Genomic DNA, 128,494 nt, shown 5'->3' with positions numbered 1-128,494 from the left:
TGTTTTTTGCAGTGCTGAGGATTGACCCCAGTATCTGGTGCATGCTAGCCAAGTGCTTTACCCCTAAGCTATACCTCCAGCCCCCAAGTGGTTTGTTTTTGTTTTTGTTTTTGTTTTTGTTTTAAAGTGAGTGTGCTCATCAATTAAACTGACCCAGAAGCTTGAGAGGCTTCTAACAAATGTTCACTTCTAAGTTAAATTACTGATGAAATCAAAGCTGATTTCATTCCTTATGAAATTTTTACTCCATGACAGGCACGTAGAGCAGACATACCTGTGCTTTGCCTGACATTTCACAACAAAGCAATTTATGTCGTAATGGTGTTTTTACTTGACAATTCTATGTGTCCAGACATGCAAAAACCTAAATTAATACTGAGAGAAGGAAAAAAAAATCTTTGTCAGAACAGAGTCAATAACCAATGAAGTAATACAAGAAGTTTAAGTATATTAATCCAGATGGCAGAAAAGTTGTGGTGGTCAGGATCTTTGAAGTGGCCACTAAAATATCTATGGCTTTGTATAATCCCCTCCTTTTTGAGTGTGGGAAGAACTTTTAAATTACTTTTAGCTAATAGAATATGGCAAAGGTGATGAGCTGTCACTTTGATAATTATGATGTATCAGATGGTAAAGGTACAGATGTAATTAAGGTCCCTGATTAGTTGGCTTTAAATTAATCAAAAGGCAGATTATTATTGGTGAGCCAACCTTAACCAAATAAACCCTTTAAAAAAGGATCTCAAGAAATCCGAGAGCTGGGGATATAGCTCAGTTGGTAGAGTGCTTGCCTCACATGCACAAGGCCTTGGGTTCAATCCCTAGCACCACCAAAAAAAAAAAAAAAAAAAAAAAAAAAAAAATTGGGCTGGGGTCGTGGTTCACGGGTGGAGTGCTCTCCTACCATGTGTGAGGCACTGGGTTCAATCCTCAGCACCACATAAAAACAAAATAAAGATATTGTGTCCATCTATAACTAAAAAATAAATAAGTAAAAAGAAATCCGAGACTCTTTGTATACATGTATGAATATGTAACAACAAATCCCACCATTATGTATAACACATCAGTAAAAATATAGAAGAAAAGAAATCTGAGACTCTCTTGCCCTTCTTGAAGACACACATCAGAAAGAGTTGTACAGATGCAAGCAATGAACACTGCCAACAACTATGTGAGCTTGGGAGAGGGCCCTGGGCCTCTGTTACCACCTGGTAAATACCCCAAAACAGAGGATCCAGAGCTCACACCATTAGTGAAGGACCCAACTAAGCCATGCTCACTTTCTTGACCTACCAAAATTGTGTGATAATAAATGTATGTTGCTTTCAGCTGCTAACTTTGTGTCTGTTTGTTATTTAGCAACAAAAAACTAAACAGGTGCTTTATTCCCAGGCAAATGAACACTGTGAGTAGTTCAGTGCTATCAGTCAGTGTTAAAATGTCTTTAAGCTCATAATTATAGCCAAAAGCCATCTCTGAAATTTGGGTCAACTAGAGGAAAGAACAATATTATGAACTATTCAACATTATCCTCTAAGAACCCGAGCTTGTAAACTATTTGCTGAAACTCTCTGCAGATATTAGTTGAAGTGGCAATATAAAATGATTAAAAAGTTGATTTATACTATATTAGCATGTATTTTTATCATTTTAACTTTTAAAACTATAAGCTTAAATACTAATAAATTTCAAAGGTAATAAATATAACTTTACAGTGTGTGGGGGTGGGGTGGGGAAGAGGGTCAGGCAGACATCACCTTGATCAGTTGATCAAAATTAACATCCCCAGTAGTGGAAAAAAATTGAAATCCTTTGTCAATGAAAAAGATGGAATGAGAGGAACACATTACCACCTCTGCTTTGTTCCTGCCAAAGATGTAAAACTGAATATAATCATGAAGAAACATCAGACAATTTCAAATCAAAGGACATTCTGCAAAATAACTCACCTGTAATCTCTTGAACACTTCTAGGTTATCCAAGGCAAGGAAAAACTTAAAAACTGTTCCATAATTGAAGGGAAACTGAAAAGACATAGGCAGATCCTTTTGCGGTAAAAGACAATGCTAGGACGGTTGGCAGAACTTGAGTGGGGCCGAGGCTTGTAGCAATACATCAATGCTACTTTTTGGATTCTGATGGCTATGTTGAGCTGTTGAGGAGAAGAATGTCCTTGTTTGGAAGAATTATACACTGAAGATAGAATATCATACTGGGAATTTTTAGTTTAAAATGATGAGGGAAAAGATGCTATTGCAATCTTTCTGGAAGTTTGAGGTTGTTTTAAAATAAGAAGTAAACAGGGCAAGCACGGGGTGCATACCTATGATCCCAGGAATTCTGGACATCAAGGCAGGAGTATTGCAAGTTTGAGGCCATCCTCAGCAATTTAGCAACATAGACCCTGTCTCAAAATAAAAACAAAAAGGGCTTGGGATGTGGGTCAGGAAGTGCCTCTGGGTTCAATCCCCAGTAGGAATAAAAAAAGAAAAAAAAAGAAATCAAATAAAAACTAATATTTGGACTTTTAAAAAATTTTGTATTTAGGTAAAACCAGAAGTAATTCCCATGAAGCACTGTTATAAAAATATATTTTTCTTTTTCTCATAATATATGGCAATGCTAGGAAAATTATTTATATGGCAACTGCACAATTTTTCTATTCATTTTAAAAACTCAAATTTATCATTTTTTAATTTGTGGTTTCACTAATCATTTTTTCTTTTGTAATTAATTGTGATTTGCACAGACTCTGAAAAGTACATAGAAGATATTGACTAGAATAACTACAAATGTCTCTTTATTTTATTTTTTACAAATGTCTCTTTTTATACATTCATCTGTTCATTAATTCTACATTTCTCTCTAAAAATTAGTTTGAATTTTTCCTCATGCATCATTCAGTGCTATTGATTATTCAGGATAAACTAATTACTGTATTCTACAAGTCATAATGGCTAACAGCAAATCCATCTTAGATGTACAAATGTTATTTAATATTTATTAAATATACAAATATCATTTATTTTCATTGTTACTAGATTCCAAAAAGTATTTTCTTCATACATATATCAATAACTCTAGACAAGTTACATTATTGTAAATATTTATGTCTTTTGAAGAAAAGATATTTCTCATTAAACTTTTGGACATGAATCTTTTCATTACTTGCTATTCTCATGAAACTTCTACATTAGAATAATCCCTGATTAACAGATGAAGGGAAAGGACTAAGGGCATAACTGTCACTCAAGGAGCAGGTTTTGTTCTCTCTCCTGGGACAGCAGCTGTAATCTCTGACACTTTGATCACTGACCCTACAGAAACTCTGATCTTTGTCAGTGCAAGTCACCTTTTTGTACTAGCACTTCTCCTTGCATAGTAGACTCATGCAAGATTACCGGAACAGTTCAGGGCTATCATTCAGGGTTTAAGTTTTTTTTTTTTTTTCCCTGTAAGTTCAGAGTGACAGCTAAAAACAATTTCTCATAGTCCAGCTAAGGAAAAAAAAAAAATATATATATATATATGAAGAGACCTTTCAAATTGTATTCTAGGAACCTTAGGAAAACAGCAAGCTAAATGCTGAAAATGTCGATTTAAGGAACAACCACCTAATAGACAAAACTGACCCAACCACACACAATGCCCACACAGGGAATAATTAGTTAATAATATGTCAACATTAAAATTACATATTAACAAAGGTAAAGCGCTATTTAACTTCAATGTGTAATCAAAAGAGTTCAGGTTTTAAAACCAGGTTTTAAAATCAGGTGGACATGGGGTACAGTGGTGCAGACCTATAATCCCAGAAAATTGGAGGCTGAGGCAGGATGATTCCAAGTTCAAAGCCGACTTCAGCAACTTAATGAGGGTCTAACCAACTAAGTGAGACCCTGTCTCAAAATAAAGAGGGCTTAGGATGTGGCTCTGTGGGTACCCACCCCTTAGCCCTAGGTTCAAAAACCAGTACAAAAGAAACAAAACAAAACAAAACCACAAATAAAATGAGATGGACCTAGGCTCAACTCCAGCTTTGTGTACCAATTGTGTAAACTGATGGGTAATTCAATCTCTCAATGCCTTACTATCCTTGTCTGTAAACTGACAATAATAATATTTATTTTGCAGGGTGTTATGACGATTAAAAAGAATGCAGGGAAAGTGTCCAACGCAAGAGATGGCATGTAGTAGTAGTAACTTAGGGACAAAATAGTAACTATCCTTAACATCATGAGACTTTTGAGTGACAGTACCAAAAGGAAAGCCACATTATATTTTTTAAAAATTGAGATATTTTATTAAAATAATAAATGTACATGATTTAAAAAGTTAAATAATACTAAAAACTTTAAAGAAATTTTGTAACAGTTGGCCCATCTCTGTTTCTCTGCCTCACTTCCTGGAGGCAATAAATTTCTACTTCTTTAGCAACTTCCTCTAGTATAGATTCATCTTCCCAATTTTGGGTTAGATCACTCAATTATTAGTATATATATTACAGAATATCACAATATTGTGACCATGATTATAGTTTCTTTCTTTTTGCCCCCTGAAGTTAATGATGATTTCTTTAAAAAACTTTTTAATTTATTGTTCTATACAATTATCACTGATTTTTCCCAATAATACCCTCAAAGAGCTTCTAAGTATAATTTTCTGCATAACCATCAGACTGGATACTTAATCATTTTTTCCCCTAGAGATGTGCCTCTTATGTAGAATATTGCTCCTGGGCCTGTTGTCCAGGTAAGAGCTTCTTTTAGGTAGATCTGAAAAGATTAAATCGCATATATTCTAAAATGATATATCATTAGTGAAGAAAATTTCCACTTTCTCAAGATGATCCTAAGAGGTTCCCCCTTTAAAAGCATATTCAGAAATTATTCTCTTATTTCAAATGCTTTATGGTAAAGCACAGTTGGGCAAAAACTAGGCTCAAATAAAATTATATTTCTTTTAAATCACATCACTGACTTTCCTTATGTTCCCCTAGACATTGAAATGGACATTGATAGCCACTTCTTTACTGAAATGTTATGGTAGTATCTTGTCCCTCTCTTTTTTTGGGACTATTTAGACATTATTATCTGTTTTTTTTTCTAGTTTAGTATTAATTTCTCTGTTTTCCAACCCTCCCTCCTCTCTCTCTCTCTCTCTCTCTCTCTCTCTCTCTCTCTCACACACACACACACACACACACACACACACAAACACACACACACACACACACACACACACCTTTAACAGATGATTTTGAAACATGACATTTAAAGGGATAATCTTCAACACTCATAGTTTTGGTACTTTTAGAGGGAAATGTCTCTTTTCTTTTGTTTTTAAACATTGAATTCTTTTTCCTTCTTCGTATTCCCAGTTAACTACCCCAAATCTGAAGCGTGCTGAATTTGGGAAAGAAAGAATCTTTGTAGCTCAGGCCCTTCTCTTCTTTTCCTGTCTGGAATTTTCCTGCTTGCCCAGCCATTTGTTTATGATTATTCTGACTATGTTTCAAAGAGTAAAGGTTGCCCTCCCCATCACCCTGGAGGTGAATGGAGAGATCATAGACCGTCTAGTCCTAACCAGGTAGATTAGCCCATTAAATATTGCAATTCAATGACAAGCCTATTTAGCGCTCACTGTGTGATAGCCCCTAACCTAGTCTTTCTCAATGATGGAGTTATTTGAATGTCATTTTTCTTATTCCTTTCTTTACTTAGATTCACTGCTCAGGAGGGAGAGAAGGGTACTAAACTTTGGACTTCCTCAAGACTTCAACAGTAGCCAATGTATGTGATTCTCTTTTTCATCTGGGACATCGATATAAGGTGCCTACAGAAGGATGATCTCACCAGTGCTGCCTAAGCCATGTTGTCACCAGAAGGCAGGAGTCAGTTCCTGTGGCTGGATCTGGTGAGAAGGTGGCATTGCCAAGAGAGATCATGTGGAATGAGAAGACCAGGCCCCTAAAGATACAGCTTGGAGGAGCATCATCATTTGGGGAAACACAACAAAAAGAAAGTATAACAAAGACAACTGAAAAATAATGAAGAGAGAGATGCAGGGGAGGGAGGGAATATGAATCAGAAGAGAATGAAAACATTTAGAGATGTAAGGACCACAATATTCATTTCTCAAAATTCTCATTTCATACAAAGGAAGGATTCGATTACAAGAGTACAAATTCGGACACCGTACCTTAAATTTGAGAAAGATACATTCTCCTTTTACAAGAAAAATAGTTATCCAAGACCCCTCTCCCCCAGTGTTGAGTAAAATTATTATTCTGATGTTTCTTAAGTATGTGAAAGCATAAAACTAGTTTTGACCTCCTAATGTTGATGGCTGTTACATTATTATAAATACTAAACAAATTCAGAAGGTAAGTACAAGTGAAATTATCAAAAATTAGTCACATTAAATAACTTTCTGTTATGGATGTTTTCTCCTCAAGAAACCAAATTATTGATCCCAAAATGAATATGGTTGAAATTGCCAGTAGTCGATTGGGTTTTAACCTAAAGGTTCTACTGTTTTCTATGTGTGACTAAGTTTTCCTGCCATTCTTCTCTACTTAAATACTTGTAAAACTTTTGTTCAATGTGCCCTAAATATATTTGATCTTTACACTGCACAACTTTATTATTTACATATTATATTGGCATCTGTTCTTTTACCATTTATTAGTCAATATCATTGAAAATAGCATGGCTTGTTACTAACTAGATCAAGCTGGGCAGTGTAATAATGTGGCATGATTCAGATAGCAGATGGTTATGCAGACAGTTCATTATGTTAGGATTTGTGAACCAAATAGCATTATTATTGTAATGAAAATTTCAGGTTAAAATTTTTGGTAGTGGGGGCTGGGGATGTGGCTCATGCGGTAGCGCGCTCGCCTCGCATGCGTGCAGCCCAGGTTCGATCCTCAGCACCACATACAAACAAAGATGTTGTGTCCGCCAAAAACTAAAAAATAAATATTAAAAAAAATGTTTTTGGTAGTGAATTGGCAAACTAAGTCCATATATCTCAACTACAGAAACAATTACCAAGGCTCTCCTTTCACATATCTGTTATTCAGAGAATAGAACAGCTGCTGTGAAATGATCAAGTACAAAGATAATTTATTGGACCATACTCTTTGGAACTGGAATTTTCAAGGCAAGCAGAGGTGGTCTCTTGGAATGCTTTTCCTTCCATCAGGGTGTGAAAGGGAAACTCTTTTGGTTGGCAACCACCAAGGAAAAGCCTCCCCACCCACTCTACTTTGCTCTCTTTTAATTTCTCTTTGACTTCCTCTCAGGTCTTTTAAACAGGGGTCTCAAGCGAAAGCTGCCTGAATTCTAGCAAAATTTATACAGTTCAATGGGGTAAGGAATTGTATCTCAGCTAAGAATGCTTTCTGCTGCAAGTGTCCAAAAGACCAAGGGTGATTTAATCCAAAATGGTCTGGTTTCCCATATAAGAAGTTTGGAGATGCATAGTTTTAAGACTCTGTTTAGCTGCTCAGTAATGTTAGGCTCTTCATCTGGTGGTTCTGCTCTTCTTAGAATGCTGTTGGCCTTTTATCTTTGCTTCATAGTTGCAAGATGATTATCACAGTGTTAAAAAATCAGGTCCATGTTCCATCAAGGATCAAGGAAAGAGAGTAGTGCCAATCATGTCTTTTTTTTAAATAAAAAGTAAATGCTTCCTTGAATCCATCTCCCCCCCCCTCCTCACTAAGCGCGCGCGCTCTCTCTCTCTCTCTCTCTCTCTCTATATATATATATATATATATATATATATATATATATGATAATTAAATAGCTAACTACAATAAAGTACAATAAATGGATGGAGGAAATACTTAACTGTAATGTGGCACAAATACTTGGGCTGTTGGTACAGGAGTGGAGGGGCTGGGATGTAAGGAAAGGTTCCTTGGATTAAGTAATGTTTAAGGTGAGATGGAAGAGATAAGTAAGAATTAGCCAAACTGAGGGCACTGGGATAAGGGTGGGGGTGAAAACAGACAAGCTTTTCTTTTTTCATCGTAGGTAGCAGACAATGTGAGGGTAAAGAAACCAAAGAAAGAAAGTAGGGCCGTTTCAAGCAGCCTAGTAGATAAAGTTCTGAACATGGGGTTAGGAGTTGTCCTCTGGACTTAGTTCTGCCTCTTGTGAGACACTGAGATGATGGGAACTTCACTTAGAGGCACAAGGACTCTGCTGAGATGTCTTTCCTGATTTATTGTGTTACTAAGCCTCCCAGTTTGTGCACAACAGCCATAGTCAGCTCATATTCTCCTGTATCATGTATCCTAGCATTTTGGTGTTTTGTAGTCAGGATTACAGTTTAAAACCACTGTTTAGCATATAAAGGGGTACCTCAGGGCTCTGAAAACTAAAGACCTTTTTCCCCTTTCTGGTAGAACTGTATTCTTTATTTTAAGGGGTCAAATTAAGTAAACATCTCTGTGTCTTTTAAATCTAAACATTTATTTATGACTAAACTAATACTACAACTAGCAGGAATTTGAAAAGTCCAACACTTCTTAAAAGATTCCCATTGGTTCAGAACTTACCTCTTCTTGTATTTGCTTGCTTTTCAGATAATTAACTCTTCTCTTTGGTTGGAGCTATTTAGCACTAGATTCCTCTGTAGTTATTCCAAGTAGAAGGTTATAAATGTTTTTTAAAATTTATACTGCATATACTTGAAAGTGCCAGCATAATTTTGTTTTAGTTGGGAATTAGGTGAACTGTAGTTGGGCCAACAGTGAATCATAAAACCTGCTAATTAGAGCTGGAAAATATTTTTTTTTTGTGGTGCCCTCACTCCTATGTCATGTCTTGATAAATTCTGATCTGATTATTTGGACTCAGTAACAGAGGGATAGTGTTGCCCTTGTTATCACTTGATGCAAATATACTCATTGGAAAAAGTAAGAATTCCCAATGTTTAAATCCGTCTCCTGGTGGGTGTTTTATCACACTCAAAGATTCAAAGATAGCTTATGTATTTGTCAATAAAATGTGCACATCTCAAAAGCAGGCACTGCTTCCTAACAGTTCTTCCTAGTTTTATTCTCTGAATCTCTTCTATATTCCACAATAAAAATCCAAATTAACACCTATTTTTCTTGAAAAAAACTTTTATTTAATGGTTTAAGCTTAACTCTATGTGGTAAGCAATAAAGGGAAAAATATTTGAAAGAATGGATCATTTTTCAGGGGTGACAGTTGGTGTTTCAGCACCTGCCTTTACACCTGGGAGGCAGCGATCAGGTTAAATCTCCATTGTTTTGTTTAATGGGCAAGATTTCATACATAATCGGGTCTTGCTTTTGTCTTTCACTTCATCTATACAATAAGCCAGCAAGACCTTTTCCATTGGAAGTGAGATAAGTTGAAAATTTGGTCACAATTTTATAATGTTGGTATGCTTTGAGAAGTGATGAAAAATGCATTCACCTAGACTTAGGAAAGATTGTCCATTGTTTTAAGAAAAACAAAGAGGCCTGTCTCTTAGGCATTTAGAATCTGTTCTCAATGCTTTTAGGTAATCACTCTAGTTCCTAACTGGGATATCTTCTTCTTTTATGGGTGAACAAATTGTAACCCCCACCACCTTTTTGTACTTTGCTCTGTGATATTGCAGCAGAAAAATTCAAGTGTGACCTAACAGTTTTGAAATGCCTAAAATGAAATTTTTCATAATAGAAGTAACATTAAACTTTACTGGATTTAGCAAATGGAATCTAGTTGTAGAAGTCAAAATAATGACCTCAAATTCATGTGACTTATTCCTCCAAATATGCTCTTATGTTGACTATATATTTGATACATAGCCTTGTCAGATGCAACATAGAATGGTAAAATTCTCCAAAAGTGTCTTTTCCCATCTGTTGTCTCAATTATTGTTTCCACAAAGATTTTGCTCATGTTTAGTCTACAATATTCACTAGGTATGAAATCAGGGTGCTCTGCTTACAGTTTCATCCAAACTCATTTCATTATTCTCCAACTTTTATCCCTTCACTGAGCCTTAAATATTGCCATTCCTTAAGATTCAGTTTTTTATCTTCTATTATTATTATTACAATCTTTTCTTTTTTTTCTTATTTTTTTAAGAATTTGACTCTTCTGACTAACAGAAGAGTTCATTCTCTTTCATTTTCTTTAACTTTATCTTATTTATTTGTATGTGGTGCTGAGGATCTAACTTAGGGCGAGTGCTCTACTGCTGAGCCACAACCCCAGCCCCAGGCAAGCTTTTTTACTTGCTTATTACTTGCAGGGTCTCCTTCAATTGTCACTTTCACAAATAACTCCTAAATGCACACATTTCTAGTTCTAACTCTGTCCTGATAACTTGCCTTTAGCATCTAATTCTCTGTTGGCCACGTTTTGAGACAGATTGCCTGTAGGAAGCTCTTACTATATTTCTAATAAATGTATTTTTTTTGCTGTATGCAGGTGTTGCTGGGACTCAAACCTTTGTCTTTGTGTACATCACTGAGCTATATCCCCAACCCAATTTCTCTCTAATCAAGGACACTGAAAGAATGTCTTGCTCAAAGGCAAGTTTGTGTGTAAGAGATGTTTGCGCATTGAGGTAAATCAAATTTCCATTTTCCATTACATGAGCCGTTATATCTATACATTAAACTTGGTCTTCAACTTTTAGTGCCTAGCTTTAAAGAAACCCTTATCTGATTGTGCTTTACGCTTTTCAGTCTTCCAAATATTTCATAACAACATGAATTTCAATAGGGTATTTCTACATTAAATTTATAAAACTCTAAAAATTATGTAAATTTTAAATGTTTCCTTGATCTATTCGCCATTACCCTGTAACAACTGCTCTGGAATGATGAGTTAGCAAACCGTGATGAGTTCCACACAGGTTCCTAAAGGTTGGTGATAAAGTTGGACTTTCAACACAAGGGAGTATTTACCAAGTCAAACGCCATTGATTTTTGTGTTAAGACAAAGAAGTTTAAATTAAGATCCCAGAGTATTTGGTAAATTCTAGGTGGATTTGGAGATTCTGGTTATTCTAAGAAACTAGAATTAAACTGCTCAGGACTGAAGGGAATAGCCCAAATTATCTTTTTCCTTTCCATAAACTCAGAAAATCCCAGGCGAACTGGTCGATGGCCCTGAAGCCAGCTCCGGAGGACACTTCCTCATTCCTTTACCCTGAGCTCCCTGGGAAGCCGTGGCTTTCGGGGTGAAAGGGGTACCTAAGTATCCCGCTAAGCGAACAGCGGGGCTAGTAAATATAAACCGTGGTCTGGTTTGCTTTTTAGTTGGGAAGCAGACACGGGTAATATCAAACCACGGGGAAGTTAACCACTTTGGAAACACAGTCGGCTAGACACCGTCCCTGGCGACTCGGGCGACCCGCCTTCCGGGCCCAGCGCGCCTCGTGGGCACTGGGGGCCGGAAGGGCGCGGCCGGGGGCAAAGAGGGCGGGGACCGGGGGCGTGTCCCCGGGGAGGCGGAGACAACATGGCTGCCCCGAGCGCTTGGAGGACCTAAGAGGCGGTGGCCAGGGCCACGCCCCGGGCGGGAGGGCCGCTCTGTGCGCGCCCGCTCTATGATGCTTGCGCGCGTCCCCCGCGCGCCGCGCTGCGGGCGGGGCGGGTCTCCGGGATTCCAAGGGCTCGGTTACGGAAGAAGCGCAGCGCCGGCTGGGGAGGGGGCTGGATGCGCGCGCACCCGGGGGGAGGCCGCTGCTGCCCGGAGCAGGAGGAGGGGGAGAGCGCGGCGGGCGGCAGCGGCGCTGGCGGCGACTCCGCCATAGAGCAGGGGGGCCAGGGCAGCGCGCTCGCCCCGTCCCCGGTGAGCGGCGTGCGCAGGGAAGGCGCTCGGGGCGGCGGCCGTGGCCGGGGGCGGTGGAAGCAGGTGGGCCGGGGCGGCGGCGTCTGTGGCCGTGGCCGGGGCCGGGGCCGTGGCCGTGGACGGGGCCGGGGCCGGGGCCGGGGCCGCGGCCGTCCCCCGAGTGGCGGCAGCGGCCTTGGCGGCGACGGCGGCGGCAGCGGCGGCTGCGGCGTCGGCAGCAGTGGCGGCGGCGCCCCCCGGCGGGAGCCGGTCCCTTTCCCGTCGGGGAGCGCGGGGCCGGGGCCCAGGGGACCCCGGGCTACGGAGAGCGGGAAGAGGATGGACTGCCCGGCCCTCCCCCCCGGATGGAAGAAGGAGGAAGTGATCCGAAAATCTGGGCTCAGTGCCGGCAAGAGCGATGTCTACTACTTCAGGTACCTCCCTGGGGGCGGGGAGGGGGCCACGGGGTCAGGCCGAGGTCAAGGGTCAAGAGCTGGCCAGGTCCGGGGATGCAAGATGGGAGCAGGGGCCCCAAGGGTATGTGGCAAGGACAGGCAGGCCTGGTAATGGAAGGTGTCTGGAACCCTTGGGTGAGATTGACCCTAGCATAGTGAGAGGTGGAGTCTGAAAGGTAAGGGTGTCTTATGTCCAGGCGTCAAGGAAGATAGTTTTGAAGAAAGGGTTACTCTAGCAGGGATGGTTAGTACACTGAAGGGTTAAAAAGAAGGTGTAATTCATCGAAACTATAAAACAGTCACCGTTGGCTCTTGTCCCAGCCTGTCCTAGATTCATCATCACAAGAGTTGTTTAATCATGCACATGTAGAAGAATTAGCTGTCTACAGGAACAAGATTTCAGTACTTGGTGGCATCCAGGAAAGTTTCATATGAAGTAGCCACTTAGAATGCCTGAAGTTTTTTGGAGCTCTTTGGTGTTGCAGAACGTGTTCTCTTTTGACATCAGAAACACTGTGATAAATTGTTGGAAGCCTAGACCAGCATTTGCCCCCCGGGGAACATTTGGCAATGTCTGGAGACATTTACGCTTCTCACACCTGGGGAGGGACTGCTACTGGCATCTAGCGGATAGAGGCCAGAGATGCTATCCTTTAAAACATACGCCAGCCCCCGCAATAAAGAATTATCTGCCCCCAAATGTTACCAGGGTAAGGTTGAGAATTCTGGTTTAAATACTTAAGGGTTTTCCACCTTAATGTAGTCTTGCAATCCTGTGGTCATGATGTTCATGTCCTTAGTTTGTCTAATAGTAAACTCAAGAAACTGTGGTTATTGATACTATTGGAATTATAAACAAATTTGTGGAATTGTATTATAAATAAGTTTAAGGAGTTTTCTTATAAGCCTTTCCATTTAGAGAAGAGTATAAACATGTTGTATCCAGTGGTTTGGAGGGCCGCGTTTATGGACTGAAGCATATTTCTGGAACGTGTTTGAATGTTGGAGCCAGTTAGCCATCTGAATAATGTTATGAAGGATTTCTCTTCTGTCATTCTACTGGGAAAATGTGTATATACATATAATACAATGTTTATGAATTGCAAGTACTCAAATAGATTTAAAAAAGTTACACAAACGTCTGTACATAAGTACATACAAGAATGAGTACTGTTGAGTTAGTGTTGTTACTTTTTTTTGGTGGTGATTCCCAGGATCAAACCCCGGGCCTCTGGCATCTGTAGACAAGTGAACTGTCTGTTCAGTCCCTGAACATTTTCTTGATGGCTGTCAAATGTATGGATGAGTAGTTTCCATAATTCATCTTACCCTTTTAAGTTAAAAAACTATAAAAAAGTTGATGCTGCACTAGAATTTATATTTTAACTTGAGACCACAGATCTTGAAATCTGAAATGATAAAATGAAAAACTTTTAAAAACATACAAGTGATTATTTTGAATTTCCCTATGATTAAATATTTGATTTAATGCTATAAAAGTTTTTGTAGTTAAAAAAAGTTTCTTTTCCCAAGTTAATTTGTTTCATGTAGTGCTATTCTTTCATTTATAGCACATTCTGTTTTCTAAGTAGGCAGTCTGTATAACCTTCTGTGAACTGTGGGCTGATGTAGGCAATTACATTTGACAAGAATATTCTGTGTCTGGGATTGAACTCCTTGAGGTCTAGTTGCAGTTGAGCATCTTAAACTTTCAATTTCACATCCTGTGGCAGTTCTCTTGGGATATAGTTTGTTTGGTTTTGGGGTGATGTATTTGTTCAAACTAACTTTTGGTTATTGCAAAGTGTTTCTCTCCTCTCTTCCCTCTCAGTGCCCTCTCTGGGGGCACCGTGACACATGCCTGTAGTTACAAACACTTGGGTGGCTGAGGCAGAAAATCGATTGAGCCAAGGAGTTCAAGGCCATCCTGGGCAACATAGCCAGACCCTGTCTCTAAAATAACACAGCTAGAACTTTGGGCTAGGGGGATAGCTCCATGGTAGAGTGCTGCCTAGCATGGTCAAGGCCCTGGTCTTGATCTCCAGCGCTGCAAGAAAATAGAAAGGTTGTTGTGCACATTTCAAATGTGGTTAAAACATTTTCTTGAGCGTGTTGTCAATTTTTTTGGGCGGGGGACAATGGGGATTGAACCCAGTATTTTGAACATGCTAGGCAAAGGCTCTACCACTAAGTTACACTGCCAGCCCTTTTTATTTTTCAGACAGCATCTTGCTAAGTTGACCAGGCTGGCCTTGAACTTATGATCTTCCTGCCTCAGTCTCCAGAGTAGCTGAGGATTACAGACATGTGCCATCCTGCTCAGCTGTTAAAATTTTTATACAAATGTGGTAAATATTTTATGGCAGAAAAATATGATAGAATTGATTTAAAACAAACTTTCTAAGCAAATTAATCTTAAGGCAAATCAAAGACCATTTTAGTGATAATTACTGTATAGTCCTTTTTATGAGATGCTGCAGAATAATTTGCTTTTTACTTGTTTATGCAAAATGGAAAGGACACATTGAACAGAGTTCTGTTACTTGTGTTTTGTTCAGGTTTAGAAAGAGAATTGTCTATAGTTTATTGACTGCCTACAAAGTCTTAGTCAGTCTCAGAATTGTTAATACCCTATCTTGATTTCCTTCTGAGAGTTTACTTCCTGAAACAGTAGAATAATATGTAGCATGGTGTGACAGCAGTATAGTAATTACTTTTACTTGTGACTTTACTTTTACTTGTGACTTCAGCTTTCTGTGATGAATGATGGTGGTCACCTATTTATTTTAAAAGAGGACAAATTATTTTTCAACCCACAGTGTTGTGGTTTACACACTAGTGTCCCCATGTGCACCCCCCTCTTGAAAAAAAACAATAGATCACAAAGCCTCTGTCATATTAAATAGATGGGTTTAAAAGTGAACTCTGTTGTTAATGAACACCTGCCCCCAGTTTTTCACACAGATTCTAATAATGGTATCCCCTGAATTAGCCTGCCCCTGGGGAAATTAATTTAAACTAATCTGTGCCTATTAACATAGGGTGTGGCTGACACTTGTTAGTTGGACTGAATTTAAGCTCATGGAGAAAGCTTCATATTTTGGTATAATATTTTTTGGTTGCTTCTTGAAATTGCCAAGTTCTAATAGGAGGGCATGGCTCTGGTTCCAGTTAAGCAATATCACTATGCCTTCTATTAGGATTCTTGATAGTGTTATGGCAATTCATATATCATCCAAAGTTTTTTAAAAGGGTGTGGCTTGATAAAAAAAATTATCAAGCCCATTGCTATAGTTTCTGAAAAAGTTCATTGCCGTCATTTGAACCCATCATTTGAAGAGTAATTTTCTAACTGGTCTCCTAGATCGTATCATTTCTAGTTTTGGGTTCTCTATATAAGACTTGATCATTGGCAGTTTTGAAGTATTTTCCTCCTCATAGGATCCTTAAATAACTCTTGCTTGCCTTTTTTAAAGTCACATCTAAACTTGTGTTTTAGAGTCTAGGTTGTAACCGGGGGTCATGATAAACTGTTACAGTTGCTGTCACAACATATCCTCTGTTTGGATATTGAAAGCATAGTAGTAAACATTTTTGATTCTTAAAAAAGTTATGATGCGTTTGTACAGAACACTTCTCTGGGGGAAAAAAGGTCCAGTGGAACCAGAGAATTAAAGTAAATGCAGTGAGCATAGGCATAAGAAGAAAAATTAAAAAAGATTTCGCATTCTTGATCTGGAAAGAGGACTCAGATTCAATTGAGGTCTATAAAATTATGAGTGATCTTAATAAAAATAGGAGCATAGGGAAGGCAGCAGAGGGACATGGAGGTGGTATTCCAACTCCTCAGTGATGAGTGGTGCCACCTTAAACAGTTGTAAGATGGGTATGATTGTTACCTGTACCTCATATAAATTTGTAGATCTCTTGAAGCTTTAGACATATTTAAGGACTAATTAAGAAAAAAACAATTCTTAATAGCTAACCCCAGTTGTATGGATTGTACATATAAATAGGTTTAAAATTTGTAGAGGTATATTCCACTTGTTATTAAAGACTGGTATCATGCTTTGAAGGTCTGAGTTCTGAAACATCAAGGATGTCAAAGTCTAACCAAACTTCCATCATTTCTTTTGTGTTTAAAAACAAAAACAAAAACCCAAACAGTCTTCTGGGTAATATTTGTAGAAAACTGGTTGAATGGACCAGGGGAGTGAATATGACCGTTGTTACAGTTCTTAAATATCTTTATTATTAAAGTCATGTTAGATTTCAGTAAAAAGACTTCCCCCATGTTACGTATTGAACATCTCTAATCCAAAAATCTGAATTTGAAATGCTTCAAAATCTGAAAATTGCAGACAACGCAATATAAGTAGAACTTTCCATGCCTGGCTGCATATGATAGATCACAGTCAAAATGCCCTAAAATTATTGCATAAAATCACCTTTAGGCTCTATGTATAAGGTGTGCAACTAGAGTAATGTAATTATTTACTATTATACTCGCATCCTGAAGATGGCAAATGATAAATTTGATAATGAAGCCACTGTACCAAAGGATAACCTTCCAGCTTTATGTAATACTGGAAGAAAACAATGATAACTAGTAGTATATTAACATAATTAAAGAAATATTCTGGGTAATATAAATGATCAGTTTGTTCAGAAATATTTTGTCTCTGATTTATGTTAGGAGTAACGCTATTATTTCTCAGATATTCAGATAGACAGCACATGCCCTAAGAAGCAAGCTGTAGGTTTTCATTTTAAAAGCTTTCATTTAAATTAGAAAAAACCAAATTGTTGCTTGTAGACTGAATTTAGCTTCATCTCATGATAGTTTTATATGGTTGCTGGAGAAATTTATTTACTGCTTTCAGAGTTGAGATAAAGTTGAAATGTACCATAAAGATCTTTTTTTTTTTTTTTTTTTGGGTACTGGGGATTGAATTCGGGAGCACTCAACCACTAAGCCACATCCTCAGCCCTATTTTTTATATTTAGAGACAGGGTCTCACTGAATTGTTAAGCACCTCACCATTGCTGAGGCTAGCTTTGAACTCATGATCCTCCTGTCTCAGCCCCTGCACCCTCAGCTGCTGGGATTACAGGTGTGCACCACCACGTTTGGTCCCTAAGGTCCCTAAAGATCTTTTAAAGGGAGCTTAACAACTGAGCCACATCACCAGCCCCTTTTATTTTTTATTTTAAGATACTGTCTTACTAAGTTGCCTAGGGCCTCGACAAATTGCCAGGGCTGACTTTGAACTTGTGATCCTCTGGCCTCACGCTTTCAAGCCACTGGTATTACAGGTGTGCACCACCATACCTGGCCTAAAGACTAATTTTTAGACAAGTTTTGTAGTTGGAGAGAGGACAGGAATCAATATTAGTTATGAGCTTGTTTAATTATACAAAGTTTGGCATGCTTTTGTTTTATTCCTCTTGATATTGTATGTATGGTTGAAGCTTAGGTCCAGAAATGAAAGATACCGGTGTGGTGTGAATACTTCTCCATTAGCTATATCAGCACATCTTTTTGTGGTATGCTAGAGGAATTTTTGTTGAGGTGCAACATTGCCATCTGTCCTACATCTGATTTTTAGAATCTGACATGCAAAAATCTCACCTGCCACAAAACCCGCAATACCTGTATTAGAGGAAATATATAGCTCAAAGGGAACTGATGCATATGCATTCTAAAAATAATCTCCAACTGAAATTGATAGATGATTTTTAAAAATACTTTAAAAATTTTATTTGTAAGATATAGTCATTTTTTTTAAAGAGAGAGTGAGAGAGGAGAGAGAGAGAATTTTTAATATTTATTTTTTAGTTCTCGGCGGACACAACATCTTTTTGGTATGTGGTGCTGAGGATCGAACCCGGGCCGCACGCATGCCAGGCGAGCGCCCCACAGCTTGAGCCACATCCCCAGCCCCCAAGATATAGTCATTTTAAAAATAATTTAATTATTGGAACAAAAGTGGTGGTTTGCAAAGTGAAACTGATTTCAAAATTTTTTTTAGTGAGGATAATAATTCATAATTTTTAAAATTATCTTTGGGATTTTCTAAAGACCTAATAAGCTGTCAACTCTTATTTCATGGACTTGTTGTTTGGCCTGAAATTAATACCCTTTGTATCTCTTCCTTATTGTTCTTTTATTTCCCTGAGCCATTTCCACTGAGAATTGTGTAGGAAATTTGTAAAGGGAATTTTTATTTAATTTTATCAGAACTTCTCAAAATTAAATTTCCAATGAAGGAAAATAAGAAGTATGGAATAGAATAAAATTTAAGTAATATCTGGGATCTCATCATTTGGCTGTTTTCATTTTCTTTATAATATAAATTCAAACTCATTAGTTTGGGAAAGTGATATAACTTAACTCTATGTGGATATAATATAAAATTTAAAAATAAGATATAAAATATAAAAATCCGATTTTAAAATTGAATGCTTATTAGCACTTGTCAGGTTTATTTATTTTGGCACTGGGGATTTAACACAGGGGTACTTTACCACTGAGCTCCATCCCTAGTCCTTTTTGGTTTTTATTTTGAGACAGGGTCTCACTAAGTTGCCGAAGGCCTCCCTAAATTGCTAAGGCTGATCTTGTACTCACGATCCTCCAGTCTCAACTTCCCGAGGCTGGGATTACAAGTATGCACCTAACATTTGTTAGGAAGTATTATGAGTGATTTACAAAAGTGAGATGATGAACAAATCCTCTTTTAAAGATTTTTTTTTTCTTATTGAATGCTGTTTTTTGGTGTTCTTTTTCCATTGTTCTTTTTATGCTGCAAGTCTTCACAGAGCAAGGAAGAATATCCTTAAAATTCTTTTTAACAAGGCTTTGTTGGTTTTAAAAAACCTTTCTCAGAGGCTGTTGGAGGACCCCCCTGCAACATGTCATTTTGAGTGTAATTCTGTTAATGCTTACATTTGCTGTAATAAGTAGTTAGCACATCTTTGTCATCTACCAGATTCAGAACCTCCCTGGTTAGGGAGTTGGTTGGATTCAGTTTTGAATCTTCAGTATTTAGTATGGTCCCTGGTATGTGGAAGTTTGGTATTATCTTGCTGAATGAAGCAAATAGTTAATATGTTTCTCTATTAAATCTGGAAGACTGGTGGGTTAATGCTGGCTGTAGATGGGCTGTTCTGTGTCCCCTTGCACTACCCAGTGTCTGCCTTGTGCCAAATCAGCTATACAGATACCGAGTAGCTGAAGTAAATGTTATTTTACTTTAAATTTGTGTGTTTGTAGTATTTATTTGTATTATTAGTATTTATTTGTATTATATATATGTAGATTTTTAGACATGAAGGGAGCCATAGAATTTTTTATTTCCTTTTTAATATTAGAAAGCATTCTTTTATTCTTGAAAAGAATAAAATTCAAAAATTGCTTTTGAATTATTTTGGAGGATAATATTGCTTTTGCTGTAATTGAGAAGGTGCTGGTTATATATAGTATGTTAAAAGTGGAGTGAGCTACAATAAAATGATATAAAAATGAAGTAGAAGTGGATACACAAAATACATGTTGCAACTTTTTATTATTAGATTCCATAGTCACATATTTACTTGTCAAGTTAACTGCAGTCTCTAAATGCTTCCCATGTACTTGTGAACTTATTTGAGGAATAGTAGCCCTGATTTAAAATAAAGAATGGGGACTTTGGATTCAGAAGAGTGGGACTTGAATTGTGCTTTACCGTTTTAATGTGAAAACGTTTTTAATTTTCTATAAACCTCTGATTCCTTAAATATAAATTAAGGGTAAGAATTCTGCATCATGGAGTTTTGAGATTAAATGAATACATGTAGGGCATTTAGTATGAATAGATAGATGGTAGATAGTCAGGTCCATAAAATTTTAGTTCGTTTTTCCTCACTTAATTTAACGAATCAAGTAGAAGCATGTGCTTAGTAATTATGTGAAGACTTAACAGTATTTTATTATATTTTGAAGTGTGATTGTGATTAGAGCAAATTTTAGACTATGAACATTTTTCAGGGCTTTACAAAATAATACACTTTTTGTTATGAGCAATTTGTGCTCCATGTAGGAAATGTACAATAGTATGGAGAAGAAAATGACAATCATTATAATCCCCCCAAGAACTACTGTTAATATTTTAACAGTGTTTTTCAGTCTGTTTTTAGATACATTTGTCTGTGCATATATGTATATATTTTGTGTGTGTGTGTGGGGGGGATGCGTAGACACATGCTTTTTATTAAGGGAAAATTCATACATGTAAAAGTAGATAGGAAAGTATAATGAATTCCCCATACTTATTCAGTTTTAACAGTTATCGACTCCTGGCAAATCTTGTCTTATCTCAACTCACCCCCAACTATATTTTCACATAATTCTTAAACATTTAATTTCTTCTGACATTTCTATGGCAGTGTCTCATCCCTAATTTAAAATAAACAGTATTTTTCTTTTTTATTTTCAGAAAACAAGAGCCTTAAAGCAGTGGTGTAAAATTAGTTGGTATCTGCATTTTTCATTTTCAGATTTTAGTCAACTTGGTCTTTTATTTTTTCTTATTAAACCAGATGTAGAGGTGTCATAATTAGCTACAGTAATATACTCTTTGTAATTTTTGTCACATTAAGTGCTACTTTATGGAATGAAATGATATTGGTACAGAATTTGGTTTATTTCTTTTATATCTTATAAAATTGTGACTTCCTTGAACATTAATGTTGAAGAAAAAGAGGAATGCTGTCACATCTTATCAGCAGCCAAATAAAGAAATTTTTCCTAATTAATAATGTATAGTTCTCCACCTCCATCCCCACAGCCAAGGAAACTGTTTAATGATCAGATATACTTGTGCAAAATCTTGATATTTTTAAAAACCGCTTTCCTGTTTTCAGGGAAAAGAGCTTGCATGATTTTTAGTTTACATTAAAATATTTTATTGTAGAATTTGTCAAACGTATATTTAAAAGTAGAACTGTTCAAAACCATTGTGAACACATGGTCAGTCTTACTGCATCCCTGTCACACACAATAAATCCACTACTCCAACCCACCCTTCCCTATTTGAAGCAAATCTAACATCATACAATGTAATTCATAAAAAAGTACTTCAGTAGCTATCTGTGAAGGTAAGGTTTAAACTTGTGGAAGCTTTATAACCATATGGAACTCTATTGCAGAACTAGAAGAGAAACCAACATTTGCTTGCTGTAGGAAGAATTGACATTGCTTATTTCTGTGGAGAGTTTTTAGTAGAGATAGGATATTAGATGGAGATCTTGGATAGTGGAGGCAAAATCATACCTTGTGGACCATGTAAAAGACCATTTCAAACCATTCAGCCTATACAGGATAGAGTGAATAAAAAAATCAGTACAGCTGAAGCAAATGTTACTAGGTAGGAGAAGTGGAAAGTAGGGTTGAATGGTAAAAAGGATGCCAGATGGAAAAGGATCTCAGTTGAATTGCTAAGATATTTGGCTTCCTTTTGCTAATGAGGTGAAGTTCCTTGAACGTATTTAATTATTTGCAGTATTGGCGTTTGAACCCAGGGTTACTCTACCACTGAACTACATCCCCAGCTCTTTAAAAAAAATTTCTTATTGAACAACAGCAGGGGAGGTAGAGAGGGAAGATGGGAGGGGAGGGGAGGGGAGGGGGGATAGTAGGGGATAGGAAAGGTAGCAGAATACAACAGTCACTAATATGGCATTATGTAAAAATGTGGATATGGAACAGATGTGATTCTGCAATCTGTATTTGGGGTGAAAATGGGAGTTCAAAACACAATTTGAGTCAAATGTATGAAAGATGATATATCATGAGCTATGTAATGCTTTAAATAATCAATAAAAAAAACCCCATACACATCAAAAAAAAATTTCTTACTTTGAGACAGGGTCTCTCTAAGTTGCTAAGGCTGGTTTTGAACTTAGGATCCTTCTGCCTCAGTTTCCCAAAATGCTGTGGTTGTAGGTGTGCAACGCTGTGCCTATTTTTAGAAATTTAATTTTTAATCAATATATAAAAATTGTACATATTTATGGGATTATTTTATTTTAAAATTAAATTTATTTTAACTGATAACATGAAAACTACAATACAGATTATACCTACATTTTTAAAATCAAATTTACATTGAAGGCTTTTAAAGAGGAACTGTGATCAAAGTGGTATTTTAGGAAGAGCAGTGTGGATAGCTAAGAATGGGAAGAGTCTAGCAAATATCAAATCAGTTAGTCTGTCATGGTTATTTAGATCTGAGATGATAAAGACATGTACTGGGCAGTGGCAATGGAAATAAGGAATGGGCCCAGGGTGATTATTTAATAACTGATCTGACATGGGAGGTAGAAATGACATAAGATAAATCATACAATATAAGAATAGATAGAAATATGTCAGAAACATAATAAAAAGGGGGCTTAGAATGGTCTATTTTAAAATGTACATTTAAAGGTCACGAGGAAAAGAGTTGTGAAGAGGGGAATGATGATATTTTAGTTTTTTTTCATTGTGTGTGTGTTTTGATTTTGATTTCTGTTCTTTTATTGATTTGATGGTTTTTCTGATTATAGGTTTTATACTTTAGTACAAAAAGAATTTTTTACTAATTTCATATTTTTCATGTCTACTAAAATTTGATTTCTGGAGCCAATTATTAGTTAAAAGTTAGGGAAATCTTTTATTTGAACAGTTAACTTGTAAGCTAACAAGTACAGCTTAAAACATAAAAAGGTTAAAAAAATTAGAAAGTTGATGTTTCTTTAGTCTCAAATTTCTGATGCTGTAGAATTTTTAGTGTTGGAACTTTTATGTTAAAGGGATAGTTGAAGACTGTCATTTCACATACACAAAGCAGGTCTTCTGAAGATATATTTTTTATGTCATACAACTTAGTTGTCTAGCTCAGGCAGTGATGAAGACAGTAAGTCCACAGTGTGATTAAAAAGTAAGAATACCACTAAATTAAGGTGACTAGTTTAAGTATTCTGGTGTGGTTGCATTTTTTTAGATCTGAAAGTTTGACATCAGATAAAATTTCTTTTTGAGAATTTCTATTTATAAAGATACCCTAAGATGGAGTTGGGTTTAAGAATTGCTTTAAACAGTTTAATTGAAATGAAGCAAGGTTCAGTGTTCTTATGTGAACTGGAAAAATACAACTCAATTTTGATTTTCTATTAGTCCTTGTCTTTAGGGTATTTTAATAATGGGTAGCAGAAGTTAAAGGTGTGATCACAAAGGTGTTAGTTCAGGAATGGCATATCAAAAGGGCAGTTGACAGGGAATTTTTCTATGTGGTTGAAAGTGAAACAGTATTTTATTACTGGGATTAGAAGTAATCACTTTGGGCAGAGAAAGCTGAAAATGACTAATATCCTTCACCAAACTACTAGACTTAAAAAATAATTTCCTCACATTATGAATTGATACTTTAAGAATAAGTAACAGTCACTTTTGTAAGTCCTGGTGTTTCTGAGATTGGGACCTAGAACTAAGTCATTTTAGAGGGCAGTTGGGTGGTAACTTAATCCTTCTGGGTCAGACCAGAGCTTATGTCCTCAGTTTTTGACTTCCAGGGTCAGTCAGCAGTTGTGCAGATGGTCTGTATCTCATGGGTGGATTTATTTTTGAACTATACCCTGAGTCTTGTGTTCTATTGCTTGTCTTCATCTCCTTCAGAGCAAGGTCTCTGGTCTTAACATTTCTTGGGGAAGCTAGGCTGACTCTTCTTAAAGAACTGAACAAAAGTTAGAGTAGTCATAGAAGAGAGGATGGCTAGTTCTGTTTTTTCTCCTCCTCCTCTTTTTTTTTTTTTTTTTTGGTACTGGGGATGATTGAGCCACAGGAGTGTTTTACTGCTGAACTACATTCCCAGTCCTTTTTATTTTTTTGAGAGAGGTCTTGCTGAATTGGTGAGGCTGGCCTCAAACTTGGGATCCTTCTTCCTCAGCCTTCAGAGTTGCTGGGGTTATAGGCATGTGCCACCATGCCTGGCTTGTTCTGTATTTTTTTTTTTTTTCCTGAAGACAGCATTTAATGCATGACAAATTACTATAGCTGTCCAAATACAAATGCTTCATAGAATTCTATTTTTTAGTCATAGGAGGTAGTAATTCAGAATGAGTAGGAATGTACTAGTTGTCAGTTGATAGTCAAATGCTTTTGGATATGCCAGGAGTTAAAACTTGACTTGAACCTTTTTTTTTCATTAATAATTTATTTGTGTAGTATGTCAGGCATTTTTTAAAAATAATGCCTTGATATTTTAAAAAATAGTAAACATTGGAATGATTTTAAACCATGTTAAGCTACTAATTTTGGTCCTTAATTTATGGAATCACATTTCATTAATACACCTTTGCTTGTCTTTTTGACTTTGAAGATCCAACCCAGGGCCATGCATGGTGCTAAGCTACAACTGAGCTGCAGCCCTAACCCAATATAGCTTGTGGATTTCTTAGGTACCTATTTACATTTTCTTGGCTTGAGGGAGAGGTGTCGAAAATGGATATGTCTCACATGAATTTTGTTCCATAGAGCAGTGTAGTAGTGAGGCTCTAGTAGGGTTTCAGATGCTATAGGTACTTGACATTTCAGCTGTTACGTAAAAAAAATTACTTATTACAACTACATGCCAAAATCAGTAGTGCTTATCTTTTTGGCAAAAGTTGCTGCCTGAATGTTTCCTTCTGGAAAATTTGTCAGTCAAATCAGGGTCTACTCCTGAGCTCACCTTTTTATTGCACTACAGAGATCTTTTGAGGGAAACTTGATTGAGACTTGTCATTTTATTTTGTGGAGAGATTTTTTTGTTTTTATTTTTGAAGCATATTGAATAGTTTATCAGAATCCTCTTTACTAGTAATTTGAACATCTGATTATAAAGGCTACGTGAGTAGTCTAGCTTAATTAAAATAATAATTATATAAGTGACCTAAGAGCAGAGAAATTTTCACCAACTTCAAATTCGTTTGGATCTTTTATTACTATTCTGTTTCTTTTGAAGTATAACATACTAACCATAAAAATATTTTCCAGTTTAATTTTCAAAATTTCATGCAAAGTAATGTTTTAGTAAGCATGGTGTTTATCATTTCATTGTGTCTGCAAATGAAAACCACATCCTTTCTTACTCAGTTGATGGTTTCTTGCTCTCAGAAAGTTACCTTGTTCAGTACTATCTTGCGTATGATGTTTGAGGGTTTCAAAAAGTGGCATCAGGGTCTGGGGTCATGGCTCAGGGGTAGGGCACTTGCCTGGCATGTGTGAAATGAGGCATAGGGTTCATTTCTCAGCACCACATATAAATAAATAAAAATCCATTGACAGCTAAAAAAATTTAAAAATGTGGCATCATAATTTTTGGTTGTTGGACTCATTTAGGAAATGTATAGAAATTGTAATATAATAGATTTGTGAGCTGGGTGTGGTGGCTTACACCTGTAATCCCAGTGGCTCAGGAGGCTGAGGCAGGAGGATTTTGAGTTAAAGCCAACCTCTGTAATTTAGTGAGGCCCAAATCAACTCATTGAGATCCTGTCTCTAAATAAAATGTAAAAAGGGATGTAGTTCAGTGGTTGAGCACCCCTGGGTTCAATCCCCAGTACCAATAAACAAACAAACAAATAAGTATTGCAGAGGTTAGTAGAATTATTTTAAACTTGAATTGGAGAGTAGTAGAAGGCTTATGAGGAGAGGTGACATGTTGGCATGATTGGAACAGCAAAGGTGTATGACATATTTTGGTGACTTTGTTAGAATCACAGCACGAAGGCTTGTAGGAAAAGAATCTGGGAAGTAAATATTAAAAACTTTTAAAAGTCTTATTAAGGATGTGAAACTATTTTGTCAGCGCTGAGGAGTCTCTGAACATTTAGAACTTGAATTTGGTACTGGTTATGTGGCTGATGGAGGGGAACAGTGAAGGATTGTGATGTGGCTGTCTAGATGGGAGGATTAGGTACTGGGTGGACATTGATGCTGCTGATAGATGAGAATGCAGAAGATGAGGTTTTGGGATAGAAGTATGTGGTGGGCAGAGATGATTCAAGTTTTAGACAATATTGAAAGCTATTTGCTATTTTGTGTTACTGAACATTTTGGAAATTAATGTTAGAAATTTGCTATATATGATCCTATATTCTGCCCCTTGGTGTATTTTGGATGTTACTTCCTTTGTTTTATTCCATTATGTTCTGGTTTTTATTTCCATCTGCTTTTATTATTTTTATTTTGCAGTTCTGGGGATTGAACCTTGAGCCTTACAGGAAATTTATTAGATAAGACTTTGAGGGCATTCTTTCTATAAAAAATTTCTTCCAGATTAATTTCTTACAAGAAAAACTTTAGGAATGATTAGTTTTGTTTTCCTCATAATTCTGACACTTCTATAGTTTTCCAGTTTTGGCAATATTTCTTACTCCCAAGATAGGAATTTGGCTAGCAAAACTAATGTCAGCATTGTATAAACAGGTTCACAGATGTTGGCCTGAGTTTTTTTTTTTTTTTTTGTCATTTTAATAATTATATTAGGAACATTTAAAATGTCAAAATTCAAGGGTTTCCTATTATAAATGTTATATGCTCAGATCAGACAATATGGAGTCTTTGAGGTTGTGAGTAGTGTTTAAAAAGGGTTATTGATTTCAGAATTTGATCATAATTTTTTTCTGATTGCTCTTGGCGCACACACACGCGCGCGCACATATATATATATATATATATATATATATATATATATATATATACACACACACACACACACACACACACATATGTATACTGGTTTATACTTGTGTGTGTATAATATGTGTGTGTGTGTGTGTGTGTGTATAAAATACTTTTGAAAAAAACCCCAGCATTTTCAGAAGTTAAGTTGAAAAGTAAGTTTGTAATTTTGAAGACAATTTGCATTGTGCATGCTGTTCTATGTATGCAGCTTGTTTGGGTTCTCTGGCAGTTACTGGGTGAGTGACTAGTGGGTAATCTGTAGCAACATCTGTTATATGCCCCAGTGGTGCATCTAAGAGAGTGTTATATTAGATGACACATTGTCTCTTTTTCTAATGAAGTTAGAAAGTTTCTTAAAAAAATTTTTTTTTTTAATGTAGCAACGTTGGGGGCAGAAAGGAAAGTATGAAGGAAAGACTTATATAGATATGTATTACTACTGCTTTTGTACAATTAATTTTATCTTTCTTCTAGTCCAAGTGGGAAGAAGTTCAGAAGCAAACCTCAGTTGGCAAGGTACCTGGGAAATACGGTTGACCTCAGTAGTTTCGACTTCAGAACTGGAAAGATGATGCCTAGTAAATTACAGAAGAACAAACAGAGACTGCGGAATGATCCTCTTAATCAAAATAAGGTTGGTTAATTTATTATTGTACCTATATGCTATTTCAAATGCTCCCCAAAGAGTATTTTATGTTGTATTAATGACTGAAATTTTGGCCATCTGAACCTCTGTCCCCTCCTCTCCCAGCAAAACTCTTTGACTTATAAATTGATTATTTTCCTGTTATTCAGCAGTACCTACACAGAGAGAACCTAGGTACATCATGCAAAGTAGAAAACATTTCAGTATTTCTCTAGGCCAGTATATATTACACCTTTTGATCCATTTGGATTCTATTTACAGAAGATTTCTTTGTTAGTATTAATTGTCCACTTTAAAAAAAAAAAACTGGGTGCAATGGCCCACACCTATAATCCCAGCAACTCAGGAGGCTTAGATAAGAGGATTGAAAGTTCCAGGCAACTTAGTGAGACCTTGTTTCAAAAATAAACAAAAAAAGGTGAAGATGTAGCCTAATGGTAGAGTTCTCCTGGGCTCAATCCTTAGTACTACAAAAACAAACAAAACAAAACAAAAAACCACAAAAATGCCCAGCAAAATTCTTATTGCCTAAAAAGAGGAAAAATTTTAATGTGTGGAAATATCCTTACCACATACTTCATAATTGTAATTTTTAGGTTCAAAGTTTGAGGAAGGGCAATTTTATATTGACTTTTGATGTTGAAGATGTTGACTCTTGGGCATAATCTCATCCTAGTACTGTGATTGCAGTTTTTTTTCCATTAGCTCTGAATTTTATTGAGCTGTTGGTTGATGGTTTATTGTATAGCAATGTAAACAGTGAAATTATATTCAAAAACCCAATATTTTTCTTTTTCTTCAAGAGCAACTATAAACATAAAACCCACAAGTTGCCCATTGACCTGTGTAGTACTTATGAGATTGTTTTTCTTGTTTTTATTTTTTCTGGTGCTGGGATTGAACCCAGGGTGTTGTTACACATGCTGGGGAAGCACTCTGCCACTGAGGATACCCTCAACCTTTTCTGAAATTGTTTAACCAAATTACTTCCATCAGTAAGCAAGGAGTTGAAGTTAAAGTCACCATTGTGGATGCCTAAGTGGATGATTTTAGTAAGTTGATTATCAGTTGTTAAATTGTTTTTCTATAACCACCATTGTGTCACACCACTGGTTTGAAAGAAATGGAGGGAGAAGTCAGGTTTTTTCTTTCTTTGCATGTGACTGCTATAATTCTGCAGTCTTCGGAGTCCTGAATGGATTTTAGGAATCCAGAAGCAGTGTAATAGAGTAGAAAGGACTTAGGATTCTGAAGGCATATTTTGGTGGACTGGCTCTGTTCTTATTAGTAGATACAGGCTTAGGCAACTTTCTTAACTTTTGAGCGCTTTAGGCTTCTCATTTGTAAAATCAAGGTAAGAAAAATTTTCCTTTAGCATAATTGTGAGAAACACATGGACATTTGTGTAAAAACATTTAGCCAAGTATTTAACCTAAGTTAATTCTTTTCCTTTCCCCACTGACCCTTCTCTAAGCTGCCATCTACCTGAGCATTAAGCTACCTTGGCAAACAGTGTTACTTGATGTCCAGTGTAGTAAACTTTCTGACCTAAGCTGTCTTCTTCCCTGTGTTTTTAACTCTTTCGGAAGGGCATGGGGCCTCTGCTTCATACTTATTTTTATTAATAATTCAGCTTAATAGTTTGATTTCTAAAAATTGATATGGAGCACAGAATACATTGTCTCACATGATGTCTTATATTGATTTCCATAGGGCATTGGCATTTTTGTTTAGAGAGGCAGAATGGGAAGGGGAGATTAAACTGTTTCTGCATTGCTTAACTGTGGGGTTAATTTGAGTTAATAGTTATGAAGATATTAAGAAGGATGAAAGATAGTGGTAGGAGAATAGGGAGCTCAAGTTAGCAAAAGTTGGGACCATGTATATGTGAAGGTGATATGCCTATAAGCTGTGATTTATTTTGCTTCTTAAATGTATAAAAGAAAATTAAGATTCATATTTCTGAAACTGCCTTTTGGAAATTCTAATCACAGTGCAGACTCTACCTATGGAAGGGGCTCAAATATTTATGAAATGAACAGAAAGCCTTCAAATTATCCTGTTGTTTCCACAATCACAGTTTAGCTACACTTAGTATAATGTGAAGATTTATTTCCTTGACAGTTATAGTTTATTAAAAACCCAAAACTAAGATTTACTTCCTTGACAGTTATAGTTTATTAAAAACCCAAAACTAATTCGTCTCTTTAGTTTGTGTGCACCTTTCTGCTCTAGCTGCGCTGGACCACTCATCATCCTGCACCATGGCATGCACTTTCAAGATTCTGCTTGCTCATATGCTGTTTCCTCTGCTTGGAATGTGCTTCCCCCTTCCCTTCCATCTGGCGAACTCCTCCTCATCCAAGGCCCAGCTCCATTGTCTCCATCTCTGGGAAGCCTGCCCTGCATCCTCCAGGCAGAATAATTCCTTCTTCCATAATGCTTTCCTGATGCTTTGCCATTGTATTTGTTACTTTGTCTGCTTCAATTAGACTGTGAGCTCCCTGAGGGCAGGGACCATGTCTTTTTGTTTTTGTATATTTAGTCCAAAGCCTAGCACACGGTAGGTACTTAATAAATGTTGTTTGATGTGTATTTAATATCCACCTCATTCTAGAAATTTATAGTAGTAATAAAAGTGTATTAAATAAATTAATGTACCAGACATTATTTTGGAAATGGCTTTCATTTTCATTGTTTTCTGAAACTTCCTATGTGAATTTTTTGAGGCATAGTCTTATTTTTGTGTGTGAATTTATTTTAGTTACGTAGTCATAAAGTGGAGTTTTCCATTTTTTTTTAAAGTAAGCTCTCTTTTGGAGTAACACCAACATTAAACATCTCTAATAAGACAGAAAATATGTGTAGCAAAATAAACTGAATTATGTCTTTTAAATTATGATAGTACAATATAAAGAAAGTTGTGAGATTTAAAATTATTAACAGAACTCTGAGGTAGTGATTTCCTATACAGTTATAAGCCTAGCCCAAGCACATCATTAATTGTGTTGTTTTTCAGGTTTTTTTTTTAAATTTTTTAAAGAATTAGAGATATAGTCAACAAATAAATTTTGAAACAGGCTAACTTACAGTTTAAGTTGACTAATTATAAGCCAGGATCTTAATGTATCTTCCATTATTAAAGGTGAGTTTACTGGTGATTAGTAATATTTTCAAGCATGATTGGAAAGATAACTTTTGAAGATCTTGCAGAGTGTGTTTTAATTATTTTAGGATGGGTGAGTGGGATGAAATGGGCATTGTTTTTTGGTTAATAGCTATTACTGTTTTTCAGTATCCATTTCTACTTGTCTGAAACTCAATCTTAACTTTACCCTGAAAATCAATTCCATTCTTGATTATGTTATGTCTTATTGATCTTGTTGCCAAGGCTATAATTATTTCTAGGTAACTCCTGTCTCACCAACTGACAAAGTGGGTTGAACTCTCAAGTAAGTTCCTGATGATATTACATTGGGTTAATAAAAAAACTACAGAAAGATTTCAAGGTCATCAACTCAGAAATGGTATTCAGAGTCACTAGCAGCTTTTTAAGAGCATATTCCAAGAAGATATAGAGTATCATATCCAGTGGAATTTTCTGTGATGATGGAAATCTTATAGCCATAGCCACACGTGACTGTTGAGTAACACTGTTAGTGTGACTAAAAAACTGTATTTTTAGTGTTCTCTTTAAATTTAAATAGCCACATGTGCCTAATGGCAACAGTATTATAGAGCACACTTCTAGGGCTTTGCCTCTCAGTGTGAATAAAACAATATACTCTTCTCTCCAAAAGCTAAATAATGTGTAGGCATTTATGCAGGTTTTGATTTTTCAAAGAGGAAATGTTTCAAGTTTTCAGAAATAAGACTTTTGATATTTTAGGAAGAAAATGGAGATTAGAAGCAAGGTGATAGTTTCTAAGAAAATTTAATTTGAAACACTGTAGGATTGTATAAAGAAGAGTATAGTGGTTCTGGATCAAGACATGTTTAGGGAACTTAAAGTAGTTTGGTTTTATTGCTAGAAATTCTTATTTTAATGTTCAGATGTGTAAATATAGACCAAATTCCTGTGTTTCCAGCTCTTGACAACATGAAAATTTTATAAATTAAAATGACAAAACTAATAATAATGAAGTTCTCTAACATTAGTGTGACCTATGATGTATTTTACAAATTGCTTATGATATGAATATGGTACAGAACAATTTTGATTTTGGCTTGACAGTCCTACTAACAGCTTGGAATAACAAGCTTGGAAGACAGTTCTTTCATCACATGTATTTAGAAAAACAAAACAACATATTCTTTTGAATGGAATCAATTTTTTAAATCTCTTATTCATTTTTCATGAATTATCTTGGTGTGAGGTGGATTATATATGACTGTACTTTAAGTTCTCAACCATTTAAAAGATGCTTATTTTAATTATTTCTACAAACTAATAAAAGTAAAATTTTTTAGGGAGCTCAGATATATCTTGGGACAAACCTGTGCAGTTTGAAAAAAAAAAAAATACCAACTTAGTTGTTGGTGATAAAATCAGATTTGGATGATGGATATAGATTGGAATGAACTGTGGAGACTGGATTTGAGAAGGGATGAAACTGGAAGTGGATTACTTGGACTGTTATAGTTCAGAAAAGTAATGATGGCTTGAATTAATGTTGTAGCAGGAGGTGTGGAAGTGGGAGACTCAAGGTACCTGATGATTAAGATTATAGAGAGAGGGAATTTTGCTGATATCTGCTAAAATTCTTACTTTGTTCATTGCCATGGTTTAAATGTGGTTTGCCTCATAGAGGTTCATGTGCTAGTTGCTTGGTCCCCACAATAACGGTTTTGATGTGGTGGAATCTTAAAAAAAGATGAGGCCTCCTGGAAGGCAATAAGATGATAGAGCTCTATTCTCATGAAGGGATTAATCTGGTCTTGTGGAATGCATTGGGTCTTATCCCAATTCACAAGAGAACGGGTTGTTGTTACTTATTTTTGGTAACAGGGATTGAACCCAGGGGTGCTTAAGCACTGATCCATATCCCCAGCCCCCCCCCCTTTTTTTTTTTAATTTTGAGACAGGGTCTTGCTTAGTTGCTCAGGGCCTTGCTAAATTGCTGAGGCTGCCTTTTTGAACTTGGCTATCCTTCCTGACTCAGCCTCCTGAGTAATCCCAGCAGGGATTACAGTTGTGCACCACCACCCTTGGCAAGAATGGGTTGGTATTAAAAGAATGAGCCTGGCCCATGCCTGGTGTCTGGCTTCCCTGTTTGCACAGTCCTTTTGCTTGTGGACTGCTGCTTTGTCATATTGTGACACAGGCAGAGTGCCTTCACCTAGCACCATGCTATTTGGACTCTCCAGCCAGTAGAATAAACTTCATTTAATAAGTTTGTAGGCTTTCAGTATTTTGAAACTGATCAAGTTAGTCACTTATTGGGCAGGACTGGATAAGGGTAAAGGAAGAACAAGAAGTTTGGGGATAGAGGAGGAAGATTGAATTAAAATAATTTTGTATTTGTGTTTCCAAAAGAGTCTTGGGGGATCCCCAGGGATTTAGAATTCTTATCCTTTTGGTTTGTCATTGGTTTTCCAGTGTAGGTACAAAGAGAAGAAAGGTATTCACAAGATGAAATAATCTTGTGGGGAGTGAGAAGTACCTTCCAGAATCAAGAGAATGTGGTATAACAAAATCCTAGAAAAGAGTTTTGGTAAATTCCATGGAGTGATCAAGGAGGATAAGACTTTGTTTCAAAATTAGAAAGGAGGGGCTAGAATTGTGGTTCACTGGTAGAGCACCCACCTAGCATGAGTGAGGCACTGGGTTTGATCCTTAGCACCACACAAAAGTAAGTAAATAAAATAAAGGTATTGTGTCCGTCTACAATTAAAGAAATGTTTAAAAAAAAAAATTAGAAGGGAACTGGTGACCTTTGTGTAACCCTCCTTCAATAGACTAAGGGATCAGAAATCATATTTTCGGTGCCAGAAATTTTCTGGGAGATGAGAAATTAGAAACGAAATGTTCTTGATTTTATGAAAAAGTTTTAAAATTTTGATTTGTTATTACTTAGTGAAGTAATGTACGTAAATAGTGAAAAGGATTTTCAGTGGAAAATGCCTTTCTCCCTCTCCTATCTCTTAGTAACCTGTCCTTCTGCCTTAAGGAAACTATTGTTAATGAGTTTTTGGTTTCTTTATTTTTAGAGCTTTGCAGCTGCAAATGTTATATATGTGCCTTTTTTTAAACAAAACAAAACAAAACAAAAAACCCTTTTCCATAAAAATGGTTAGATTATTCTCTTAGGAAGCTTGAGCAACAGGTAGAACAGATAGGACAATATTCAGAAGAGAATGTACAATAAGGAACATGTTTATAATACGGAACATATTCTTTTTCTTTTAAAGCTTGAAAGATCAGATTTTAAGGAACCAATAGAGAAGTGTGTGGTAGAAGTTCTAACCTGAGAGTCTGTGCCTCAGGAAGACCTCTAAGAATCTTTGAATTGCTGGGTGCCATGGCACACACCTGTAATTCCAGTGGCTTGGGAGACTGAGGAAGGAGGATCTAAAGTTCAAAGCCAGCCTCAGAAAAAGGGAGGCACTAAGCAACTTACTGAGACCCTCTCTCTAAATAAAATACAAAATAGGGCTGGGTTCAATCCCCATCACAAAACAAACAAAAAACCCCCAAAACCTTTGAATTGTGTGTAGTATTTTTTTTTCTTGTTTGCATTTTTTTAGGGGAGTTTATCTTCATCAGAATCTTAAAGGAATGAAGTTGAAAAACATTAGTAACCACTGACTTTAAAGTAGAAGGAGCAAGGCCTTGTCAGATGATGTGAGTGAATAGGCAAGGGACCAAGTCACTTGCTGTAAATCAGATTAGGCCTTTGACTATGTATGTTTTTGGTGGTTACTTTTTTTTTTTTTTTGGTAGGGGTGTTGAACTTAGGGCCTTGTGTACTCTAGGCAAGCCCTCTACCACTGAGTTATAGCCTTTTTAGTTATTGGATTGACTTATATCTATCTGGGGGATACCATGATCAATTAGCCATCACTAAAAGGCCTTATGCTAGGAACATTCTGATTGGTAGGGCATATTGTGGTAAGAACTGCCTGTTGGCTTCTACTTTCCTAGTAGTCTTCCATCCAAATAATAAACATCATTCCTTCTACCAACATTTCTGGCCAATGGAGAAAGTAGTTGAAATATCTTCCAAAGATATTTTCCAAAGATACGTGGGCTCTATTTGTCAGTTTATTAAGGCCTTGCTGAATGGAGTGCCTTCTGGTCTCTCCCTGGAAGTGAAAAGGGGAAGTGAATACATCATGGGTGAAAAATTTAACATTGATACACCTTGAAATTCTTCCAAGGGGACTGGGGTTGTGGCTCAGTGGTAGTGCACTCGTCCAGCATGTGTGAGGTACTGGGTTCGATCCTCAGCACCACATAAAAATAAATAAATAAATAAACAAAGGAATTGTGTCCATCTACAACTAAAAAAACGTATTTTTTTTTAAAGGAATTCTTCCAAGGGATTACTGGCATTTGATAAGCGTGGGCCACTATTGAGTATAGGTTTCTGTTAATTTGATATGAAATGGACACAATAGAAGTGAAGAGGAAGTTGCTCTTGTCTAGTGAGGAATAGTAATGGCCTAGACACATGTGGTGCCCATGGAGATAGAACTGGACAGATTCTAGATCTCTTTTGCAAAGAGAATTAATAGGTTTGCTAATGAATTATGTGTGGAACATTACAAAAAGATTCAAAGGTGAGCTCTTGATTTTCACATTGGATGGATTAGGGTTTCATTTCTGAGATCATTGTAGGAAAAGACTATATGGGTTGATAAAAATCATTTTGAATGTGCAAAATTGAGGTGCCTAGTAAATATCCAAGGGGAGGTGTCATGTATGCAGTTGGGTATACTGTATTAGAACTGAGAGTCTGAGCTGGAAAGTCATTAGGGCATAGATAGTATTCTGAGCAATGGGTTAGAGAAAAGCACTCACCTATAGAAAAGGAACCAGGACCAAGCCCTGGAGAAAATCTTAAGGATTTGGTTAAATAAATCAGCAAAGTGGATTGAGGGATTGAGAAAAGGAGAGACTTCCGAGAGGAGAGTGTTAAAAAAAAAAAGTTATTGCTGTTGAAAGTTTAGTAGAGGAAGACTGAAATTTCCATTGAGTTTGAGAACATGAAATTTGCTAATTACCTCAAGAACAGTTTTGGTGGGAACAGGGCAGATTGGATTGGGTGGTAAAGTAAATCTGAGATAAAATTGGTTAATGTAGACAATTATTTTAATAAATTTTCTTCAGTAGTGGGAAAATTACTAGGTGGTAGACAAAAGAGATGCTGCTTTGGTTAATCTCTGGGTAAATGGATAGTATCAGTGAAAAAACCATGGAAGTCAAGAAAGCCAAACATTTTTGCAGTGTAATGATCGTGATGAGAACATGCAACCTGTGCTAGGTAGGGAAAAACATGAAAGGGGTAAACAGCAGTGAGAAAATAGGATGGCCAATGGACAATAGTTGTAGAAGGGGTCAAAAAATGAAAAAAGTACCAAGTGAGCTGCAAAGGAAGGCAGTGGAAATCAGAGAATTGGTGCTTCATTAGAGGAGATGGTACAGTTACTAGCATTGACAAGCCTGTGACTATATTAGGTAAGCAAGATTAGATAGAGAAAGTCAAAAGACTCATGATGTTGGGTAAGTTGTCCACATGAGTATTTAGGTCCCTGAGGACAAATATTGGGATTGATTGGATGACTGGGAAAAAAAATTTCTTAACAAATGATGGAGAAAACAGGAGGGGCAGAGGGTAGCTAAATGCTATGGGCTTTACAAAAGCTGGTGTTTTTGAAGGAGCAAAAATGGGAAATGATTTGAAAGTAGTAATGGAGATAAAGGAAGGAAACCTTTTCCACTTCCTGCCCCTTAGATGTGTGGTCGTAATGGATCAAGAGAGAAAGGGAGTGCAGAGAGTATAACTCAGTGGTGGAGCACTTTGCCTATTCTGTAGGCCCTGGGTTGGAGCTATATCACATGGAAGCAGGGAAGTCTGAGGTAGATGTACAGAAAATATGGATGAGTGGTGGGTGATGATGTATGTGATCTGAGAAATGAGGAAGTGAGGCCATTTCATTATTACTTGGGTAGGCAGAAATGTAAGGTGTGATGGGATTAGTTTTGGTTATTCTGAGAGTGGCATTCTCGAATCGCTCCATGAACACTAGCTTTGTGGCTTTGCTCTTACCTTCATTCTTAGCTTTTTATATGGTGATTTGTAATAAAACTACACAGTGACGTGTGGGCTCCTTTAACTTTTTGCTAAATCTCTAAAGGAGAATGGGTCACCATTTTGGGCAAGTTTGATTCTCTTCAAAGTTTATTAGTATCCAAGGTTGGTTGGCTCTTATTTATCTGCAAGTTGATATTATCTTTACCAGTTAAACTTTCTGTTCAACTCTAAAGGGTAATCTGTTTCGTCTGTGACTTAACTCGTCATCCTGTTGGTTGACCTTACACTTTGTACTTTTCACCAAGGTGTTAATCATCATACTAGTTCCCTTTGTGTAGAACCAGTGTGCTAGATTATTTTCTTAGCTATACAGCAGTCAGTTACTATGATTTGTTACCTACAATGAAACTTTTCGGATTCAGAATTGAGGAACATATTTTTTATGAACCTTGGTTCTCCAGAGAGCAATTCAGTGTGCCTCATGCAATGTACAGTGCTTGTTTTGATGTCTTAATCTCTTGTCAATGTGCTGAGCTTTAGATTCTTTGTATTCTTTATTTCCTATTATTTCATAATATAATAACACTATGGTTGACAGTGACTGCCAAAAAAACACCATCTGGAGACAGGATTATTTTCCCACGGGACACTTGTGTAGGGCTGGTTGCGTGATTCAGAAGAATATGCCTGTCATGTTTATCTATAAGCATAACTTTGAATGTTAAATAGTAATAGATGGACCAAATCTTGATATTATTTCTTTTACATTATTAAATTTGAGGCAGATAATACAGATTACTCCATTCTTGGCTTAATAAGTCTTTACTGAAAGGCTGCATTTAATTATGATATCTACCACTTAACATCTGTAAGTTTAAGACAAAATGAGACTAATGGGAAGGGCTGGATGGCAGAGCACCTAACATGTAATAGCACCTTTTTTTTAATATTTTCTTTTTTAAAAAATCAATTTATTGATTCTAATTAGTTATACATGACTTTTTGTTCCTCAAACATATCCAAGTGTAATAAATCCTTTTGAGAGGGCCTGGGCTTGACTGTCAAATAAATATATACAGCTAGTGTCAAATTAGGTGTGAATGAGACAATTCCATACAATAGCAACCTTAGTTTGGGTAGGGCTGTTATATCTGGTTGAAATTCTTTGGCATCTTTTGTAATAAATCCTTTGATGACTTTATAATTAAATCTCTTTAAGAAATTTTTTTTTTCAAGCAGAACTCTTCAAGAAATGTTTTTGACAGTGGATTTCAGCCTTCCACTCTTGTGTTAGCTGTAAATATAGGCCTTTTAAAATGAGCTCAAAGTGTAGTCTACCCATTATTAATTTTTTTTTTTAGTATGATGCTATTGATCTCCTTAAATGTTGTTCCTCACTTAGTATATTAGACCAAGTGGATTTTCCATACAAAATAATAGATGCCTGATATACTTTACTTTTTGCAAAAACTATGAAGGTTGCTGCCGGGTTTCTGTTCTCGTGACTAAAAGGCTCAGGGGTCACTGTAGTTAAACTGGGCTAACTGGGCTGCACGAAATAACCACACAAGAGACACAAATACCTTTTTCTTTGGGGTCGCTGTGACAGCTCCTCTGACCTTAAGGGTCCTCAGGAAGAGAGAGCACCCGCTGACCCTTTATATTGAGGAGAAGCTATTCAAATAAGGCAAGGGGTCAGGTTTCAGGGGGCTGAGTTTATCTTCATGATGTCCACTATTAGCAGGTTGATTGACACCTGGGTAGGCCACACCCAAGGGCACAGTAAGAGAAGGGGACACACACAAGGCACTTCCATGGAAGATTCTATCCTAAACAGCAAGGGGTTATATTACAAAGGAACAGGTGAGCATAGCTTCACTCATGGGGCTGTAGCAAGACACACCCATGCACGAGACACTGACCCTCGAACCCAAGGTTGGTGCAAGGTTGGTCTCCCACAGGTTGAATAACCCTGTGCATACAGGAAAAACTGCTGAATTGTCTATTTTAAAATGGTAAGTTTTATGGTATGTGAATTTTATCTAAATTGTAAAAACTATGGAAGATTGCCAGGCACTTTTCATTGTTGACATTTGGTTTTATGGAATAGCATTCACTATTGGCTGTTGTATGTATTCTGGAGCAAATCTGGAATTGCTTTTTGAGAATAGTCTTAATTTGATCTAAAAATACTACTCAGGCACATCTGTCTGTGTGTGAGCCAAGGAATGACTTTGCTTCTGGGAAAGCTCAACAGGTTAATTTTCTAAATTTCAAAGGTATGCTCAGTATCAAATTAACGTGAAAGAGATAACTATTTTTTTTTTTAAAGAATTTGTGTGTCAAGATAACTATAAACTTCTTTTGCTAATTGTTATCTTCTCCTTACCCCCAGAATTAAAAGTTCTGAGGCAGGGATTTTATTGTTGGGTTTTGTTGTTGATTTTTCTTTTCATGACTGTGTGTTCAGTGTGTAGTCAGTGTCTGGCATATGGTAGGCGCTCAGTATTCGTTCAGTGACTGACTGGAAACTGCATTAGCAGCAGCAGCAACGACAACAACAACATTACATATGCATTACTTCATTGAATCCTTATAAGAATCTTTGCAATAGTTGTTATCCTCCTATCAGATAAGGAAATTGAAGTTAGAGATATAAAGTCTTTACTTCTCAGACTAGGGCATGAATATCTCTCTGTTGTGTATACAAAAGCACAGAATTAAATAATGCTTGAATGATATTTGGAACTATCAGTTTTATTTGAACACTTTGGATAGGTAGAACAACATTTTAACCTTAAGGCTGATTTTTAAAGTGAAATGCAAAATTTGCATGAATTTTAAGGATAAAATGAGCCAGTCATGGAATATGTGCAATGTTGAACTTTCTCGTGCAGCTTTTTTCAAAGCCAGTCTGAAAAAAGCAGTATTTAGAATATACAGCAAGTCTCTGGTGTTCAGAACATGTTATGTGAAAGTTTGACCCAGATCATTTTAAGGAATTCATTTCATATATCTTTAAGTTCTGTATATAGTGTACTGTTTCCTTCAATTGTTCTGCAAACATATCTACTGTAAACAAAGGCACCTGTTTGTTATTCCCTCTATTCTTCATTATCAATCTTTCATCTCACAGGCCCCCTCCTCTTATTGTCAGCAATATTATTATGGTACAAAACATTTGATTATCAATTAGTTTGAAATATTGGATTGAGAAAATGAATAACAGTGATTTTTTTTCCCTTAAGTACAATTCTTTGCTTTCAAAAAAAATTAGAGGACTTTACGTAGTTATCAACTGATTATTAACATCTTTTTGATGGTTCACTGTGTGATATTGTAACATACAACTCAAAAGGAGTTCAGAGATTTGAATGGCAGTAAAATTCATTCTGCTTATTTATGTGATCAAGGTTTTTTAGTGCTACAGCTATACAAAATTAAGAATAGGAATAGAATTGACACCAATTTTTGTCCAATTATTGAAGTTAAAAGTATTTATCTTGACTGTAAAGTTATTTAAAAAAAAAATTTTTTTTTTTTCCCCTAGCCAGGGACAGTGGGCCTTGTAGTTTCACCTGTTCCGGATGCTGAGGCAGGAGGGTTACTTGAGACCAGGAGTTCATGATCAGGCTGGGCAACACAGACTTTGACTCAAGATAGAACAAAAATAATTAAGAAAGATTATATGTGTGTGTGTGTTTTCTAGAAACCAAAAATTTGTATGTAATACATTATTCTTTTTTTTCTTTCTTTTTTTTTATTGGTTGTTCACAACATTACAAAGCTCTTGACATATCATATTATTCTTAGTGGTTTATATGCAGTAGAAGAAATTTTATCACTAAGAGTTTTATGGTTACAAAGTTTAAAAAATATTCATGTATATAAAAATTTTCAAGTTAAAATAGGAAGTAATTGTGAGAATGGAATTATTATTATGTTTGATACTGGGGATTGAACCAGGGGTGCTTTATCATTGAGCTATATCCATCACCCCTTTTAAAATTTTTTATTTTGAGACAGGATCTTAGGGCCTCACCAAGTTGTTGAGGCTGGTCTCGAATATGATCCTTCCCAGTCGCTGGGATTATAGGCACGTACCATCGTGCCTGGCAGGAATGGAATTATTAATTCAAAGAGAAAAAAGTTTTTTTTTTTTTTTTTTTTTGTGTGTGTGTGTATAGATGGTAATATTGGGTATATTGACTTCTGTTACATACATCATAAAGTGATATAATAGTTTATTATTAAAGTTTCAGTATTTCAATACTTCTGGTAAGTGTATCATTTGTAATTATTTACGTTAAATAAAATATGAAATATTCTTGTTATCAACTTTAAAATATGAGTGAGGTGTGTATATTTTAAAAATTCTCTGTGTAAGAATACAAAAAATACTGGACAGCCACTAGTTTATGAAACATAACCTTTATCCACCTCTTAAGTTATTCTGTAATTAAGTTAGATCACTGAAAGATTATACAATAATGAGATCCCACTGCTTTAGCCCTTTTCAGAATTATCTTCACTGAATTGTCCTTAAAGTCTTATGTTCTTTTATGAAAGATTACTAAAAAAAAAAAAAAAAAGGAAAAAAGTTAACCCATTTGAAGTCTGTTTAATATTTCTTGTGATGTTGAGTGTCTTTATTTCTTCTATATTTAGCACCAGGACATTTGTTTTCTTCATTAATTGTTATATTTCCTGCTTTCTGACTGTGATAACTAAATGATTTAATGTTTATTTTTGCCTCGGTCTGTGGAAAATTCAGATCCACATTTGATGCTCAGCTCTAGCATAACTTTCAACTTTGTCAAAAGGAATTTTTTTTCTCTGCATCCTTGATTGTGTTTTTGAAAATTAAATTTTTTAAATGAAAATTTTATTGCATATCTGTCCTTTGTGAGTATACAAAGAACCACCTCACATACTTCATGGAAAGAGAAGAAATTTCTTTCAAAATAAAAATTTATTTTCCCTTCAGCAGTGAGGATAGAATAGGTCCTCAAAAAAATTAAATACTTGGGACTGGGACTGGGACTGGGGCTGGGGCTGGGGCTCAGTGGTGGAGTGCCTGTTTCGCACATATGAGGCACTGGGTTCAAGCCTTGGCACCACAAAGAAAGATATTATGTCCATATACAACTAAAAAAATTTAAAAATAAGTCTAGTGTACATTATAAAATTCATTAAATTTTCATTCAAGGACCTGCCTACATACTGAGAATAGTTGACAAAGTTTGCAAACCTTTAGTTCTAATGTTACAATGTGCTTGTTTGCCAGTTTCATTTTGTAATATAAAGAACTGCTTTACTTTTTTTGAATATTGAAAGAGATTTCAAATATATGGGCAGCTCTAATCTTGTCCCTTATGACTGTTTGCTTTTTAACTCCTATTAAAAGGAGTTTATGGCCTGTTGGTTATTGTTTAGAAGAATTCTGCAATGTGGCTGGGTGTGAATTAGTGGTGACTCTTCAAATCCTTAGGGGAGAGTGATAAAACAATTTACTGTTTTTGTAACAGCCTCCGGGAAAACCAGTTAGTCTAGCTTTATGGATGACTCAACTTGATACGTTTTTGGAATATAATATTAATCAGTAAAAACTTATTTCTGTCAAATCTGTAGGCCAGTTAAAGAGAAGCAGTAGTAAAAACCCAAATGAGATTAAGAGAGGAATGATGTAGCATGCTTGAATAAGGTCCCCTGTTCTGTGTCACCAGGGGATTAACTGCCTCATTGAACAATAGAGGTTAATTGTATGTCTTGAATCTTTTAGCTGGTTTCCCAATTTTTCTTTAGTGCCCCCAAAGCACAAGTTAATGCAAAAACATCAGCCTTACTCATCAATAGTTTCATGTGGCCCATGCTTCCAGTCTGTGTTGAATCTAGATTCATGGTTTAGAACAGGTTCGAAGGGTCCCTGCTGCCTCCAGTTATCCTTTGTAACAATCGTAATTTCAGGCTCCAATATGTTTGCTCCTACAAATAGCTGCCACTTTTTTTTTTTTTTAACACTAGCAGAATATATTGTTCTTTTATTAAAAAACAAAAAACTTAAAAACCAAACAAGGTATTTGTTTAATAAAACAATTATCTGATTATACCTAATTAGCAACAGAAACAGTTTTCCTTAAGTATTTGTATGTTAAGCTTTTTTAAGATTGAATGTTGACAATTTTGTAAATTGTATGACTTCGTTAAGGACTTCAGAATGTTTTAGATGCATGAATCAGAGATGTCCAAACTTTTTGTGGAATACAGAATTAGCAGGGACCTTTTTTAAAATTCACACTCGTGGGCCTCATATTTTTTAAAGATGGTATCTCAAGGTGGTGGTGGTTTTGTAGCCTGTCAGTCACATTTGCTGATGATTTATTTTTTTAAAGTCATCAAGATGAAGCTGTATATCAGAGAGATAATATGTTAGAATCATTTGAGATGAATATAAACATACCTTGGGAGAAAACTGAGATAAAGGAATGACAGAAATGTTCAGTACTTACAGAGGAGGTAGGTGTATTGTGCGTAAAGGGGAAGAGGTGAGGGCACATTTATTAGTGGATCCAAATGTTGTAGTAATTACCATACTTACCTTCCTAGATGCTAATACTCGTTAAGCAGTGGTCACAAACTCCATGCCTTTAGAGCTTGGGTAGGTAATGTAAGTTATTGAGAAATGTTGCAAAACGAGAACCTGACATCCCTGGTGGACAGCTATTGTCAGTCAGGGCCTGTTGTTGCCAAACCAAGTCTAGCATTTCTCCTATACCTTTCCGTGTGTGAGGAGCTGGGATTCCAGACTTTATGTGAAAACACCAGGTTTTTAGATGCTGGTTTAATGTACTGAAGGTACCAAAAAGTGGACAACAGATACCCATCTGTTAGCTTTGGTGTTCCTATCACAAATCAGCAGTCTTTGTTTTAGAGCATTGCCTCTTCAAGTGTGGTTCCTGCATCAGCAGCATCAGCATAATGGTGACCTTCCTAGACGTGCGATTATTAGATCCCACCTCAGCTCTACTAAATCAGAATCTTTGGGGATGAGGCCCAGTCCACATTGTTTTAACAAGCCTGATGGGTGGTCCTGATGTATGCTTGGGTTTGAGAATTATTGGGAATATGAAGATATATTGCAATTTCTGTGTGGCGATACTAAAGGCAAAAACTCATCAAATATTCTATAAATTTGTCAAGTATATTTTTTGTTTAAAAAATACGTAGGGTATTTTTTTATATAAATGACTGTATTATGTGTGTACATATGTATGTGTGTTGTATGTGTGTGTGTGTGTATGAAAAACATTTTTTTTTTTGCCAGAATCAGCACAATCATTAAATTGGATTTTCTCCCCCATACCTTTTTTTCTTGTTTTTTGTTGGGGTATTGCAAGAGAATTTAATAACAACTCTGTGCCACATTGTGACCTCATTAGAGTATATCTCACATTTTTATTTTCTGCTTGGTTAAAACTTGATAAATATGTTACGTAGCTTTCTGAAGCTCAATTTAAAATCTCTTGTGTAAAAAGATTAAATGTGAATATGTTAAAATTTAGACATACTGGTTGAAAAACCCTTATGCAAAATTCTTGAGACCAGATGTGTTTTGGATTGGGTTCTTTTCAGATTTTGGAATATTTGCATACATGCACGAGATAGCTCACTTGGGATTGAGACCCAAGTTCACACACGAAATTTGTTTTTTATGTATACTTACTGCACATAGCCTGACTGTAATTTTATAAGTATTTTTAGTGAACCTGAGTTCCAACTGTGACCTGTCACACAGGTGTGGAATTTTCCACTTGTGATGACGTTGGTGCCCCAAATTTCAAATTAGGCGTGCTTAACTTGTATATCCTTATTTTATCACATTTTTCTTGAGTTTTTTTTAAGAATTATTTCATTTTTATATAAAAAGGAAAGTTAATTTATGTTATTTCATGTAAGTGTGGCTTCCTAATTGCTGATCAGGTTGTTTATGTTTTAATACCCACGTATATTTAGTACCAATATTTTTCTCTATTCCCAAAATGTAGAAATGATTGCTATGCCAGTGATTATTGTCCTTAAACTTCTCCTTCCTTTTGTATAACCCAAACAGATTTGGCAATTTAAAATTCTTAATACTTTAAAGACCAAATTAATTATGAATTTTATATAGATAATTTTCTTACATTTAAAAGTATATAAGATGTGGTGGCACATGCCTATAATCCCAGCACCTGGGGAAATGAGGAATACTAAGTTACCTACTGATGCAGGAAGATCACAAGTTTGAGACTTCAGCAATTTAGTGAGGCCCTAAGTAACTTTGCAAGACCTTGTCTCAAAATAAAAAGGGCTGGGGATATAGCTCAGTGGTAAAGCACCCCTGGGTTCAATGCTCAGTACCAAACAAACAGACAACAAAACAACAACAAATCCCTGAAGTATACACAAGATTTTCATTTGTTATGAGAAAAATTCATATTTGTCTTATACTTAAAATGTACTTTCAGAGTATTTAAAATGCTGAGTTAGACTGAGAATTTTGGAATAATCTGATTTAAAGTAATAAACATTAAATTAGAAAAAAATCATCATGTTTATATATGATATTTATTAATGAAAACACATTATATTCATTCACAGGGTAAACCAGACTTGAATACGACATTGCCGATTAGACAAACAGCATCTATTTTCAAACAACCAGTAACCAAAGTCACAAATCATCCTAGTAATAAAGTGAAATCAGACCCACAACGAATGAACGAACAGCCACGCCAGGTAAGAACTTGATTTGTCCTCCAGTCTCATTTTCTAGAAAATTCTAGCATTTTTGCCAGACAGTTCAAGAAAATTCTGGTTGAAATGGAATGTATATGGAAAGAAAATTATTTTATGCTCTAGGAATATTACATGAATGCTGGGGAATCACTATTATAAGATTTAGGTTAAGTATCTTGAGGAAAAATTTAAAAGTTCATTTAAAAAGAATCTAATGACATGGACTATAGTTTTATGCTTTTTGTGTGGTAATATATCAGACTTGGTTCTGCTAATCTTAGTTTTTAAAGATTATCTTTCTAGGAGTAACATGGCACAGAAGGACGAAGCATGCAGTCTGTGTTAAAAAATATTTCTGTTACTTGGAAACTACTTTTTAGGGGGGGACTTCTGATTTCTTATTTCATGAAAACCATCCCACCCCTTTTGAAAAACAGATACACTTTGTAAATATGGTATATTGTCTTGTGAGTTTCATATTTGTATAAATTCAATTTATTTTTCTCTTTCTTATTGCTTCAAGCTGTATTCCACCAGAATCTTTTCTTAGAAAAATGGTATTATCTGAAAGGCCTCCCTGCTGCATAGTAATGCCATATAGCCAGAGAGGGAGACTTGACAAAATGCCAAACCTTCTACATAATGTTGCTTATTCACTCCCCTAATTGTGGTCAAAAGCTCAGCTATTTCTATGACGTTCCAGTAACAGTGGGTGAGGGAGTGGAGGGAGAAGCATCTGTGCATTGTTTTCCTCTCCTTCCTCTGCCTTCTCCCACCTGAGGATGAGGAACACTGAGTTACTACGACAATGGTCTTTTGCTCTCATACTCCCTTTTTAGATGTCTCACTCCACCCTTTCATTTGAATTTTGTTTTTCACTAGTCCTTCAAGTGTCTCATCTCCAGACTTCACAAAAGACTGGGTCAAAACTTTCAGACAGTTACTCTAGAAGAATCTACTTAAAGAAATTCGGTTCCCACATCCTCTGTAGTGTTTTTTCCTCTTCAGGTGAGCCAGGAAAACAGAAGATATTTGGAGCCACATTGGATCAGCATCTTGCTATAGATGTCTCAAGATTTGAAGTTCTAAACTTGCTTTACTGTTGGTCCCCAAGAGATTCAACAGGGGCCATGTAAGTGTATCACATCCAATATCAAAGATGCGTACCTGCATGTGCCTGTAGGTTCTTGTCATCACTTAGGTTTTCTTTGGACCATTCAGCTTTCTGTGTGAGGCTTTTCCCTTCTGTTTTACTACTGTACCCAGGATAGTCACCAAACAGTGGTAGTTTCAGAATATTCATTGCAACATGGAAGGAATTCTGCCATTCTGAACTTTACCCACCTAGGTAAAGCCATTCCCTAGTTGTATTCTTTCTCAGGTACTGTCTGAAGTCTTAAACATCTTGTTCTTTCGCTTTTTGGTGATTTAAAAATCACTTACTACAGAGATTTTTATTAACTGAAATTTTTGAAAGTGCATAATTGGGTAAAAGAGTTGCTTCAAAAATCCCAAAAGGTAAAGGTAGAATATATATATATAATCTTTGATAACAGTGTTCTATATTGGAAATTTGGGTTTTCATAGGTAGCATTTAATAGATTTTTATCCTCATCTTTTCTTTGCCTAAACATTCTCAATGTAGTCTATAATGAACAAATATTTTGTTTACAGACCAGTCAGTTAGCAACTTCTGGTCATTCTGACAGTAATTTGTTTTCTGAACCTAATTTCATTCACAGATTTAAAAAACATATTTTCAGAATATGTTGCTGTCTATAAAGATATTGGTAACTTAGAATTTTAAAGCTGAAGAGTCCAGAATAATTGCTTCTTATTCTTTGGTATGTTGAATAGTTTTGAGTTTTCCTTCTTTTATTATGGTTTATGAGATTACTCTCAAAGGAAAAGTATGTATCACAAAAGCTAAATCCTTTCCCTTTCCTCTCTCAGCAAAAAAAAAAGAATGTCATTTTAATGCAGGTCTTTTGAAGGTTAGTCTTCCTTTTAGCTTACATAGACAGGAAGGCAGATTACTTTTCCAAAAGCTTGGGATGTTTTTCACTTTATTTTCATGTTATTGGATGATATTTACAGAATGGTTTGATTATACTAAGACATTGGTTGTCTTTGCCTTCATTATCTTCAACATAAAAATTGAGGTAATATGTGACTACTGTGTCACCAATAGGATTCCAAAATATATAAGAAAGTAGAGGAGAGACAATTAATGCTTTTAACATCATGATCTGTCATCTTGATTGTCATCTTGATATTCCATTTTAGAGTCAGGTTTGTTAATAAAGGAAAGATGTTGATTTTAATTATATTTTGAAATGTATAGCAGATGACAGCTACTCAATCATTATTGAGTAGATAGTTAGCAAAAGATACATAGGCAAAAATGATTCTTCCAATTTTGCTACCCATTAATTAATTAAACTTTAAGTTTCCTGTCTCATTTGAAGTTATTTTTATCATATAGTAAATGAATTAGACAATGAGGTTTCTATTCTTGAGGTTCCTGTAGATATTTTTATTCTATAACCACATCACGTTCTGGTGTGGTGTCACCCCCCGTAATCTCACTGTTTTAGGAGGCTATAGCAGGAGGATTGCAAGTTTGAGGCCAGTCTAAGAGACAGCTATCAATCAATCAATCAATCAATAAAGGGCTAAGGATAGAGCTCAGTGGTAGAGTGGCCCTGAATTCAGTCCCTAGGACCACACTCACAGATATGTTGAATTTTGAAGCCCAGAACGGGGATTAGGTTTCTGCATCTTAATCTACATTTTACCTTCAATAGGTTTCAAGTGATTAATTTAAATAAGAAGCAATTATAAAAGTAATTCTGTCTTCTAGGCACATATGTCCAGGTCATTATATGCAGTCTAATGTAAATTATACACATTATCAGTTTTTAATATATTGATTCTTTATAAATGTCTTAACTCTAAAAATGTAAATTAGTGTATGTAAAAAGAAAAGTACACTAAACAGAATTCTGTACAGAATTTAGTAGTGATTTCTGCTTATAATTAAAATTGTGAAGTATAAATGATATTTTAACTCCTGCTTATCATAGAGTAAGTAGTCAATAATTTTTATATAAAGTTTTAGCATATTTGATATTATCTTTTCATTAGATTGAAAAGAAACCTGAAATGAAGTGAATTTTTCCAACTATCAGACTGTTATTCCCAACAGTAGGATCACTAAAATCTCCGTATTGATTCAGATACTTACACATGTCCCAGGATTTTAGTGTGCTTGAATTGTGATTTTACTGTGTCTTTCCTGGCTTATGTCTTTAAATATGTGAAAAACTCACATTTTGGATTTTAATTTCTTTGATGCTGTCATCTTTGATGCCTTCTGGACTTTGTTTGCTTCTTTTTTTACTCTTATCCTCAAAGAAATTTCATCTTTGAATTATAACTTCTTCCTTTTAATTATTAAATTATAGGATGCTGATAGGCTTTTGATGTTATTGATAATCTGTGAATATTATATTTCTTAAAGAATATTTACTTTTTTTGTAGGAGTAAATATTTAAAGCCAGTGAAAAACACTTATTTGAGTCTTCCACTTGATCTTAGATTTTTTTCCTTTTGTTTTCTAATCCTTCTTCCAGAGGATATGAAATATCTCTTTACCCTCTCACAGAAGTCAGCCTTATCTTTTAGAAAGAATGGTTTAAAATATATTAGAAGAAACATTTCAGATGAAAGATAAATTTAAAAACCATCTGCAACTTTAAACACATTGTGTGTGAAAAGTTTGTGAAGTGTTTCAGTATGTAGTTGATATAACTGAGAATTATTATTCATCAAGGCTTTCTAGCTAGCACCTTTACTTCTTTCTAACTTTTGAAGAGATATCCAGTATAGTCTTATCCTAATGGTTTATGATTGAGAAATAGATCAGCTGAAGTACAGAATCCCATGAAGGGTATTATAGTCCTTTTTCTTGACAGAAAAATTGGCTGCTTTGGGCATAGAAAATGCATGACATGTCCTATGCTTCTTAAAAGCATTACTGTGGGGAATGTTGGGAACCTGCCTTGTACAAATTGACAAATAAATAGTGTAGGCAAGTGGGGTTGGGGATGTAACTCAGTTGGTAGAGTGCTTGCCTCACATGCACAAGGCCCTGAGTTAGATCCCCAGGACTACACACACATACACAAAAAGGTATAGGCAAGTGCTGTAGGTGTTGAAGAAGGGTGAGGTGACTGTGGCTAGGAGGTTTGGGATAAGACGTGCTGGCTAGGAGGTTTGGATGAGATGTATGCTGGACTTGAAGATTGAGAGGAGTTGGGAAAGCACTTGAGAGGGAGAGAACATTCCAATTTGGGAGAGTAGATTTCAGAAAGTTGTTACTAGGGAATGGGCAAAGAAGGAGGAAACAAGCTGAATGGAAAAAAGTTTTTATGGGAAATTGTGGGAGTTGAGGATGGTTCATGTTGAAGTTTCTTTAAATGCCAGTCTTTAGAAGTTTTTAAAATGTTATTTGTTTTCTTTATTTTATTTTTTGGTATTGCTTTCTTTATAAGAGAAATATTTGGAATAGTCAAAAGAAAAAATTACTCATTTTCATTTTTATAATAAAATCATAATATTTTCTTTTACTGTTTAAATGTTTTCTTTAAATATTTTAATATATTTTTAGACAACATTTTTTTCAATTTTTTATTCTAATTAGTTATACATGACAGTAGAATGCATTTTGACATATCATATATAGAGTATACCTTCTCATTCTTCTGGTTGTATGTTATGTAAAATTAAATTGGTTGCCTAGTTATATATGCACATCGGATAATAATGTCCGATTCATTCTACTATCTTTCCTACTACACTCATACCCCTTCCCTCCCTTTACTCTCCTCTGTCTAATCCAGAATGCCTCTGTTCTTCCCTAGCTGCCCCCTATCCTACCCTTTATTGTGAATTAGCATCTGCATACAAGAGAAAACATTTGGCCTTTGGTTCTTTGGGATTGGCTTATTTCGCTTAACATGTTAGCTTGTAGCTCTGTCCATTACTGGCAAATGCCATAATTTCATTCTTTAAGGCTGAGTAATATTCTATTTAGTATATATACCATATTTTCTTTATCCTTTCATCTGTTGAAGGGTACCTAGATGGTTCCGTAGTTTAGCTATTGTGAACTGATCTGCTATAAACATTGATGTGGCTGAGTGACTGTTTTATGCTTTGGTTATCACCTGTATGTTAGTGATTTCTAATCTGTGTCTTTATCCTGAGTTTGAGTTATTGCTATTAGTCCACCTGCCAAGATTGCTGTCAAATGTTTTCTCTGGTATGCAGATGCTAATTCACAATAAGGGGTGGGATGGGGGGCAGCTAGGGAAGAGCAGATGTACTTTGGAAGTATCACCAGTACCTCTAATTCATCTTTCTAAACTCCTTTGGCATCTTATCAAACCTTTGTGCTTTATTCCAGTAAAAGTACTCTGTTCACTACTTTGTTCTGGCCCTACCCGGAAACCTGAGTGTGATCCTTGATTCTTTGCATCTTTTCATGCTACTTTTCTGTGAGTCCTATTGATCCTTCCTCCTGAATGTTCCTTTGTTCCATCCCTATACCAGGTAACTAACATTTTATCTTGTCTCTTTTGTCTTCCTTCATTCTTCATATTGCAGCCAGTTGCTTTTCTGACACGATGCTCTGATAGTATTGTTCTGTTGAAAACCCTTGATGTTTCCTGTTAGATTTTAGGGTAAAGTCAGAACATTTTACATGACTAAGCTCTTCTTGATATGGCTTTTGTTTACCTGACTTCACTTTCTTCTCTGGTTCAGCTTTTTGAATGTGTTATTCATCCCCACCTCTCATCCTTATATAACATGATTATATTTCATGCTGTTCTATTTTCCATCTTCAACTGGCTGTTTCCTACTCATCTCTGAGCCTGAATTTAAATGCCATATCTGTTTAGAAAACTTTTGTTGTCAAGTCTGATTTGGAGAACTTCCTTACTGTTTCTTCGTTTTCCTTTTCTGATTATAGTTGTATTATAGTTATTCATTTCTTTGTGCACAGTCTCTTCATTATATCAGTGTTCATATGTATTTCTTGAATTAATTGAATTGAATTAATGAATGAATTTATTTATTTACCTAATCATCGGTCACTGTGCCTTCCACTTGTGTCAGGCACTTTTCTAAGCAATGGGGATACTGTAGTGAACAAAACAAAGTCCCTGCTCTCATGGAACTTGACATTTACTGTAATAGAGAGAGAGAGAGAGACAAACAAACAAATACATTTATAGTGTATCATGTTGTGATATATGCAGAGGAAAATGGAAGAATGAGAGAGTGTATGATATTCAACAGCAGAAGTGTGGGGAGAGCCTTCTAGACACAAGTCTTATTTTGGCTATTGTATGTATGAGGCCTTACTTAGGGACTAGCAGATCATCCAAAAAAAAAAAAGCCCTCTTCTAGGAAGTTAAATTAAAGCATAAATTATAAGGCTTGTTTCATGGTGGTGAAATTGACAAAGTATGTTAGTTGATTAACTGTTTCTCTATGAAGGATCTTAGATAGCTGACTGGGCCAGATGAAGAGTTGACTGCAAGAACAATCGATGTTATTGTTTTTGACAGGAACATGCAGATATGTCAGGGTCACTCAGTTTTTGTTTTGTTTTGGTACTGGGGATTGAACCCAGAGGCACTTTATCACTGACACGTGTCCATTCTTTTTTATTCTTTTGAGACAGGGTCTCACTGATTTGGTTAGGGCCTTGCTAAGTTGCTGAGTCTTGCCTCAAACTTGTGATCCTCCTGCCTCAAGAATATTTTTAAAATATAATAAAATAAGAATTTCAGTATTAAAAATTTTATACTCTTAAACTAATTGTTAGATATCCAATTATAAGAGATGGAGTTCTCAAGTTCCCTGGAGTCCAAGGGGGGAGGGTGTTTTGAAATATAATCTAATGCTTTATGAAGGTAAGCGTTGAAATGGAAGCATTATATGTATATTTTTAAAAATTAAGGCATCCATAGTATATTCATTCATTGTCACCTCTAATCATCATGTATTTTTCTAATCCATTTAAAAAATGATGACTATCATGTGGAAGAATGCATGAATTTTTAGAAATTTGTATTTCTCTGAGCAAAAGTAATATAGTGAAAAAATTAAGTAGTATTGAAAAACTTTATTTCTCACAGCAGTAGTATACTATTTCAATTTTTTATGTCTTTTTAGTCCTTCCACAAAGCATTTATTCTTAGTTATTATATGCCTTAGCAGTTGAGGTAACTCAACTGTATCTAAGTGATACATTTATTAGGCTATATCTGTTAATTTTTAAATTCTAGGCATTATTTCTTGACATCCTGCAATGGTAGATTTGTATGTGGTTTTCTCTCTCTGCTGTCATGCTCTTCACATGGTTATATCTCAGTTTTAGATCTAGGTTAAATAATCAGGCTTATATTCTAGTCACTGAGAATATTCTTGGGTAGGGAAAGTGAAGCCCTGTCATCACCACTCCTTTCACTCATGATTCTTTGTTGTTGTTTGTAATCTTAATTCTGTGCGAGGTTTTCTATACAATCACAGTAAATCTTTCCTGGTGCTTTAAAATTTCTGCCACTTGCCATCAACGATATATTCTATATGCTGAAGTCCATAAGATTCCTCCTTATACTCTTTCTGGGGTCATCTTAGCTCCTACTCCAGTCTGGATTCCTTCTCTGGTCTTGTTATACAGCTGTAGCTCTGGATTTGCTTTTGCTGAGCTTCTGTGTTGGAGTTTGTCTTCTGGATTTCTGTCTTCCTCCCTCTTGGTCTATTTCCTCAATCAGTAATATACCTTCCAGTACCTTACTAATAAAATGTAATAGGAGGCAAAGTTTTGAGAATGTGCACATTAAAATGACTTTATTTTACTTGGACCATCAAGTTTGTCTAGAGATGGGAGTCTAGTGGAAAATCATTTTCCCTGGAGTTCTCAAGGCCTTGCTTTGTTGTCCTGTACCTTCAGAGTTGCTGAAGGGAAATACATTGCTCCTATGGCCTGTTTTCCCCTCTCTCAGATTGGTTAGTATATTTATGATTTAAAAAAATTCGATGGTGTGTGTACTGTAGGTCTTTTTTCATTCAGTGTTTTAGTGGGTAATATGGATGACTCCTGTCCTTTGTTTGGGCAATATTCTTGTCTTCCATAATTCCCTTCTCCCTTGAACTCCTCAACTTTCCATTCTTTTTTTGTGTAATTGGGTAGTAATAATTTTAGAATTTTCTCTAATTTGCCTGTCTGCTTTTGTATTTTTCCATCTTGTTTTACTTTCTGGAATATTATCTTGATTTTTAATTTCTAGTTATTCATATTTTTTTATTTTAGTGATTTATATTTTAAATTTCAGATGACTTTTTCATGGTCTTTATGTGTAAAATTATGCTGCGTTCTTTCTTCATGAATGCAACATGAACTCTTTTTTAAAAAAAATATTTTTTAGTTGGACACAATACCTTTATTTATTTATTTTTACATGGTGCTGAGAATCGAACCCAGGGCCTTGTATATGCTAGGTGCACACTCTACCTCTGAGCCACACCCTAGCCTTCAACATGAACTCTTAACTCTTTTTGTATATTAATTGTAGAGATGTTTTATTTGATGTTAGGTTTATTTCCTGCTCCCTCCACTGACTGTTTGTTTTGGGTTCTGTCTGTCTTCTTGGCTGTTAGGACATTGCTTCAGTAAGAAACCCATTGTTTTGGATTTACACCTGGAATTAGAATTGTTATGTTCAGCTATGTTAGATACTACCAGTTTTTCAAGTGATTATGTGAATTTATACTTCTACCAGCAGTATACATTTGCTTCAGATTTTTGTCAGTCTTCCTATTGTCTGTTGTCATCAGTCTTTGTGTTAGCCTTTTGTCATTGTGACAAACACCTGAGAAAAACAACTTTCAGGAGGAAAGATTTATTTTGGCTCACAGTTTCAGTCCAAGGTCGGGTGGCTCCATTGCTTTGGGCCTGAGGTGAAGCAGAGCATCATGCCAAAAGGGCATAGCAGGAAAGCTGCTCAGCTCATGGCAGCCAGGAAACAGAGAGAGAGAAAAGGGTCAAGCGCATGAAATAGCCTTCCAGGGCGTGACCTACTTATGATCTACTTCCTTCAACTTGGCCCCACCTCTTCAACTTTTCAGTACCTCCCATAATGCCATCTGATTATCAATCCATTAGTAGATTAATCTATTGAAGGGTTAGAGCCTCCGTGATCCAATCATTTCCCTAAAATCCCACCTCTGAACATTGCTTGCATTGAGGACAAGCCTTCAGCACATGAGTCTTTGGGGAATGCTTCATGGCCAAACTCTCGGTCTTTAAAATTTTAAATATTCATATATGTGTCCTGGAATATTTCTTTATTGTTTTACCTTGCAGTTTCTTGGTAACTAATGCTACTAATAACTAATTATATGTGTAATTGATGATCTAGAGGTCCCTTTTTTTGTGAAATCCTGTTCAAGTCTTTCATGCATTGTTCTATTAGATTATTTGTCTTTTTTCTCATTGATTGTGGGAGTTCTCTGTATAGTTTGGCTATGAGTCATAATGCTTGCTCCCAATTTGTAGATTATTTTTTTACTTAATGCTCTTTTTTTTTTTTTGTAAATATGACATCATAATTTGAAGCAAGTTGAAAGGTGGGGCAGAGACTGAGAGGGTGTGGGGACTTCTAGGCGCTACTGAAATTCTATTTTCTGATTTGGGTGGTAGTTACACAGGCATGTTTATTTGTGAAACTTCAGTGAGCTGTTTCCTTTTTTTTTTTTTTTTTTTTTACACATTTTTGTATGCAGTGTTGTGATGAGGATTTGCAAAAAGTAAAGAACATACTTTATCAATCTCTTCCTTTGTTTTTCTGTCACACATTTAAAAAATGTGTGATTATTCCAAGATTATCAATATATTCCCTTATGTTATCTTCTGACACTTGTTTTACATTTAGATCTACAGTCCATCTGGAACTGAACTTTGGTTTTGATGTAAGGTAGACTTATTTATTTTTTCTGTAAGGATATCTAACAGACCCAGAACTATTTATTGAATCCTTTGCTTTATATTGTTAACTTTGTCATAGACGGAGTGTTTATATATGTGAAAGTCAATTTTTAGACTCCATGTTCTTTTCTTTTAATCTATTTGTACATGTTAATCTCTTTCTCTTCTCTTCTGCTGTATTCTATTAGTTTGTTATTTTTTTAATAATTTACCATCGTACTCTAGCTTTACAAAAAAGTGTAAATATATGGTACCATACGTTTTGAAGCTTTGCTGTTTTGATTCAAGATTATCTTGATTATACTGGTCTGTCTGCATTTCACATAAATTTTAGACTCAGTTCATTCACTTTTCTACAAAACCTGCTAGGATTTAAATCTAGACTAATTGGGGAGAGATAATATTTTTTATAGCATAAAGTCTTGTACTTACCAATCTACAAATTTTGGTCTATTAAGATTTTATACTTTGCAGTGTAGTGATCTTTTTTTTTTTTTTTTAAAGAGAGAGTGGGGGGGGAGAGAGAGAGAGAGAGAGAGAGAGAGAGAATTTTTAATATTTATTTTTTAGTTCTCGGCGGACACAACATCTTTGTTGGTATGTGGTGCTGAGGATCGAACCCGGGCCGCACGCATGCCAGTTGAGCACGCTACCGCTTGAGCCACATCCCCAGCCCAGTGTAGTGATCTTAGACATTTTAATTGACTCCTAGATATTTGATGTTTTTGGTGTTACTATAAATGGTAAAGTTATACAATTTTTATTTTCTAATTATCTTTTGCTAATTAGAAATAATTTTTCTTTCCATATTTTATAGGTGAGTTATAGTTGTACACATTGATGGGATTAGTTGTTACATGTTTGTGCATGCACACAATATAACAAGAATATTTGGCCAATATCATTCCCTAGTATTTCCTCTTCCTCCTTCCTTCTGTCCCTTTGTTTTACTCTACTGATCTTCTTTCCTGATGTGCTCCCCCACTTTCTTTTCCTTTTTCCTCCCTAGTGTCTACATATTAGAGAAAACTTACAATCCTTGACCTTCTGAGTCTGCCTTATTTTGCCATAATGTTTTCCTAAAAATGAAATAAACTACATGAAACTATTAATCATTTTCTTTATGGCTGAATAAAATTCCATTGTGTATATGTACCATGTTTTCTCTATCCATTCATTTGTTGTAGACACTTAGGCTAGTTCTATAGTACTGTTATGAAATATGCTGCTGTAATAATTGGTGTGCGTCTATCACTGTAGTATGATGACTTTAATGCTGTAGGATAAATACCAAGGAGTAGTTGGTATAGCTGGGTCATATGGGGGTTTCATTCCTGCTCTTTTCATATTGCTTGTGTTTCTTCCTTTCTAGCTCTGTGGATCTGAGGTTTTACTGTTTTTACCCTGTCAGCTTTTAGTGCCCCCATAGGGTTCTAATACCTCACCTTTGAGGGGAAGGACAATGTTAACAGATCCCAATATAAACAAAATACCACCTAAAACCACATAGTTATTATTAAGACTATTTGCAGTTTGGTCACAATGTACAGAAATGGTGAACTTAATTATTGTCTACAATATAATCAATAGGTTTGTAAAAGGGTTTACAGTTTCGGTTGGTGGACAAAGAACGGGGGGTGAGGTGTAGGAAGACATGCTGAGGAGGTAGGAGGTGAGGAAAACCTCACACCTAGAAAGTGTGAAAGAGAAATGTAAAAAAGAGGGATAGTAGCAGGAGAATAGAGAGGTTGTAATTTGAGTAGACAAGTAAAAGGGAAGACTACTAGTAGAGTACATAGGACAAACACGTATTTATTAAGAAAAATAAAAAATGTAAAAATAGTAAAAATTGGAGAGAAAAATACAAAGAAGAAAAAATGTATATACAACTGTAATATACTATTCAGTTGTCTCAGTCCTCAGTATCCTAATTCGTGCAGAGTACTTTGTTTCACATGTGTTGGGGATGTGGGGGCGGGAGAATAGAGAGGGAAAAGAAAGAAAAACAGATCTCAGAGGAAGAAACAAGGATTGTTTGGTCGGAGATCACTATCTTTCCTGCTTCCCTTCTCATCCAATAGGTGGGGTTGTCTGTTCTTAGTTGGTATCTCCACCCTCAGGATGGTGGGGCTTACCAGGATGTGAGGGTTGGTCGTGGGTGCAGGGCATCTGGAAGTGGGGTATGGCACCCGCTGGTCCCATTGCGAGATTGCACCTCAAGGATAGGATCTCCTTTTGGGGTCTGGTCCTGTGATGTGGGCACCGAGTCTTATTTCCTCGTCTTGCCTGTAGACCTCACAGTTCCTGCCCTCTAAGTTAATCTCTAAAGTGTATCTCCCTCACTCTCCCTTTCCACTTCCTAATCAGGAAAACCTTTCTCCCTGGGGGGTCATGTGTGTTGTACTCTGGCGGCTGTACACCTGTCGCGGAGGGCTGTTTGGAATTGGGCAGTCACTCTGCTGAGTTAGCAGCTGCTGGGGATTGGGGTGAATTAGAAACTATGGGTACCTGGCTCTCTGGTGTTCCAAACTGGTAGTTGCCCTGACTAAAGATGGTGATTGAGGTGACCCAAGATGGAAGCAGTTGCTTTCAGTGATGGGGGGTCGGGTTGGGTAGGGGGAGCCATGCCATGGCATTGTGCGATGTGTTGTGAGATGAGCTCTGTGGCCTGCAGTGTTTGGCTGTGATATCCCCAGGTGTAGGCAGGCTACCATGAGTAGGGGACTCTGGCAGTAGCTGCCGAGTCCCAAGATGGAGGCAACCAGAGTAGCCCCATGTTAGTAGATGGGGGTCCACACAGGAGTGGTGGTCGGAGTTTCTGTGTGGGTAGCAGTTGAGTGTCCTTCATGGAAGCAGCATCTGGAAATTCTGTGCCAGTGCTAATGCCGGTGGTCCCGCTAAGGCACCTGCCAAGACCTGCATGGGCAAGTAGTCAGGAGTCCTTTCCTAACGCTGAGATCCCCCCCCCCGCCCCCCACGCAGCACGGAGGCCATGATTCCTGCACAGGATCAGTGTTGGAGGGGTCCTCTACCGCTCTCAGTAAAGCAGTATTCCAACTAGTTGAGACCTGGGTCACAGAGTGACACAGAATGCTACCTCCCTTTGGCCTGCCATCTTGAATCTGCCTCATTCCTACTGTTTTGAGGAACCTCTGCACGGATTTCCATAGAAGTTGTACTAATTTACAATCCCACCAATAGTGTAAAAGTGTTCCTTTTTATCCACATCCCCTCCAGCTTGTATTACTGTCTGTATTTTTGATGTCTGCCATTCTGACTGGAGTGAGATGAAATCTCAGTGTAGTTTTGATTTGCATGTTCCTAATTTCTGTTGATTTTCAACCTTTTTTCATATATTTGTTGGCCATTTGTATTTCTTTGAGAAGTATCTGTTTAGTTCATTTGCCCACTTAATAACTAGGTTGTTTGGATTTTTGTAGTAAGTTTTTTGAATTCTTTGTATATTTTGGATATTAATCCTTTGTCAAAAGAATAACTCACAAAGATTTTCTCCCATTCTGTAGGTTCTCTCTTCACATTCTGTTTTCTTTGCTATGCAGAAACTTTGTATTTTGATGCCATCCCATTTGTTTACTTTGGCAATATTTCCTGCTTTAGGAGTTCTATTGAGGAAGTCTTTGCCTCTGCCTATAGATTGGAGTGTTGACCTTCATTTTCTTGTAAGGTTGCATAGGTTCTGATTTAATTCCTAGGTCTTTGATACATTTTGAGTTGATTTTTGTGCAGTGTGAGAGATAATGTTCTAATTTCATTTTTCTACATGTGGATAACCAGTTTTCCCAGCACCATTTGTTTAAAAGACTATCTTTTCTCCAATGTATGTTTTTAGCACTCTTGTCCCTTGACAAGATGATGTGTCTGAGTGGGTTTGTTTCTGGGTCTTCTATTCTGTACCATTAGTCTGTGTATCTGTTTTTATGCCAATATTGTACAGTTTTTGTTGCCATAGCTATATTACAGTTTGAAGCCAGATACTGTGATGCCTCTAGCATTGCTTTTTTGGCTTAGAATTCCCTTGTCTATTCTGGGACTTTTATTCTTCCAAATGAATTTTAGGACTGTTTTTCTCTAGTCCTGTGAAAAATGTCATTGGTATTTTGACAGAGATTGCATTGAACCTATATATTGCTTTTGGTAGTGTGGCCATTTTAACAATGTTCATTCTGCCTATCCACGAACCTCTGTCCTTTCATCTTGTGTCTTTTTCAATTTCTTTCTTAAGTGTTCTGTAGTTTTCATTGTAGAAGTCTTTCATCTCCTGGGTTAAATTTATTCCTAGGTATTTTATTTTTCTGAGGTTATTGTGAGTGAAACTTTTTTAAAATTTCTTTCTTGAAGATTCATTATTGGTATATAGAAAAGCTATGATTTTTGTATATTGATTTCATAACCTGCTACTTTGTTGAGTTTGTTTATTACCTAAATAGTGATAATTTGACTTATTCTTTTCCTATTTTTTTTTTTATCCCTTTTACTTCCTTCTTTGGCCTAATTGCTCTGACTGGAATTTCTAGCACTGTACTAAATAGGAATGCTGAGAGTGGCCATCCTTGTCTTGTTCTAGATTTTAAAGGAAATGCTTTCAGTTTTTCCCCATTTACTATATTTTTTGAAGTTCCTTAAGATGAGTGGGTTTTGAAATAAATCAACAGCATACATTGCTGATTATATTACAGAAACTATATAAACAGAGAAGTCAGACCTGCACCCTACCCTCACAAAACTTTGAATCTAATAAAGAAAACACGCACTGAACAAATAGTTCCAAGTATGCTGGCAAGTTACAAGTAAATGAAAAGACAGATGACACATACTTACCTCCTGATGTAACTTATATGTTAAAAAAAAGTTATTGAAATATTTCCTATGGGAGTAGCACATGATAAATTTAGGGACTGTGAATTATATATACCATGGGCATTTTAGGATAATTGTACCTTTTCAGGCATTTGACTCATATGCCACTACGTGTAAGTTACAGAGTGTTCATGGTGAAATTTAGACAAATAGCTATAGCAGGAGGTTACTGCTCCTTCATCTTCATCATCCCTGACTTTTGCCTTTTGCTTTGTTCCTCCATCTCTTTAGTCTAAATTGTTATCTTTTGTCTTAATAAGAGATCACGTTGTAATTTGCACAGCCACATGAATCAAGCTTTGCTTTGGTTTACATGATAATTTTCTTGTCATTATCTAGTCCTTTCTTTCTAGGACACCAACACAAAATAAAAGGTTGCTCATGTTTAACCTTGATGTTTGCAGTCCATGGTATTTGAGTTGTTTTTTTACTGACCATAACTAGACGGCTAAAATATTATTTGAGGTTGATCTGAAATAGAGCAGTTTATAAAGTGGACAGTGAATTCCCTCTGGGCAGAAACAGTATTCATTTACATAACCCTAACCTAGTGTCTTACATATTTAACTTTTTCAAGAGTCAGTGAATGTAAAATGTACATTTTCTGGATTTTGCTTTTGTCTACAAGAATGTGACAAGATCTTTTATTCTTTTTTTCTCCTATATAGCTGGGGATGAAACTCAAGTCCTTGTGTATGCTAAGACAGTGTTCTACTATGGAGTTACATCTGTGGGCCCAAGATCCTTTATTGTTTGATTAGATCTAGTAATTACCTTATGAAAATGAAAAAGATATTCATTGAATTTATATAATACTAGTATTAGAAAATATTCCTAGCATCTTAATAAAATTTATATTTTCAAACAACTTCCTCATATTTTATCAGTGTTTTGATAATTTTCAGTGATAGATGCAATATTTACTAGTATTTCTAGTTTACTAGTGGAAATATATCCAGACAGATTAGATGACTTGCCTAAGACAACAAAGCTTTTTTTTTTTTTAAAGAGAGAGAGAGAGAGAGATAATTTTTTTAATATTTATTTTTCAGTTCTTGGCAGACACAACGTCTTTGTTTGTATGTGGTGCTGAGGATCGAACCCGGGCCGCCCGCATGCCAGGCGAGCGCGCTACCACTTGAGCCACGTCCCCAGCCCAACAAAGCTATTTAATGGTTGCGCCAGGACCAAAGTATTTTAACTGCCAAACTAGTGCTTTTTCTATCATACTGTACTTACTCTATTGAATCACAAACGTATCCCACTAATATTTGAGAGCAAACTATGTTAGCATCTATGCTATGTGTAGCTGCTGTGCTAGCAACTGCGTTGGCATCTTTGTCTGTCTTGACACAAACATAGAGACTATGCAGAGTAAAACTCCTAATGAGATTTAAAAAAAAATTTAAATTTAAAAAATTTTGTTCTTTTTCTTATTCTAATTAGTATTCCAGTCTTGTGGTTATACATGATGTGGAGATTCACTATGGTGTATTCATACATGTGCATAGGAAAGTTATGTCACAATCATTCCACTGTCTTTCCTATTTCTGTCCCCACTCCTTAATGAGATTTTTAAGGCTACCTTTGTTTCTTTTGTTTTACAAAGTTTTAACACTTTTTCCTTACATATATTATGCATTTTAGGTATTTTTTATTAGAAAAGTAAAAATGTTTATAGTCTTATTTCTCTGATAATTATTATGCTATGTTCAACTTTGTGGCTTAACAGTAGCAGAGAATAGTGAAATATAAAAAGAACCACCTGAGAGGCAGAATTTCATTAAGTCTCTTCATAGCAGGTGAATGCAGAAGTAAAATAGGACAGAGGAGGCTTGACTCAGGAATTAGAGTTGGTAACGAGAAGGTTACTGGGACCTTGAACAAGGTTAATGTTAATTTAATAGCAGGGGCAGAACCTGGGTTGGAAGGAAGAGAATGAATGGAAGGTGGGGAAGTAAGATAGAATTTTTACTAGTATTAAAAGACTAGAGGTGGACTGAAAGAGAAGCAGTGCAATTAAGGACATGTTTTAGGTGGTCAGTGTTCAAGTGTTTTTAGCTCTTTAACGGGAGAATCCCAAGGAGAAAAAGGTGGAAGATGGAAATTGTGAGAAGAGAAGTTGAGTGAATTAATATAAGCAATCCCAGGAGGAGGAAGGAGAGATTAAGAGCATGGATATGGAGAAAATCTTAGCAAAACAGCAGAATACTTATTTCCCTGCAATAGGAGGACAATTGAGGAGTGGGGAGGATATTTGTACAGGTTCAGGACCTTTAGGCATAGCATCTGGTGTTTTTAGTTAGCAATAGAGTCAGTTATAGGCTGTTGGCTTACCTACTATTCAATTTATGTTATTTAAAATGAACAAAAAGAAATAGAAGTTTAGATATATATGAGTTTTAAATGAATTTTACTTAGCTTCATTGTGGAACTTCAGTGTGTTCTATGTAGTCAATTTATTTTTGTTCTAATGGAGATTATGGTTTCAAAGGGAAAAATGAATCTTAAGGTGATTTATGAAGGCTGAATTATGTTTTACTTTTTCATATGGCTATTTGGCAAGTTGCTTTTTCTCTGGGATTTTTGTTTGGAAATAGCCAGGCCTCCTGATAGCTACATACTAAAAATTTATGAAATTGGCACGTTCAAGATCAGCTGGTCAGTTCTAATTTGTTGGTATGCCTGTGTTTGAACACTGATAGCCATTCTACATAGAACTATGCTTTTTTCAGTAGTCAAAAATAGACTGGCACATGTGTACAATCCCCAAACCTATGGTAAATAGAGACTCTTTCTAAATCTGTACATATAGACAAATATATACATGTACATAAAGACATTTTCTAACTTATGGGTTGTGATGTAAAATTTTACATTTCAGATATTGGGAACTTTACATCTTCTAATAGGAACACTATGGTTCTACCATCTTAGGCCAGCTCATTTAAAGTATGTCTGAATTTTACAAATAATTATTGTTTTATCAGGAAATGTATTGAATTTCAACTTAAGGTGAAAAAATGTTTCTCCCAATTCTGTGTATCTTAGTGACGAGTTGGCTGGGTTCCCCAGCAGTCCCTGTTTGTCTGGCAGTGAAAAAAGGCACTGAGTTCAGGCTACTGAGGGGGGCTCTCAGCCCAAAAAAGGAAGAGCTGGGACGGGGCTGTCTTCAGAGTAGCGAGCACAGCTGGCTGTAGTGCTGGCATGTGCCATTGGAGGACTCTCCTTCCTGTTTCTGCTGTGAGGTCTGGCCTCTGACATTATGTAGGTCTAACCCTCCTGTCTTCTTTGTTACTCTCCAGCCCAGCAGTTCCTGAGCAGACCTACTTTCACCTCTCCTGCTTCCTAACATCCAGGAATATTAGGCAATGTGCAGACACTTTTTTGGTTGTTACAATTGGGATTGTGCTATTAGCATCTAATGTGAGCAAACCAAAGAGGCTGCTAAGCATACTTCCCAAATGTCAGTATGTCAAGACTAAGAAACTCTGCTGGTTCTTGGGACTGGTTAGGGTTTTTTTTTTTTCCTTCTTGATGCACAGCAGCAGCTCTGAAGTACAGTCTGTTTCCCTGATGCTCTCCTGTCATCTGCTCTTGAAACATGCTCAGAGCCCTTTTGAGGTTTTTCTAAGGGCTTTACTATCATCACAACATGGAAATTGATAGACTAAAAATAACAAGAAAATTATAGCTTTGGGAAATCTTAATTAAAAGCTGTTCATGTTAGCCACTGAACTTGAAATAGAACAAATTCTGATCTTTTTAGGCTTCAATTCATTATTCCCCAGGATGATTTTTCCATCCCCTGGGCTTCCCTCCTTCCTTATTAGTACTGTGGAGCTTTGGCAGTAATCCTTTTCCCTGTATTACAACATTTCCCTAAGCGCTGCTGCACAGCATAGGGGCCTCCTTTCTCTGTTCTTTCCTCATTTCCATGTTGCCCTGTACCACTGACACCAGCCTCACAGGCATGTGAACTGTGCAGTTGCAGAGGGCCTGGTGCTTAGAAGAGCCCCTCACTTAGAAGTAAGGACCCTGTGCCTGGTTTAATCCTCTGCTGTTGTCCTTTTAAATTTCTTAATCCTTTTAAAACAAGGGTTCTCACATTTTTATTTTCTACTGGCCTTGCAAATTATGTAGCTGGTACTGCTACCAAAGTACTCCCAACCAACTTTGAGCCCAATTGTGAGGCAGTCTGCTTGGATGAGAGGGAGAGGAGGAAGAGTTATAAAATACTTAAGAGTAGCAAGAAACCCTAGCAGAAAATCTGGGAGAGAAGGGCAGATTCATGTGCATGTGCTCAGACTCTTCACCTGCTGATACCGTTCAGGGTCAATTATTTACACATTGTTTGTTCTTACTAATTTTAACTAATTCAGTGTTATTGTATGATCCATGATGTGCTATCAGCCATAGGTGAAATAAAAGAGTACTCTGATAGTTGCTATGTATTGGGCATGTACAAGGATTTATAAAACTTCCTCATTTAGTTTCCATAACCCTTTGAGATTGTTTTTATTTTCCCATTCCATTGGATAGGAAACTGGTATTGATATAGAGGTTAAGTTAGCTGTTCAAGTTTATAAACTAGTGACACAATAAGGATTTGAACATAGTTTGTTCTAAGTCTAAGGCCAGTCCCATTCACTCTGCTACTCATATATGTCTGTCTTTGGAGATGACTGTCAAGTTGAGGTCATTAGTAAACATGGAAGGTCAATATTTTTATCTCTAGTAAATTGTTTTTTAACACTGTGCAGATACATCAGTGCTTTTTGAATTGAATTGTAATGGTAGATGAAAATAATACTGATGTATTGATGTGGATTCTTTTCAATATGGCCATGACAAGTAGCTGTTAGTATAACCCTTAATCTATCACACTATTCTTATAGAGCAAAAATTCAGAAATTCTCAGTTAAATATTTAGTAAGCCACTCCCTCTTTTTCCACTTTATGAAACACTTGCTTGCACATATTGTTAGTGTCACTTACCTGGAAGTGTTTTCTTAGAAACTAAAGATTTAGACCCCCTCTTCTATCTGCTGAATAAAAATTTGGAGTTTTGTGTGGTTGGCATTTGCAGTGGAGTCTAAGAAAGCTTTCAGAGAATACATACAACACCATTTAGAGACAGGGTCTCACTGAGTTGCTTCGTGCCTCACCATTGTTGAGGCTGGCTTTGAACTCATGATCCTCCCATCTCAGCCTCCCAGGCTGCTGGGATTATAGGTGTGTGCCACTGTGCCCAGCCATATAACACCAATTTTTTGCTTTTTGTCATATGAACTATCCCAAATAAGTTTAGTATCTCCTTAAAAATCTACTTCCGTTTTAGCTGGGCTTCTTGATTCTGTGTGAGGAGAAGGCAAGCATCTGGTACAGATTGTCTACAATTGACAATTTACATGATATTTTTTACTTAGTGACAAAGCAGGGATTTGAACATAGGTTCCTTTAAAAGATCCTTATTCTTAAAAGGATTAAGAATAACTTGATAGTTTTCTTAGCATTTATTGCTCAATTCAAGCCTTTGAAGTCATGAAAAGAGGGGTCTGAGGCCTGTACCATAAGATCTAACAAAGCCAAACATGAAATGCTCTTTTGGTTTTTGCTGTTAAGCCAGGAGTGTTTAATTATTCTGTCTTGATTTTAATTCCACCTATGCCTCTCTCTCTCTCTGATTCCTGATCATCATGCTAGTATTTCTGTCTGCCACACTCTCCTGCCAGGATGTCCTGCCTCACCTCAAGCCCAGAGGAATGAAGCCTGGGGTCTATGAATTGAGAACTCTGAAACCGTTTGCCCAAATAGACAGCACAAAGATACTTACACACTTTGATGATTGAGCAGTTACTCCTCTCCTTTAGGATCATGAGGAGTGATGAAATAAATGGCTAAGGATTGATGGGACACTGGAGTTTGTATGTCATCAGACATTTATCTCACCATTAGCTTTCGTCAGTGGATATTAGAGTCACAGCAGATGTGCAAGGCTATAACCTAACAGAACACATATATGTTATTTCTACTGACGTTCCAATTATTTCATTTAACGCTCACTGAAGATTTTCTTTAAAAGATCGTCAATAAGAAGTTCCAATTCATGTGTGTATGCGCTGTCTCAAATACTTCAAGTTAAATATGGACCAGACTTCTACAAGAAATGTCCTAATTCAATTAATATGTCATCAAATGAAAATAATACACACACAAAAAAAAATTAATTCCACCTATGCTACTGACTAGTTTTGATAAATTATTTAACTTTTCTAAGCTTCATTACCTATAAATAGGACTGATATTCTAAAAAGTTATAGGTAAGAGTAACTGAATTCTCACACAGTGCAGGCTCATGGAAAAGCCCTGATGGCCAGGTGGTAGCTGCCCTTCTTATCCTGCTCCTTCTCCTCCTCCCCTCTCCACAGAACTTTGTGTAAGCCCTTTCTTCACACCTAAACAATTAGGCAGACTTTTAAACTTTTTAACTCATGTCCTCCTGCAGAGAAATAATAGGAAGGCAAATGTCATGCTCCAGTATTCCACAAGGAAGATGATAGAATAATATATATACATATATATACACACACATATATAAATTATATATATTATATTATATTATATTCTCTCATAATTAGGATTAAAACTTGGAGATTTGGTGATCACTGATACCACTTCTCCGTGTGCACTATTTTTCATTCTCCCCAAACCAGGCCAGTCTTACTCAAACTGGGATCCTTGTATCTGCATCAGAATCTCCTAAAATACTTGTTAAAAGAAAAAAAGTGAAATGAAACTAATTAATCCCAGACACAGGGCAAGGCTTCAGACATGCAGTTAAGTAAGCCATCTTGGTTACTGTTCTGTATGAAATAATTTAGAAACACTGGTCTTTGCTTACATAATAGGAATAGTCTTTCATTTTCTGCATGCTTACAGAATATTACATATTTTTCAAGAGCTACCTCTTTCCAAAGGCTTTAGTTTTCCAAAGTTTTAAAGTCAAGGTTAATTTGTCTTCCTGATTGCAGTTGTTGCAGTCTGCCTTGAAGAGTTTTGCTTGTTTTCCAGCCACTTGAAAGCTCCTGGAGGGCAGCAGTGTCCCAACAACAGCCACCTCCAGTGTCCAGCAAAATACTTTGCATATAAAGGGCACACACAAAAATATTTATTGAATTTGATTTGATCTTTTAATTACTTTCTCCTTATAAATCATCCTCTAATTTTGAAAAAAACCAAAGTCTGTTCAGATTCAATTCATAGCATCAGAATAAGAGTGGGTGTTGGCGAGAAGTTTTTCTGTGATTCCTGGTTCTTCTTTATCATGTTCTTGAATATCCTTCAAAAAAACCAAGTAAACAAATCCGCCAAAACGCGAGTTAAATAAACAGCAATTAAAAGGCAAAAATGCTACAAGTATAGTCCTGTGTTAGTTGTACTTCCAGTAAACATATTTGCTCACTTATCTCACTAAAGAAGCAACTTTTGTGACACACCTCCTGCTTATCTTCAGGGAGGCTAAGTACATGTATTGTGCTCCCACTGATATCTTAGTGTACTTACCAAGTAAGGAGAGCTGTGAGGGAAAAAAAGATACAGAGATGAGCTCATGTTTTCTTCAAAGTTACATTGCACCCTTGCTGACCATTGAGGCACTTTGGTGGTATTAATCCCATCCCATGCTTCTTCCTTAATCAACTGAGTTCTTGGATAGAGGGTTGCCCAAGCCATAAAGGTAATTAATTCAGGGCTGGTAGGATGCTTGTCTAGCATATGTGAGGTCCTGGATTCAATTTCCAACACTACATTAAAAAAATAATAATAAAATGTGATGCACATATGGGTGCTATCCAATTTTCTGATAGGCTGGAGGGTAACAGCATGCTAGAATAAGTTAAGGGATCTGGTTGTGGGGATTAGAGAGGCATGGAATAATGGAGGATGATTGTGTGTGTAGGGGCTTTCTCCAAATATTGAATCACTTTGAAGCGTTATAGTGAGTGATTATTTGGCGTCATATCTCACAGCAAGATTAAGCTGAGAAAACCATGGGATTAGGCACATAGAGTCAGTTTTTCAGCAGGTAGGCTAGGATTTGATGACAGCAGTGGTGTTTATAAAGTGTGCGGGAACAGACTAGGTAGCCTGGTAAACGGAACCCATCCAGATTTGGAGATTTGTCTTTGAATATGATCGTCTCTGGACTTTGGATGGTTAGGAAGGAACTCCAGGTGAACACCTAGTAAATACCTGGAGTTCATAAATATATAGGCTGAGAAATTTTAAACTCAAGGCAGAGGATATCCTTTTCCTTCTCCTGCTCCCTCCAGAGCATTGAAGGCTATGAAGTGGCTGAAGATAATGAAAAAGGATCATAGAATGTGGGGAGAGGACCTGACTAGCTTTTAGAGTAGGTTCAGTGGAAACTGGATAGAAAGGGGGTTGGGGTGATAGAGTGAAGTAGGCCTGGTGGAAGGGAGATAGTATTAGCCAGATGAAGTTTGTGTTTACTAAAAACCAAAGAGTAATTCCAGTACTCCAAAGAAGTACTTGTGCTGACCTTTGTTGCCAGACTCTCCTCCACACCAAACCCTAGGCCCTGGTACCCCATAGCTTTGTCTTTTGTTATCAATTGAATCACATAGTATGGAAAAAACTAGCCTTTCCCACTCAGCATAATGCCTGCTGTGTGTACATTTAAAGTGTATTTTAAAATGCCAAAATTCCCTCACCCCCACCCCCACCCTGAAAACAACAAAGCAGGGAAGAATCTGAGAAGATGGATGATGGAGAAGATGTGTTAGGAACATACTAAGATGTAAACAGACATTTACTTCATGAGGACTCTGTTCTCAGTGAAATGAGTGAGTGGACGGTGGAAAGATAGGGAGGAAGTGACCTTGACCATTCACCATGTTCTCTCAAACTAGCCTCTTTCCCTTCTCTAACCTTTCCCACTACCCTCCGTCCTGGGTGGTAAATAATACATGCACACACACAAACATACACATATCCACTTTCATGATATACACATTTAACGTATTTTTCTGCTTTTGAATTCTGGAGATGATAACTTTTACCATTGAAAGAACATGTACAGAACTTGTCCATGCATATCAGATTCTGATTTCAGCCATAGTTGAGGACTATCAGATGACATGTGGTATAACCAGGGTTTGATGTAATCGAGGTCCATACACCCATGTGTCAATCCAAGGTTATTTCCTTTCTAACTTTTTGTATTGTTCTCCTTCTTACGGATAGAAATTTAAAAGTTAATTTAAAATGATAGGTTCAAAAATTATCTACTAATATATGGAATTAGAATTTTTAGATAAAATATTAGCAATCAAATTTGTCCATAATTCTTATGCTTTTATTTTTCTGGTAGTTTTAACTTATTTTTGCAAATCAAAAAATTTATACACAGGCAGAGAGGGAGGGAGGGAGAGAGGGAGGAAGAGAGCGAGAGAGAGAGAGAGAGAGAGAGAGAGAGAGAGAGAGAGATCCCTTAGTGATTCTAAGATCCTCTTCTGATACCAATATTCACAGATGCTTGAGTCTTCTTTATAAAAATAGTACAATATTGCATATAATCTATGCACATCCTTCTTTATGTTTAAAATCACATCTAGGCTACTTATAAATACCAATGCTATATAAATTGTTCTTAAACTGTTTTATTTAGGGAACAATGGCAAAAAAAAAGTTGTACATATTTAGTACAGACACTTTTTTTTCCTGAATATTTTGATCTCTAGTTGGTTGGATCAGTGTGTGCAGAAACCAGAGATACAAAGAGCTGATTTTATGTATGTAGGTGTATATGTACACACTCAAACATATCTGTGGATTCTGCATACACTAATTAGAAATTTAACTGAGTTTTGTTTTCTTTGCTTTTTACTATAACTTTGATATTCAAAACAAACACATTATTTTTCTACCACAAAGTAAATAGAAATCAAGCAGGGTTTCTTGGGACATTTATACTCACCAGTTATTAACCTCATATAATTACTTGATATCCATGATTATGAATTACTATAATTGTTGATTTGTTCATATTGGCCACATATTTTACTAATGATATGATTTGTAGGAGACATCAGGAGTTGTTACCAAGTGCCAAGAAGGTCTTCAGAAGAGAGAGGCATTCTGTTAGATTTCTGTCATAAATAGAGTTGTACTACCTTATCTTCTGCTGTGTCTGGAGGGCAGTCATCTGATACTTTACCTGTATGCAGAATTCAGAATATAGCCCCCAAAGCTCTGAGAGTGGGCACAATTTGTTTAAAGTAAATACACTGAGCCTTTTGCCTCTTTTAGCACGGGTGCTTCATATATAATATATATATGTATTGCCATATTTAATCAACACACTAATTGGACGTAGCAACCATTGCTCCCACATTTGCAGAGGAGGAAATTGAAACTTCTGAAAAGGTTATAGAATACATTTAAGGTCATATATTTTGTGGTTGAAACTTGGATTTTGACATAGCTTTGTGTGTGTGTCGTTCACATCCTCAGTCTGAGTCCAGTTGTTCCCATTTTCAGTCATTAACCCAAATATTTTTTCAGTACCAACTATGTGGAATGCCCTGGTATCCAAGATTAAAGGTGGAGAGTCCTATTGACTTTTTTTCTTTGCTATAAAAACGAAAATTATGAAGCAGACTAGAAAAGAAATAAGGCTCAAAGACGAGGCCAAAATCTGTCTTACTAACCATATATCCACAGGACAAGCACAGTACATAGTAGGAACTCAATAAATACATGCCGAATAGATGAATGACATGGGTGAGAAATAATAGCTAACAGGGAAAATGCTAAAATATAAAAGGATATAAATAAAAGAGCATGACTGTCAGGGGTCAATTAGTCTTTGAATAAGCAGTGCGTATTTCAGTAGCCCACTGAGGCAGGAATAGCCTTTCAGTATGCTTCCTGCTACTCAGAATGATGGCCTAGGGCCACTGAGTGACTGTAGTGACTCAGGCCCTGTGCAGCAAGGAGAAGGTGACTCCCAAATGTGATATCCAGTGTAAAACCAAGGTGGTACCAAGACATTTTAGCCATAAAAAGTGTCTTTTTTCTGTTAAATATGCTAAAGGGCTAGATAAACATCAGGTCTTAGGAAAATTATCAATGTGCAGTAGCTCTTCCCCTAATGGTATTGGATAAAGGGGCTAATACATAATATTATTTGTGTTTTTTTTCCCTGATAAGTTTTAACATAAAAATTTCATGCCAAATGAGTTTTTAAAAAATTGAAATTATATTCTTTGGAAACTACCTTATAAAGAAATACACATAGTATACGGGGTATAATGATCTATTTAATTTAACAAATAGGTTGCATAAAATAACAAAACATTTTTTGAGTAATATTGATCTGAAAGAGTTATGATGTGTTGAAATAATTCATGTTTAGAGTATTATTTAGCTTGTTGTAAGGAAAAAATGAGAAAATTATAGGAAACTATTGACATGATTTAAATTTTATTATCCAACAGCATTGATGCGCTACTTTCTTGTCTCAAGAATGTATCTATTAACAGTGATATTTTGCCTTACAGCTTTTCTGGGAGAAGAGGCTACAAGGACTTAGTGCATCAGATGTAACAGAACAAATTATAAAAACCATGGAACTACCTAAAGGTCTTCAAGGTATTATCTAAGTTTAGTTGAGCAGATATTTATTAAGTACCTACTATGTGCCAGGCACTGTGTTAGATGCTGTGGATTCAGAATTGAACAATTTCGCCAGGCATGGTGATGCAGGCCTGTAATCCCAGCGGCTTGGGAGGCTGAGGCAGGAGGATCTCAAGTTTAAAGCCAGCCTCAGCAAAAGCGAGGTGCTAAGTAACTCAGTGAAACCGTGTCTCTAAATAAAATACAAAACAGGGCTGAGGATGTGGCTCAGTGGTCAAGTACCCCTGAATTCAGTCCCTGGTACCAAAAAAAAAAAAAAAAGAAAGAGAGAGAAGGGGGGAGGGGGAGAGGGAGGGGGGGGAAGAGGGGGAGAGGGAGAGAGGGAGAGAGAGAGGGAGAGAGGGGGAGAGAGAGAGAGAGAGAGAGAGAGAGAAAGAGAAAGAGAAAGAATTGAATGATACCAGGTCTTTGTTTTGAGAGATCATGTGTGTCCAGCTGGATGGCATACCCCTTGTGTGGTAGTAAACCCAGGGAGGACATAAATAAGAGACTTGTACCTTGTAGGGATGCCTCTATGGAGTAAATTACTTTAGGTTTTTTTCTGTGTAAAAGCTTTGGCTCTAGGTTGGGGTTGTCATCTAATTTAATGCATGTGCTGTGTGTGTTTAGTACTGAGTGCAAATGAACAATAGGATTTTCCAAACTTCCAGCTTCTAGTAGCATTGGGCCCAACATTTGTTCTTTCGCTCGTCCTCTTATCAAAAGAAAAACTAAGCTCTTTTTATGCCCCTCCCTCTACAAGCTGTTGCTGTAAGTAGCAGGAGAATGTGTACTCTGGTTCAGTTTTGGCAGCTAGTGGTATGTGGGGTGGAGAACTCAGTTGCCAATCTACCCATCATATCACATGGCAACTCTATGTTCTAGAGAATCTTTATCCTTCCAGTATTAGAATTTCAGCATCTGAGTCTTGATTGTGGATTACTCAGAAATTCTCATAATTTACAGTTTGACTTTTGTCTCTTTGTGTTCTTGGAAATTATTGTTTTAACTAGTTGAACTATTTTAGAACTTAAAGCAATTCATTTTAATTTTGCTGTGTGCAGTCATTCATTCTATTAATCTGGATAGTTAGGCATTTGAAAAAGATGTTAAAGCTGCAAGTACAGCATGCTTGCTTTGACTTTTCCTTCAAAGTCCTGAAACAAGGAAGATAAATATTACTAGAAATTAATGTTAAAAGCTATAAGGAGGGACTATTCCGGGTACATTAATAGGGATACTTGAGCATAATCCAATGCCTTTATAAAGGATTTAGATTATTCAAATAATTGACTTTTACTTGAGGAAATGTAAGTTTAAAACCTTAGAAAATGTATTTTAAAAGTTTTATTGAAATGCTATACTTTTGTTACTATGTTTTATGTTAGTTGCTTGTGATATCATCTTTTGCTGCTTTGGTTCATGTTGACTTTAAATGTATGACCCCACATGGACACAAAAATGTTGATTGTTTCAGGTCACATAAGGTTTGCTCGTCACATTGAAAATTTTAAGTATTGCTTCTTTCTGATTGCAGGAGTTGGTCCGGGTAGTAATGACGAGACCCTTTTATCTGCTGTTGCTAGTGCTTTGCACACAAGCTCCGCACCAATCACGGGACAAGTCTCTGCTGCTGTGGAAAAGAACCCCGCTGTATGGCTTAACACATCTCAGCCCCTCTGCAAAGCTTTCATTGTCACAGATGAAGACATTAGGTAATTCAGTTTATCATAACCCATAAAGCTTGATTTTTGCCTGTGGATAAATTTTATATTGCCCATTAGGTTCAGTGTCACACATAGTACAGGTTGAGCATCCCTAATCCAAAAATCTAAAATCTAAAGTACTTCAAAGTCTGAAACTTTCTGAGCTCTACCATGAGGCCACATTGAAAAATTCCATACCAGGAAACCTTATTTTATGCACAAGGTTATTAAAAAATATTGTATAAAATTACTTTCATACTGTGTTATTAAGTTAATACATGAAACACAAATGAATTTTGTGTTCAGGCGTGGGTTCCACCCCCAAGATATCTTAATATGCATATTCAAATACTCTAAAGTCAAACAAAAATCTGAAATACTTCTGGTTCCAAGCATTTCAGAAAAAAGGATCCTCAAATTGCAAGTGAATTCACTCACTAGAAAATCCTTTGCCTGTCCTTCCCTCCCTCCTTCCCTCCATTCCTTTCTTCCTTCCTTCCCAGAGCTTTTCTGAAAGTAATGGAAGATGATGATAAAGTACTGTTATAATAAATGCATGCTTGTAAAAGGTGGAAGGGGGACCATCATGACCATGTCCAAAGGACAGCTTTCAGGACAATTATTTTCTTTACACATCATCTTTACAGTTTTGCAGTTTGGGCTTCTGAATTTTAGTTCTCTGTTCTCTCAGTTTATTCATTCAGTCATACCTTTTATGATTGCTTCCTGGGTAGGTTTATTTGCAAACAAAAGATCTCTTTAAAGCAATGATAGCCATATTGCTTTAAGCTAAGTTTTCTTTTCAAAGTATGATTTAGTTATCTTGATTGTGTTTACCTCACTTATGCTCAATTTAGAGATTTATTTACTTATTTTACTTTGTTTCAGTAAATACTTAAGGTGCCTCCAAAGACAGACACCATAAACACACAATAGAGCAAGAAGAGAAGCACATAAGAAAGCTGAGCATCCAGTAAAGAATAAGATAGAGCCAGTAATAAGAGGACATAGTTGCCTCTGTTAACATCTTTTACTGTTTCTAAGACTGGACCACAAATTAGGTTTTTAGTAGCAAATAGTAAAAGGAAAGCATCTAACTTAGATTGATAGTATGAGCAAACCATTGTTCAAGAGAAACAGAACTATTCTGGGTAGTAAAACCTCAAAGAAATTCTTGTCTAGTATTTAGGAACTTCAGTATCATTAATTAAGGATACCTAATGATGACAGTGATACTATAGTATATTTGCTTCAAAAATATGACAATATGTATACTTCACTGTTCCCATCTTCCGAATGTAAATAAAAATTTTACTGGAGTATTATTCCTAGACAAAACCAGCAGATGGTACTTTTGAATCACAAAATATAAAAATATGTTTCTATTTGTATTTTGTTTTTTTCTAAATCTATAAAAAGTTGACATAAAAATATTTCTAAATGCATGAGTCTAGCTAGATTTATATTGGAAAGCTCTTGGGTTTTAAAGTAATTCCCTTTGCAAGGGTATAAAACAGCTCAGAGTTCTAGTCATATGCCTTGACTGCATGGAATTTATTCATTCATTCATATGCAGTGTTGAGTATCGAACCCAGTACCTCACACATGTTAGAGAAGTGCTCTACCACTTACCCACAACCCCAGTCCATTTGCATAGATTTATTATCAACTTTATTTCTGAAGAAATTAAAATAGGGGGCTTGGGCTCTGGCTTAGTGGTAGCGCACTTGCCTGGTATGTATGAGGCACTAGGTTCGATTCTCAGCACCACATGTAAATAAATAAAAAAATAAAGATCTATAAACATTAAAAAAAAGAAATTAAAATAGCAAATGTAAAATCGAGTTGAGGAATTAACGTGCCTTTTGCACTGTTTACCATTGAGGAAGACAGGTACTCAAGGAAATAAGTTCTTTTCCATCTTGGAATGAGGACCAAGTTAGTCAGCAGGGATTCCACCAGATCATCATGGGTGTGGACTGAGGTTCTCTAAGTGGTACCGTGGGAATGCCAACAGCTTCCATATCAGATCATCTGGTAGTAGAGGAAACAGTCTCCAAGCCAGGTCTAGATGATTTTCTTTTCAGACAAATTTATCTATCAAATTACTCATTTGATTTAATTGTCCTAACAATAATTAAGCAGAACTTATTAAGCAAACATTCTTTGTTGAATTCCTATAGGTTCAAAATAAATGACAGTATGTGGGATTGTTACTTTTCCTTGATTTGTTAGCCAGTATTCTGTTTATATTAAACCTCCAGCTGAAGATCTCAATATTAAGTATATATCTTTTCAGTTTATTTGATAATATTTTCATCCACCTGTGTACTTGCTTTCTAATATTTGATAACAAATTCTTATGAATTTTGCACCTTAAAGCAAGACCCATTTATTATTAGCTCCTGGTTCTGTGGTTCAGCAGCTTGAGTTCTCTGCTTGGTTTCGCAAGGCTAAAATCACAGTGTTGGCTGGACTGCTTTACTTTCTGGAGCTTAAGATTCTCTTTAAACTCAGTTGTCACAGTATTCACTCTCGTGGCTGAAGGGCTGACTCCTGTTGCCTTTGTTGGCCAAGAGATGGGGCTGCTCTCAGCACCTAAAGGTGGCCTGAAATTCCTTGCCATATAGCCCTCTTCATGTATCCTTAAACAAATCTGTCAGAAAGACTCAGCCTCAGCACAATTCACAATTGCTAGACTGTGGAACCAACCCAGATGCCCTTCAATAGATGAATGGATAAAAAAAATGTGGCATTTATACACCATGGAATATTATGCAGCACTAAAAAATGACAAAATCATGGAATTTGCAGGGAAATGGATGGCACTAGAGCAGATTATGCTTAGTGAAGCTAGCCAATCCCTAAAAAACAAATACCAAATGTCTTCTTTGATATAATGAGAACAACTAAGAACAGAGCAGGGAGGAAGAGCAGGAAGAAAAGATCAACATTAAACAGATACATTAGGTGGGAGGGAAAGGGAGAGAAAAGCGAAATTGCATGGTAATGGAGGGAGACCCTCATTGTTATACAAAATTTCACATAAGAGGTTGTGAGGGGAACGGGAAAATAAACAAGGAGAGAAATGAATTACAGTAGATGGGGTAGAGAGAGAAGATGGGAGGGGAGGGGAGGGGGGATAGTAGAGGATAGGAAAGGTAGCAGAATACAACAGTCACTAATATGGCAGTATGTAAAAATGTGGATGTGTAACCGATGTGATTCTGCAATCTGTATATGGGGTAAAATTGGGAGTTCATAACCAACTTGGATCTAATGTATGAAACATGATATGTCAAGAGCTTTGTAATGTTTTGAACAACCAATAAAAAAAAATTAAAAAAAAAATAAAAGAAAGACTCAGCCTCCCTAAGGGCTCTTCTTATTAGGAGAACCACTGTGTAAATCTTTGTTTTGATTAATTCAAGATCATTCAATTAGTAACCGCATTATATTTACAAGTTCTGTTCATCTTTAGGGAAAAAATTATGTAAGGAGGGTAAAAAGAGTGGAGTGAGGAGGGCTTGGGGAACATCTTAGAAGTCTGCCTGCCACCGTGGACACTTTAGTTTCAACATTTATCATAAAGTTGAGAAGTAATGCTTAAAGTAAAAGTCTTCGTTAGCTGTTAAGATAGAGTTCTTCATCCAAAAGCATAGTTTGCTCCATTTTCCCCGTCTTCCTGATGGGATTACTCCAGGGTAGTGGTACATATTCTTGTAGTCTGTTATGAAGAGTGAGACACTGCCCATGAGACTGATGTGCCATTTAGCATAAACTTTGAGTCAGTGGGCAAGCAGGGAGACAGATTATTTAAGAAATAAACAAATGTGTTATGTTGATCCTGCCCCACTACATAAAAATCTGTCATCTCCAGTGTCTTCTTATATGACAGAAGCTATAGAGTTCAGGCTGACCCAGTAACCACCCTGTCTGCCCCTTAAGCTGAAAATTTATTTAAAAAGTAGAAGTCATTGCTGTTTTGAGTTTAATAAAGATCTAAAGTTTTTGTGGCTATATGGTATATGTGCCTTATTACCTCCTACCTTGGACATGTCTCATTGAACCTAGAGACGTGCTCTGGAGGAGAGCATGTGTGAATGCAGCTGGCTGAGCCCTCAGGAAGTGAGTACTCCATGACTGAGGATGACATCCTCTGTGACATGGTGCTTCTACCTTTCTGCTGTCCTAGATTTGGGCAGTGCTTCAAGCTGTCTTCCTTCAATTATTGTTTGGAAGATCACTTTTCCAGTAGAGCCCTGTGTTTTCCTTGTTGTGTCTTCCTTGTGTTCCATCTCCCACTCTGCATCCATCCTGACCATCTTTCCTCTGCTCTCGACAAAGCACTTGACCTGTTCTCTGTTGGTAGTTAACCCGCCTCCCTCTGCTTTCACCTCTCTTCACTTCTTATTTTCACCAGGGCCTTTACCTACCAGCCCTTACTCTTCCCTTGTGTTTCTTCAACTTTGGCCTTTCTACTTAGTTCTCTATGTGAATTCCTCTTTTGCCCTCTCAGAATTTTCAAGACAAAGTGTCTATTAACAGCATTTTTTCCTGGGCTTTGTTCTCTGTCTATGGTTCAGAGCCTTATTAACTCTTACTTTTGAGGACTCCTTGCAGTCACCAAGACACAGAAAAACCCATGGCATGTTCTTGCTGTGCTCAGCTTCTCTCGGTTGAAGTGGAGCTTTTTGGTCTCGGTTCTTGGTATGCAGGCTTATGTGCCTGGCTTTTCCATGCTGCCCATTGCCTGCAGACCTGGGAGCCCAGGAGAGCACTCTCTGCCAATGCAGCCAGGGAATGCCAGGCCAAGTCCCAGCCCACGGACTTTGTACTTCATGTCTTTCTCAGCGCTTCATTTAGGAAGGCATTTTTCTTTATTCTTCATGTTGCCTCCTCCTTCTATCCCTGCCTCCAAATTATTTCTAATTATTTTTCGTAGGAATATACCTATATCTTCACACATTTGAAATTCTTGGAGTCGAGGAAGAGATCACTAAAGTAAAGTGACTCTTTTGAGAATTCTCTATGAGACAAAGGATAACTAACTGTCTGTGCCATCCCTCTTTTAGTCCAGGGTACCAGTGTATTTGGTTTGTGAGTTTATAAACAACCTTTGCAAAGTCAAAGGAGAGGAAAGTGTATTTTTCCTGGGGAATTTAGTGACTTTGAAGTAGGGATGGACTTTTGTAGCAGCTTCATATTTTCATTTCATGCCAGATTTTTAGTGTCTTTTTCTGTTTTTGAAAAGGAAACAGGAAGAGCGAGTACAACAAGTACGGAAAAAATTAGAAGAAGCGCTGATGGCAGACATCCTTTCCCGGGCTGCTGACACAGAAGAGATGGATGTTGAAATGGACAGTGGAGATGAAGCCTAAGAATATGATCAGGTAAACTGACACCGGACATAGACACACTTGGAACTCACATGTTTATTTTCTTGTCTGCAGCCTCCTCAGCACTGAGTGAAAAAGCGGCTGCTTTACGTAGGTTATGCATATGCTGCTGTCTGGCCCCCCCTTTGTATCTAAGGACCATATAAGTTATTATACCTATTTGTTCTCATCCTTTGGCTTCCTTTATTAAACCAGGTGGGAAATCTCCAAGTTGTCATTTAAGAAAATCAGAGAAAAAAGAAAAGGACTGTGTCAGGGAGGGAGGAGTGCTTATAGGAGAGGAAGGTGGCTATCATCTTCACCCCATTAGCCCTCTGGGATATGTCGATCCCTCTTTAGAATTATGTTAGCAGTATAGACAAAATTCTTCACTTTTTCCAGGCTTTCTTTACTGTAGACTCAATGCTGAGAGAACAAGAAGGACATTGACAATATAGTACATAATTTACAATACAAATTTTGATCTTACCCTAAGCCCACGTATGAAGTTCATAGTCTCTGTTTCGTGGGTATATATTTTCTTTAGATGATTACACTCAGATTTCTAAGGCTTCAGTGTAGCACTTTTTAAAAATATTTTTTAGTTGTAGTTGACACAATACCTTTATTTTATTTATTTATTTATATGTGGTGTTGAGGCTCGAACCCAGCGCCTCACATGTGCTAGGTGAGCACTCTATCACTGAGCCGCACCCTAGTCTTCAGTGTAGCATCTTGTTTCCCAACTTCTATCCTGTATCTTGGCATCCCTTGTTTTAATTTCTGCCACCCATTAGCCAGTTATTTGTTTCCTTTGAAGCCCAAATTGAGGAGAGATGGGTTAGTTAACATGGTGTGAAAGGTCAGAAAAGCCTCTCTGGGGAAGTGACATTTACACCAGGCCTGAAGTGTGTAGGACTATGTCGGGAGAGTTTCAGGGGTCCCGTTAGAAGGGACAGCAAAGGGAAGCTTGGTTTCTTTAAGGAACAAAGAAAAATCAACATGATCTGAACGTCGTATGTCTGGAGAGGGAGGGCCAATGTGTAGGCAATGTACCTGATCACACAGGGCCCGTGGGTCATGTTAAGGACTTTGAGCTTTATCATTAACACCAGTGGGAATCCACTGAAGCTGAATAGCATAATCAGATTTGCTTATTTATAAAATCCCTACAGCTGCTGCAGGAAAACATGGATTGGAGTAGGGACAACTTGAAGCAGGGAGACTGGCTGGGATGCTATTGTGGTAGTCTAGCAAGAGACGGTGGTGGCTTCTTCAGGGTGTGTCCAGTGAGCAGGGAGGAGAGGAGGAAAGGGCAGATCTGAGATATATTTGGAGATAGAATCAGCTTGAGCAAGTGATTGATCAGTAGTGAGCTTGAGAGAGTTGGCAAGATGAGTCATTTCCCCCTCCCCCTGTCTAGAAGAGAGGGAGGGATTCCTGTGTGATAGAGGAGCAGAGAGAGGCAGTGAGCATGAGTGTGATTGTTGACACCACCTTCCCTTTCCATGAGTGCCTTTCCTTAATTCAGGAATGACTCATGCCACAACGATACCTAAACCAAATAAGAGATTCAGTGTCTTACGTCTGCAAGTCCAGTGACAGCAGCACCAGCACCAACCCTATTTATTTTCCTGATGAGGACAGGAAGACACTGTATTTACACTTGGTATTTTGTTTTCCAAACTAGCAAGGATGTGTTATTTGGGCTCTCATGGGTGTACATACTATATATAAAGTTTGCCCGAGAGAAGTCTGAGCACGTTTCTTTTGTCTGCGGCTCCGGCCATATTGTCTCTGGGGTGCAGCGAGGGACTCTGCACTCTTGCACCTGCACCAGGTTCTGTGCCATTGTGTCAGAACAGACTCTGGGAAGGCCTTCTGCTTTTGGCTTTGGTTTTTCCTCAGCCTTTTCTCCCAACAACAGTTTGGGGTAAATAAAGGCCATGTATAGTCTAGGCTTTACCAAACCTGTGCTTCCAAGATCAGATGAAAATGGGCACATTCAGTCAGGGTGGTATGGCTGTAAACTAAACCTGTGCTTTCTTTGCAGAGAACTTGGCAGGTTGAGATCAAGGCAGAGCTCAGTCTGTGTAAGAAAGCATGTGTTTTAGTCACTTTCCACTTATAGAAGCTGGTACCTGCTCATTGCCTTGTACAAATGTGTAGTTAGCAATAATAAACTAATTTTTAAATGATTAGAGCTTTCATAATTTCTTAAAAAGTGGCAAGTATTTTGGTATGTTAGGTAGGCAGAGATTTTCATGTTATATTATATTCTAAACTTGAGAATGGTATTATTAGATCAGGCCATTAGACTTGTAGATTGTGAAAGATTTAGAAGTACTTCTTAGTTATCAAAATTACATTTACCTAACTTATCCATTTAGCCCCATGTATGCCTAAATACTTGAGAAACTGGAGCATCAGCCACATGACTTAATTGGATGCCCATAATAACATGTGGAATAGGTAGAACTTAGTTTGGCACAGGGTGGAACATGGCCAACTTCACATGGTTCATTGGTCATAAGAGGTGGACCCTGTGGTTAAAAGTAACCTGTGGTTCCTTTCAGGCCTGTCAACATCATGCCACAGCTCTTTATAATGCTCCTTGTTGGCAAGGTGGACCTGCATTTCTTTTTTATTTTCATATTTTGTAGTATCAGGGATTAAACCAGGATGCTGTACCCCTGAGCTGAAACTAAAACCCCAGGCCTTTTTATTTCATTTTGAGACAGGATCTCCCTAAGTTGCCAAGACTGGCCACAAACCTATAATATAATCCTCCTACCTTAGTTTCTTGGGTAGCTGGGATCACAGGGGTACACCATGATACCTGGCTTTATTTATTTTATTTAGCTTATTAGCTAAATGATAGGTTTAGATTTACTGTTACTTAAATTTTACAATCAGAGAGAAGTGTCTAAATTACAAACATTTTAGGAATGATTGCAAGAAGATAACTATAAAACAAAGAGTTAAAATATTTAGCTATGAATGAGATATCATATCAAAGACATAAATAGTTCAATTTGCAGTTGCACAAGACCATCTCATGATAAAAGGATAAACAATAAAAAGACTGCATATCTATCATCTATAAATGCCCTAAAGTAAAATCAATCATTGTGAAGTAGAATAAATCATTGTAAGAAATTTTCTCAGAATATGCTTAGATTTGGCTGCTATCTATTATGAACTCTTTCAGTTCCTTTTTTATGCTGATTTAGCTAATGGTAGAGAATATTTGCATAAGTATGAAAAGGGGTACATAGACTTTCTTTGAAAATGAAATGGGTATTAAATAGTATCATCAAAATAAAACATCTGAAATAATAAGGGAATATGTTGAATACTTTGTATTTATAATGTACTGTAACTAAATGTTTAATTGAGACTTCTGATTCTAAGTGAAATTTGGGCTCTGATTACTTCAAGTTTCTTCTCACCTGATAAATCACTGAATTACTTAAGTTTGTTTGTTTTTCCTTACAGGTAACTTTCGACTGACTTTCCCCAAGAGCAAATTCCTAGAAATTGAATAAAACGTTTCCACTGGGTTTTGCCTGTAAGAAAAAAATGTACCCGAGCACATAGAGCTTTTTAATAGCACTAACCAATGCCTTTTTAGATGTATTTTTGATGTATATAATCTATTATTCAAAAAATGATGTTTATTTTGAGTCCTAGGACTTAAAATTAGTCTTTTGTAATATCAAGCAGGACCCTTAAGATGAAGCTGAGCTTTTGATGCCAGGTGCAATCTACTGGAAATGTAGCACTTACGTGAAATATTTGTTTCCCCACAGTTTTAATATAAACAGATCAGGAGTACCAAATAAATTTCCCAATTAAAGATTATTGTGACTTCACTGTATATAAACAGATTTTTATACTTTATTGAAAGAGGACAACTGTACATTCTTCCATCATCACTGTAAAGACAAATAAATGATTATATTCACAGACTGATTGGAAGTTTTTCTGTTTAAGAGCACACATAGAGAATAGCCCCTCATTAGCATTCCTGATGGACATGCAGCGTTGATCCCTGGGCCTGGGTTTGATGGAGGTGGTAGAAAGTAGCTTGTGCATGGGCAGTGAGCCTGCCCCCAGGAGGTGCTTTGACCAGCAGCGTTGCACTGTTGGTAGCTCGCGCAGTGTGCTTTCACTAGTACTTTTGATTCTGTAAAAGCCATGCTATTTCTTTCTTTTTGGCTTGCTTTAGGTATGCAGGTGCCCTGTAGGTGTTAGTTGAAGTCCGTGTTTGTTGTTTTTGCTAGAATATTGGCTGTTTCTGACATCCATTAGCTTACTGAGTGAACAGGTGCAGGTCAGAAGCTTTGCTATAGTGAGAAGTAGTTTCTAGGCAGAGTTGCTTTATAAACCAGGTTGTGATACTTTACCCGTCATTTATCTGGCCCCCAAAGTACTAACAATTTTTTTGTTGATGCTTATAAGCCAAATCTTTATTACCACTTAAATTTCTTGATATCTGGTTACTAAAACTGGCATTATATTATTGAGTGAGTTTTAAAATCAGAACATATTTAAATTAATTTGATGCCAAGGAAGGAAGGGAGTGGTTATAAGCAAACTAAAGCAAATTTTGAGAAGTAGAGCAAAAATAATGTCATTGTATATTAACAGTTTATATACTTCTTAACTCTTGAGTTCATTTAAAAGTAGTCCTGATAGAGCACTTGCCTGGGTTTGGTCTCTTGCATCACAAAATAGGTAAATAAATAAATTCAATAAAAATTAAAATTAGACCCAAAATGATGTGTTCAAATATATAACCAGCAGCTCTGCATCTGTCACCTGCACATTTTATCACCAGTACCTCTAGTTCCCTTTCATTCTCAAGGGAGGGATAGAGGGGGTGATTTCTTGAAATTGCTGATTTATGTTTGAGTTTGATGCCTAGGCCACCAATTTCCTTGGAACAGTGTTGCTAGTAGACATGCAGAGAGACTGGGGTTCTCTGGAAGGACTGTTGGCAGAGGATCCTTTCTCTGGGCCATCTGAGTGTCCCAAGTGGGTTGAGGGTGGGGAATTAATATGAATTTATTTTTAAGAGCCAACAATACACTAGTTAGGATGGCTATCCAAAGGTTTTTCTCCTTCTCTCCCAACCCTGTGACTTCATTTGCTATCAGGCATTGTAGTGTTTTCACCTTGATGAGCATATATTCTTTTTGTAGTACTTCAATCAAGGTATACGTGCTTTCTAAGCAGATTTGTGTAAGTGAAAACATAATGTACAACACTACAAAACTTTGTTTTTCTTCCCCTCATATACTTTGCTAAAGGTAGAGAATGAGACACGAAAGCCATTACATGGTGTTCTACTGGGGACCATCCCTAAAGCCTGGGGTGTTCTCCATATACCCACAGGGCATGTCCAAAGTTAAACTCTTCATCTCATCCCCACAAACCTGCCACCATCTTGCATTCTCCAGCTTGGGTAAAAAGCAGACTATCTCAGTTGCCTAAGGCAGAAGTCCAGGAGTGATCTCAGATGTTGTTCTTTCCTTGTTTGGGATATCTGTCGATCTTGTTAGAACTGTGAGTTTCACCACACCTCTCACAGGTATGCCCCTCTCCATCCCAGGACCACTGTCTACCTGTGAGCCTTCCTCTCTTTCAGGAGCTTCCTCTATTGTACTTGTACCTTATACTGTCCCTTTCTACCCCCTTCCCTCTCGACTTTTGTCTCCTCCATATAGTCATCAGAGTGATCCTCAAAACAAGCAAATGTGATTCTATCCCCTTCTCTGCTCAAGATTCCTCAATTTGTGTGTAGTTTAGAGAAATTTTTAAGATCAGGCACTTTGAAATTAGGTACTTGTGTCGGAATCCTGGTTTTGCCATTTGTGTGATTTGGCAGGTTAGTTAATCTCTTTGAACCTGTTCTTCCTCGGGTGAACTAGGAATAATACCTACCTCAGAGAGTTGTGAGGTCTCAGTGAGATACTGTGTATAAACTGTCTAGCACAGTGTCCGGCGCACAGTGGTTTCACACATTGGAGAATGCTATTGTTATTGTCCCTGCAGATATTAGTTTTATGTCACTTCCAAGAGGCTTGATAACCCTTACAACCCCTACACTCATACTTTATTTTCAGTACCTTGTTTATTTCCTCTGTAGGAAAGTTCTGAATCTGTATTTTATTTATTTGTTGACTTTTTGTCTATTTCTCTACTAGAATGTAAGCTCCATGAGAGCAAGGATGTGTCTGTCCCGTTCAGAGCTCCTGGCACATAGTAAGCACTCAATTTCTGCTCTTAGTGGAAGAATGGGAAAGACGCTCTTCAAGGTCTGATAAATAGCTGTCTAGCCCCATCCTGCTACTATCCCTGTTGTACTTTGGGCTCAAGAAGAACCATATCACTTGCACTTTGAAGTTCCCTTTGGGCCTTTCTTTCTTAGTACCTGTTGTTCCCTTTACCTACAACAACCTTTGCCTGCCCATCCCCGGCAAATTCCTGATCATTGGTCGAGTCTCAGCTCCATGGCTACCTCCTCTGTGATGTTGTCTCTAACTTCTCCAAGGCAGATGTTCTTTTTCCCTCTTCCAAGTTCCCACTGCACTTTGTAAATACCTCTGTGGAAGCACTTTATTGTATTGTATTGTAAATTTTTTGCATGTCTGTGTTTTCTATGATACTGTAAGCACCATGAAAGCAGAGATTTCATCTTTACATCCTAATGTCCCCAGGACCTTGCACAGTGCCTGGCACACGATAGCTTGTCAATAAGTGTTTGTTGAATGAATTTGTGATTGAACCAAGAGTGATGCAGTTGGAAAACTGTTGGAAGATGTATGTATTATTAAGAAAGGGGAGTGCCCGGTGGCTTCCAGGGTATTTTTTTCTTTCTTTTTCCTCAAGAAAGGAGATTTAGAGAGCATTATGTAATCTCTTTGAATATAAAGTTACTTGTGTAGATTTTAAAAATAATATGAGTTGAATAATATAGATCTTCATCAATGATTGCAAAAGATATCAAAAGCTTTGTGATCTCAAATGCTACGAAATCCAAAATAAATATTTGCACTATTAATATTTCCATAGTAAATGCTATGAGAAAATGTACAGCAATAAATTTTGAAGCTTTAAAAATGTTTGTGTAAGTCATCTTCAGTGACTTAATTCATGATTGACATCTTTGGCCTGTGTTTCCTAGAACCAAGAGACTTCAGACTGTAGTGCAGGGCCCCCCCTTTCAGAGCATACTGATTGACACTGCTTTCATTGATCCAGAGACAGTGGCTCAGTCGTTCTTCTGGCAAGCTTAAGGAACAGAAGGGACTGAAAGGGTCCTCCACAGAACCAGGGGAAGGCTTCCCTAGGGCCCTTGTCTCCAGCGTGGCTGTCCTGTCTTTCTGCTCACATTCGCTTCAGGGATGCATATGCCTAAGTTGCCTCTGAAGAGTCCAGGTGGGGCAGGTTACATCAGTTACATCAAGATTGGCTAGGAACCACTGTGGGATGGGGTTGGGGCTTGGATCTGTGGGTGATCAATCTACATACACGTCTCAAAGGGTCTGGAGTGCACTTTAGTTTGCACATGGATTCCTCCACAAGATCATATGTGTTTTTTGTAGTAAGAGTTACTTTTTAAATTATTGACCTTTATTTTTATGTCAGGAGTACAAAGGCTTTCATTTCCTTTTATGTAGTATTTTATAATTTATAGGATACTTTTACCTCCATTATGGTCATCTTTGAATTTTCCATGCAATATGTAGACATTCTTATTACCCTCATTTCAGAACACTTTTACCATTAGTGTCATCTTGAATTTTAACCATGCAATAAGTACATATTATCCTCACAAGTTAAGGAACCAAAGATTCAGACAAGTGAAACGCCTTACCCAAGGTTCAGAGAGGGGAATCTGAATGCAGAGGTCTCCTGTTTGTGGAAGGTCACACTCTCCAACATTCCCCCATTCAGGCTTCCGCTGCTTTTCTGTTCAGAGAAAGAGAACAACAGAGTTTGGTTGATCAAGTACATTATGGCTATGGTCTAAAACCCTAGACAGGGCAGAGTGATTCTTCAAAGGACAACTGGCCTTTCACGTATGAGTAGTCAAAACTTTTTCCAGCAAACTCTTCTGGTTAGAAATCCTTTACAAGGATTGTGTTATGTAGGCGGTGGGAACATGTGTACCTTCTTAATCACAGAATGTTGGGAATTGTTTGAGGGGCCGTTTAAGCATACTGTTTCCATTGTAGTACTTTTAGCTTTGTGTCCCTGAACCTGGTAGCAAGATACAACTGGACCAGAGGCCCTGGGAAAAGAATATTCAAAATAAGGTACATATTTCTAGGGGATGCATACAACCATGCACTGGAAGTAGGAAAATACTTAACCTTTGTCTTCATCTCATCTGTGTTGGTTAGGTCATGTTACCATGACCAGGGCTGGGGGTATAGCTCAGGTTGTAGAGTGCTTGCCTCACATGCACAAGGTCCTGGGATCAATCCCCAGCACCACCACCAAAAAAAAAAAAAAAAAAAAGCAGAGCCCTTCCTGGTAGTGCACGCCTTAGTGCCCTCCCCCAGTTACATCCCACTACCCACTTAAATTATTAATCTGTCAAATGGATTGACCTATTGATTCAGTTACAGCTCTCATAATCAATACATCAACTCTAAACATTTCTGCATTATTGCAAACATGAGCTTTTGGGGGACCCTTTTTATCCAAACCATAACATTAACTTTATTTTGCACATACCCTACTAATATGTGCATAATTTTATAATTTTATTTTGCACATATTGGTAGGGTACTCTACATATCTAATTTATAGAAAAATATCCAAAAATTTAGGACCTATAATTTTGTTTTTGAAAGGGTTTATTACTAAAAGAGTTTTAAGACCATCGTTTCCATGTAGGACTCCTCATCTAGGGTCCTTATGCTCCTGAAATCAAGGAACCTGCCAACTTCTTGCCATTATATACGAAATATTTTGATTATGTGTCCTTCTCCAGGGTAGTATCCATAGCTTCTATAAAACTTTAAATAGAGAATGTGTATCAAGGAAGAACGAGTCACCGAGGTGGCTTATGCTGCCACATACAAATCAAGATCATCTGTAGCTTAACTTTCCATTTTGATTTAATGAATCAATGATAACAAGGTACATGAGTGTTCCCCCATATGATAACACATTTCATAAATGGTATTAACCTCTTTATTAAAATTTTTTTTAGTTGTACATGGACACAGTATCTCTTTTTTAAAAAATATGTTTTAGTTGTAGTTGGATACAATACATTTATTTATTTTTATGTGGTGCTGAGGATCGAACCCAGTGCCTCACACGTGGAAGGCAAGTGTTCTACCACTGAGCTATGGTCCCAGCCCAGTAACCTTTTTCTTAAAACAAACAAACAAACAAAGAAGAAAACAAAACAAAACAACCCTGATGAATTTTAGGTATTAGAATATGCTTTTGGGGGTGTTACCTTTATTTTTGCCGTCTGAATGCACATTCCTTGGACTAAAAATGAAAGTGGGAGTTGTGCTTATGTGTTGGGGAGGCTGATGGGAAGCTCTCAGTGTGACTTTGCAACACGGTATGGTCTATACAAAACCCTTTGACCTAACAACTTCTAGGTGTGTGAAAATAGTAACATGGAAACTTGAGAGGGAGGCCCCATAACAACATGGTAGAATGTGCTGTCTTTGATGGACATTCACACCTTTAAAAACTCCTCTTTCCTTCCTCTGTCTTCCTAAAACAGAGCCACTTACTATAATGTCACAAATGAAGGAACCACAACCTTGCAGCTATGACTGTCATTTTAAAAAACTATTGTGGCTTTTGGGGGGAAAAAACCATTCTGATTTATGAGAAGCCCCTGCAAGAAGGGCTGAATTAGTCATCTAAGACTGAAAACACTTAAGTGGAGGGAAAATACATTGTTAACTAGTGAGTTAAAAACACACTCAACTCTCCTGGAACTTTATCCAGGGAATTGTCACTGGGACATCTTTCTGTCACTGTGACAGAATACCTGAGACAATCAATTTATAAGGAGGAAAGATTTATTTTGGCTGAGTTTTGGAGGTTTCAGTCCATGAATGGTTGGCCCATTGCTTTTGGGCCTGTGGCCAGGCAGACCATGGACTATGTAACCCTGGAAGTTGCTCACCTCATGGTGTCAGGCCAGGAGACAGGGATGAGCTGGGGTTCGATATCCCCTTCAAAACCATGCTTCTCCCACAGTGACCTCACTTCCTCCCTGCAGGCCTCACCTAAAGGTTCCACTGCCTCCTAATGGAGTCAAAGGTGAGCGTTTTGGGACACTTATCCAAAACAGGGGTCATAATGTCTGTTCTTCTGATTACAAAAAAAAAAAAAAAAAAAATAGTTCCACAATATTGCCCAATATTGCCATATTCTTTAAGAATATATTTAAATATTTAAGAATATTGCTATATTCTTAAAGATCAGTAGAGGAGCAAGAGTTAAAGAAGGAAGATAATTCAAACTTCTCTGATATAGTTTGTCACGGGAGATTTGAGAAAGAAATAAATATAACAGTGAAGGACTTTATACTCTCATAAACATGCCTACCTAATGCCCTCTCGTTAATTAAATGTCCCAAGCTAAAAACTCATATCTTCAAATAAAATTTGAAACTTATGTTTCTCATTTTTTTTTTCCTGTGGTGATGGGGGTGGGGATGGACCCAGGGTCTTGCACACACTGGGCAGGGATCCTACCTCCGAGTTACATCTTGGCCTTCCGTTTGTTTATTTAACCATCTGGCACATGGCAGACATAAAAGGTAGGTTAGCCCAACAGCCATGCACGATGCACTGCTGCCATCTTGATGCTCCCAGTTAATGCCTGACGTTTGGATCTTCAAAAGTCATGGTGTGACATCAAAGAGAAAACTTGAGGCTCAAAAGCCAGCATTGCAATGCCGGTGGACAAGAAAGCCAGAAATAATCCAGTCTCAACGACTTTCTTAAATTTCTTGAACTAATCCTAGGAATATTTCTGTGCTGCTTGCTAAATAAGCAATATATGCATGCATGTCTTTTTTCTTTAAATTTAAGCTAATGCTAACGGGTACATACTCAAAACTTTAGACTCAGTTTTGAACAATAATATTCAGTTATTCTCCAGAAGCTCTGTTAAGATTTTTCCCTCATTATCAAGACTTTTTGTGTTACTACTCATGTGAGGTCTTTGAAGATCCTGCCTGGATAACTAAGGTGATCTCTATCTGTTCTCACTGTTTCTAGTTTTCTCAGGCTTCATTCCATTTTGTATAGTGCCACGAGATCTTCTTCATATATTCTACATTATCTGACCTTCCGGGTTACACTTAACGTGGGGATTTTCCCTTTTGTCCCCAGGCCTGAACTCCTCAAATGCTGTTCTGGCCAATGGTTTACACACCCTTCCTGCCTGAAGCACTCTCCCTCAGGCTTCATTGGCTATTGGATAACATGCTCATTCCTAAGCCAGACACAGAGAAAGGGGATTGGAATTACCCGGATGGTGCAGATGAAACACAGGAGTGCGTGGCCACAGGGAGGACACCTGCTTCCATCTTAACTCTTTTGTGTTACACTTTCCCAACCTTTATGCTTCTGGTTTCCTTTCCTTTTCTTTCCTTCCTTCCTTTTCTTTTGTAAAAGTAGTTTATTTTTCTCATAATAAATCCAAATCCTATATTTTTCTTTAAGGCCGAGAGCACCAATTTTTTTTTTTTTCCTAAGGGCTCGTAAAATGCATTCCTGCTTCCAGTCTGTCTCTTCTTGGTGGCATGAGTCAGTCTGACACGTTGTATATGGCTATATAACGATGGTTCTTCAAATGTTCTTCATCTCGACTAAGTGCTAAGTTCCTCTGGGACATGAACAATGACTTTTAAAATGAATGAATTAGGGGGTTAATTAATCCATTTAGTACTTGGCATTGGTCAAAGTTTGAGGGCACAGGGCCTGCACAAGACCACCCTTACTTTGACCCCGATTTTAAGTTTAGTGAGTTCTCAAAACCATCCTTAGATTTGATAATTTAGTACAAGGACTCAAAGAATTCATTAAAAAATATTCATGGTTACAGTTTATTGGAGGGAAAGATTATAGATTAGCATCCACTAAAGAAACACATGGGGGGAAAGTCTGGAAACACCCACTGTTCTCTCTGTTGAATGGGAATGCATTCCCCTCCTGGTGCCATGTGTGCCCCGTGTAGGGTATTGTGAACCAGGAAAGCTCTCCTGAGCTTCATGGTCCAGAGATTTGTTTTCTTACTGGAACTTCACTGTGTAGGTATGATGGATTGATGCCCGTGGTTGAACTCAGTCTCCTGTTTGAAATATCACATAACCTCAAACCCTCAACCTAAACCAGGGGGTTGGGCTTTATGGAGCAGGCAGCCACTACCCTATTACTTTCAGATATGGTTGGCCCCTCTCTAGAATTTACTGTGACCAGACCTCACCCTAAAAAGAACTGTGTTATGAGATATGACCTAGAATACCCGGCAAGAGGCCAAGGGCAAAGGCCAGACCTCTTTTTTGGGCCAAATTCTCTAATATGCACGTCATGATAAGTCTTTTGGTAGCTGATATAAACTTGGCTATTACTAGGGCCTTCAGAAAAATTCTGTTGATAATCAAATGAATATTTAGGTATTCTAGAATAATGAAACTGAAAGAGCAGTTAGCATTTAATGTCGTCCAACTGAAACTTTCTTCAACTCTACTCTTACTATGAAGGAGTACTTCCTTGCAATCATCACACAAAATAAGCAAGAGAATCTCTCTCTTGCTCTTTTACCACAAATTAAACAAGATAATTAAGACATAATTGCTCTCTTTTTTCTTAATCCGGAGCAGATAAATGGCTTAAGAATAAACTACAAGGACATAGACTGAGTAATTTTACAAACACTTTACCTCCTGGTAAGGAAAACAATGATTTCCATTTTAACCTTAGCAATAACAATTATTGCAGCAATTACAAAACCATAGGTCTTCCCTATCTTTAATACTTTTTAGGCCTTTGAAATCCATCCATCTGCTATATATTGCATTAGAACTTTCTTGGTTCTGATCTTATGATTCATAAAGGGACAAACCAATTTAATGGGGCTGCAGGACAGGGGAATGAGTCTTCACACTTAAGGAGTCATCCTATCTTGGGAGTCCTGAGGTTTCAACGTCAACATTGAAGTGAAAAAATCCCTTTACCTCTCTCTGTCTCTGTTCAACATTATTCTAGAAAACTCTCTTGATCTACTATAATGTACACCATAAATAGTTTGGCATATATAATTCTACAAACTAATTCTAAAATTAGTCTAAATTAGTGACTCTCAATCTAGGGCAACATTCCCTCCCCTCTGGGGGAAACATGGCAATATTGAATCAATTGTCACTACTGGGGAGAGAAGTGGAGTTGCTACTGACATCAAGTAGGTAGAGGCCAGGGATGCTGCTAAAATCCAACAATGCATGTCAATATTGCCAAACTCCTGTTCTAAAGAAAGAATTTTTTTTTTTGTTTATTTGAGGCCACATGGAAATTTCTGAGGATTTTATTTTCTTTGTAAGTGTCAATCACTATAGGTGAATGGGGGAGGATGGGTAGAAAGATCTAAAGTGCTCTTGCATGCCTGAAGGCCAACATGCCATTCTTTTTTTTTTTAAATTGTGTATCTAAAAAATTATATACACTAAAATCCAGTGTTTTTGATGTACTGTTGTAAGTGTTGACAAATGAGTAGGGTCATGTATCTACCATCATAAATATACAGAACAGTTAGCCCACTCTCCAAATTTCCTTTGTGATCAACCTCTTCCTTATTGTCAACCACTGACATGTTCTCTGTCCCTTTTCTGTCACATTGAGTGAATAGAACTATGTAATATATAGCTTTATGTATTTTGCTTCTTGCATTTAGCATAATGTGTTTGAGAATAAGTTCATTCTTTCACTGCTATGACTGTTTGTTTATTCATTGTTATCCATTCATGTGTTAAAGGATGTTGCTGTGTTTTGTTTTACTATTGAAGCTCTGTAACCATAACACATCTTAAAAGATTTGTTTATTGTTAACAGAACCAAATAAAAGAGTAGCCTCATATTCTCTACAATGTGAGGCCCCCAAATTCAGTGTAAGTCCAATACACATGCAAAGCAATTTAACCATTCTCTATTTTGCTTTAGAGAATCTCATTCATTCACCTTCCTAGAGGCTCATGATCATGCTAGATCTCATCACAAAAATACAAAATACCCTGTAAGTGCAACACACACCTCAGCATAACACTGAGGGCCCAGCAGGAAATTGATGTGACATTCACAATGTTGTGCATTATGGGATTAAGTGAAAGTTACCCGACGAATGGACTGTTTGCAGAGATGTAGACAGTTTTAAAACCAAATGCTGGTTGAACACTGAGGCCAGCAACACCAGGAAGGTGTTGCAATGCAGAGGGCAAGTGTGATTCAGTCTATAGAGTCACGGTCCTGGGGCACAGGGCAGGGCAGGGACAGAGGGGTAGGAGCACAGGGTACACTGAGTAGTCTGCACCCCTCCATTTCTGTTAGGTTCCTTTTTTCTCCCTCTTGCCTTTACATCTGCATTGGTTTTCCTCAAGTCCTTGTCCCCAGTTCTCTCCACTTGGTTTCTACTGAATACTGACCAACTCTTTAAGGCCCTTTCTCCATGAATTGCTAACACTTTAACCAGTCAACTCTGATCATTTCTTACCTCTACTATTCATGATGCTAGTGGCTTAGATTCTGGCTGTTGATTGCAATCACTTGGGGTTCTTATTCTATACAGTCTTGTTCCTATTATAACTCCTAGCACTTTGATTCATTCTCATGACCAGAGTGTAGTGACCAAACAACATGTTTTTATTTACGTAGTTCTTGGCATAGAGGAAACTAATTTTTTTTTAATGAATGGTAAGCAGATATTACCTGTTGTGGTTTAGATTTTAGGTGTCTCTTAAAAGCTCATGTGTGAGACAATGCAAGAACATTTAGTAGTCAAATGATTGTGTTATGAGAGCTTTGACCCAATCAGTGAATTAATCCCTTGAGAGGGATTAACTGAAGGCAGGTAGGATGTGCTGGAAGAAGTGGGTCATTGTGGGGCTGATCTCTCCACTGCACTCTTGCGCCATGATGTTCTGCCTCACCTCGAGTCCTGTGGAATGGAGCCAGCTTTCTATGGGTTGAGACCTCTGAAACCCTGAGCCCTCAAATAAACTCTTCCTCCTTAAAATTGTTCTTGTCAGGTCTTTTATTCACAGCAGTGAAAAAGCTGACTAGAAAATTACCAAAAAGCACTTATTTCTAACTTTTAAGTGGCACTTTAAATGTTGTTAGATGGAATAAGACAGTCACAAAAATACAAATACTGTATGGTTCCACTTTCTTTTTTTTTTTTTTTTTCAAAGAGAGAGTGAGAATTTTTAATATTTATTTTTTAGTTCTCGGCGGACACAACATCTTTGTTTTTTTGTGTGTGGTGCTGAGGATCGAACCCGGGCCGCACGCATGCCAGGCGAGCGCCCTACCGCTTGAGCCACATCCCCAGCCCTGATTCCACTTTCTTTATTGGGGTCTCTTGAGTAATCAATTTCATATAGACAAACAGAAGAATGCAGATTGCCAGCAGCTGAGGGAAGGGCTCCCAGGGAGTTAGTGTTCAGTGAGTACAGAGTTTCAGTGTGGGATGATCATGGTGGCGATGGTTGCTGCTGTAGTTTGGATCTGCAATGACCCCTAAGGCCCACCTGTTAACGACTGAGCCTAGATTGGCACTATTCAGGGATGCTGTGAGTTTTAAGAGCTGGGGGCTGGTGGGAGGGCTTAGGCCATTGGGGGTGTGTCCTTGAAGGGGTAGTGGGACCCCGTCCCTTCATCTCTCTCTCTCTCTCTCTCTCTCTCTCTGCTTCCTGGCTCCCAAGTAGTGAGGCCCTTGCTTCACCACATTCTCTGCCATGATGTGCTTCTATCTCATAAACCCAAGAGGCCAAGTGATCATGGCTGAAGTCTCAGAAATCGTGAGCCCAAATAAACCTTTACTCCTTATAAGTTGATGTAATCTTTTTATCTCTGGTATCAGTTATGGTAACAGAAAGCTGATTAACAGTTGCACAACATTGTGAATGTACTCAATGCCACTGAAGTGTGTGTGTGTGTGTGTGTGTTTGTGTGTGTGTACACTTAAAATTATTAAGATAATGAATTTTGTATTACGTATATTTTACCATAATTTTTAAAAAATTTAAAAAAAGGTAGTTAGGGAAACATCATCTCTTTCCCCTGGCCTAATCCAACATAATACAGGAACGCGATTTGCTTAGTGATCACAGTCTTTGTGGGGTTAAAGAGAACAACAGTATAATCTTAATGATACTCTTATGGAGCTAGAACTTAATTCTGATATTTGTTTTCACATTTTCCTATCATGTGTTTTTGAATGACTCTTTTGTCTTAGTGACTCTATCATTTGAGATCAGAATATCTCAGGCTAGTTTAGGATTAAGCAAACGTGGGTAGGAGGGCCTTCTGGTTGCACCAGCTGCTATGTGTTAATGCATAGAGATGCATCTGACCTGGCCATTTTCTGAGTGAGCTGGGAAAACATGTCTTGCCTTTCTCATTTTTGGTCTGTAATGCTCCTGAAACTCTGTGGAACTGGAAAGTGGGGACTTTCCTCGAAGATCTTGCTCATGGCAGTCAAAGGTGGAACTTATAAGTCATAAGCCATCTTGCTCACATCATGCATTTCAGTTTTGATTTCTTTTCTTCCTTGATGGCCGAGTAGTTTCTTTGTTTTCTTAGATGGGTTTGAGGACAGTTTTTGGTTAATTATTGAAGGGAAAAAAATGATTAGATTTAAAATAGCTCTCAGTTTGATCCAGAGGTGTGTTTTCAAAAGATACAACTCCTTTTAGAACTTTGTGTGATGGTACAAATGAGAAGGGAGAGGATGCCTATGCTCAGAGTCACCTTCGTGATCACAGGAAGGTGCCATACTGGAAGAGGGAGGTGATTCCTGCAGGGACAGGGCCTCCCACCTGGGAGGTGACACAGATCAAACACATGCAGGTCAACATTACTCTCTTCTGTTTCTTGCTCCCTTTCCTGTTTCTTTCCATAGAAAAGGCTCTTCAGTTCTCACTGAGCTGGAGAATTTCCAAAGGCCGACGTGTGATATGATGGCGGACAGATACATAATCTCAACTGAGACTCCTAATAACCAGACATGGGAGGTACTTCTGTCCCCTTGGCAGATGAGAACACTGAGTTCTAGTGCACCTTCACCAGACCCACCCAGCTGGTGGGCAGCAGAGCAAGGCCTTGACCCCAGGCAGCATCATGTAAGACCCATCTTCACCTTCTAGTCTCTCTACTTGGGTCAGGTTAGTACATTCAGAGAAATACTGCATGAGGGGACGAGTGTCGCCTTACAGAGGGACAAACTGTGTTAGTGAGAATGACCTTTATGGCAATCTTCTTCTGAACCCCTCAGAACTGAGAGAAAGAATATACTGTCTAGCCAATGGCAAATGGAGGAGAAAGAAGGAGGAAAGGGAGAAAAATGCAACTTGGGATAAAAAAAAAAAAAGTTTCTTTTTAATGATAAAATGTAAGAAAAAAAAGCTTGTGTCAATGTTGGAAAGAAAATGGGGACAGTAGTCCCATGGCGCAAGAAGCTATTTAGATAATTTAGAAAACATTGCTTATTCGGCACTTTGTGTCTTCGCTTAGATGGCCTGCTCTGTGCCCTGGCGCGTCACTTCTCCTAGCCTTTGGTTGGAGGGGCAGCCTCATTACCTTCATTTTTTACCAGCTGTCTGGGGAGCTCAGGTTCAGATGGGCCGAGCTGAGGTAATGACCCAGGCAGGCCAAATGGGAAACTTTTTCTACTCTTGAGAATAAGTCATCAATTTCATATCTTCCCTGAATGCTACATTCTTCCCAAAAATAATATAAAAAAATGTATGCAAGCTAGTTTCCCCATTGTTTTTTTATTCAAGAAAACTGAAGATGGGCTTTGCAAGCTCATTCATCAACGTCCGGGAAATGCTTAAAAATGAAATGTGCTCCACGAAGCAGCCATTAAAAAGTCATTGCCGAGTTTCTAACAGAACTCTTCTGGGGCTCCATTGGAATTCACCCCAGTCTTCCAGACCTGATGCTTTTTCAGACCTGGGATGTGATTATTGCCCAGGCAGGATCAAAGGGCAGCTCCTACGTGGTGGGGAGGCTCTTCCTCTCCTCTCCTCTCTTCCCCTCCCCTTTCCTTCTCCTTTCTCTCCTCCTTTTCTCCTCTCCTGTCTTTTCTCTCATCCATCAGCATGATGGCAGCATTGCTTCCTTTCAGAACCTGTTCCAGGAGAGGTGCGGCAGTCAGTGTCAGCTCACAGAATCAGGTTGTGATTTTCTTTGAACCCATATGTGGTGTTAACATTCATGTGCTGTGTGCCTGAGGGTGCAGCCTGCCTTTCCCCTCCACCACATGTGGTGATAGAAAAGAAAACGTTGTACAGGGAAATGCAATCTCTGCTTTCTGGTCAAACCTGACTAGTATTTTTAACAAAAGGGCAGCCACCAATGTGAGTACCTCCATCATGGTTCAGGCTGTGAGGACTTGCCTATGAAGTCGTTCACATGACTGAATGTATCTACTGATGGAAAAGGCTTTGTATTTATTACTGGCTTACTGGGACATTCTCACAGGTATCTATCTCATTTTAATATTTTAGGACTTTTAAAGGATGTAGTGTTTTAAAACAAAGTTCCAGCCGAATGCCTATCAGCAGTTTCGGTAGAATTTTACTGTTTATCTTTCCCCCCAATATCTACACTTCAAAGTGCAAAGGAACAGCATCCATCCTCACTTTTGGTACCCTTCGAGCCCTTCGGCACAGTACTTCGTCCCCCCCCACTGCTTCTCTACGAGGTATTTTGCTAGGGCTGCCATGGTGGCTTCGACAACAGTCATTTATTTCCTCATAGTTCTGGAGGCTCCAAGTTCAGGATCAAGGTGTCAGAGGGGTTGGTTTGTTCGGAGGACTCCTTCCTTGGCCTCTTCTTGGGATTTCCCAGGTTTCCTTCATACCTATCTGTGTCCTAATCTCTTCTTCTAAGGCCTACAGTCATGTTAGATGAGAGCTGCCCAGTGATCTCATTTTCACTTCATCACCTTTTTAAAGAGCTTAATGCTGGGTTGGGGGTGGGTGGGTTGCTCAGTGGTAGAGCATTTGCCTAGCAGGTACAAGGCCCTGGGTTTGAGCCCTACACCGAAAAAAGAAATGAAATATCTTCAAGTATAGCCCTATTTACTGGGGGTTAGGACTTCAACATAGGAAACTTTTGGGGAACCAAAATTTAACTCATCCTAAATTCTTGGTGCCACATCTTAGATGTGGATATTTGTTGGAATTTATAAAAAATGTCCTTGTGACAGTGTATTTTTACTGTACACAGGATTTCAGTTTAATGCCGGCCCTCTTATCTAGAGCCCATGGATTACTTGGAGTCCACAAACATGCTGAGGTTGTATCCAGACTTCCTGGGTTCTCTCTAGGTAATGAGCTATCTACTTTTCCTCTGGGCTCTGTTATGGTCTGGATAAAAGGCCTGTGTGAGACAATGCAAGAATTCAGAGGTGAAATGACTAGGTTTTGAGAGGGTGGTAACCGTAGGCAGGTCGGGTGTGACTGGAGGAGGTAAGTCACTGGGGTGTGCCCTTGGGGTTTACATTTTGTCCCTGGTGAGCAGAGCATTCTCTGTTTCCTGCTTGTCCTGTCCTGAGAGCTTTCCTCTACCATGCCCTCTGCCACCATGTTCTGCCTCACCTCGCACTCAGGGCAATGGGGTTGGCCGACCAGGGACTGAGCCTCTGAAACTGGGAACCAAAATAAACATTTCCTCCTCTACATTGTTCTTGTCAAGTCTTTTAGTCACAGCAAGGAATAGCTACTAAAACAGGTTTGTAGTGCCAAAAAAAAAAAAAAAAAAAGTTAGCCTCTACTGGTTGATTGCAATGGCTTGAATATAGTTTGTCTTCTCAGAAACACATATTGGAGTTTAATTCCCCCAAATTTTGTGTTTCTACCATCATACCTTTTAAAAATTACATCCTTCCACCTGTCTATAAAGTCCAGACAATAGTAATTGCTTCTAAATTGAATAACAACCAGTAATCATTTTAATAATATAAAGAACAATCATTAAAACTTCATCAGGCTTCCTACAATGTCATAGCCACTTTCTGTTGACTGGAAATCTTGAACGGGATAAAATAAATTCTTAATACAATTTTTACTCTGCCCTGGGCTCTCTGTATCTGCGGTTCTGCATCTGTGGATTCAACTACCAATGGATCGAAGATGTTGGGGAAAGATAAAGTTTCTTCTTGTCGCTATTCCCTAAACGACACTGTATAGCAACTGTTTACATAGCATTTACTTGTGTTTCGTATTATTCATTTCTGGAGATGATTTTAAGTATACTGGAGGATGTGCATAGATTATATGCAAATACTACGCCATTTTCTATCAGGGACTTGAACTTGGATTTTGGAATCTACAGGGTTCTGAAACCAATCCCCCTTGGATAGGGAGGGCTGATGTAGTATTGTCATTGGACTTCTTTACATAGGTCATTCTGTCATTTCCAGATCACAAGATTAAATCAAAGGAACAATTCCTCTTGCCTTGTGTTGGCTGGGGTGAGAACAGTGCTTATATAGTCATCGATTGATGTAGGGCTGTTCCTGGGTCTCCTTCTCTCCACTTAATTTTACCTTCCAACTCCAGGGAGAACAGGAAGTATTTTACTCCCTTGGGCAACAATTTCTTAACTAACAAAACCCAGATGACAAGTAAACATAAGTAGCAAATATCTGTAATTTGGAAAGATTTGTATTCTCCTAGTTTTTCAGAAATTACATATGTAGCCATGAAGCCTTACAATTTGCAAACCAGTATTTGTCTTGATACTTTTTTGAAACTCTATGTGTGTGGGGGAAAAGATTTATTTTAAGGCATAAATAGTTCTATATGCTTTGGAACTATATCAGAATTCCTTACGTAAGTGAAAATGGGAGCTCCTCAGAGTGAAGCTGCCAACGGTGAGGTGGATCATTTGACAGGGGCTTACATATTTATGAATTTCTTTCGCTCAGCTTCTTGGCATACTTTCTGAGTGACAACTGCAGTCGTAAATTGGAATATTTTGTGAATAATTATGATGCTCTTTGAATTATTGGAGGAATGCATGACATCCTAATGGGCAAAAGATGGTGTACGAGTGAACTTCTCATCTATGGAAATTGTCAATCCAATTATTCCAGCTAACTCACCCGTTAAATCAGATCACCACCCAATTGATGATTGGATCATTGGTAGTAAAGGTGGTCTGAAATTCCAGAAAAGTACTTGTTGGGTCAGTGTCTAAGGCACAGCTGTAATTTTCATGCAACAGGCAACTGGTTTAGTAGTCACAGGCATGAGGGATTGAATTATATTCCATGTTTTTATTTTTGGCGTCAAATCAAATATCAAATACAACTCCTTGTCCCTGACATTATTCACTCTTAAAATGCAGAATATTCCCCCATGCACACACAGGTTTAAAAACAAACGCTTCTTCCCTGTGTCCACTGAGATAAGGAGATTTACCTGAGATTGTGTTTTTCAGGCTTACCAGCTGGCTTTGAGATGTTAATGATCACCACTGAAAGTAGCTTTAGGGTTGCTCTCTTGTAGGTGGGATGGTTACTACCCAAAGGAAAATCCATGAGAATCTCAGCAAGCTCCTGCCGGTTCTGACAGAGGCCATCTGGGCACAAGGAGCCCAGACACCAGCTGCCTTCTCCACTGACTCCAGTGAATTCTTCATGGCCCTCGGCATCTCTTCCATGATTATCATCCCGTCCATCCAGTTCCAATCAGGGAACCCTGAGCCATGATGCTGGTGGAGACAAACAAGCCACTTCAAAGCCAGAGCTAGAATTCTGGAAGAGCAGGGCTTCTTTAGGTAGGTGATATTTAGGGAGTGACAGAGCTATTGTTTGTGAGCTCTTGTTTCTAAAGTCCTTTACTTTCCCCCTTCATCCCTATATGTGACACTGTGGAGACCTTCTGACTATAAATATGGATCATTTAAATTTTAAAAGCACATGTCTCAGACCCTCTTGGATCTCTTACTGCTCTGAACTGTTTTCCCTGAAGAGGCTGAAGTGCTTATGCAACCCTGGACATCCACCCTAAAACTGCCCCCAAGTCACACCAGCAGACTGGGAATCCCCACTTCCTGGGCCTGATTTCCTCTTCTCTCTTTAGAAGGAGTCAGATCCATGGATGAACCGAGAGTTCAAAATCAAGCTTTTCGTTGCCAGAGTGTGCCGTTAAGATTTTCGTGAGGCCTAGACTGGACACATGGCGCCCACCCCCACCCCATCCTGTAATAGTAATGCAGCTTGCTTCTGCACACAGTATTGGGTTTCAACTTAATGTGACACAGGGCACTTTGGGGACTCTTTCTCCTCTGGGCAAGGAATTAAGTAAGGTGACAGGTGAAAAGGTAATTCGAGCCACCTGGGCTTCAGACAGGACCATGACTTCCCACTGCCTTCCCTGTAGTAGGAGGGGTCTGGGAGTGTTGGCAGTGGGCCTAGGGTCTCAGCTGTTGCACGGGGGAGGAAATCAAAGATTCACATTCAAAATGCAAGCACTTGTTTCCAATCTGTCTGACTCCTATTGTAAAAAGCTTTGCAACTGGCACTTGGGCCATGAGGAATTCAGGACCAAATTCACTTCTATTAAGGTGGTTTTAATTGATAGCACTTGGCCATGGAATTGCATTTCCCTCTCCATACCCCTTCTGATGGTAAGAAACTGAAGGGACACTGCTGTATTTTATTCATTTTCGCCTGCGTCAAGTGCATAGCTGGTTGTGATTGAAAGGGAGGACCGCTAGGGGTCAGTGCAGTGCAAAAAATGGCCAAAGGCTCAGGGCGGGAGCGGGATTGTTAAGGTTTCAATCACAGCTTTGTCCCTGTCTCATTCTAATGAGGGAACCGTCCTATTACTTCATGCTGAGCCTGGCTTCAGAAGCAATCCCCTTGATGGCCATTTTCCTTTAATATAAGTTTAAACATTTGCAATCAAAGGCAGCTCTAATTTGAAATGTAGCCCTGGTAGTGCTGTTCTTAAATATGCTTTTTACCTTTTCTGTTTGAACCTAAGAGGTTGCCTGCCCCCTCCCACTGTCCTTTCAGGATGTCCTCCTAGGGTGGGCAAAGGCCTGCTGTCATTTCACCTCTCTGGCTGCACCCCCACTCCATTTCCTTCAGAGCCCTTGTTTTGGGGGGTGTATGTATCTTTTTTTTTTTTTTTAATATTTATTTTTTAGTTTTCGGCGGACACAACATCTTTGTTTGTATGTGGTGCTGAGGATCGAACCCGGGACGCGCTGCATGCCAGAGGGGCGCGCTACCGCTTGAGCCACATCCCCAGCTGTGCATCAGGCCCTTTCAGCCTTTGTCTTTCAAATATGAAAGTTCCTAACTTCTTTCGTTGTGCTATCAAAGGGGAGTGGAGTCTCAGGCCTGGTGTGGAGGTGAGTGAAGGAGAAGGATGAAAGCTCAGGACCAGGTAAAATGGCAGGCCGGGGTGGGGAGCGAAGTGGAGATTCCTGGCTGACACTGCAGTGTGTGGGAGAAGGGACACCAGGAATTTCTGGAGGCTCCTGTCCCAGAAGTCATTTCAGCTCCTCCTTCTTGCCCTTCTCTCCTTCAGTCCTGCCCTCCTCCATCCCTGTTAGGGCTCCAAACGTCTTTGTCTGTTTATCCAAGACTCTAGCTGCCTTTCCAGCTGAGTTTATTGACCGCCCTACCTCCTATCCCCACCTTACCCCCACCTCATCCCCACCTTACCCCCGCACCCCTACCCCAACTGCCATGTTCCAAACACAGTTAATTAATTGCAATTTCCAGGGCTTTTTTTTTTTTTTTTTAGATTTTATTTGCATACCTTTCTTTCCTAATTCTCTACTGGGTCACTCTGTTCAATATCACTTCTGGGAAACCTTCCCCAACTCATCCTAGCAGACTGATCAAAAATAAGGTATTGTCCTCAGTGTTCCCTTAGCACATGATACATTTCTCAAAAGTGTGTGTCATGGTGTACACACTGATTATTTGGGTGTCTTTTTGACCACTAGATTCCAGGTTCCTAGGGGGAAATATGGAGTGGCCAGCGCATGGCAGGCATTCATTAATTATTTTGTGGATGAAGAAGGCAGTGGATGTGTTGAAAGAGGAAATGAGCATCATTGGTGACAAACTATTTGTCATGTTTTTGTATCAGGCCCCTCTCTAGTCAGGATGTTTGGAATCTAGAAGTGTAGTTCTGTGTTCTGAAGGGCACAATGGAGGCTTCCTCCCACCCACCAGCTGGAGTGAGGAGTAGATAAAGATGGTGTCTATGGAAGTCCAGATGATGTATCAGTAGAACTCAAAATTATCCCTCCCAGTGAATTCTAGGACACTCATGCAACCAAATGCATGAGCCTAATGACTTCCTGGAGGATGAGCTTTTACCTACTGTCTCCAATATCTTTTATTTCTGCAGAGCCTACCCAGTAAACCTGAAAGACATACCCAGATAAGTCTTCTTCCTAGCATGAAAGTAATCTCCAGTCAGGGTAGAATCATATTCTTCTGCTAGTTTGGCAGAGATATTCTTCCAGTTGCAGGCAAATTTCTCTCCAGGAACCAGAATAGCTAGCCTGAAGTGCTAATCCCATCTTTCCACCAGAGGGCAGATATGTCATATCTGTTGAAATACACCCAGAGTATGTTCTACATAAAGACCACATTAGTAAAAATGTAACCTCAAAATTATGTTCCTGTGTTTTTCTCTGCATGTCGTTAATATTTAAAAGCATCTAAATTTTATTAGTATACATAATATTAATATCCTAAGCGAATATATATATGTTCTTGTCATAGTTATACTTTCTCATAAGGTGATTTTATGGATCACACAGGGTCTTTAGCAATAGAAATTCTTTTGTTTATCCTGGCTTTCCTTTGAAGAAAAAAAACTTTATCATACAAAAGGAGATTTTTAAGAGAAATAAATGTAGGAGTAATGTGCCATAAAGTTTGCTCTCATATGTTACTTTTGCCTGATATATTTTTGAAACAACAATTCCAATCCACTGATTTTTCCCCCCCACTTCAAGATTTTTTTCCCAGCATGGAGAAGAGCTAGCTGCAATTTCTAAGTGGAAATATTTTGATTTTGAGTACTTTTTTGCTGACTGATTTCTGTTGATTGAAAGCTAAATCATGGTGAATGTTATGGCTGATTTGTGGCTTTAAGGAGTTCTCTAAATCATGTGGAAGTGGAAGCCCTATAATGGTGAGATACAATCTATTATGGGTTACTCAGATATTTGGAAAGCCAAGGTATAGAAATTATCCAGAGGCTCAGATAAAGGAAAGTTCTTCATGTGCTTTAATTTGGGAGATGGCATTTGAAATATGGGTGCAATGGCATATCTGCACAATTTTTCAGTAAATGTGTGTTTTTTAAAAACACAGAACTAGAGTCTCATAGTTAGTTTCAAAGTTGACACAGCACTTAGAGCTCAAAGGTATTCTGGGGCTTATGTGCTTCCTTTGTCTCAGTTCAAAGGGAAAACTTTACATATCCAGCACCTCACTATTATTCCAGAGACTTCTCAAGAGGGGAAGAGAGCTAGAGTAAAAGGCATTGCATTAATTTTGCTGTGTAGAGTGAGCATCAGGTAGCTCAGTGGAATGGTATTGCATGAGATCAGAGCTAAAACCTTTGGCTGTTTTTTGTATGTCGTGCTTTTTCACTGATGTTATGAAATATGAAGATGAAATATGAAGACTGTGCCAGAAATGGTACGGGAGCTGACTCCCCATGCCAACAGCCTTCTGCAAAATCAGGGTAGGGATGGGAGTGTTTAGGAGAAAAGAGGAAGAACAAGAAATAGTGTCTGTGAAGCCCCTTTTCCTGTCTTTCCCTCTCAGTGATAAGATTTGGAGACCTCAAAGATGTTTTTGCTTTGACATTCAAGTTGCTGAGAAACCACACAGCACAACACCTGCTTCTAACCATCTATTTCAGTACCTTACCTTAGATCCTGGCTGCTTCAAGTATGGCCCAGGGACCAGTGGCTTTGGTACCATCACTGAAAGGTTGAACAACTTGCCTCACCCCAGACCCTCTGAATCAAAACCTGTATTTTAACAAAATCCAGTTGATTCATGCGCATTGACGTTTAAGATGTGTTGGCTTAGATTATGTGTGTGTGTGTGTGTGTGTGTGTGTGTGTGTGTGTGTATACACACACATATATAGTATATATATTTTAAACTAGGGAACAGGGTTCATTCCTTCCTAATCTGGCTATTTTCTGAGCTTCTAGACTACCTGATATAAGTTATCCAAAACTGGAAATACTGATCTCAGGAACCCAGTGATGAAACTACCTATGAAGATAAAGTACACCAGCATCACCAGCATCCCACCCTTTTCTCATTACTACTTATTTTTTAAATATCCAATATAAGGTGCAGTTTGTCTTTCATTAAGCAAATGTGATAAAACTCCAACTTACAAGTCAGAAAGTGAGAATGTGATTATTCACATTATAAAAGAGCCAGCTTACAGAAAAACAAAATCCTTAATTATTTCTTTAAATTGCCTTGGGGTACACTTGAAAATAGAATTTTGATGCAAATGTTGATTCACAGTTCAATTTTTAAGATGGCATATAAAGCATAGAATACATAAATTGAGACATGATGACACAGATAGTAGTTTTAGGTACATTATTAGTAGAGTTCAGAAGGAGCTCTTGACCCCCCTCCTCATTTCTTTTTCCCATTTCATCCTCATCTTTCTAAGCCTAAAATCTGGAATCGCTTCTTTTTGTTCATCCACCAACCTATTTAACTCCATTGCTTCACACATCTATGGAGCCAATGTTCTCGGAGACTGAATTAACTAACCAAGGACCATGTAAGGATGAATTCAAGAAGAAGGACCCTTCAGCCTTATGAATGGTAATGATGGTATCACACTTGACTTGAGCCTGAAAAGTCCTCTCTGGTGAGAAAACCATGTCCGAGAAGGTGGATATGTTCTCATAGAACAGTGGGCCACAGGACAGAAATATTTCTCAGGTCCCAGACATTATCTGTCACTGATGAACTACACTGGGGACAGCCGCTTCCAGTGGTACCTCCTCTGCAGTCCCACAGCCTTTGCTCCTATTTCTCTTCTGATACTTTCATTTCTGTTATGCAAACGTGTTTGTGATGACCTCTGCAGGGACTTTGCTTTTCTCATTTCCATGTGTCCAGGGCTGGGTAACTCATGGCATGTCACCCAAGCTGGCTGATAATTTAAAACTCTGCTGCCCAATTACTGATCCTTTCAGAAAGGGGCAGGAATCTGACATCTGATCAAAGCAGCTACAGAAAGCTGGTGAAACACCAATCTGTTACTTCTGTTCACAGATGCCGTGGTAACACGGTTCCTCCAAAATACCAGATAGAAAAATTAGTATTTGGCTGAGGAAATGTGGCTGTATCTGAATGTTAATAACCATGAAGCACTGGATGCACTAAAGAAGGAAGAGGACCAGAGGAGGAGGAGAACAAAAGGAAAGAGGAGGAGGAGCGAGAGGAAGAAGATGAAGAATTAGGAGGAAGAGAAGGCTGCTCCATTGCAATGCTTTGACTGTCTCATTTATCTCCAAGGCTGACTCTGATGGTGAATTAAGTCACTTCTTAGGTTGGCACAAGAACTCAGCTGTGCTAGAAACATTGCTGGTTCACACAGACTGATAAAAATTTTAAAAAATAGGCCCTACTGCTGGGTACACTGGCACACATGTGTAACCCCAGTGACTTGGGAGGCTGGGGCAGGAGGATTGCAAATTTGAGCTAGCCTCAGCAACTTAGGGAGACTCTACATCAAAATAAAAGATAAAGGGCTAGGGATGTAGCTCAGTAGCAGCTCAGTAGTAGAGTGCCCTCGGGATTTGGCTCCAGGTACATGCGCGCACACACACACACATACACACACACACAAACACACACACACGTTTTTTCTAGGCTTTGCTTAAGAAGAATCACGTTTGTCATCTAAAAACCTAACATGGAGCCATCACAGACTGATGAAAACCTGCCCAGGTAGCACAATGGGAGGTGGTGACATGCTAGAGTGATGTGATGCTCTTCCTGTACCTGGGGCCTTCCCCTCTAGGCACTGATACCCTGACATTTTGGTCCACCATCTTACGTCTCCCTTCCATGCTATTTGGAGGAAGCCTTTCATTCAGAATTTCTTTCTTTCTTTTTTTTGAGAGAGAGAGAGAGGGGGGGGGGGAATATTTTTAATATTTATTTTTTTAGTTTTCGGCAGACACAACATCTTTGTTGGTATGTGGTGCTGAGGATCGAACCTGGGCCGCACGCATGCCAGGCGAGTGCGCTACCACTTGAGCCACATCCCCAGCCCTCATTCAGAATTTCACAAAGATCTACTAGTTGGCCTGATCGAACTTATACTTTGGAACAAAAGCCATACAAGTTTTTGAATATGATGAATCAAAGGGATACATTAGGGGCCTAGGAGAAACTGCTCCTTCTTCCTCACTAAGAAAATGTTGAGTGAAAGTATAGAGAAGGGCCTGCTCTTGTCTAGTCTGGGTATTCCTTGTCTACTATAAAAAGTTCCGTTATCCTCTAAAGAATTTCTTTTTTTTTTCTTTTTTTTTATTGATTATTTAAAGCATTACATAGCTCATGGTATATCATCTTTCATACATTTGACTCAAATTGTGTTTTGAACTGCCATTTTCACCCCAAATACAGATTGCAGAATCACATCTGTTACATATTCACATTTTTACATAATGCCATATTAGTGACTATTGTATTCTGCTACCTTTTCTATCCCCTACTATCCCCCCTCCCCTCCCCTCCCCTCCCATCTTCCCTCTCTACCTCCCCTGCTGTTGTTCAATTCTCTCCCTTTTTTTTCCCTCCCCCTTGCCCCTCATAACCTCTTATAATTCTATGTATCATTGAAGGTCTCCTACTATTTCCATGTGCTTTCCCTTCTCTCTCCGTTTCTCTCCCCCCATTCGTCTTTGTTTACTGTAGTCTTTTCCTCATGTTCTTCCTTCCTGTTCTGTTCTTAGTTGTTCTCTTTATATCAAAGCAGACATTTGGCATTTGTTTTTTAGGGCTTGGCTAGCTTCGCTTAGCATAATCTGCTCTAATGCCATCCATTTCCCTGCAAATTCTATGAGTTTGTCATTTCTTAGTGCTGCATAATACTCCATTGTGTATAGATGCCACATTTTTTTTATCCATTCATCTATTGAAGGGCATCTAGATTGGTTCCACAGTCTAGCTATTGTGAATTGTGCCGCTATAATCATTGATGCAGCGGTATCCCTATAGAGTAAAGAATTTCTTATACTGCTTTATTCTCCCGTATAGTGGTGCCTGGAGATATCACTTGTTTTTATTATGGCCCCAGTTGGTAAAAAATACTAAGTTTTTGTGTTTATGAAGAGGCAAAATATCCTTTTACCTATAGTCTAGCTCCACTGTCTTCTTTTGTTTGTTTGTTTGTTTTGCTTTCATCCATCTTCATTTTTTACTTTGGGAAAATGCAGTTGAATATCTATGTTCCTGGTGGACAACTATTCTTTGTCTGAATAATTATAGTTCTACAAAGCATCCCTAGTCTGTAGAGCTAAAGACAAACGAAACTTATTTCTAGATTTTCTGGAAAAGCAGCAAATTGGTGCCTGGTAAAAATATTTACTCAAAAATGCCAACTGAGCCTTCATAGGTAGTGGCCACAGGTTTGAAACGGGGCTTGAGAGAAACAGTAAGGACCCACCCGTTGCATTGGTCGCCCAGCAAAGGGAAACGAACTGTTGCCATTTGCAAGAGATACCACCATGGCAGAGAACTGACATCACCAGACGGCGGAGGAGGAGATAACTTCATTGAAACCTGCGGCTACAGGTGTGTAATTCCCTAGCCTTCCCTCTCCACACATCGGGGAAACCTTAAGGGCCCCTCCCAGCTCTCCCGTAAGGGCCCCTCCCAGCTCTCCCGTGAGCGCGATAGCCAGACCGAGGGAATCAGACGTGGCGTGGGACCCGCGGCGCGGAACTCCCGGCTACCGCTCCCACCAGTGCTGACAACTGAGGTCTTTTGCACCAGCTACCGGGGGCGTGGCTACCGGAGGGAAAGTAAAATTCCCTGAGGATTCTCAGCCCCAAGCTCTACAAACTTAGGGTCTGAGGGAATGGCAAACTGGGAGAGTGTGCCCAGTCATTCATGAAAACAGGGCTCCCGGGAGCAGCAGACCTGGCGTGTAGCCAGTATTGTGGTGAGCGGTGCCCGTGAGAGGGGCCTGGCTAGAGGAAAAGTGGGGAAGTAACTAGACACAAGAGGAGGCCCTAGGCACTCAGGATTAGACACTCGCCCAGTCTGGGAGGAGCTGTTGCACAGTGATTGGTTCCCGCGTATTGACAGGAGAAACTTGGCCTGGTGGGCACAGCGCCACCTACTGGAAGAGAAGTTATTCAAACTCTAAGACTGTATTTATTAGTTTTTTTTTCCCTCTTTTTTTTGATTTGGGTTTTTTCTTTCATTTTCATTTTTCTTTCTTGTTGTTTTTTAAATTTTTTTTACAATTTTTTTAAAAATTTTTTTATTCTAATTTTAATTTTAATTCTGTTTTTATTATTATTATTATTATTATTATTTAATTTTTTTTCTTTTTTTATTTCCTATTTTTTTCTTCTTTTGTCTTTTCATTTCTTTTCAATTTTCTTATTCCCCCTTCCTTGAATTCTACCTGCTTACTCTCATTCTCTTTAGTGACTTCTTCCCTTCCCTTCTAATACCTTTCCTCCCAAGCAACAAATAAATTTATAGGAGTAAACAGTAACTCAGCAGTCAAACAGAACAAGAAGTAACATGAGCAACTTGAAAAAGCAAGGAAGAAAAGGACTACAAACAATGCAGGACAGCCTAAATATTCAGGAGGACCTAGAGTCATCAGAAAAATGGTCATATAAAGAACTCAAGGAACACCTTAGACAGATGGAATGGAACCTTAAAGAGGATACGAGACAGCAAATTCAAGCAGCGAAAGAACACATTGAGAATGAATTACATAAACGGATAAAAGAAGAAGTTAAGCATCTTTATCAGGAGATAGAGATTATAAAAAATAATCAATAATTCTAGAAATGAAGGAAACGATAAACCAAATTAAAAACTCAATTGAGAGTATCACTAACAGAGTGGAGCAAGTAGAAGCCAGAACGTCAGATAATGAAGACAAAATATATCATCTTGAAAAGAGTCTAGCCAACTCAGAAAGGCTGGTAAAAAATCACGAGAAAAACATCCAAGAGTTATGGGATAACATAAAAAAACCAAACTTACGAGTCATCGGGATAGAAGAAGGTACCGAGATTCAAACCAAGGGAATGAGTAACCTGCTGAATGAAATAATTACAGAAAACTTTCCAGAAATAAAAAAGAAAACAGATATACAAGTTGAAGATGCATACAGGACACTGAGCACACAAAATCACAGTAGACCAACGCCAAGACACATTGTTATGAAGATATCCAATATACAGAACAAAGAGAAAATATTAAAAGCTACAAGAGAAAGGAGACAGATGACATTCAGGGGTAAACCAATAAGGTTAACAACGGATTTTTCATCGCAGACGCTGAAAGCAAGAAGGTCATGGAACAATGTATTTCAAACACTGAAAGACAATGGATGCCAACCAAGAATTCTGTATCCAGCAAAATTAAGCTTCAGGTATGACAACGAAATAAAAATCTTTCATGATAAACAAAAGTTAAAAGAATTTGCAGCCAGAAAACCAGCATTGCAAAGCATTTTGAGCAAAACACTACACGAGGAAGAAATGAAAAACAATAACCAAACCATCAGTGGGAAGTGCCTTGGTAAAGACAGAGGGCGAGGGGAAAGATAATCATGGAGAAACAAACTAAATTTTTTTAAAAAAGGATAAATAATCAAACATGGCTGGAAGTACAAACCATATATCAATAGTAACTCTGAATGTTAATGGCTTAAACTCTCCAATAAAGTGACATAGGCTGGTATCATGGATTAAAAAAACAAATCCAACAATATGCTGCCTCCAGGAGACACATCTGATTGGAAAAGACATACACAGGCTGAAGGTGAAAGGATGGGAAAAAATATACCACTCACACGGTCCTCGTAAGCAAGCCGGGGTGGCCATCCTCATATCGAATAAAATCGACTTCAAGACTAAGTTAATCAAAAGGGATAAGGAAGGACATTATATACTGTTAAAAGGAACCATTCACCAACAAGACATAACAATTATCAATATTTATGCACCAAATAATGGTGCTGCGATATTCATAAAACAAATTTTCCTCAAGTTCAAGAATCAAATAGACCACAACACAATAATTATGGGAGACTCCAACACACCTCTCTCACCATTGGACAGATCCTCCAAACAAAAGATGAATAAAGAAACTATAGAACTCAATACCACAATCAATAACCTAGACTTAACTGACATATATAGAATATATCAACCATCATCAAATGAATATACTTTTTTCTCAGCAGCACATGGATCCTTCTCAAAAATAGACCATATATTATGCCATAGGGAAACCCTCAGTAAATATAAAGGGGTGGAGATAATACCATGCACTTTATCAGATCATAATGGAATGAAACTAGAAATCAATGATAAAAGAAGGAAGAAAAAATCCTACATCACATGGAAAATGAACAATATGTTACTGAATGATCAATGGGTTACAGAAGACATAAAGGAGGAAATAAAAAAGTTCTTAGAGATAAATGAAAATACAGACACAACATATTGGAATCTATGGGACACAATGAAAGCAGTTTTAAGAGGGAAATTCATTGCCTGGTGGTCATTCCTCAAAAAAAGAAAAAACCAACAAATAAATGAGCTCACACTTCATCTCAAAGCCCTATAAAAGGAAGAGCAAACCAACAGCAAATGTAGCAGAAGGCAAGAAATAATTAAAATCAGAGCGGAAATCAATGAAATTGAAACAAAAGAAACTATTGAAAAAATTAACAAAACTAAAAGTTGGTTCTTCGAAAAAATAAATAAGATCGACAGACCTTTAGCCATGCTAATGAAGAGAAGAAGAGAGAGAGAACTCAAATTACTAACATATGGGATGAAAGAGGCAATATCACAACAGATGCTACAGAAATACAGAAGACAATTAGAAATTATTTTGAAAACGTATATTCCAATAAAATAGAAGATAGTGAAGACATCGATAAATTTCTTAAGTCATATGATTTGCCCAGACTGAGTCAGGAGGATACACACAATTTGAACAGACCAATATCAATGGATGAAATTGAAGAAGCCATCAAAAGACTACCAACCAAGAAAAGCCCAGGACCAGATGGGTATACAGCAGAGTTTTACAAAACCTTTAAAGAAGAATTAATACCAATACTTTTCAAGTTATTTCAGGAAATAGAAAAAGAGGGAGCTCTTCCAAATTCATTCTATGAGGCCAACATCACCCTGATTCCGAAACCAGACAAAGACACCTCAAAGAAAGAAAACTACAGACCAATATCTCTAATGAACCTAGATGCAAAAATCCTCAATAAAATTCTGGTGAATCGAATACAAAAACACATCAAAAAAATTGTGCACCATGATCATGCAAGGATGGTTCAATATACGGAAATCAATAAATGTTATTCACCACATCAATAGACTTAAAGATAAGAACCATATGATCATCTCGATAGACACAGAGAAAGCATTCAACAAAGTACAGCATCCCTTTATGTTCAAAACATTAGAAAAACTAGGGATAACAGGAACTTACCTTGACATTGTAAATGCTATCTATGCTAAGCCTCAGGCTAGCATCATTCTGAATGGAGAAAAGTTGAAGGCATTCCCTCTAAAGTCTGGAACAAGACAGGGATGCCCTCTCTCACCACTTCTATTTAATTTAGTCCTTGAAATACTAGCAGAGCAATTAGACAAAAGAAATTAAAGGCATAAAAATAGGAAAAGAAGAACTTAAATTATCACTATTTGCGGACGACATGATTCTATACCTAGAAGACCCAAAAGGATCTACAAAGCAACTACTAGAACTAATAAATGAATTCAGCAAAGTGGCAGGATATAAAATCAACGCGCATAAATCAAAGGCATTTCTGTATATCAGCGACAAAACTTCTGAAATGGAAATGAGGAAAAACACTCCATTCACAATATCCTCAAAAAAAAAAAAAATAAAATACTTGGGAATCAACCTAACAAAAGAGGTGAAAGATTTATACCATGAAAACTACAGAACCCTAAAGAGAGAAGTAGAAGAAGATTTTAGAAGATGGAAAAATACACCCTGTTCATGGATAGGCAGAACTAACATCATCAAAATGGCGATATTACCAAAAGTTCTCTATAGGTTTAATGCAATGCCAATCAAAATCCCAACGGCATTTCTTGTAGAAATAGAGAAAGCAATCATGAAATTCATATGGAAAGATAAAAGACCCAGAATAGCAAAAACAATGTTAAGCAGGAAGTGTGAATCAGGCGGTATAGCGATACCAGACTTCAAACTATACTACAGAGCAATAGTAACAAAAACAGCATGGTACTGGTACCAAAACAGGCGGTGGACCAATGGTACAGAATAGAGGACACAGAAACCAATCCACAAAACTACAGCTATCTTATATTTGATAAAGGGGCTAAAAGCTGCAATGGAGGAAGGATAGCATCTTCAACAAATGGTGCTGGGAAAACTGGAAATCCATATGCATCAAAATGAAACTGAATCCCCTCCTCTCGCCATGCACAAAAGTTAACTCAAAATGGATCAAGGAGCTTGATATCAAATCAGAGACTCTGCATCTGATAGAAGAAAAAGTTGGCTCCGATCTACATATTGTGGGGTCAGGCTCCAAATTCCTTAAGAGGACACCCATAGCACAAGAGTTAATAACAAGAATCAACAAATGGGACTTACTTAAACTGAAAAGTTTTTTTCTCAGCAAGAGAAACAATAAGAGAGGTAAATAGGGAGCCTACATCCTGGGAACAAATCTTTACTCCTCACACTTCAGATAGAGCCCTAATATCCAGAGTATACAAAGAACTCAAAAAATTAGACAATAAGATAACAAATAACCCAATCAACAAATGGGCCAAGGACCTGAACAGATACTTCTCAGAGGAGGACATACAATCAATCAACAAGTACATGAAAAAATGCTCACCATCTCTAGCAGTCAGAGAAATGCAAATCAAAACCACCCTAAGATACCATCTCACTCCAGTAAGATTGGCAGCCATTATGAAGTCAAACAACAACAAGTGGCGAGGATGTGGGGAAAAGGGTACTCTTGTACATTGCTGGTGGGACTGCAAATTGGTGCGGCCAATTTGGAAAGCAGTATGGAGATTCCTGGGAAAGCTGGGAATGGAACCACCATTTGACCCAGCTATTGTCCTTCTCGGACTATTCCCTGAAGACCTTAAAAGAGCGTACTACAGGGATACTGCGACATCGATGTTCATAGCAGCACAATTCACAATAGCTAGACTGTGGAACCAACCCAGATGCCCTTCAATAGATGAAGGGATAAAAAAATGTGGCATTTATACACCATGGAGTATTATGCAGCACTAAAAATGACAAAATCATAGAATTTGCAGGGAAATGGATGGCACTACAGCAGATTATGCTAAGTGAAGCTAGCCAATCCCTAAAAAACAAATGCCAAATATCTTCTTTGATATAATGAGAGCAACTAAGAACAGAGCAGGGAGGAAGAGCAGTAGGAAAAGATTAACATTAAACAGAGACATGAGGTGGGAGGGAAAGGGAGAGAAAAGGGAAATTGCATGGAAATGGAGGGAGACCCTCATTGTTATACAAAATTACATATAAGAGGTTGTGAGGGGAATGGGAAAATAAACAAGGAGAGAAATGAATTACAGTAGATGGGGTAGAGAGAGAAGATGGGAGGGGAGGGGAGGGGGGATAGTAGAGGATAGGAAAGATAGCAGAATACAACAGTCACTAATATGGCATTATGTAAAACTGTGGATGTGTAACCGATGTGATTCTGCAATCTATATTATGGTAAAAATGGGAGTTCATAACCCACTTCAATCTAATGTATGAAATATGATATGTCAAGAGCTTTGTAATGTTTTGAACAACCAATAAAAAAATGTGGCATATATAAAAAAAAAGAAAATCAACTGACTATAAACACATGGGTTTGCTTCTAGACACTTAGTTCTACTCCGTTGGTTAGATACTTAGTACCTCTATTTTAGGCCAGCAACACACTTCTTAATTACTGTTGCATTGAAGTAAGTTTTGAAATTGGGATAGATGAGTTATCCAACTTTGTTCTTTTTCAATATTGCTTTGGCTATTCTTTTCATGATTTGATTGACTGTTTTTAGTTTTCTTTTGAATTGCCTGTTTATACCAGCTGCTAATTACTTATTTCTTTCCTTTGTGAAAAAGAAGAAAGATTTGTTAATTTCTCCTGATTTGGAGGAATGGAGATTGCTATAAAATGAACTTGTGATCCAGTACAGTGCTTTGGGCATTATTTGTCTTTTATTTATGTCTGTGTAAAAAAAAAAAATTAGAGCAGGCAAGATTGTGAACAGAAAAAAAGGAACCTTCACCTGGTACCATGAGTGAGGCCACTTAAGACAGATGGCATGAGTTAAAAAAAAGCAGGCATCATAATTAAAAATACCAAGATTGGGAGTACAGCTCAGTGGTAGAGCCCTTGCCTAGCACATGTGAGGTCCTGGGTTAATCTCCAGCACCGACGACAGACAAACAGTACAAAATAACACAGCCCCATACTGTCTCAGGCAATCCAAGGGGGAATGTAATCCAGGGTGTGCCATGGCTCATTGGTATTTGGGAAATAATTTTCACATTCATTTTAACTAAAGGCAAATTTATTGAATGTTATAAGTAAAATACAACTTATTATAGTAGGAAAAGTAATGAATTCTGAACCAGTACGTCAGCCTTAGAATCTTAAAGTCATAATGCATAATGTATAACTATCAAGTTTCTTTTCTGTAAAATGATTCTGATTATAGGATTCTACAGTAATATATATAGGAAACACATACAAACAAGTAATTTGGAAATTACCAAGAGCAAAGTTAAGGTGATGCTTTCAAGCCAAGCATAGCTCTTTGAAGTGGACAAGTAAGGTAGTGCTAAGTTCCAAGATCACTTGGGGGCATAATAATATCCAAAATTCCACCTCTTGAAATATCTTATCTGACCAACAGGACATTATTCTATTCTATCTGTTCTCATCCCCTTTTGAGGGGCACGTAGAGGGGACTTATAGCAGCCTCTCTTTGTATTATCAGATGCTCATCCCTCATTTTCCTTTCATATTAAAATCTACTTCTAGGGAAAAATAATCTTTTATAGGCAAACACTTAGTTTTAAACTAATTTCATTTCATTAAAAGCATCTGTTTTGTACATATGGATTGTGATGTTTATATTGTACAGTGATACATACATGTACATTAACATAAAGTACTTATATTTAGAAGAATATGCTGAAAAACACTTTCCTCATAATGGCAAATAATAAAGAAATCTGGGAGCCAGAGGTCTGATTTTGTTCCAGACCATCTATCTTGAGCATCTTCATGGATTTCTTTTATTTTTGTGCCCATCTTGATACTGACTTAATGTCCTGGTAATTTGAATCCTGTTACATGGTCATCTGATTTCAGTTCTTCTTGGTTAGCTTGGTCCATGTCAGTTGAACAACATGGCATGGTGCTGTTTCGGCCTTGAGAAGTTGACTTGGGCATCTTACTCAATGGCTAGGCACCTTCAGGTCCCTGCTTAGGCCCATCAGTACTTAGAAACAAAGCAATATATTTCCCCTACTCTCTCCTGCTCTCCTCTTTACCTTAACCTTTCCCTGGCCTCTGCTCATGTTTTTGGCCACTCATTAACCTTCTCAAAGCTCTAGAACTTATTTCTGACTTGATACCCATCAAAATGTACTTGGGCCCCTTTCCCTTAGTGCACTTAAGATCCTAAACTGACACCAAGCAACACAGAAGAGAAGAATATTGGGTCTGGAGTCAAGAAGGTGTGTTCTAGTATCATCTCTTTATTATATCTGGTCTTTCTGGTCTTTCTTCTAGTCTTTAAAAACATTTCCACATTTCTTGAATTTGCTAAAAAAATACAGTTTCCCATATCAAAATAATCTTACAAAACAGTGTCTATACGTGAATGGCTGTTGGAAGACTCTGAGTTGACAGTAGGAAAAAAGAAACTTTGCTTTTACAAATGAACACTTAGCAAACCATCGACAACTAGTCATCTTTTCAACATCACTGGTCAAGGCATTGACTGCCTTTTAAAATTAATTATTTATGTGGTATGGTGTGATAATTTGATACATGCATATAGTGTTTAATGATCAAATCAGGGTAGTCAACAAACTCCCCCTTTCCCAACCGTTTCCAGCCTTAATAATCATAATTATCTATTCTGATAAACTTTAAGAATTTTAAAAATTCTCATTTTAGTTTAATTATAATGAGAACATATGAGAGGAAAATGTGCTATTTATCTTTCTCAGTTTGACTTATTTAATGTAGTTTCCTTCAGTTCCAAACTTTTTTTCTATAAATGATAGGACATGTCCTTTTTATTGTGAAATAATATTCCACTGTGTATATATGCTACATTTTCTTTATCCATTCCACCATGGATGGCCAACTAGGTTGATTTCATATCTTAGTTATTGTGCATAGGGTAGCAACAAACATGGGCAACAAACATGGGCATACAAATGCTGATATGACCTTTGGATATGTTCTCAGAAATGGGATAGCTGGACCATATGGTAGGTCTGTTTTTAGTTTCTTTGAGTTCTACACAATAAGTATACTAATTTACATATCAACCAACAGTGTATGGGAGTTCCCTTTTCTCCACATCCTCATTAACATTTATTATTTCTCATCTTTTTTTAAAAATATATCTTGTTAGTTGTTGGTGGGCCTTTATTTATTTTTATGTGGTACTGAGAATTGAACCCAGTACTTTACACATGCTAGGCAAGCGCTCTACCACTGAGCCACAACCCCACAACCCCACAACCCACTATTTCTCATCTTTTTATTATAACTACTCTAACTGGGTTGAGATAATATCACACTATTTGACTTAAAATACACAACAAAGCTATAGTTAAAAAAAGCATGTTATCAGCATAAGAACAGACACACTGACCATTATGACAGAGTAGAGCACCCCAAAATAACTCTATGCATTTAGAGTCAACTGATTCTTGACAATGCTGAAAGAAGAATATATTTGAGAAGGATAGCTTCTTCAATAAATGGTGCTAAGAAAATGGATATTCTGAATGAGGAGTTCAGCCTTGGAATCTTAAAGTCATAGTGCATAATGTATAACTATCAAGTTTCTTTTCTGTAAAATGATTCTAATTACAGGATTCTACAGCAATGTATATGAAACACATACAAAAAAGTAATTTGTAAATTATCAAGAGTAAAATTAAGGTGATGCTTAGTTGAAACTTGCCTCCTATCTACCACTTTATTAAAAAAAAACTCAGAATGGATCAACAACATAAATGTAAGACCCGAAACTATGAAAATAGTAGAAAGAAATAGGGATAACACCTCAAGACCTTGGTATATCAGTGATTATTTGGATGAGAACTCAAAGCAATGAAATAAGCCAATCTCCAAAAAACCAAATGCCGAATGTTCTTTCTGTTAGGCAGATACTGACTCACAATGGTGGAGGGAGTGGAGGTTCACTGGATTGTTGGGGGGTAGTGGTGAAAAGGGAGGGGGGATGGGAATGGGAAAAACAGTAGAATTAATCGAATGTAACTTTCTTATGTTCATATATGAATACATGACCAATGTAATGCCACATCATGCTCAACCACAAAAAGGGATGTTATACTCCATGTACAGATGATATGTTAAAATACATTCTACCATCATGTATAACTAAAAAGAACAAAGAAAAAAATCAACAGAAGAGAGAATGGAAAAATAAACTGTGGTGCATCCAAAAAAAAAAAAAAAAAAAAAAAGAACTCAAAGCATAGGAAACAAAAGCAAAACTCAACCAGTGGGTTTGTATCAAACTAAGAAACTTCTTCACAGCAAAGGAAACAATCAACAGAGCGGAGATGCAACCTAAAGAGTGGGAAAGGTGTTTGCAAACTATTCACACGAGAAAGGATTAATATACAGAATATATAAGGAACTCAAAAACTCATCAACAGAGACAAAACTCAACCAAATAACTCAAATATAAAGTGAGAAAGGATATGAACAGACACTTCTTAAAAGAATAAATTCAAGCAGACATACACCAAGAACTGGAAGAGCTGTATCAGATTTTAGTTTCTTACTGTTCTCCATAGTGGCTGTACTAATGTATGTTCCCAGCAGCGTTGTGTGAGAGCCCCCCTTTCTGCACATCCTCACCAGCATTTGTTATTTTTGTCTTTTTGATAATAGCCATTCCAATAGATTTATGAAAAAAATACTCAACTTCATTAAGAATTGCAAGTCAAAAACCACAATGAGATGTTCTTGCTTTTTAATGTTAACTGGGGTTATTCTGACATATTAACAAAAATGTTAACTGGGGTTATTCTGATTGATATGTCAATCTCAAGTTCAGAATGCAGACTTTTTGAGATCACATCTTTTACTCCAGTAATGAAATACTTAAAAATTTATCAAAGATATTGAAGCACTCTAAAATGCTAACTAGGGCAGGAGTGGTGTGTAGGACCTGGGCTGAGGTAACATGGTGGTCTGGTGCAGAAATAAAAATTGATGTGCCAAGAAGCAGATTTCAAAGGCAGGTTCTTTTTAAAACATCTTTTATCGTATCACCTGATAATCATCCTATGACATCATGGCAGCCACAGCATTGAAATGGGTGATATCGAAGAGAACTATCTTGAAGCATTTATTTCCAGTCCAAAACTAGAGCTTTATCTGGTGTTTGTCATAAATCTAGATGTTCTTCTTTTCCAAATAACTATAATTGCAAAGCAGAGCTCGCTTTGACACCTGATGGTAAGATGATAGTATGCTATAGCCCTTCTATGGACATCTCATAAGAACAAACAGAAACTGTTTCTCAACCAGATCTTGTGCACATGATCAAGTGTTGAAAAACAGATTAGAAGAAAAAGGTGAAAACCTTCAGCAAGGACCCAAAATAGAAAAATTTAGGAAAATATTTTTTTCCAGAAGGAATCATTGATATCTTCATGGACAGCAACACAGATGTCATAAGAAACTCAATCCTGCAAATGACAGATGATATTGAGATTCTTGGGAGAATCAAAGAGAAATGTTATCCTATGTCTCATTTGCCATTTGAGAAAATGCAATCTGGTGTATTCACTAATTTGCTATACAGTACAATAATAACAAAACAACAACAACAACAAAATGTTAACTGGGGTTATCCTAATAGTGGGGTGAAGGGCAATTTCTTATTTTCTATGTCATATCTTTGAATTTTTCTATGAATAAAACTTTAAAATTAGAAATGCCCACATATTAAAATGAATGTTTTGCAGTGACAGAGCGCTTGCCTAGCATGTGTGAGGCACTGGGTTCAATCCTTGGCACTGCGTAAAAATAAACAAATAAAATAAAGGCATGCTGTCCATCTACAATCACAAAAAATAAGAAGAAAAAAAAGTAAAATAATATTTTGAAAAGCACTGCATTTAAAAATCAATGGTAGCAAGCCACCACTGAATGACACTACAAGCTGTTAAGTGTGGGTTGTAGACCATTTTATAACCTCTCCTACCTTCTTCACCTTGGGCAAGAACCCTCTCACTGCCTCACTTGTCTCCTGTCTGTCCTGGCATTTCAACAGCACACATTTTTCTGAGCCCTCGTTTGAGCCAGACACTCTTTTGAATGGTGGAAATAGGATTGGGAACAAAACAGACAAAACTCTTTGTCCACTTGGAACTCACCTTCATCTGTTTTATCTACTTGCTGTGAAAATTAAATGGGTTAAAATGTAAAGCGGTTAGAACAATGACGGGCATAGGGGAAGTACTCCTAAATATTAAACGGTGGAGATGATGACGATGATGCATGTTACTCTTGTTTTTTAATGGAAAAATGGAAATCTAGCCGCAAATACTGGAATTGAAAGCGAATATTTGAAACCCAAGTGTTGGTTTTGGAGCTTTTGTTGCAATTGTGTTAGGGCCTTATAAGTGATTTATGCAAAGTCATTCTGATATATTAAACCACCCCGTTGCTCTGTGGGCCCACAGAGCAGGGACAGGTGGGCCCCGAGATGTTCAGTTCTTTTTCCTCTGGTCATGAGTGGACTGGACACTTCAGTGGAAAGTCATCATGTCACTTAAGACAGCACCGCAGGATCTGAATTAAGTCTGTTTTGAACACACTCTCCCTTGCACACATTTTGAACTGCATCTATTTTATTTTATTATTAAACATGCATGAGCAATGTATCTTTGAGGACATAGGATGGCTCATAAACTTGCCTTGGGGTGAAAAACAAAGCAAAAGTAAAATTTCTTGTCTTTGAAACACTCATCAGCACTTATTCTCCTCTGTTCCAGTTATTGTTTTAGAGAATTAATCTTCAGAAATATGAGCATAACTATTTTTTTTGCAGGCTCCAGAGTTCATTTTAAATAGCTTGATATTCCTTGCACAATTATTTGTAAAAGATTTAAAGAAGAAGAATAAACAAAAAGAAAACCTTCGGGGCTGGGGTTGTGGCTCAGTGGCAGAGCACTTTGCCTAGCTAGTTTGTGTGAGGCACTGGGTTGATCCTCAGCACCACATATAAATAAATAAAAAATAAAAGCATATCAACAACTAAAAAATATTTTTAAAAAAGAAAAGAAAGCCCTTACTCATTTCTCTCCTCTTCTCTGGCAACTTTTGCCCATGTGCAGTCTAATTGAAAGTGCTACATTTTTTCCCCCCTCTGCTTCAAATCCCTTGAGAGAATTCTGTCCAATTTAAAGGCTATTAGAAACCGTTTGGATCATGTTGTTATTATTTATAGCGGCTCTCATTGGTTGGGGGTAAGGTCACTGGTGTAGAATGATTTGTTTTTCTTTTTAAGAAAAAGAAATCTAAGCTCTGCCAACAAGAAAATTAGATCATAAAGGAGAAAATGGGAATGTATCATTTATTTTGTAAGCAGTACCTATTTAAGAGACACATTCTTTAATAAGACTTCACAGTGCTCCCAGCTATGTTCCCTTCTGTTATATTTAGTGAGGAATTTCCAAGGCAAAAAAATTAAACACCTTCAGGTTTTGCCCCTGGTTCTGTGTCTGTCTGGCCCAGATCTCAGCAAAGGTCAATATTACTATTTTGTTTTAGAGTCTCCTTTAAGACAATGGATGCAAAGTTATTGAAAAGACCTCTTTAAACAAGTCTTATAGACAGGAATGTGCTATTTTAAAAGGTGGAAATGAGATGTAAGATTGGTTTTGAATAGGTGGTGTAATGCCAGCATCACTGACTGAGGAGTCAGGGGGGTTAGATTCTAATCTTTGCTACTAATCCACTGTGTATCTTTTGGAATGTTGCTTTACTTCTCTGAGTTTCAGTATACCCATCTATACAATGAGGGCCTTAGGTTGCACCACTAGCTTTTAGCCATATGGATACAATTCACAGTAAGACATGTATTTGTGTTATAGCCCAGTATACGTACATAGTAGTAGAAACAAATAAACAGAAAACATAAATAAAAGTTTCAGAAAGAGTTTTTCTTTCTGTATCTGATGCTCTTATATTTGCTAATCCAGTCCATTCCATTCTGACTATTTAGAGGCAAATGGAGACCACTGAATTCCCTCATAGGTTGCAGCCTACAGTTACTTAAACCCTGGACTAGATAGTTTTTAAGGTCTTTGTTGGGTAGGAAAACCTTTACATAGATTAATGAGAGATCTTGGAATTGCTATTAGAAAATAGCACTTTTCAGGGAAGAATTAGCTCTTTTCTTTTATGAGCTTTGTCAGGATACTTGAAGTAACCAACTGGATTTTGCCTGAGGGGAGGGCTATTTTCTGTGGTTGGGTGTGGGCCCTGGGAACTGGGCCATCCCTGGAATCCAGTGTCCCGGTGGCTGCTTAGTTGGCCACAAGGTTGGCTTTAGGTAAAGTCATGAAATACAGGACATTTGTTTGTACATTTACCTCCTCGTTTGCAAATCTCCCAACCCCCAGGTTCCTGCTCCAATCTAGAAAAGTCAAAAACAGTGCGGGGGTGACTGTAGACCCTCGTGGGCTCCTGTGAATGTGTGGTCTCCCTGTCCCAAAAGCGCAAAGCCTGCAGGCTGCTGCCCACGAGGAGTTCAGGAGGACCAATGTCCACATTAACCCATACCTCTGTTTCCCAGGGTTCCAGAGTTAATTGTGATGAGCTTGAGACAGAGGGGGAAAGAGGGTTGGGTTCAGTTACTACAAATGGACAGGGACTCATCACCACGGTACCTGGTAGGTGACGTTTGTCACACTGATCACTGTGCTTTTGCAGTGGCTCTTCGAGGGCAGATGCTTTCTCCCTCAGCAGTGTTCTCTGCACTGATGCTCGTTGGGATGAACGTTTTTGAATGTGAAATGTTTGACAGTAATGACGACCATTTAAGAGTGCCGGTCGGAGGGCAGTGGTCTGACTTAGGAACTGAGAGGACAGGATGTCAGACCCCAATAAACAGTGGGGGGCATCTGATCTTCAAGAGATATAAACCTCCTTTTTCTGTATCTTTTCACCCAGGACCCTGCTTCCTCGGTGAGTGGCTGCAAAATCCAGTCATTTAAAAGAAGACACAGGGGCTGGGGATGTAGCTCGGTGGTGAAGCCCTTGCCTAGCATGCACAAGGCCCAGGGTCCCAGCTCCAGCACTGGAAAGAGAAAGAAAGAGGCATCAAGATTCTTTCTTTCAAACCTTGAACAGGAGTATTTAAGGACAAGGCCTAGAGGCTGCTGATTTGTCTAGGTAAAAGATTGGTCTTACTTGGGAATGCCATAAACAATGGGATTTTAAGACTCAGGGAGAATGGCACAATTGTAGTTAGGACTGACAACAATAGGAGTGTTTTTCTTTTTTAAAAAAATCAACATTTTAACTTCTCTACTCAGGTTCTTATGTATATCTTATGTATATAGTCACGAACTATATAATGATATTTTGATCAATGGTGGATCACATATAAGATAGTGGTCCCATAAGATTATATTGTTTAGTGATGCCATAACTGTCTTAGTTTGTGTACATACTCTGTGGTATTTGCCCACTGATGAAATTTCCTAACAATGCATTTCTCAGATATATCTCTGTTAAGAGATTCATATATCTATATCTATATCTATATCTATCTATATATGTCATATTTAATCCATCTGTGAATACATATTATTCTTATTTTATAAGTGAACAAGCTGAGGCTCATGTAACATGACTTGTCCATTCAAATGAACTTAGGAAGTAGAAGAGGTAGGGTAGTATCATCTTTGATTAAAATTCACACTGATCTTGTTGTTCAAGTATGAATTATTCAATTATTCATTTTTTCCCCTTCTACATTTTTGATAAGTTTTTTGAAATATAATGTATGTAAAGAAAAGTGTGCATATGATGGATTTTCACAAAGTGAACCCAGCCATGACACCAGCACCCAGAATATCGCCAGTACTTTAGTGTCCCCCACCTATGTCCCTTCCTAGGTATTGGGTCTCCCAGATTCTGCCACTAAGGAAAACTGTTGTTCTGACACCTTGAATTACATTAAGTGTTTTTGAGCATATATGACTGAAATTATCAAGTACTCATTTGTTCTTTTTTTTTTTTTTATTACAAAGGAACTATTAAGAGTTTATCAGCATTTCTTGAGTGGAATGTCCATATCACTTCAGACAATTCTAATTGATTTCCTCTGATGAGCTGTTTTGTTCTTCCCTGATGACTCAAGAAGACTGGCTTTGAGATGAAGATGAATACACTTCTGTCACAGGGAAGTGATGCTTGATTTGGAGCTCTGTTTGAACAGGTCAATTAATCAGATCGAAGTAGTAAAATATTACCACTTTCAGGAACCATTGCAGGTGGTATTAAATTATAGAGTCTCGTCTTGATGTTTATGAATAACTCATAATAAATAAATAGACTTAGCATTTTTAGAGAGTGACTAATAGAGTTTGACTTATTCCTGTGGGCTGATTTAATGTCTTCAATCAGCTGCCAGGAATAGGTGCTGGCAATGCACTGCCAGCAAACAGTGAAGAAGAGGTATTTTTATTAAGGTGGTGGTGGGGAATGGGGCTGTGCTCCTAAGGGATAAAACCCTCAGACCTCACAGACAAACCGTGTGGAATTTGTCAACTTGGATGAGTGGTCCTCTTCCAAATGGCTTTAGCAGCTAGATAATTTTATTTTCTTACATATCTAGAGAGCTACCTTTGTAATCTAAGAGGAAGTCACAATGGACTGTATCTCAGGGCCTCAGTTTCCTAAGCAGTGAAATGGGGATGATGCCCACCTCACAGCATTGTTGTGAGGATTGAATAAAAATAATACTTGTAAAGCATTTGGAATAGGATCTAGTACATAGTAAGCACTCAGTCAGTATTAGCTATGAGAGAGAGAGAGTAGAGGTAGTACAATGGACTGAATGTGCTTCTCCATTATGACATGTATTCAACATAATATGGATATATGTTGAAATAAAAACTTTCAATGTGATCATATTAGGAGGTGGGGTTTTGGAAGGTAACTAGGTAATAAGGGTGGACCCCTTGTGAATTAGATTAGTGCCCTCATAAAAGGGACCATAGGAACTCTCTAACCCTCTTTTTTTTTTTTTTTTTTTGGTACTGGGGATTGAACTCAGTGGCACTCAACCACTGAGCCACATCCAAATTGTATTTTATTTAGAGACAGGATCTCACAGAGTTGCTTAGTGCCTTGCCATTGTTGAGGCTGGCTTTGAACTTGGGATCCTCCTGTTTCAGCCTCCCAAGCCACTCGGAGTACAGGTGTGGGCCACCATGCCCAGCCCTCCTTTTTGCTATGTGTACATGGAGAAAATGGCAGTCTGCAACCTTCAAAGGACCTCACCAGAGCCTCACAGTGCCGACACCATGATCTTGGACTTCTACTCTCTAGAACTATGAGAACTAAGTTTGTATTGTTTATAAGCCACCCAGTCTGGGGTGCTTTGTTACAGCACCTCAAACTGATTGAGACATGTAGAATATATGGCTGCTTGTGTGGTGTTTTTTGAGAGTTGCATACAAAATTTTTGAAAACCCTCTGTAATTTTTTAAGGATTTACTCTTAGTTTTGTTAAATGCTGGCCTTCTGCTTAAAAGACAAAGACATCAGGCCAACCTCCTGTCCCTCCCACTTCCCTCCCTCACTCTCTTCTAGGATTTCCATTTCTTTCTAGGCCTTCTCATTGTTCTGTTGCCTTATGGAGGCTAATGATGCTCACTCTTCAGTCCAAACATATTCCCTTAAGCTCCATTAACCGGTTTCCAATCACCTATGAGGTGAACTCAGTGGAATATTCTCCAGATGCCTCCATATAGACTGTTCAATTAATTCATTGATTAAGTTATTCACTTACCCATGCATCCAAAATAAATATGTGAAGTGCCAGTGACAAGTTGGGCACTGGGAATATGGTGACGAATACCATGAATTGGTCCTGCCCTCGTGGAGCTTGAGGTCCACAGGAGGGTTTGCGTTGGACAGGGAAAGAACCATCATGTGGTCAACACGTCAGCACTGTGATAGGGCAGTGTACCGAGCTCATGGGAGAACTAATTGATCTGGACTTGAGTGAGCAGGGGGACTTCCTGGAGGAAGTCATGTCAAACAAGAGACTGAATGAAGTTAGCCAGGAAAAAAAAAGTAGAGGAGGTAGACACCAGTTCCTAGGTTAAAAGTAGAAATGCATCAGAATTTTTTTCTCTTTCTTTTTTTCTCCAAATCCTTTTAAAAAGGCCTCCTGGTGTGTGTGTGTGTGTGTGTGTGTGTGTGTGTGTGTGTGTGTGTTTATGAAGAATAACAATGATATTTATTGAAGACATAATATGTCACATAACTTTGAGGCATTTGACACATATTGGCTCATTTAATCTGCACCACAACCCGATGAGATAAATCTGTTAGTTGTCCTTATTTTATAGGAGAAAAAACTGGGGCACAAAAAGGTGCCCAACTTTATCCAAAAAGTAAATGGCAGAACGAGGACCCACACCTGGGATGCGGGAGAGAAAATTCCCCTTCTCAGCCACTCTGCCACCCGTACCTGTTCTAGTCGGTCCTTTCCTGCCCCCCCCTCCCAGTGACAGCATCTGCCTCCCTTCTTGGAACTCTCCCACACTGCTCCAGTGTAATATTTCCTACAACAGGACCCTGATCCTGTGACACTGCCCTGTCTCAGTTTGCCCATGACTTTGTCTTGCAGGCAGAGTCGAGTTCAGAGTTCTTGCCATCTCTGACCCTCTCCGTTGCTCTGTGGCTCTGAGCCCCTGGCTTCCGTCTAAGCAGCTTCTCTCATCATCTTCCACTAACGTTCTAAGATTTCTTCAAATTTACCACGGGCATCTTGCATCTCTGGTTCTGCCAAGGGCTGCTTCTTCCTTTATTTGCAAATGCTCTCTCCTCTTTTTCTTGGGCAGTTCTTAACGTGTGCTGCAACATTGGCTTCTTCCCTAGCCCCACCCTTCCAAGTCGGAGTGAGGGGCCTTTGGTCCATGGTCTCCTGCACACTC

At 37.7% G+C, this 128,494-nt stretch overlaps 1 protein-coding gene across 1 annotated transcript; it reads left to right on the top strand.

The window, feature by feature from the left end:
- Positions 1-11,516: 11,516 nt before the first annotated feature.
- On the top strand, positions 11,517-86,556 carry MBD2 (methyl-CpG binding domain protein 2). Its single transcript, XM_081263186.1, has 7 exons — positions 11,517-12,253; positions 27,495-27,654; positions 45,564-45,701; positions 72,228-72,318; positions 73,880-74,057; positions 79,303-79,441; positions 82,925-86,556. The coding sequence occupies exons 1-6, from the start codon at positions 11,706-11,708 to the stop codon at positions 79,427-79,429; spliced, it is 1,242 nt and encodes a 413-aa protein (XP_081119312.1). The 5' UTR covers positions 11,517-11,705; the 3' UTR covers positions 79,430-79,441; positions 82,925-86,556.
- Positions 86,557-128,494: the final 41,938 nt, after the last annotated feature.

The sequence above is a fragment of the Spermophilus citellus genome, assembly GCF_964194105.1.
Source record: "Spermophilus citellus genome assembly, chromosome: 12".
NCBI lineage: Eukaryota > Metazoa > Chordata > Mammalia > Rodentia > Sciuridae > Spermophilus > Spermophilus citellus.
Note: the sequence above shows the minus strand (reverse complement) of the source record. Positions and strands in the feature narration are given on the sequence as shown.

Coding starts and splice junctions, on each gene's coding strand:
- MBD2 (XM_081263186.1), top strand. CDS start 11,706: ATGCGCGCGCACCCGGGGGGAGGCCGCTGCTGCCCGGAGCAGGAGGAG. Junction 27,655..45,563: donor ATCCTCTTAATCAAAATAAG/GTTGGTTAATTT, acceptor ATTCATTCACAG/GGTAAACCAGACTTGAATAC. Junction 45,702..72,227: donor TGAACGAACAGCCACGCCAG/GTAAGAACTTGA, acceptor TTTGCCTTACAG/CTTTTCTGGGAGAAGAGGCT.